This window comes from Rhododendron vialii, chromosome 7a, assembly GCF_030253575.1.
Source record: "Rhododendron vialii isolate Sample 1 chromosome 7a, ASM3025357v1".
NCBI classification, from domain to species: domain Eukaryota; kingdom Viridiplantae; phylum Streptophyta; class Magnoliopsida; order Ericales; family Ericaceae; genus Rhododendron; species Rhododendron vialii.
In genome coordinates, this window is record NC_080563.1 from 10,515,982 (window position 1) to 10,655,851 (window position 139,870).

The window sequence follows — 139,870 nt, forward strand, 5'->3', positions numbered from 1 at the left end:
GAACTGACCAATCTGGCAATCTGGACGGACAAGGGTCCACTGCTGGGGTGTTGAACACAGCACATATGGGTTAAAACCTCGTCCGCCCCTGTAACTGAACCATATCATCCCCTTCGAGAAGTACCATATAATTATGACATCACTGTTCAACCGGGATCATAATAACTAAATAGGTATATTAAGATAGCTGAAAATAAAATAAATAGAAAAAAGTTTGACATGTACTTCTCGAAGGGGACAACAATATGACGGTGAATTCCTAGGGCACTCCAAGAATAGGAAAAACTAAATTTAGAAGTAGGAGAAATAGAACATACTTCTGAATGAGAGAGATAAAGGTTGAGCTGAAAAGAAGGGTGTTGAAACAAACGAGGAAGGCCAAGCCCATCGATGGTTGCAGATAATTGCAGACATCATAGAGCATGGAGACAACATACGTGTTGCGTGGAAGTGTTATGCAAAAATATAAAACACGACTAAAATGTGTTTTCCAAAATTGGAAACTGTGCTCCAAAAGATACGTGGTTCCATATGCCAAACACGCCGGTGAAAGGGTAGGTTGGTTAATAAAGCACATAAGATCTAGACTGCTGATGGATATCGCATAAGACCCAAAATCACCCGCACATGTATGAGTCATGGATGAAAGAATTATTACCTATTGGTCCTTGATTTTTTGTCTTTGATTGTATTTCATTTTATTTTAGGAATCAGATATGTTATTTAGGAATCTTTTGTTTGTAACGCCCCGACTTTTCGGAAGCAAAATAAAATAAAATTTTAAGAAAATTTGCTAAATAAATATAATTTTTCAAAATAAAATTTAGCTATTACAGTCACAAGATAAATTTACTGATTCAAAATACATTAATTTCAGAGCTGACTTTAGCAAAATAAAATAAAATTTTAAGAAAATTTGCTAAATAAATATAATTTTTCAAAATAAAGTTTAGCTATTTCAGTCACAAGATAAATTTACTGATTCAAAATACATTAATTTCAGAGCTGACTCTAAGCTTGATACAAATCCGAAACATACTCGATCTTCGTTCCTGATATTCTTTCCGAGTTGAACTGCAACATCTTTGAATCCTCTCCATCGAATCCTGCGCCCACTGGCAAATTGATCGCCGAAGCAAACGATTTGCCAGGATACAGACGTATCCGTGAGTGATAAATCACCCAGTAGAATAATCCAACCCAACCACCCCTCTTACTTTACAATTAGCAGGTAACAAGATAATATTGAATCGAAGAAGCCAAACAAATATTCTCCACATAAGCTAGTTCATTACTATCCATAACCTCATGTGAAATCTAAGATCTCTCCGCAAGATCTTTCCTCCCCAACCGCTAGCCATGCTCGGTCCCATGAGATCACTTCCCTTTGCTGTCGCAGATGCACCTAAGTTATGTACCGAGTATGCATCCCAATAACTATAACAAGGGAAAAGCTTATCATGCCTGAATCACAACTAGAGTTCGCTTATCTTATATACCACCTCACAAATCACTTCACAATCATCACTGGACACCCGCCAGTCTATCAATTTATCACTGGACACCCGCCAGTTTTATTTTCATCACACAATTTATCACTGGTGTTTTTATCACTGGATACCCGCCAGTTTTATTTTCATCCCGCCAGTTTTATTTTCATCACATAATTTATCACTGGTGTTTTTATCACTGGACACCCGCCAGTTTTATTTTCATCACAAATCTCAGGTGTTTTATCACTGGACACCTGCTAGTTTTATTTTCATCACTGGACACACGCCAGTTTATCAACTCATCACTGGACACACGCCAGTTTCAATCTTATCACAAATCTCAACATCACGCATGCAGGCAATCTAGAAATAAAACTTTTCAATTCATCCATTATCTAGCATCGCCTAGGTGAATTCTACTCGCATACCACCCCATATCTCTAAGGTCCAATCTAACACTTAAATCAAGTATCGATGCAATATATAACAAATCAATAATAATTAAAACAATTAATAAACAATGTAATCACGCAACTTATTATGAACGGGCCGTTGCCCTTAATCTTGTATGGTCACAATGTCAATAATCAAGTAAGAGTTTTAAAAGGAATTTAAAGGAAAATTTTCTGGGTTCTTATTAATTAATTCTAAGATAATATATTAATTAAAAACTAATTAAATACATTAAATAGATAAAAATATTGAAATATTTATCATGACCTTAATAAGAGTCCTAAAGGTTCTATACAATCAGTTGAGTGCCAAAAGTTGAGTTCGGAGGGTCGCGGAATTATTTTAAATAAAGACGTTAAATAAAGTGGCTGAAAGTGAAGTAAATAAATAATAAATAATTTACTAATTAAAATATGTTGAGGTTAACAAAGTTTCATCTTCGGAATGTAGGGAGTCTAAATAAAATTACTCGGGCATTAATGATATGGTTTATAAGGTCGTAAAGAATTTTTTGATTTAAAACGCTATAGAAATAACAATAAATAGTAAATTAAATTAAAAATATATTATTTTAACAAGATATCATATTTGAGATGCAAGAAGTCTAGGAAAAATTAGTTTGGGTGTTCAAACGTCGTTTGGAAGGTCGCAAAGATTTTTCGTTTTCAAACTTTGATAGATAACGAATAAATAATTTAATAAATAGATAATTAGATAAAAAAAAATGATCTTAACAAGTTATGATCATTGAGGTATGAAAAGTTTAGGAAAAATAGTTCGGGAGTCAAAAATAAGGTTTGGAAGGTCGAAAAGTCGTTTCGAAACATTTAAAAACAACTAAATCTACCAGATAAATTAAACTGATATAATTAATACGTTTTATACTAAGTTGATATTACATTGTAAGAAAGTAATATCAGATCAGTAGTTTTTTATAATAATAATATCAAAAGGATTGTAAAATAAATATCATAAAGGTCATCTTATTCGCAAATAATTACAAATAAAATGTCGGGCTCAAAAATAATATCAATTTGGTGAATACGGCAGAAAACGCGCGGTAACTATATTTTTTTTCGTTCGGGACATAGGGTTAAGCATATAAACACTTAATATACTTGGAGAAGAGGTTGGATAGGATTATAGTACCTTTAATCGGATCGAATTGATTTAAAAACGAATCTTGAATTTTGGGGAAGAAGACTTTGGATTTTTTTGATCGGGAGACTTTGGAATCAAATTGGACGATGCTTGGTGATGCTAGAAGTAGAAGGAATAGATTGGAATGGTCGGATTGAGTTTTGGTTGGGTCTTGGTACGAAACCCACTTTTCTCTCTCTTTCTTTCTCTCTCTAAAACTCCATGGATTGAAACTTGATTTTCTCTGGTTTTTCTCTCTTTTGGACTGATGGGGCGTGGGGAATATTGTGGTGTAAATTTCGTGGGTCAATGGGGTGGGGTATTTATAGGAGAATTTTGGTGGAAGAGAATAAGAGTGAATTTAATTGGGTTGGGTTCATGGGATTTGGAATGGACGAATTTGGCTTGGTTTTAGGGTTAGGGAGGAAGTAGAGACTGAGTAGGAGACGGAGAGACGGAAAGAGTTTGAGGTGAGGGAGGAGAAGGAGTGTGCATGTACGCATGTATGTGTAGGAAAATTAAAAAAAAAATGCATGTATATATTGTATGCATAATTGTATTTAAAAAAAAAAAGAATTGCATTAAGGAAAATAATTCTAATAATATTATATTTAGAAAAAAAATTGGGTCAAAAATCCAGATCCTTACATGTTTATTATTATTTTGAAAATTTTGTGACTAGCCTATAAATACTAGGCTTGATTTCTTATAAGGACTTTTTTATATTGAGAATAAAGATTTATTGAGATTAGGGCTTTTTTCTTCTTCTTTTAGCTTCCTTTCTTTTATTTTGTGGGTTCAAGCTATGGGCTAAAAAGATTGTTCAACTGTCTCATTGTAGATAATGGATTGGTTAATTGAAAAATCTCCAGGGGAAATAGGAAAAGGCTAAACAGAAAGACCATGGTTCCAAATCCAGAAAATGTATTCACAAAATTAAAGAAAACAAGATTTAAGGGGGTTCTGAGGTGTACTTAGGCGAAGCGGTCCTTCAAACATGGATGATGTCTCTTGGATGCATGCTTAGGTTTGCTCTTTATCTTACCATGCTGCTCGTGCCGTCCAATGCTGCAAATAACAAAAATGGTATAACGACGAATGTGAGCAGAAAAACGCTGCGGACATTGAAATGCAAGTAAGAAATCTGGAAACAGAGAATCATACAAGCTCAAGCTTATGTTACAAAGTGAAAAATCAAATCCTAAGAAAGGTGAAAGGAAGTAACCATACTTGTATTACATGTAAACCACACCACTTGCTCCCGACATGGCACTCATAGATTTCATCGAGACACGTGATTTATGAAGGGTTGCGTCATCATCTTCTTTTTCCAATAGCTCTAATCCAACGACATCATCAGCTGCGCTTAATACCTGTTACAGAGAAATTTCCAGGGGTTTTGGCAACATAAAGTAGAGAAATTACTGTCTTATTTTTTGGAAAAAGAAATACCCCTAGTTAGTGTCTGGGAGAAGTAAAACCTTTGGCAGTAAATACACAAAGTGATTGTTCTCATCCTCCAATCCACAACCTAAAGGTTAGCAGGCAGAGTTTTTGATTCCTGAACCAGTGATCACCGCAGGTCACCAACATTATTGTCTTCTCACCTTAAGAAATAAAATATAATACACAGGCACACACAGACCTTCCCCAGGAGGGCCAGTTGCTCATTAAGACCATGGTAACTCAAATTGGCTCCTGAATCGAGTGGAGGCAAGCTTGTTATAACCTGTCAGTAGCATTGATTAGTTATCTACCAATGCAAGATAAAATTCAAACAAGCATTTAATACTCGTCTTTCAACTGATATGTTACAAATGCACACTCCTTTTGTTTCTATAAGAGGAAAAGAGGAACTTAGAAAAATTTGCAATCTAAACTTCACATGCCCAAAACAGACATAAATTCCACAGGGACCGCATATTCATCATCTCATAACAATCAAATAAGGTTATTTGGCGCAGAAGTCCAATCGACTTAGTGCTGCTGTGCACAACATGAGGAAAGTCCTTACCTTAAAGCTATAACATTGATCAATCAAAACTGCTGCCTTTTAGTTGAGAAGTACATCTCCTGGATCCAGCATTAGACAAATTTAGTAGACAGCACCTCGAAAGAGAAGATACAGGATGAAAAAACTAAAACACCTAAGTTTTAATGATGGTTTAAGCTGTAGCAAAAACCAAAACTAAATGAAGTAGGCATTGGAAATACCTATGTATCAGTAGACACAAGGGAGTATAAGAATGCATTGTACTCCTCTTTACCTCTCGCCATCCTATCTTGAAGATGACCCTGTCAACTTAATAAAAGCAAATAAATTAAGGTAAATAAAAGCAAATAACTAATAAATTAAGCAACAAGTAGCAACGTATAAGTCCTGCCCAATAACATGTTAGAAGCACACTATTGCCCAGCGAAAATGTTTGCTAACATGCTCGTACAGCATCAAAATACTTGATGATATAAATAATGTATGAGGATGGCCCACAAAATAGAACATCAAAGGGACGGTGGAACACCAAGGCCCCTCTAATAAAAACAAAGTGCATTGTGCAACACATGTTTAAGCATACCACTATAAATAAAAGCAAAATGCAATGTGCACCACATATTCAAGCTTATATGACAACCTCTGAACTGTTTATTGAAGCTCTAGCATAGATCTACTACTGTCTCACTAGTTGAGGAAGGAGATAAGAAAGGGTAGAAGGAAAATGGAAATAACACCTGTTACTGTGACAGTGAAACTGAGCAGGGGAGGGTAAATAGGCCGAACTAATCATCAAGAAATCCAATTAAAAATCAACTTTCAACTACCTCTGTCTCTTGTGATTGGCAACCACACGCAAAGAATGTAAAATACAGCTAAGACGCAACAAAAATGACATCACTCCGCTTGGTTCACCATTTTGAGAGTAACTTTTACTCTCGACACAGTTTTCAATAAATTTCTCTCTCTATCTCTCTCCACTCATTACCACTCAACTCTCAAAAATAACTTTCTAAAACCTCAACCAAACAAAGTGATTAACTCTTTGCCACACTAACTGATTTGATTCCCGCTATCTACAGAGGAGTCCATACATTAGGAATGAACATGTCAATTAATTGAGCATAGTTCAAGGGTTCCTAAGTCCTAACTCTTCTACCAAAAAGAATAAATGAACATTGGGCGTGATGTGGGCCCTGAAGAAATAGTGCAATGTGGACCATTTATCATCTAACATGATCAGTTTCGAAAGATTGAACTAGATTTACCTGAGCAGGGTGAATTTCAAAGGAATGAGTTTCTTTTTCTTACGCAGCTGCTACCAATTCCGCTTCAATTAGCAACTCGTTGTGCCCATTTTCAATTTCACCAATGGATTTGCCAACTGTAAATTCATCACTTCCATGCATCTCCTAAACAACCATCATGAATGTATTGAAATATTACTTACAAAGAAACTTGTTACCCAGAATGTTCAAATCACATTACCACAAAAATGCGCACATAGACACTACAATTTCCCTAAACGTAGTGGAACAGAAACATTCAACATGGGATGAGCCATGCAGCCAGAGCAGAAACATCATCAGCCAATCTTCACCATTAATTGTTCAGTAATCTTCATTAATTATCATAACAAATTGTAACGACCTTGAATTTTGGTCAGTAAAAATTTCGTTAAATATTTAAATTTTATTTAAATTACTTATTTTCTCTTGAGTGTTATATGATTTCTTGTTAATATTCGTCGTAGTTAGATTTTGGTCCTTAGTTAAACTCTTGACTAGAAAAACCTACGTGACCAATTTAGTTAGTTTCCAACCGACTACTTGGAGGAACCGAGCAACCAACTCACCTAGTTGCTAGATGAACCTTTTGGAGCTTTTGAACCTCTTGAACCTTTGTCTTTACCCATTGGTCCATAATGGTTAGGGTAATTTTTGTCCATTGGACAATAAACTTTTTTTCAAAAAGTATATGTAGTCTTTTCAAAAAAAAGGTACTTGTACTCCTTTTATCCATTGGTTATTAACTGCAAGGGGAATTATTATCCATTGGGTAATAACCGCTAGGGAAGTTAGTAACCTTTGGATAATAAAGTCTTTTGACCAAATAAAGTACCGATGTGACTAGGGAATCTTTCAATAAAGTTGATTTGACTAGTCAACCTTTTCAACCCTAGAAAATTACTTATTTATTTCCTTTTATTAATTTGGTTTTATTCTTTGTCCTTTGGACAATAAAAGTTAGGAGAACTATTATTCATTGGATAATAGAAACCCAATTCTTTATATTAAAAGGGTTTTAATGAAAGATTTAAACAAAGTACTATGATTGACATTTATAAATATTTTGAAAAGTACTTTTAATTATTTTTTCTAATAAAAGTTTCCTAGTAGCTATTGACCATTGGACAATAAATGTTAGGGGATTTATTATCCATTGGGTAATGGCCTTATTCTTTCAACCAAGTACATGAACTTAATAAACTAGTCTTTTTCAAAAATTCCATGGGATGAAGTACCAAAATTTTATTTTGAAAGTACTTAGTAGCCCTTGTAGCCTTTAAGGCCTAAGTTTTCCTAAGTACTCCTTTATTATTTTGTATTGGGGTTTTGTACCCAATTGGATTAATTTATGGGAGGTGTGATCTACCTAGACTACAAAGTACCCTAGTTTATTTATTTAAAGAGACATGTGCTTATTTATTTGGAAATCTTAGCCTTTAAGTTTCCTTGACCCTAGTACCAAAGGTACCCATTGTTTATTGTTACTTGTACTTTTATATGTGTGTGTATATATATATATATATATATATATATATATATATATGTGTGTGTGTGTGTGTGTGTGTGTGTGTGTGTGTGTGTGTGTGTGTGTGTGTACTTGAGAGAGAGAGAGAGAGAATGCCGAGAGAGAGAGAGAGAGAGACCCAAGAGAGAGAGAGAGAGGAGGAAGGAGAAAGGAAGGTTGGTTGCATAGTTATCGATACCGTTCCGTACCGGCCGGTACGTACCGTTTTGACTGAAAATCGGTACCTTAACTCCCCAATTTCGTTCCGGTCCCAATACCGGTCGGTACCGGACTTTTCGAAAAATACCGGCAGGTATCGGGATACCGGAAATTCCGGCCGAGATTTTGCAACGTTTTTTTTTTTTTCTTTCCTGGTACCAAAAAAAAACAAAAAAACGTTTCAGGGCTTTTTTTTTTTTTTTTTACTTTTTCTTGTCCCAAACAAAAAAAACATTTCAGGCCCAAAAAAACTAAAAATTTTTTTAGCAAAACATAGGCTTAACCTTAGTACGTGCGCGAGGCTTAGATCCCGGATTTGCACCCCTCCTGCGCACGAATAACCCGTGACGCGCACCCGGTTAATTGGTTTCCGAATCAGTTTTTTCAAATTGCCTTTGGCCACGGCACATTTTTCCGAGCGCGCGAGACCTCTTATTGGGTTCTCATTCACAAGTTCACTAGTGTGCAAAGTCATTTAAAGTGGATAAGAATTTTGTAACTAAGCAATGTGGGACTAGAGAATCTATACTAAAGATATTTTATGATAAATTGTATGATATGGGGAATTTTTTTGAATTATAATTATATATAATTATTATATATATTGTAGTTGCGGTAAATCCGAAACGGTACCCGGTACCTGACCAGTACCGGTACGTACCGTACCAGTAGGAAAACCGGTACCCTATCCGAAACGGTATTCAGAACTATGGTTGGTTGTACCATGCTTGATCTTTCCTTGATCTTTGTTCATCCTTGGAGAATCTTTCTCCTAACCAAACATAACTCTCCATTGTACTTATGATTTGTTTAGTACCCAAATCTTGTACCCCTTGTCTCATTTCCTTGCAACAAATCTCCCATAGTCCAATCCAAGGACTAAACCTAGCTTTGCAAGCTACCTTATTAGGCCTTAGTCTTTTATGCCTAATGACAACCTATGATGGACTATTATGACACAATCCTAGCCTTTATTAGCCTTAGACCTTGACTACAAGCTAAACCTAGATTATAATTACCTAGATTCACTTAAAAAGCCTAAGATCTTAGTTGATTACATAGCCTTACACCTAAGATTTGGATTGGACAAGCTATGACTTGGTTGAAAGGTTGATTTGATGACTTAATGGAGCAAATCCATGGAGGATTTAGAGAGAGAAAGGGCCGGCCATGAGAGGGAGGGAGAGCCCAAGAGTTTTGCCTATAAATAGCAAGCCATCCCATGCCATTGAACTCACACCTTCACCTAGCAACTTCTCTCTCTAGAAAAATTGTGTTCTTTCTTGTTCTTTCTTTTTGTTCTTCTTGTTCTTGAGTAGTTCTTGAGTTCTTCAAGAAACTCAACCTAGGCCGCCACTAAACCGCCACTCGACCACCCCCTCGATCCAAAAGTAGTAGTAGTATTAGTCAAGTAGAAGTTTCGAGAGAAACCTTTCTCTTTCGAAGCTACCGGAGACCACCGTAGGAAGTTACTCCGCTCGACCGCCGACGTACTTTTCGACCGCCGATTACTTTCCGTAGCCGACTACCACCTAGAAGAACTGTAAGGAAATCCTTACTTACTTCCTATTTACTTACTTACTCAAAGTATAACGTTGTTATTTTGAACCGCTAATTATATGTAGTTCATCCTTACGTACTTATCGTTTGATTAGAAGTATTCGTATAGTTATGAGTATGCGTATATGAGTTGCTTGTATTATTGTGGTGTGATAAAGCATAAGTGATTTCACTCCAAAGACGTCCGTGCATGTGGCGTTGTGCTTTGAATAAAGCATAAGTGATACACTCCAAAAGCGTCCGTACATGTGGCGTTATGCTATAAGTAGTAATTGAGCGTGATGAGTAATATAGAATTAGATGACCTTGTTAGGATGATTCTTGCTTACGTTTGTCCTACCGCGGAGTCTTTGCATGTAACGAGACACGAGAATCGAGAAAGTAGAAATATGACACCTAGGGTGTGAGTAATGAAAGGAAATATTTTTCGAGGAAGGAAATATTTTGAAACAACATAATGACCGATTTCGGGTGGCATTATGTGAGTTGTGTGTGTGCATGTGTAAAAGACGTGTTTTGAAAAGGTTTTGAATTTTCGAAAACCGCAATGTGGCCGGACGTGGTAGCCCATTGTGTGGTGTGTGTTGAAAAACCCAATGAGAACCCGGAGCGGCGGAATCATTGTGGGGATACTCGGGAACCCGGAGCGGCGGAACCGAGGTTTTTAGATTTCGAAAACCCCCAATTGGGAACCCGGAGCGGCGGAACCATTGTGGGAGACTCGGGAACCCGGAGCGGCAGAACCGAGGGTTTTGAATTGTGTGCGTTCCCATGGGAACCCGGAGCGGCGCAACCATGGTGAGGTATAGCTTGGTTATCTGCGTTACGGAGCCAATGCAAATATTTTTGTGTGCCAATGGGAACCCGGTACGGCGGAACCATTGTGAGGATACTCGGGAGTCCGGAACGGCGGAACCGAGATTGGGTGTGTAGATTGGTCATCCGCGGTACGGAGCCAATGCAAATGTTTTTGTGTTAAACAAATGGTTTTTGAAAGTTTGATTTGTAAATGAAATTGTTGACACAGTCTACGATGAGTCACGTAGGAGAAACCCGGAAATCTTGGACACCAACGATAGATGATTAATGAATGTGAATGTGTCATTGATTAACTGTGTATACACTTATCATGTGGAAATTGATGTTGTATTATACCTTTGTTTATAAGTTATGGGTTAGCGGGTATGGGATTACTCTGCTGAGCTTTGTAGCTCACGGTGTTACCTTTTGGTGACCCTGACATATTATATGGGTGGCGACGCCGGTATAATGTGTCAGATTTTGTAGATGATCAGGGTAAGCAGTTCACTGTGGAGGCTTTTGGAGCTGAGAAGCTGGCAAGAATGGAGGAGCTGAGGAGCTGTAGTTAGGAACCGTAGAACCCCCTTCATTTTTTGTAAATATTGAACTCTTGTAGGAATTTTGTTGTAATAAGAGCCAGACTCTAATTTGAGGTTTTCAATAAAATTGTCTTTTAACGTACCCAAAATTCGGGGCGTTACACAAATCGTATCTTTGAGTCAACAACAAATCTATGTAGTTCCATATTTGAGCCACTACCAAGTTCATGCAGAAAGAAAAGGACAATTACATAGCAATCTCAAGATTAAAATGGAGAGACAAACCCACTTAGCACCAACCTTATAAGAAATCCTTGCTCAAGCTATAACTTCATCCTTGAGAAGTTGTTTCAATACTTGCAAATATCCTTGTATCAGTATCAAGCATTAGCAATACACGTTTCCATTCAACAGAGCATAAAGAAATGGAGGAGGTTGAACCATCTTGCCTCCAGATATGGAGATTCGACAAGGTATCCGTTCTTCTTAAGTACTAGCTTCACTTTGACGTAATTGGCAGTTGAAGCATAAATGAAATCAATCATCTCTTTTGGGAGCTTGGTCTTCAACAATTTATTTAAAACAGCTACAATGGTGTCAGTTTCAAGACTGACTAATACCTCCGCGTACAATGAGTACGGGGTCAGATTGTAATCATGCATGTTCTCTAGCCTATGAACCATAGTCAGGTGTGTGAATGTTCAAAAATCTGCAAACATGTACTCAGGAAAATAGCTTATACGAATTACTTGCCTAAAACACGTAGAACATACCTGCAAACGGGCTCAGCAATGGTGATGAGAATTTCTCAGTGTTGGTTTATAGAAAGGATAAAAGGTTTCAAGGAAAATACGACAATCAACACAAGCCCACAATGGCTGATTAGCATGATCAGGTTTGGGCTCTAGCCAGCTGAAATCCCTCTTTTTCCCTTCTTTCTCACCTTTAATCAACCATAGTTCACTCACTCAGTTCATCCGGAGTAAATAGAATCACCCACAAAACCTATATAACTAACCTTTCATCTAATTTAAACATGATGAAAAAAAGGCTAATACTGAGCTCCATTTCTCACAAAAGTTATACTACAAAGAAAGGAAGAACTTAGTTTTCCGAACATCAAGGAAGAGGCAAGTTCGGTATGGAGGGACTCAATGGAGACAACGGATTCATGAAGCCAATGCCAATAGGTTGGGACTTACGGGTCAGTTTGGTTTGGTTTGGAAGGAAGTGGGAAGTTTTACACCAAACTTGGTGAACAAGCTTTCAGGGAAAAGTTTGCAATTTCTTAACAAGATCTGATCCCATGCTTAAAAAGGTAAGCATTGTATTGTGCTCGGTGTTTTTTTTCATACGCAATGTGTATTTCCGAACTATTTGACGAAGAATCATTGAAGAAGTTCTTTACTAATTATACACTCTAACGAAATTGAACGTGAGAAGAGCATAGGGATTGAGATGGCCTAATTGCATCATAGAAGAACATTATATACTAATACCACAACGATCATCATAATCATCGAATTCTTCGGCAAAACAAGCATCATCATCTCCCGCAACTGGAGCCTTGTGATTCTCCTCGTAGAAAGAAATAATCGAGCAATTCAAAAACCGTAATTTTACTCCACAAAAACAAGAAAACCAAACTGAAAACTGAAACACATATTGGGGAACTATCAGAACCTACTTCTCGCAAATTTTAATACGCTTTCACGCTTGCATGCACTACGTGAATTGCACGTATTTGTGTATGTATAGTTAACGCGTATGTATGTATAAGTCATGTACGACGGAGGAGAGGGAAGGATGTGATACCGTGCTCCATGGCCTCCGATTGAGATCTCTCTGTGTTGGCGTTTAGGAAGGCAGTTGATGGAAATGGAGTATTTCCACCGTCTCTTCAGAGCTCGTTTGGGTCGAAATCGAATTTATTCTTTTTCTATACTTGTGGGTAATTTACACTAACCCCCCCTGATATTTATGACTAATAAAATACTACAGATAGTCAGATACTACCATTTGGGTTTGAAATCTGACAAAAGATGCTACCTTGACATTTCAAAAATTCTAATTCATTGGCAAAATGGCGTGGGAAATGCAAAACTGCTTTAGATTTCCCTGCATTGTGGTACTGCCCGCTCATCTCTTAGCCAAGTAAGGATTAGCTTCTTTTGCCAGTTTTTCGGTTACGGATTGTAGATAGAATTTTGTCGTGTTGATAGTAGTTTTAGGGATGAAGGAACAGTAGATGCATGCACTGCATATTACACGAATCTTTTATCCTAGATTTTATTTTGTTATTCTATCTTTACTATCTATGTAAACTGTTTTCATTACAATCTAGGAAGTTATTTTATTCCTAATATATATATATATATATATATATATATATATATATATATATATATATATATATAAAATTCTTTAACACCTTCAAATCATTTGTTGCACTTGTCGCATTGCGTCCATCAACCATTTGCTTGCTTGCATATTTTTTCACTAACAATTACATCTCCGTTGTTTACTATACCACTACTCCATTTTCACCTCATCTTTCGTAATTTAAATGCCTATGTGGCTATCAGGCTATGAAGATTGAAAGAAACTTAACATCTTAGACAAAAATCATTTTCGTTCACCAACTGAGTTTGACCTAACTTTTCAATAAGATCATTTTTTTTAAAAAAAATTTGTCTTTTATGAATTTTTGTCAGTTTTGGTTTATAATTATATATTTGTATAGAATATTGATTTGTCACAATGAAATAAATTTAAAAAGCAAAAATTATTGATAAAAATACTTTTAAAAAGTTTACTAAAGATAAAAGTAATCGAAAACACAAATTCTTTACATTACTATTATTTTTTGTCTCGAAATGACAGGGGGCCAGGCCAAACCGAAATTTTAATCTAAATTTCAGGGTCAGGTCGCAACACAAGTGGAGCCGCAGCCCCAAGCGGGTCGTTCACCGGGTCGGTCCTAGGGTATAGTCGACTTTTCCAATTTGGATCGTCACTGCAATTGCCATTTTCAACATTTTCTCTCTCCGTTGCTCCGTCGAATCGTCCACCCACAGAGAGTCGCGAAGAGAGAGAGAGAGAGAGAGAGAGAGAGAGAGATGAGCGGGCACGACTCCAAGTACTTCTCCACCACCAAGAAGGGCGAAATCCCTGAGCTCAAAGAGGAGCTCAATTCTCAGTACAAGGTTCCTCTCTCTGTACTTGTGCTTGTATAACAGTATTCTCTTTTTATCCATCTATACGTCACAAAATTTGATTCCAGCGGCCTTGATCTGATTCAACTGCACTCTTGATTTCACTGCTGACTCGTTTCTACCACGATTGACGAGAATTGCCATCAGATCTATTGCTTTCCTGCTTTGATTTGTCGTTCGGATCGCCGTTAATAACCTTAATTGACTTGCAACTCACGTCCACACGATTTCCGTAATGATGTCGATGGAGCCTGCGATGCAATTCCCAAATTTGGACACGAAAGCAGAACACCTGTGTGGTGTTATATTGCCTACCTCACATTTATTATTTCCTCCGGGCTAATAGTACAAGATCGCCGTGATGTTTGCAAAATTTACTGAGTTGCTTTGCCGACACTACTTATGACGTAACCAATATGCTTTTTTAGAAATGGATCGATTCTCGTTTTAGAAGTTTTATTGTTTGATTCATGTTTGTTAGGGCTTGTAACAGGTTTTTACTGATTAGGTTCTTTTATGTGGCCCGGTATACTAGTTTGGCAATTTGCTCTACTTATGGGATGTATTGCTACTTGATTATACCATGTCTTAAGACAGTGTAAAGGGTGCAAGCTATGTTTCCTGCTTCTTGGTGTAGCTAGAATTTGAGCTTGTTTCACTTCGTTGATATGTGATATCTGTACAGAGTAGCTCATTTGAACACGTAACATTGCATTATTAGGATGGTTTTGCATACAAATGCCAAACTCACTGGGATTCGAGATAGTGTCATCAGGACTTATTAGCTGTAACATGGTGATTTGGGGAGGCTTTAGTTTGGTTTCATTACCCTTTCTTATTTTCTCATGCAGGACAAAAGAAAAGATGCTGTTAAAAAGGTGATTGCTGCTATGACTGTGGGCAAAGATGTTTCATCTTTGTTCACAGATGTTGTCAACTGTATGCAAACAGAGAATTTGGAGCTCAAAAAGCTTGTCTATTTGTATCTGATAAATTACGCTAAGAGCCAACCCGACCTTGCAATTCTGGCAGTTAATACGTTTGTGAAGGTAAGAACTGTGGTGAACTTTTGTCCTCCTGCATTTTATATTTTTACATCGACCAGATAGAACTCGGCATTGCCAATTTTCTTTGCTGATTTGAGATTGTGCTTCATAAGGTGACTGTTGACCTAATAAGTTCATCACTTCATCTTCTAATGGGGTAAACTTTTGGGACATTGGGGATCTAACATGATTTCGCGTTGGTACAGATACGTATAGCTATATTTGTATATAAAATAACAAATGGCACTAGCTGTCAGTTCTGTAGTTTGGGTTTCATGCCATGATTTCTCAAACAATTTTGTTTCCTTCCCTTTTATTTAGAAATTGAAAAGCATCATCTTCAATAACATCCTTCTATAGATATTTTTTTCTTCAAGTTTCTTTGTTTCCTTCCATTTCCTCGATGGTAGATCAGTGAATCGCTTGATACCTCATACCTCGCCAATATATCAAATTTACATGTTATACCTTTATGTTTTCCTTTCAATCCTTTTTAAGTGGTTTCTATGGATCTCCAACCTACTGTTATGGATGGTTTTGCAGGATTCACAGGATCCAAATCCTCTGATTCGTGCTTTGGCTGTGAGGACTATGGGATGCATCCGTGTTGATAAAATCACTGAATATCTGTGTGACCCCCTTCAGAGGTGTCTTAAGGTTGATCTTATTCTAGTTTACAGTTTACTCATGCTGGCAATTGGAACCTTTTACTTGTCATGGACCTCAGGAATTTATAATTACGTCCTTCAATTTTCTCCATTGTACCAATATTGCAAATGTCTTTAGTTCAATTGCACATGTTTGTATTGTGTTATGGTTCTCATATAGTTGTAACTGTTGAACTTCTGATTATCAGGACGATGATCCCTATGTTCGCAAGACAGCAGCTATATGTGTTGCTAAACTTTATGACATAAATGCTGAGCTAGTTGAGGATAGAGGGTTTCTGGAAGCTCTCAAGGATTTGATATCAGACAATAATCCAATGGTTGTAGCAAATGCTGTTGCAGCACTTGCGGAGATTCAAGAGAACAGTAGCAGGCCCATCTTTGAGATCACGAGCCACACACTTTCAAAGCTCCTTACTGCTCTAAATGAATGCACGGAGTAAGTTTGTGTTTCTAGACTACAAGTATGCTCCCTTTTGTGGTGACATGAAAATTATGTTTTGCAGTGCTGATGTTTGAAAAACAGAACATTTTACATGGTATCCAAGCAATGAATCTGTTCATAACAATTAGTTTTTGAAATTGGTGTAATACCGGTTCAACTATGAGCTACTATAACGTAATATATGCTGTTGTTATTTGACGTGTGAGTTTAGGTGGGGTCAAGTTTTCATATTGGATGCCCTTTCCAAATACAAGGCAGCCGACGCTCGTGAGGCTGAGAATATAGTGGAGCGTGTTACTCCAAGACTACAACATGCAAATTGTGCGGTTGTTCTTTCAGCTGTCAAGGTGACATTGCATCATGTTAACATCGATGATGACATTCCTGGTCATTTACTTATGTTTTAGTTTATCTGTTTATGAAAATCATACTTTACTGCTGCCTTTCTAAATTTATACCAACTTCCAGATGATCCTCCAGCAAATGGAACTCATCACAAGTACTGATGTCGTTCGGAATCTTTGCAAGAAAATGGCTCCTCCCCTTGTGACGTTACTATCTGCAGAACCTGAAATTCAATATGTTGCATTACGAAACATCAACCTTATTGTGCAAAGACGGCCTACTATTCTTGCCCACGAAATCAAGGTGATTTGATGTGAATAACCATGAGTTTGTTGCGCGGTTTCTTCGAAGTCACACTTTTAGTAGGAAGTCTTGCTTATGAAACACATAATGTTTGGTTGTAGGTGTTTTTCTGCAAGTACAATGATCCCATTTATGTGAAGATGGAAAAGTTGGAAATCATGATAAAGCTGGCTTCAGACAGAAATATAGACCAGGTATGCAGACTTTAGTCTTATCTTCTTTAGATATATTTTTTCTGTTGGCTGTCGTAATGCTCACTTGGTAGTCATTTTTCAGGTTCTGTTGGAGTTCAAAGAATATGCTACAGAAGTAGATGTAGACTTTGTTAGAAAGGCTGTTCGCGCTATTGGTCGATGTGCCATCAAGTTAGAGAGAGCGGCAGAGAGATGCATTAGTGTTTTGCTTGAGTTGATTAAGATCAAAGTAAACTACGTCGTTCAAGAAGCTATCATAGTCATTAAAGACATATTTAGACGATATCCGAACACGTAAGATTTTGTGGCTCAGCTTTGTGTTTTCTATGGCTTTTCCCCACAGATTCATGCTGTCAAATGTCAATACTCAATAGTGTCATAAACTGCTTCCTTTCAATCTAAGTTTGGCTATTTTATTGTCTTAGAACGATTCGTATTGTTCCAAGCTTAACTTTTATTCGTTGTTCCCCTCAGCTACGAGTCCATCATTGCTACACTTTGTGAGAGTTTAGACACTTTAGATGAGCCCGAGGCGAAGGTTGTCCTTAACAATTTCATGACTTTTTGTCTTTTTATCGTCGCTTATTCTTTTACAATGTATATCCTATGTTGCTCACTATTGATTGACTCCTTTAATTTATGTAGGCATCGATGATCTGGATAATTGGTGAGTATGCAGAGAGAATTGACAATGCTGATGAGCTCCTCGAGAGCTTTTTGGAGAGTTTCCCTGAAGAACCTGCACAAGTACAACTGCAATTGTTGACTGCGACAGTCAAACTTTTTCTTAAGAAGCCAACTGAAGGCCCACAGCAGATGATCCAGGTGTGCTGTTTTAACCTTTCCGTTGTGTTTATGACGTGCTCATTCTATGAAAATGTTGTGACTACCACTCAGAATCTATTGCCTTCTATTCTATTGCTTTATAGTGGTTCTCACTGCATGTTACCATCTTGGTAGGTTGTGTTGAACAATGCTACTGTGGAGACTGACAATCCTGATTTGCGTGATCGTGCATATATATACTGGCGTCTGCTTTCAACTGATCCTGAGGTTTGTAATGGTTGGAAATAGTTTCTCCCTTTGCGTATATTATATGCCTACAGTTCTCGGTTGTCTCTCTCTCTCTCTCTCTCTCTCTCTCTCTCTCTCTCTCTCTCTCTCCATAACATTTTACATGATGGGTATGTTGCTGCAAAAGTTGCTGTGGTGTCCATTTATAATGTCATGCTTGTCACACCTTGTAGGTTCACTTCTGTGGATACGAGTACTTCTAGATTGTAGGAAAAGTGGACAGTTGCTACATAGTTTGGAGCTTAATTCTTTAGCACGTTATAGACTTTTGGATGGCTATGTTTGTAAAAGTTGGTCTTGGAGTGAGAAGCCTTAAATATCCGTTCTAAACCTGCTTTTTCCTTTCCCCTCTTTCAGGCGGCCAAGGATGTTGTGTTAGCTGAGAAGCCAGTGATTAGTGACGATTCAAACCAACTCGAACCTTCTCTTCTTGATGAACTTCTTTCAAATATTGCTACTTTGTCTTCAGTGTACCACAAGCCACCAGAGGCATTTGTTACCCGTGTGAAGACTACCCAAAAAACTGAAGAAGATGACTACCCTGATGGGGGTGAACCAGGGTACTCCGAATCTCCTTCTCATGCCGTGGACAGTGCTGCATCACCACCAGCTACTTCAAGTAGTGCTCCACATGCTACGGCAAGGCAACCAGTCCCTGCAACTCCTGCTCCTGTGCCAGATTTACTCGGTGATTTGATAGGCCTTGATAATGATAATAATGGTAACGGGGCTATTGTACCAGTTGACATTTTACATGAAGGGTAAGTATTTTGGAAAATTAGAATGATACATTGTCCATATGCGTTAATTAGGCTTCTTAATTAATTTGCTGCTCGTAGATTTATTGTTTGATGGAAAATTTGAATGCGGTTACTTGGAAGTTGGAAGTTACCTAGATGCTAAAGATTAGTGAACTTATCCTAAAGTTGCAATTCATGGGCGTTCTGATGATGAATAAAATGTGCAAATGTAAAGATTTAGTTCGTTTGAATGCCTGATTTGGAGTTGTGACTTCAATTGCAGCTCTCCTTTGCCTGTTGTATTGCCAGCATCAACTGGTCAAGGTTTGCAGATCAGTGCACAACTGGTACGGAGAGATGGCCAAATTTTTTACAGCTTATTGTTTGAGAACAACTTGCAGATTCCCCTCGACGGTTTTATGATTCAGTTCAACAAGAACACGTTTGGTGTTGCTGCTGCTGGACCACTTCAGGTAGTTGTGACTTCCACCATCATGAATCAAATGTATTTTTTTTTAATTTGCACACTGGATTGATTTCAAGTTCTTAATGGCTATTCAGGTCCCACAGTTGCTACCTGGAACATCTGCTTCGACTCTTCTGCCTATGGTTCTGTTCCAGAACATAGCTCCTGGTCCTCCGAACACACTTCTGCAGGTTGCGGTGAAAAATAATCAACAGCCTGTGTGGTATTTCAATGATAAATTATCATTGGTGGTGTTCTTCTCTGAAGATGGGAGAATGGAGCGTTCTGCTTTCCTTGAGGTAGCAAAACAAAAATAGTTTCAATTTTTCAACTGCATATTTTGTATGCTGTACTGCTTCAGTAACCAACTAACCATTGTAATGACTAATGACAACTCCTTTGGCAATAATTGCTGGTGGAAATTTGTTTTAACTTGCGGAGACTATAGGGATTTTCAAATATTTTGTTTATTTCATCCGTCCTAACTATACTTAGTGTACTTTACGAGCAATCTAAGGAAGGTTCATTTGTGTTTGGTAGGAAAATTGAACCATTTTTCAAGTTTAAAATGTTTGGTGATGGTGACTGGAACCTGATTCTTTTGTGTATTGCAGACATGGAAGTCCTTGCCTGATTCAAACGAGGTCTCAAAGGATTTTCCAGGGATAGTTGTGAACAGCGTGGAGGCAACTCTAGACCAGCTCGCGGCATCCAACATGTTCTTCATCGCAAAACGTAAGCACGCAAACCAGGACGTGTTGTACCTCTCTGCGAAGATCCCTCGAGGAATCCCGTTCTTGATTGAACTCACAGCAGTTATTGGAATCCCCGGGCTGAAGTGTGCAATCAAATCTCCTAGCCCTGAAATGGCTCCTCTTTTCTTCGAAGCCCTGGAGAATCTTCTCAAGAGTTGATTTCTCCGTCTCTCTCCCCCTCCCACCTTTTTTGGTCTCTTTGGTTACGTTCCTTTTCCGCTTTCCCTTTAACTTATTGGGTTTTGCCCCTGCAATGTTGTATAATTCTTGGAGTGTTGAGATCATAGCTGGTTTTCTTTTATTTCAGAGTTTTGGCAGCTGTTCAGCTCTTCTGTCGTTTTCGTCATTTATATTGATTTGTTGAGATCGGTTGGACAAAGTTTCCGGGTTGTATACTTTGCTGCACACATTTGACAGCTCAAAGGTTTCTCTTATGCAATGCATGGAATGAATAGTAGATCATGGGGAGCTTTGACGAATGAGTTGGTGCAATGCCATGAAATCAGCCAAATGCTGCGACAACCTTTTAGCGCCACCATATCTAGCAATTGCCAGAATGAAGAGGCTCAATTGTCTTGATAGATATCGTGACCTGAACCAATAACATGTGTAATCCAGTCCTACCTGGCCGTTAAGCTATATGCCCAGCGCACTATGGGCCGTGCGCTCATTCTCAAATCATCCACAACCCCGTACCTGTTTGTTTGCACCGAGGTCAGGCTCTCAAGTTCTTCACCCTTGGCTGAGTAGAGCTCAATCTTTCTCGTGCAGCCAAACCCATGTCTGATTTAACCCGCGACACTCCATACACGAGTGGATCCATATTCTACACTCATTTTTCTCTCCTATGTTCTCATGTATTCTTGCCCATTTAATTGTCTCAAACTCTTGGTATTTTAAAGTTTTCACGTAATCTATCTATCGACCAAAAATATTTGGCCAAGGAGTATAGAGAAGAATCGACATATCAGATTCCATCTTTTTTATAAGGCAAGAAATATAATTTACTTTAATCTAAGGAATTAAGGATGACTTGATAAGATTGATGGAATTTGAAACTGATGCTTATTGCGTGACAGCACGTGATGTCTATAGTCCACTTCATTCGAGAGGGTTTGATAACTTTGATTCCCCGTATTTCAGTCCAATTAACTCGACCCGAACCACATTAATGGTGGATATAGTAGTAAGGTTAAGTTTAGCGTTTTTTTTTTTTTTGGCCTTTTTCTTGTTTTATCCTTATTCAATTTTTTTTTTTTTTTTGGGACTTTATCTTGGATATTTCAAAACATATTTACATAAGAGTTTTTTTTTTTATCCCCTGAACTATGTACATTTTCTCTATTTAGTCCATAAACTAGCAATTTGATGATTTCATCACTTTAACTATCATACCGTTACCTAATTAGTGCAATAGATAACGGAAATTAGAAATTTAGATGGAAAATACTCCCTCCGTCCCTTTTTTTATGTCCAGTATTCCATTTTGGGTTGTCCCTTAATAAGTGTCCATTTTGTAAAGTTAGGAGGGTAAAAGTTGGTGTATTATTTATTTTGTCCCTGAAAGTAGATTTTATTTTGAAAAGTTAGTGAGTAAAAGTGTAATGATGATAGGTAAGTAGGAAAAGTGGAGGAAAAAGTTGATGTGAAAGGTGTAATGATGATGTCTTTTTAATAAGTTGGAGTTACAAAACAGGACACTTATAAAGGGACGGAGAGAGTATCATGTAAGGCCCTGTTTGGACCCTAAAAGCAGATATTTGATTATGAGAGGCTTAGAGATAAAAATTAATTATGATCCTTTAGGATAAAATGATCAGAAAAATAAGATATTTGCACCGGTTCAAACAAATTAAAAATTGGAGAACTTAATTTTTTTACAAGGTTCATATATTAGAATCTTACGTGACATTTTATAGAGGCTAACACATACATTTTTTTTTTTTTTAAAAGACTGAATTCTTTATATAGAATCTAGACTGTTTCTATATTAAAAATGGTCTTGCTATTATCAGCCTAATGGGCTGACGATAAACACACTATAAGACAAGAAAAACACATATTTCTGTGTACTTTTTATACCCTTTAATACACATTCACACACTCACTATTGTCAGCCCATTGGGCTGATTTTAGAATTTTCCTATTAAAAATATGGTTAAAAATTAAGCGACCCAATTTTCAATCAGTTTGAACCGATGCGAAGATATTTTTTTATCATTTTATGCTAAAAGGTTATAGTTAATTTTTTTTTCTAAAGCTCTCATAATCTAGTATCTGTTCTAAAAGATCCCAAATAAAAAGCATATATTTAATTATGATAGCCTTAGAGATAAAAATTAATCATGAGTCTTTAGAATAATATGATCAGAAAAATAATATCTTTGCACCGTTTCAAACGGATTGAAAACTCGAGCACTTAATTTTTTTAGAAGGTATATATACTAAAAAATATGATTAAAAAATTAAGCACTCCAATTTTCAATCTGTTGAAACCAATGCAAATGTCTTATTTTTCTGAGATTTTATCTTAAAGTGTCATAATTAACTTTTATCTCGAACACTCTCATAATCAAGTATCTGCTCTACAGAATTCCAAACAGGTTTTACATGATATTTTCGGTCCAAATTTCCAACTTCTATTATCTATTTGACTAAATATGTAACGGTATGATAGTTGAGAGTATGATATTGTTAAATTGATAGTTTAAGGATTAAGTAGAGAAAATGTGCAAAGTTTGAGAGATAAAAAGAAAAAAAAAACTCTTTAGGTAAAAGTAATACTATTTTTTTTTTACTTTTCCGATTCGTCTTGTCATTTTGCCTTTGACAAAACGAATCAATAGTCTATAAAATTTAGGTGCTAAACAAACAAAATATGAAAAAAATTTAAATAAATACAAACAAGAAAATTTCCAAAAATCCAAAAAAAAAAAATCTCCTAGCCTGTCAGTGTCAAGTCGATAGCACCTCCTCAGTGCAAGGGTGGGGACAGGAAAATATCGTCCGTCGTTGCGGGCTTCTGATTTCTCTCTCTCTGTCTCTCTCTCTCCTAATTATCCAAGCGAACCAAAGGTGAGCTTCGATCCTCTTCCTATTCCGAAAATTTATGGGGAAAACTTGTACATATACGCTAATACATATGCATACTGTAGCTATGGCTCAATAAATTCTAGGTTTTGGTTCGAAAACATCTCGAAATTTCAGTGATCATACTTTACTACTGGCGAATCTCCTGATTCTCCTCGTGTTACATGAACATCTGGAGTAATTATTGCTTGATTTATCGTAATTCGTTCATTTATTCGTTTACGAAAACTAAACTTCTTGTAATCTATTGGAGTATTTTTGCTAAGGATGTAACTGCATATTGGGAGCAGGAAACAGAGATCTTTACTGCACCCTTTAAGAAAAGGATGCTGGGGCCGGAAATTTTTCCTACTTGTTTATTAGGCTGTGTTTGGGTTAAGAACTTTGTTGAGGAAAGGGGGAAAAAATATTATCAAAAAAGCTAAATTTTATTTCCTATCATTTTTTCTTTTCCTTCCATTAGTGCCTCCAGTAATGTGTGATTCAAATACAACTTTCAAGTTTGAGATTTCGTTTCTTTACTTTTGGAATTTTTGTTTAGGTAGATGTCATACTCAAGACAAGGAAGGTGAGTATCCTTCAAAACTCAAAAAGAGTTTTATAAGTGCAACATAATTGTCAGTTGTGAATCACTAGCTTTTTCTTATGGTTCTAGGTCTGGTTCACCACCCGACTCTAGGTCACCTACTGGGGACCGTAGATCCAGATCATTGTCAAGGTCTAGGAGGAATCGATCCAGGTAAAGTTCATAAATGTCGTAGTTTTGCATTATGGTGAGGAGAAAATAAGCACCACGTACAAATCAAAAGGTGCAGGATTGATATTGATTCTAAAAGCAAACTAAGCATTTGAAGAAGTTCCACTAAGCTAGGTTATTTCTGCATAAAGGAAAGTACTATCCTGGTTGGCGTACACATCTGGAAGGTTAAAAAAAAAAGACTTGCGCAAAAAAGGTTTGAATACCCGGTTTCGCGTCTCAAGTGCGCATGCAGATGGAGTAGTGCCCAATATGTATTCGACTAAAACATGTTTTTTGAAGTATCCATGCTTCATATATTATGACACATGCATATTTGTTACAACGGTGATTGTTTTTGTTGGACATTTGTTCCATGTGACAGTTAATTTCTAATTTCTCCAGGAGTAATGATTCTGATGCTATTGCTAATCCTGGAAATAACCTGTACGTAACTGGTTTATCTACGAGGGTTACAACCAGTGCACTTGAGAAGTATTTTAACAATGAAGGAAAGGTATCAGCCTCTTAAATATTGTTTCTAGATCTTTATAGCGTACGGATTTTTCTTTTATGAGACCTAAAAGATGTCCAGTAAACTTGTGACGAGCTAACCCTAATGCTTAAATCAGTCAGTAAAGAGCCAAACAGCCCAGACCTAAGGAAGTGGATGTCCAGTAAACTTGTGATGAGCTAACGCTATTTTGAATGCCCATGGTAATGGTTGGAAGAAATTCATGTGAAAATGAATGGACCTTCCATCCATTGACTGTCAGTTATATGAGTGTCCAAGCTTACATCCAGTATATCTCATTGGCATTTTGCTCTCATTTATAGCAGTCAATATCTAAACTATTTTGATAGCAATAGCATGAAACCTGCAGATTGTATCAATGGTCACTTGACTCACTTTAGGTCTTGCATTCTGTTTAACCATATTCAGACTAAGTGAGCATATTCAATACCATGTCAGATCACTTGCTGATACCTTTTCGTTTGCAGGTCGCTGATTGCCATCTGGTTACAGATCCTCGCACCAAAGAATCTCGTGGGTTTGCTTTCGTTACCATGGAAACAAACGAGGATGCTAACCGCTGTATCAAGTATCTAAATCGTTCTGTGCTTGAAGGTCGATTAATTACTGTGGATAAGGTATTGTTTTTCTCTTAACAAGTACAAATAAACACTATATTGGGGGCCTAAAATTTTTAAGGTTACCATTTGTATTTTTCCTCGTCTTCAGAACGTTGCCTGATAAATCTTGGCAGCAGGTCTGGTATGTGTAGCGCCACCGATTCACACTTTAAGCTCCACGGTCTAAACAGTGAATGTACACCGTTACGCTATGAGCTCTGCATCGACACCTCATCGATCCAAGTTCGACTATTTTGCTGAGGGTTGTATGGACTATGGCCTTATTACTTTCTCTGTCCTCCTCCATATTATTTTTCTTATTTTTGGTTATATTCTGGAATAACATTAGAGCCATGCAGATAAGTTTTATTTCGTCAGTCCTAGTGCTCTTTCATATTCTCTGCCTATTCCTTTAAAGGTGGGTGCCTTGGGGAAAGAAAAAGGATAATAAAATAGGAGAGATGATAAGGAAAGAGGAAGCACAGGACCACACATCAAGTAAAAAGTGGTTGGACGAAACTATTTGACTTGGATATTCTTGTTACAGTATCAACATGGTTGTTCTACTTATGGTTTGGGAATCCTCAAGAAGAACAACTCTTGTTGCAATAGTAATTTGGATGACGACTTTTGTTAGATGGAAGAGAATAATCCTTGAAGTTGTTAGACCCTAGCCATGTGGATCATCTTATTGGAACATGTTAACTTCTTAGAATTCTTAAATGTTAAAATTTTCTTTTATCAGTTGGTGCGTGGGCTTTGTCATTCTTTCTGAATAGAATTGTCTTGCAGGCCAAAAGGAAGCGTGGGAGGACACCAACTCCTGGAAGGTACCATGGTCTAAGAGAGCGAGAAAGAGGAGGTACATATACTGTTCAAGAATTTATGTGATTCATGTGAAAGCTATTTTTATTAAAACCAATTCATATCAGCTTAACTTGCCCAAAAGACTCAATGGATCTACGGCCATTATTATGTTCAAACGTACCAGCCTCAAAATGCCTGTTCATAAAGGCTGTGACTGGATCACAGAGTTGGGAAGGGATTTGCCAAGGGAAATGGGAATTAATAGGGAAACCTTTTGCTTCTTTTCATTTCCCTCAAGAAATCTCTTCACAAAACCATGATGCAAAACCCATCCTAAATGTTTGTTTGGGCCTAGACCCTGCTTCAAATCTGACTTCCATCATTTAGACCATTACTCTATCATGTCATCCCTGGGGGTTAGTCATAAACTCTGCCTAATAACCTTGGTTGGATCCATTTTAGAAGCCATCGGATTGGATCTGAAGTGAACAAAGTAAGCTATTGTTCCAATATGAGGGACAATTAGAAGGAAGTATATGCATTACTATGATTCAAGGCAACTTTCTCCTCATCCCCAAAGCGGTCATTGTTTACTTGGTGGTCTACTAAATCGCTACTTGGTTGACTTTTCCGATGGATTAGAAATCTAACTGATTACTGATTACTACTATTTAGCAAGAACCAATGATACTATATTTTTGCAGCATAAACTGATCTGCTAAGGCAATCTCTAGTTGTTTCATTCAAATTTATCAGTGATTACATTTGTGACATGAATTCACTCTTTTGTCCACTTTTATCTGTTATCTTTATGTTCTTATGCAGGACGCGACCAGAGGCAGTCACGTGGTTATTCTCCTCGCCGACGGAATGAGAGAGATCGCAGAGGAAGATCGCGCTCCCCCAATGATAGGAGGTTCGATGTTTCCTCCGACTCTTATAGGAAGCACAGGGAACGTTCCTTGTCAGCTGGTGGTAGTGGCCATAGGAGAGCATAATTACAAGTCAATCGCAAAGTCTCATCACACCAATGGAAACCGTTATTCTCGGCTCGTGATGGTGGCTGCCTGCAACCGACGTCTGTTAGGTTGCGAGTCCAGTTGCCCGTTTGTGTGTGTACTTGTTCATTAACTTGACTTTGAAATCGACTTTTTTTTTTGGGTTTAATTGTGGAATAATCGTTTCGTTGTGATATACCTTTACAAACTGATACTCTTATTCGATGCCTTTATCTTGGTTTTGAGTTTTACTGTATTTGTGTGTGGCTTGGGTTCAATACTCTTTAGTTGTAGAGTTCTCCTTTTTCTTTTTTGGGCTTGACCGTTATGTTAGGTGAGTTATTCGTGTAACTAGCGAGTACCTCTATATTCACGAAATTTAATTGCTTAATAGCATCCGCATCAGCCTCAGTAGATTTTGGACTATCTTAAAAAGTTACTTTTCTATTTTAATCAGTCACTTTTTAAAAAATACACTGAATCAGACTCTCTACTCTAACTCTTATACTTAAACTTTTCAATTTAAATGTAATATTTTCTTACCGGATCTATTTTAAGGGCCATATCTGTAGCCTTTACATTCCAATGGTCATATTTCATAATGGCTATGAGGTTGTTCCAGTTTCTCTTAAAGTTCTTTTTTTTTTTTTTTTTTTTTTTTAAAGTAGGCTTGTTCCAGATCTCGGCAGCTTTCTTTTTTTCAAAAATGTTCTAAGTGAAAAGACAATACAGAAGAGGGAGGGTGTCTGGGGAAGTTGAATTGATAAAAGGGGCATTATGGTCATTACGACAATGATCTTTTTAAAAAAGAACTTTTTAAGGGAAAAGTGGAATGTATCTTTTTTTTTGTTACCGTTCATTACTGAAAAAAAAAACTTTGGGAAACAAAAACAAATCTGGAACGGCGCCTATATTTTAATGGTCAAAATTTTGTTACGGTCATATTTGTAACGGTTATATTCCAATGGTCATATTTGTGATGGCTCATACCTGTAACGGTTATATTCCAATGGTCATATTTGCGATGGCTATATTCTCTAGTCTTACATATATAAGATCATTTATTGTTTAACTTTGATCTACCACGACCTAAACTTCCTTTCATTTTATCTTCTGTTTTCAAAATACGGAACTTGTGCATCTAGACAATGTAATGGTTCTTTACAATTCCGATTCCAATAATGGGTTTGATATTATTGCAAAAGCTGCTATGGAAGCAGGACAATTGGAAGCTGAGAGTTCATCAAGAAACAACCGAGATCTAATCAATGCCGCACTTTTATTCGATTTTGATTCCAAAGATGAGTTTGATATTTTGGCCGGCCGAGTTCATCCATCTCTGTTGTCACTTTTATTTTCCTCTGCACAAATTCTTATACAGGATTGACGTGTGAAATAAGTGGTCTGGTATGGGCAGTGGGCACACTAGAAAATCTTACCAATTGGAGGGATGTGTGTCCTTCCCTTTCAGTTATTACAGGCACAATCTACTTTTTGATCAGCTGTACCAACCAAAGAAAGCTCCCAATCCAAAACTTTGATCTGGGTCTGTGCTGTGCAGGGATTGTGGGCCCGTCCGGGGCCCGGAGATGTTATCAAGTGGTTCAATCTTTTAAGCTTGTCGAGTAGGTCATCAAGGTAAAAATTCAAATTGACGGGATACCAAATGTTATAATTCAGATCAACTGAATAACGGTAAGTACATGCTCAGAACATATTTATCTTATTACATTGTTTTCTCAAATCTCATTTTACCTGTCGAGATTTTGCAACATGTATTAATGTATGTGGTCCGATTCCAGACCTTCACGACGAGCTTAAGCAAGTGAACTTCCCGATTCCATCACCAGACCCGAGACAAACTCAAAATTGCCGCTCAACACGGGTTCTGTTCGCAAGCACACAACACATTCCCCCATATCAAAGCCCGGCAGTATCACAGTCATTTCTCTGTCATTCTTCTTGGTCAAGGATTCCATTAAGTTTAAGAAAATCCTATCCTTGGTTCATTAAGACATACCACATCAATTTAACTTCCCCTCTTTTACTAATTGAGGCTTCAAACGAGATGACCATTGTCTAGACAGTTATATACCAGCAGGATAAAAGATATGCCTACGTCGTTTCTGCAAAAACAGGTTAGCTCAATAACGATACAACCCAGATCAAAAAAAGAAAAAAAATTGATGCAACCGAAAAGCTTAACAGCCATCCATAACCAAGTGAGAAATGTGAAACCAGAAAGTATTGACTAAACTGGCATATGTAAAATGTGTCCAAAGTACTAAAACACGTGAAACAGAAGGGCATATGAACATCACCAGAATTCCCTGCATTCACAAGGATACAATGGTAGCACGAGCTTTCACCAAACTTTCAAACATTGCAAGAGATCCAGTTGTTCAGCCACGAAAAAAGAAAAGTAAAAGAAAACCTACTTCCCAGTCGAGAATACTACTATTTTACATTAAAGTGAATGAACCATGCACATTCAAGTTTTTTCATTGTTTCTCATCAACAGCTTACCTGGTCTCAATGTCCAACAGTCCATATAAAATCCCTGAATTTCTATTGACAAATCACTTTCACTTTTTATGAGTATAGACCATATTAGATTGTTAACCACCAACTCATCCTAAAGCTTAAGCTGTTAGAAAGAATGACAACTTTATTACATATACCCTCAACATGCCCCCTCACGTGTAGCCAAACTCTCCTCCATAAGCGGGCTAAATACATTTAAATATTTTAACATTAGGTAGGCAGTGAGGTTCGAACACATGATCTGGATCTATTGCCTACTCTGCTACCATATTAGATTATTAACCACCAACTCATCTAAACGCTTAAGCTGTTAAAGAGAGGGACAATTTTATTACTTATACCTTCAACAGACCTAAAGAACAAAGGCAACATTCTTAGGAAAACAACAATGAAGCACAACATCTCCCGTGTAGAATATGGAAAACATTAGAAAATGAAGCCAGTGCGATTTATCCAACATCATTCAAATAGAAGGGGAAGAGTAACTACAGCACATTAACACGGCCATGTGAAATTCAAAGCAACATACTGTCAGAGAGGGAGTGCATGAAAATAATGTGAGATCAGCTAAGTACAAAAGACAAGGCACAATGTGATTTCAGATAACTATACAGAAAGTAGAGAAAATTGAAATGGAAGAGCAACTCACTGAGATTAAAAAATGGTATGGACAAAGTTCTCTTTGAAATGCTTGAAAAGTTTTATTCTGAGCCTTAGTATAAAATCTGATGTAAACTCTGTTTACAAGAAAGAAAGATGTAGAATCTATGCTGAAGTATGCATTTGAACATTGGCAATAAGCCTTGTGAGCTTGCTCAGAGTTTCGCGAGCAGCTATCGCATCTGGATGATCCTCTCCGCAAATTGAAGTTCTAATAAAGATTGCCTTCCTTATTAAATCATCCCCTATGTCAAACTGTCCTCCTCTTAGCATTAGCTTTGCCCTAGTTTCTAGCACAGTGGCTCTTGATAGTGCCAACTCCTGCCAAAGGCAAGGATTCAACTGCGCATTTGTCCGAATAGGTTTCCAGCAGAGAGAATTATCTAGCCACTTCTCAACTGGGGTGACAAAGGCCTGATCCGCAGCTTCTAATGCATTTGTACACAGGCGAAGGAGTTCTAGAGCAGCGCTGCACCTTGAGAAGGTAATGAATGTCCGGATTGCGAGCGGTAAAATCACTTGTTTTACTAGAAATAACAATTCTGACACCTTCAGCTCAACAATTGTCTGATCCTTACCAAATCCAAAAAGCAGAAAACATGCTGCCCATATATGTTCAGAGTGTTGTGAAATAGACCCACGGCTAATGACAGCTTGTACCACAGCTTGGGCAACTCCTGTGACTCCTCTCTTCCGCCCATAAAGCTTGATGACTTCATTTAACTGGATATGGCCTTCCTTTGTACAGCTTCTCGCCATATTAAATCTTAACAACATTGAAGATGCTTCCGCTTCTGATTTCCTGAGGTAGGACGATGAAAACCCGCAAGCTAAGGATCTCAAAAACATTTTCCATACCCGGGTATGGGGGTGTTTCTCGGGTATCTTGTGAGCAGCCAGTGCTAACAAAGAAACTGGAATGGCCGCAGGTGCAAACCAACCACTTGCCAATACCATTCTAGTGGCTAAACTCCTTGGCTTATCCGCGTGGTCAAATATCGAAAAACAAACCTCAAAGAGTTGCAAGAGGAATTTATTTCTCCCCAATGAATGACTATCCCTTCCACTCCCTGCTAAGTCCCTCAAAGGCATGCGATTAATGGTATCCAAGAGTCTACTGGGGTTAATGGGAAGTTCAGATAAAATTGCTCCAATGATGGCAATGCCAAAGGTTAGTCTCCCAAGTTTCTCTTCAATAGCACGAAGAGCATCAATCTCTGCAACCGGGTAATCCTTGACTCCTCCCAGCATTAAAGACATTGCCTCAACCCCAGATAGGTAAGAAAGCTTTAAAGGCTCCAAATTCATTACACGAGGGAGACCCGTGGATATTAGAATGTGGGTTTCTCCACCAAAACGGGGAAGAAGATCCATTAATGGCTTGTGGTCCCACCAGTCCTTTTCACTATCTAAGTTATCAATTACCACTAAATAAGGAGTGTTTCGCATAAGCTCCTTTCGGACTCTGGCTATGGCTGACTCTTCCTGTTCTTCAAAGCTCTTGATCCTGTTTTTCTCCAACCCACTCTCCACCCCCACATCAACCTCTAGGAATGGCCAAAGATTCAAATAATTCTGCCAGATGTACCTGTTTTCTCCTCCTATCCATAGAACCATTTTGTACCTCTGATGGAATCTGTATGCAAACTCAAGAAGCAACTCTGTCTTTCCAATTCCAGTGTCTCCCGACACACAAGCAATCCCTTTCCCATAAACGACTTCAGTAGATCTTCTTCTCCTACCTTGCCTTCCACCATTCTTTGGCTTCGGTGATTGGTGTTGAGTTTGCGGAGATTCGGTGCTTTGCATCTCTATCTCCTTATCAGACTCTTTCCATATAAATGGTTCTTTTCCCTTCCTTCTACAACTCTCCTTTTGTCCTTCTCTCTGTCTTTCCTCTGCAGCTGAACTGCTCCTTCCCCAACCAATCTTCACATTCTTCCGTCTATGTCTGGCCTTGAGTTCAAAATATTCTCTTTCAGCATCTCCACTAACATTGCCAAAAAGCATAAACTCGAGCTCGGAGAGCTCTTTTTTCCTTCCAATGAAATTCTCATTTCGAGGGAAAGGGAACTCCTCTTTCTCCACCTTCTCCTTCCATTTAGTTAATCTATCCACAACACTTCTCCTACCCAACCTCAAAGCCAAAAGGGTAACGGCCTGCAATATGCAATCTCTCCAATTACCTTCATGACCCTCCAGTTTCCACTCATCAACACGAGATAGGGCGCTAACAGCATCTTTCCATTCCTTCTCTAGTCCTCCATATAGAAGCCAGAGTTCTCCTCCATGTTTTTCCCAAAGCTCCCCCCTTCTCTCAACTATATCTCTCACAAGGCAATCATCGGGACCCAAATCAAAGAACACTGGAACCAAATTCTTCTTGCCTGAGAAGAAGAGAAGCTCCTCTATAGTATATGGATTCCGGAAGGATTTCCGGGTTAAAATTACAACTCCAAAAGTACAAGCATCCATTGCCCGCTCAATGATTCTGTGTTTCCGAGAGTTCCTACACCTAGCTCTGTCTGTTACAAAACAGCTGACCCCTTGAACTTCCAATTCCGCACGTAGCCAGTTAGTAAATCTTAGTAATAGAGGCTTCCGGCCATGAAAGCCTAAATACACATCACAGCTCCTTAGTTTGTTCGAGGAAAATGAAGTAGATGTCGGAGAGAAAGAAGTCCCATGGTATTGCCCTAACTTTTTTTGCTGCTCTCTGCACCTGAAATAATCACTGCCACTGCCTATACCATAACAAGAAGGAGTGCTGTTATAATTTCCAGTAGGGGAAGCAGCACGGTTTAACTTCTGGAAGTCGCTCGAAATGGATGTGGCTGGGATAGGTGAAACGTCTGACGATGGAAATCTGTCATTTGTTAAAGGTTTTGAATTTGGAATTTCTAAACCAGAAACCAATGGATCGCCACCATTACTGGAAATATTGGACGGAAGGTCGGACTGTGTCGGTATCTGACAAATTGAGGTTCTTGGAGAGAAGAAGGGAGACTGATTTGCTGAAAAGAATGCTGAAGATGAAGATGACAGATTCCTTAGAATCATGCCACGTAATGATCCAAATCTGGAGCTTTCTTCCTGGAGATCCATATTTATTAAAATGTCACTGGTTTAAGGCGTGATATCTGAAGCATTAAACGCATGAATAACCGCTCTGAAACCAAAAGATTGTATTTGTAATCAGTCACTCAAGTACCAAGAATGGGACAAATAGAATTCATATCGGAAACTGACTGCGCCTCCTTCTCAATTTTCTGTTGAAGTTTAAAAAACATCAACCTTTTAGAAAGAAATTCTTTTAGGTATGGGTAATAGATTAATCTAACATTTAGAGGAAGAAGAACGAAGGAAAAGCTTTACATGCTCACTTCTAGGAAAGAAATTGAGGTCTTTAAATGCCACTGTTGTCACTTAATACAACATACAGCTTCTCCCTGAAGATAACAGATTCTCGCTGAAGATGACAGATTCCATAAAGTCGTATTCCACATGGCGATTCAAATCTGGAGTCATGCCATGGTCACTGGTATTGGATCCGGCATGATATCCCATGCATACATCATGTGAATAGCCTCACTGAAACAGGTGAAGAGTATAATCAGTCACCAAATACCCAAAATTGGACTACAAAATCTAACTATCTGAGATTGAATGCTTCAATCACAATAGTTCTGAAAGTCAAGAAACCAACATCAACTTTCTAGTTAAGACAACAATTGGAAAGCTTTACATGCTACAAGCAGTAAGAAAAAATTGTGTGTAGCGCAATTCCATTTTCTTTTGCATGTTATAGCTATCACTTAATACCACATTCAAGCTTTCTAACTTGATGAACAAGATTAATGGATTTGCTATTATTAGATGCACGTGAAATGGAATGAAAAAGAAGAATCTGACCCCGTTTCCTGAATTCCAAATGCAGAATGCTAAGCACTAACAAAAAAGACGAAGTATCCTATTTCAATGAGACCTTGATGAGTCAATTCACTGACACGTCTTGCTTTTACTGCTATATCGGGAGTTACTTATCCATTGCGTGATGTAAAACAAAAAGTGGACTTTTTTTTGTCTTTCGTTGAATGTCTTTTCGTGGTTCACTTTTGGCATGTTTCACAATATGGTTAGCCAACGCATTAACTGGTCAATTATCATAAATTGGATCAGATTTTGCAGTTTTTCCTCGGGCAGCCACCGGAGGCAACATGAGCATCAAAGTGGTTCAAGAATCATTTTTCCTCCTACAAAAATGGGCATAGAAAACTGGAGATTCATAGGACCGTGCTTCTATGATCCTTGTAAACAAATCCAAACACACCACACCAATGCATGCAAAAGCAAAAATTCAAATTCTGCAATCAAATACAAATATTATATTATCTGCAACCAGTGGAGGTTGAACTCAGGGCTGTATAGATCATGAATAAGCACTTCAGAAAAAGGAAAAAAAAAAAAAAAAAAGGAGCTAAACAAAAATCTAGAGAAAGACTTCACAAATTAATTATAACAAGCTATAAGGCTTAAATTAATTCAGATCTGAAGACTAACTTGATCCAGCATCATGAAGATATGCTTCTGCTTCTATCTTATCCTTTCAAATCAAGCAAACCCAGATTCTCAAATCGAATGACATCCAAGAATATCATTGACTGAAAGCAACCCAAATCAATTAAAAAAAACCCACAGTTCAAGATCCTGCCAATGGAGTTGAAGAGTTGAATAAAGATTCAAACTCTTTTGCTTATCAAAAAAGATACAAAATTTGTGGGTACCTACAAATTTGTAGTCTAAAAAGTGTGTGAAATGTCAATTGAGGAAGTGGTAAATTCATTTAGATATGGATTTGACAGAGACCCATTTCATGATCAAACAAAAAACGTGACAGAGACCCACTTGATGATCAAAAAGTCAGACAGAACTAGTAAGATTGAAAATGAAACGGGTAAAAGGCATGTTCAACAAAAATTTGGAAAATGGGCTTACCTTTTCTGAAAAATGTGGAAGGTTTTTACTTTTCAGACCGTCGAGGCTGTTTCTGAGATAGTCCAACGTATCTCTGACTAAAAGAAGAAGGTCTCTCTCTCTCTCTCTCTCTCTCTCTCTCTGTTTGTCTCTTTAGAACTTGGGAAAATGGACTAGGGGGGAGTGACCGGGGAAAGGAGCAACATTGTAGCCGGGATACATGGGAGCCAACACAGAGGGCGGATCTGATTTTTTCTCACATAAAAAAAACAGTAAAGCCAACTTGTTTCCCCACCCACAATCCAGAGAGTCACTTTAGGGCAACATTAAAAATGGACCGAATGAGCTGAACAGTAATTTATGTAAGTTTCATTTGAAAATTTAACAAACTTCAAAATAGGTTTTTTTTTTTAATCTGGAACTGGAAGACGGTTTTATACTTTGTATATTGCAAAAATAAGTCAATCCCAAAATGGATTAATCAGTCACTTTTGGGTATTTCGAATTCGTTATACGAAATTAGTTGAACGAGATGCGTAATAACTTGATTTGAGAATTAGTGACCGAGCTTCGGGAAATATTTGGACTGTTTATTTAGGTAAAAATCAATTTTGAAGCATGAAAATATGAGCTCAAACCGTGGATTTTGGCTGGCGTACTCTACCAAACATTAAACTACAGTACTAGTTACAATTTTACCGTGCTAGTTATGAACCAACTATAAAAGTACAACATCAAATGCACCGTTATCCGTATCATTGACTATCACATTTCATACTTGCCCACAGGGGTGTGCAAAAAACCCGAGCCCCGACCCGACCCGAAGGGCTTCGGACGGGGCCGAACATGTGGTTCGGTCGGGTACGGGTCCATTTTTTGAAAAAAAATTTAGTTTTCGGTTCGGGGCTTGGGGTGCTGTTTTTCTTACCCAACCCGACCAAACCCGACCAAAAGACGACAAATTCATATAGATTACTTTGGTTTTGGTCGGACCCAACCTGACCCGACCAAAAAAATCAGTTACGCGGACGGTTATTCCCCCTCCTTCGGTTCGGGTTCGGGGCCCAAAAATTCGATAACCGACTAGTCGGGGTCGGGGCCGAACCTGATCCGTCTGACCCGTGCACACCCCTACTTGCCCCCATCATTTTGAACTTAATAGTCGTTATACTCATAACAGTCGTCATTCCGAAGAAGAAGACGGGATGCTACCGAACATCATTTCTGCAAGGTGGTTCTAAACGGAACGATTCAGTCGTTCAATTTGGTACGGACCACTTGAAATGAATTTGAGCGTATATATACAAATTTGAGTCATTGATTGCTCGCAAAGATACGAATAGTCAATTGTCGAGATGAATGACCGGATCGACCGCTCTGAACTTGCTTTGCAGGGGTAATTGGCAGAATCCATGTTTTCTTTTGTTAGGAATGCTAACTTTTTATTCCCATTTTTGAAGAGCATTTTCATTTGATTCCTGGGAAATACTCTGTAAATTGATTTTTCTTACCAACCGGATACAAGATGTTTGCTTTTTGATAGTTCAATTTTGTATATTAACTAGTATATTTATGCAATTACTTATGATAGTGAGATTATTTAATTGGGAGCTACTAAAAAACTATCATGCAAAGAAAAGTTAATTTGGCCGAGATACCATTAATTCTAATAATAGTTTTAGGGTAAAAGTTTGGTACTCCTCCTTAAATGCCTTCTCGAATAACAAATTATCACAAAAACTCTCTCATATTAAAAAGTTATACGAGTGAAATTGCAGCTCGGTATTTCAAAATTAATTGCTCTTATGAATTGAGTCTTCTCAATGATAATTAACCAAGGTAGTGCCATTGACGATTGTTTTGCAAACATCTCAACAATAATTAACGAATGTGCATGTCAACTTCAACAACTACTTAAAAAAGGTATATAAATTACGGATATTATCAAACATCCAATCCTATTAAGGTATGAATATCCAATTAATAAAAGGCATAACATCCATAAAAAATACAAAAAAAAAAAAAACTATTTTGTAGCGGAAAAAAAAAAAAGTGCTTGAACCATATGAAGTGTAAGATTAATCATACAACGACGGTGTACACCTTTTCTTTTTTTCTTGACTTGATGGGATTATCTTCAAAATAATCATACATGATACCCTGAGTTAAAGCTTAATTATCAGTGCGACTCCAGTAGTTATATGTGCATTTTAGGAATGTAAGGTACTTTTTTTTTCCCTATGATCATCATTTGGGGTCTTATTCATAGTATAACTTTCAAATGTGAGGGGGCGACCATATGATGGTTTTCATATGTGAAGGGAGTGGATGTGACATTTCATCAAAGGGGTGTTCCTGATTTCTTAATTCCAACTATGCCCACAATTCGAGCTCAAACTCGACTCGATTACTGAATGACCCAAGCCAAACCAAGTCTCTCGAGTTGCTCGCGAGCAGCTTGGTAATTCGTTTGCTATAGAGTAAAGACCAACCAAAGAGTAAAAATGAGAAGTCTACTTACACAACCATTTATACAACATGCTTACGTGATGGTATTTCAGCGGTGAATGAGTTTAAACAAAAGAATTGCAAATCATTTACTCACCAACGATAGAATGCCACATATGCATGTTGTACTATTCATCCTGTATGTATAATTGGTCAGTGCTCAGGGGATTAAAAATTTTGGGGAACACAAGGGGCCAAGTTGTCTTGGCTGCATTACTCATCAACAAACACACAATTGTTCTGTATCTGAATTTGGAACATCTTCATTTCTCTCTCCTCCAGAAATCGATGAAAACATTCCTATCTACTAGTATCTAGCAAAGGGGTGTTCAGTTGATTATTTCAATGGGAGGGGGGTAGGGTAGCTACTGGATTTGGCTGCTCCAAACATGAGTCCAAAACTTGTGATTTCTTGAAGTTTTGACCACTCTCATTGTCATTTTTTACTATCGGAAACACCGTATAAATTGTTGATGAGTATGTGAATGAAAAAATTATTGAGAAAAAGTTATTGGTAAAAACCCACCATCCATCGAGACTTCCTCCGGTGTCGAAGCCCAACTCCGACACCACCAATGAGCTTGTCCGAGGGAGATGCACCACCCTTGTCGGTCTAATCGAGTTTCGGACGGCTTGATCTAAAAACCCAGCAGAGGCAGCATTCCTCCACGTTGTTTTCAAACGACTGGACCAGCCATATGTGGAAACTGATTGACATAAAGTTTTGAGATGTACATAAAGTTTTTACATGGTATCAAAGCGGGGTCTGTTCCACCCCACATTTTATAAAATTGACAATCCACACTCCGCGATGACAGACAAGCGAAAAGGCTAATAGGACCCAAAAAATGGTCACACGTGACAGACCTCAAATGCGACTGCACGTGAGGGGGGATGTTAAGGAAATGAATCTCACATTTCTTGGGAGTAGAATGGGTAATCACTTAATAACATCTGGGACCTCTCCACGCATTGCCAATTGATTTTGAGATGGATATAAAATTTCCACACTGTTGTGTCTCTGTCCATGGCAGCTTGTTCGCGCCGCCGTGTGTCCCGCAAAACCCAGCCCCGATCCCACCGAGAGTCCCAGAAAACTAGACAGAATATTTCCCGGCAACGGCACCAATTGTGGTGGGGTGGTTTTCGCTGGACTCCTTCGGATCCTCCTTCCGACGTCCCTCCCTACTTCCTAATGCTGAAAAAGAATGAAGTTTTTTTTTTTTTTTGATCCGCGAAAAAGAATGAAGTTGGATAACCTGAATTCATGAGTAATTGTTGATTTCTTGGAGCTCCGTGAGGAAAGAAAATGACGACAAATTTGTTACTACTACTTTTAATTGCAACACCAACGGACCCGTCATAGGCATGCTTGGGTTTATCAGAACGAATAATTAATTGAGTCAAAAGAATAAAAACTCCCCAAAATGGGTTTAACTTTTCAAATATTTTTAATTAAAACGAGTGTTTTAAGGGATATAACAAGGATTAGGGACTCGGGCAGTCGGAGCGCAGCGTAACTAAAAGAGTCGCTTCATTTAGGGCGAGACCGAATGGGAAGGCACGAGCAGTCTACAAGTCTAGTGTCCAAGTCTATTGGTGAGATGACGACTACTTTATTTATTACATTTGTATTCTCTGCCAATCCTCCTAATCAGAATGGGATGGGATGGAACCCATTATATGCACCCACGGACGCACGCATGCGAGTGGTTTGTGAGTGATTGAGTGAATTAATCTGTAATGGGTGTTTAAAAAAATTCTACAACCACACACATTCACACATACTCACATTTAGATGAGAATCCACACACACTACACCACCATACCTAGCTAGCTCACATGACTCTGAATGTGTGTAAAATATTTGTGCAAGTATGAGTGGTTGTAGAAGAATTGTTACTGTTTTAATAATGAATTTTTAAATAAAAAAATGCCACCAATTTGAAGCTAATATGGTTCAGGTGGTTGTGATTTTGCATGTGAAGGGAATATTCACCGTTTGCACATAGGCTACAAGAATAAGAGGAAGTTTTGCTTAAATTCATTATTTTTTATTTTTTATTTACAAAACAATGACTGATTTTTATATTTAGTGATTTTTTAGTTTTATTATATGAAACAAAACTTCTCATATGCAACTCGACAAGGGAAATCAGACAAGTAAAAGAGGTGTGCACTGAAATTTAAAAATAAAAAAAAAGTTTAGGAAAGATTTCACAACTCTCGTTAAATTATTCATTTTAATGATTTTTTCTTTTTAAAGTTTTCCTACATGATGTCTGATGGGCCGACATGCTAAAATTGCAATGATAAGCCTTTTAAAGACATGGAAGTGAGGTTCAATGTGAAAAAACCTTCATTAGCGTAAAAGCTAATCCTAGTGAAAGTTATCCACAAATTTGAAACTTGTCGTTGTCGCAACAAAAAGGTTTAGTTTTTCTTTTTTATTTTTAAACGTTAGAAATTCTTTTTTCTTTTTCTGAGAACTTTTTTTAAGGTTAGTCTAAAAGAACTCCTCACACACACACACGAGAGAGAGAGAGAGAGAGAGAGAGATGAATGGTAATATAGTACTCCAGTAATGTTTGTTATGACTTGGTCTTTTTCTGACTCTTTCCCTATGTGAAAAGGGAGTGATTTAATTAAGCTCCAAACGTCAATCCTGATATGCAAATCAAAAAGGGCAAGACCAACTTAGTAAACCGTTTGGGGAACGATTTCGGTGTCTCCCCTCCTCTTAAAGACATCGTAACTTTTGACATAATCAAACCATTACAAGCATAATCAAAACCAAAAGTTCGGTTATGCTTGATTATGCTTGTAATAGTTCGGTTATGCCAAAAGTTACGGTGTATCTTTTTGGAGGAGAAACACCGAAATCATTCCCAATTGTTTAAATTAAAACTGTTGGAGCTAGCCATGGAATTATACTTTTCTCTAACTATGGCCGTCCCATTTTGTCACTTGTCTAGCAATTACCGGAAGATGCTATGGTATCCCCCTCTTGTCTGGGGGATACTCGACAAAAATGACATAACACGTTAAAAATGGCATAACAACTCACACAAATGGGCATAATACTATGGTGTTCCCCTAGACAAGATTACTATTCATTTGTGACGGTGTACCCCCAAATGGCATAACAATATAAATGGACATAACCATTCTCACACAGAGACATAACGGGGGGACATTGTAAGAAGGGATGATGCTATGGTGTCCCCGGTCATTTTGGGGACACCGTAATTTTTGGCATAAATTTACCATTATGAGTATAACTAAAACCCATTACAAGCATAACAGAACCCAAATAAGACATAATCAAGAAATATCTAAAAAATCAACCAAGGCGTAACCAAACCCAACTAAAGCATAACAAATAAGTTATGCATTGCTATGGTTTTGGTTATGCTTTGCTATGGTTCTGTTATGCTTGTAATGAATTTTGGTTATGCTCATAATGATTTTGTTATGCTAAAAATTATGGTGTTCTCAAAATAACCGGGGACCGAAGTCATTCCCCGTAAGAAGAGAAAGGGGGATACAAAAGTGTACTTTATCATTGCATTACTATAACTATTGATCATATAATTCTTGGCTATTGGCCAAAGCCAGGCGGCGATGGACCCGAGCCAGAGGAGGAGCCACACCCCGTATGCACTGTGAGAGAAAGACCTGAGCTCTACTCCTTGGAGGTGGAGGAACGACTCCATTAACTTGACTTTATTTTCTTCATTAAGAGAAAGGAACTTCCATAAATCACACTCTATGTCCTAAATTACTAACAGCTTTGTAGATTTCGTACGTGGAGGAGAGCGCGTGTTATAGTTGGGGCTACTGATGACGTGAGCGCGTGTATTTAGGGATCAAAAGATTGCGACGTACGTAGCTTCTTTTTCTTCCTCATTCTTTCCTTCTGAAAAATTCTTTATTTTTCTCACTGTTAAAGATTTGACAGTCGAAACATTCTTGAAGATACAAAATAAATATGGAGTCTCTATGATGGTCGACTAAAAATTAAGATGAAGTTGGTGCTGTGGCTTCGGTATTATATCATAGATGTGTGACATTTCATTTTCTGCGTGTGATGGATGTAATGAATTGGCCCGAGTCACCCAACTAACCATGAATCTTCTTTCGGCATAAACACTTGGCTATAAAAAGATATGCCTAAGAATGTAGTAGTAGTTAGCACTATATAGTGTTTGGTGTGTGCTAATATACCAAGTGAGGATCCAAGTCCCTCCTAACTAACTTGGGACTAAGCACTCACCTCCCCCAAATCTTGGGTATTACGATAAGAGTGCGCTACTCTCGTACTGATATTTAGGGGTTTTGCAGAGCTCGCGTGATGTAATAGTAATTTCTTTTGTATTATTTTTTGTTCAATTTTATGACTAAGCATTGGCTAATATTTTTCGTCACTTTCGCATTACAATCTATAATTATTTCTAATCACATATTAACAAGGGCTGAATTAAAAGAAATTTACTGGCCGGTCACATATTTTAATTCTGATTTTGGATCGCGACAATTGTCGGATTAGATTCAGACGTCATCCAAAACTAATGACAAGGAAGAAAAAGGAATCAAGATCTCATTTCAAAAAGGAAAATTAAAAAAAAAAAGAAGGAATCATGATCTTTAATCTTTATGCATCATTTTCAAAAAGTTTACTTTTAAAATCTAAATTAGAAAGGTGAGGAGAGAGAGAGAGAGGAGCCAACCGTGCAAGTTCGTTCAAGTGCGCCGGTGAACGTGGGGAGAAGAATTTTGGGGGTGGGGCCAAACCGTTGCGCGGACTCAAGCCAATCGAGGAAAAAGTGGGTATGGCCGCACGTGCACACAACTGATAAAAACAAAAGGTTATCTCGATAGAAAAAGGAAAAAAAATACTAATATACTTAATTAAAAGCTCCCCTTCAAGTGTGATTGTTACACAAATTGTACTGTGCTTCAGTGGGGATTACATATATTAGGACGAAACTACCCTAGAAAGAAGTAATTAATTACTAAGCTCTCCTCCTTCACCATGACACCTTAATTTTATTACTAGTAGTATATACCAGAATAAGGCATCGACTGCAATTGCCTTTGGTAAAAAAAAAATAGGAATATTGCAGAATTCTCATTGCAATTTTTAAGTTGTAAAACCAACCAAGGATAACGATGTACATGATACAATAACACATGAGGAATCCCTGTGAGAAGAACTATGAGGGTGACATGTGGCATAAATGTATCAGTCCTCGATTTACATTATGCTATTAAACTCATGTCCACGAAGCTTAAATAATAAATAAAAATAAAAAATTGCAAACAGCGATGCATGCGTATACATTTTAATTTATGATCAACTATGTCATCGACTCATCAATGACTTACGTGATGACATATATGCAGTGTGTGACATTAATTGTTTAATTCTTTGATCATGTCTCTAGTCATTTAAAATACATATTCGATTATGAAAATGGTGTTAACTATTAACTATAAACCTTACGTACTCCTATTTTCTTAATACAAAAAAACAAATCATTTTATTTTGAACGATGCCGACTCACAAAATATAACATGATAAAAGATAGACCATAAGGAATTCAGCCAAATGGGTATGAGCAAAGCTAATAATTCGTGTTGTACGAGATCGCACGTTCGAAGTTCACGAACGTCAAACATTCCAAATCTTAGAAACTACCGAATGCTTTGCTCAAACAATAATTTCAGCACGCATATACACCTAGATAGGGTACATGGATTTACTTACAACACACACATCTACACCCATCCCCCACTTGCAATTAAACACAAGGCACATTTGGTGTGACCATTTACACACAGAGCAGAAGGTATATCATTCAATGTGCAAGTATTTCAGGTGAATCTATTAACTGTCCTCCCCTAAAGTGCATTCATTTTCATCCCAAGGTCATTCAGGTAATTTCACCTCAGCTCCCTCTCAATCACAGAGTTTTTTTACTTCAACAAGTTCTCGGGTGTTTTTTTTTTGGTTTTGTTTAAGTCCCTTCCCCTCGCCGTGTTTGACCTCCAAGAGTGATAGTTACAGCTTGGTTTAGAGAGAGAAAACTGGAGATTAGATTAATCGATTCGATTTCGATATCGATATATATCTTCTTCGTGTATATTTATCGTACTGTTCGCATATATGTATATATAGGCGGTATATGCATTTCGCGTATTCTTACACTTCCTCTCTTTCACGCTCAGATTCGCATGAGAAAGTTTTACAGTTTGATCGGTGAAATTAGGCTAAATAGTTGATCGTTGAAGAAGAGGGAGAGGAAAAAAAAACAGAGAGATGAGAGGCGCGAACAGCAACACGCTGGACACTATAAGCGCGGCCGCGACTGCGATCGCGTCGGCTGAGAATCGTGTGCCCCAAGCTTCAGTTCAGGTGTACTATTTGATTCGACTGATTCATTTTGGTTTTGCTAAAATTTGATTATACTAGTGATTATGTCGAATTGAATTTTGAATCTCTATTCCAAGGTTCGTAAGAAACTGATTCTGTAGGTTCTGGATCTGTTGATCGCATGTGATCGTTGTTAGTTGATTGATTTGACTTTGTTTCAGGCAGTTTTCCGAAAATATGATAGCGTTTTGATTCTTGCTAGTTGTTTTTTTTCGGTCTTCGAAAGTTGACCTTGGATTAAACCTTGGGGCACTGGAGGTTTGGCCGGTCGGTGGTTAACTTCAAGGGCCCCGGGATTAGTCGAGGTGTGCGAGAGCTGGTCCGGACACCTGGTTATTAGAAAAAGAAAAGTTGACCTTAGATTCCGAGCGAGTATAAGGTTTTGGCTTGTGTTGGGTCTGAAATTGCAGTTCTTTAGTTTTGAAGGTTGAGGTTTACGTGATTAATCTGTTTGTATATATGTGGTTGACGTTGTGTTGTTGCATGGAAGATAGAAGGTTGGGTGGTGAATTTGTAGTGACTTCCCGTTAGGATCGAGCTATTTGCTGGCTTCCAAACAATCTAATGTTGGGGTGGAATGTGTCTAGTTTCTCTTTTTGGCTTTGACTCCTCTGCTACTATGTTAGTGTTAGTTCCTTTTTACTGTTACTAAATTTCGAAATTCAGGTGCCTTTGCATCTTGAATATGGTATATAATATGACTTGACTTCGAGTGAGAAAAATGCTTTTACATATGCTTTGGCGTAGGGAAAGGCACGGTGCATTGAATGTTTGTTTCTAGAAATGGAGTTAGCACTATTAGGGGAACTGGAAATTGGCATCAGTGTTTTTGAGTTGATCTTAGCTTTCCTGAACTTAGTGTTTTCCCACTCAATGCTGTAAACTGGTAGGTTATAGCTAGTCGGTTGATTTTATTTCCTTCCTTTTTTGCTGGGTAGGTGTGGAAAATTATGGCCATTTTCTCTGATGCTCAAGCTAGGTTTATCCTACTTATATCTTACCTGGTAGAATCTTTGAATAGAGGGAAGAGTTACAATTTGGAGTTAGCAGATCATGGGTATCCTGCAGCAACAGACAGATTGTAAATAAATTGAGTGACATGGACATTTCATCTGGTAGAGAATGGCTTTTCAAAAATAAATTGAAAACTTGATGAAAACATATCCACGTTAGTAGATTTATAGGTAACCTGCAGCAACAGACATATTGTACACAGGGCTCACTGTAGACAAAAACCTATTGTGTTCTGGAATCTGGATAAGGTGCTTGCTACCATTTTTGTGGCCAGTGGGATATGCTGAACCATGATCCTTCTTTCTTTGTCACATATAACAGGCAAATTTTTTGCTCTACTTTAAAAGTGGACCAATTTCTTGTACTTTTTTGATATCTGATCTGATGGGTTGTCACATATTTGCTTCAAAAAGTGATTCTTTTCTCAATATGCTTTATGTTCCTACAGTAAAGCAACGTTTTATTCGTCCAGCACTGCATGTTATTTATGGCAATGCTATATGGTTTTCTTTCATTTTAGCCACTATATATAGCTCTTTCAATTCCAGTATCTAAATAACCAAGCAGACTATTTGTCTTAGATGGCGACATATTTTCTCTGCAGACTGACCCCGAGGGATTAGTTGAAGTCATAGAAATATGACATTTGATTTGGTTGGGTGTTCTCATGAAGTTTACTCCTGTTTGGGGATGGGTGCTTCTATCTACCAAAAAAGAACAAAAGAATGAAGCATTTTATATTTTCTGGACAAAAAAGTTGTTTTGGGCTTAATGATTTCGGGTTTACACTATTGCCCTGCCCATAACATTTGACCTGACCTGTGTTATTTGAATTTTGAGCTTAATGTTTGGGGCTTCACTAGAGTTTTGGTTTGGGCGATCATGCGAGTTTCTATTTTCACCTTTAGTTCGGTCTTTTTTGTTATATTTGTCAGAAGTCTCAAACACATTAACCATGTTGAAATTCTCACTACAGGCAAGTGATATACACGAGAAACAAAAGAAACCTAAGGGGACAAAAAACCTATCAGATGGAATTTGTGCTTGTCGATTTGTGAACCAACATGTTAACTTAACCAGTCAATTTCTTCAAGGAATTACTTTAAAACATAAGAGTGAAGAGTGTGAATTCCAAGTACCTGGTCGTAATCAACTTTTCTTATGATTTAGGTATTAACTCCATTTCAGTTGCGTGCACTCTGTACATCTGATTACGATGTAGGTAGTTATTTACATAAAGGATTCTGTCCAATGAAGGAAGATAAGATACTTGTTCGGTTTGTCCCAAAAGTGTAGGCTTGGTGCCCACCAAATTTGAGTTATGAATAGGGAAATAGATACAGCACGTCTAAATCACGGCTTTATTGCTGCATCCATGTGACTTCATCGTTATGAGGTCCTGTTTGCTTTGTGGTCTCATTCCATATGTGATGAATTTAAAAACTGATGGAGAATCTGGGGAAGCTTGCTTTACATAACCTGATGGCTAGGGTTACTTTGAATTGCAACATTTGTCTTTACCTTCTTAACATATACAAAAGAAATCTAGCATGGTTCTGATAATCAGTGGTCCATGCAGAAAAGAAGGTGGGGAAGCTGCTTGAGCATACCCTGGTGTTTTGGATCTCACAAACAAACAAAGCGAATTGGGCATGCAGTTCTTGTTCCTGAAGCAACAGCCCCAGGAACAGAGGTTTCCAGTGCTGAAAATCCATCCCGAGCACCTTCCAGGGTACTTCCCTTCATTGCCCCTCCCTCCTCGCCTGCTTCTTTCCTTCAGTCTGAACCCCCTTCTGGTTTTCATTCACCCGCTGGATCAGTTTCCTTTACCTCTATGTCTAACTGCATGTGCTCACCCGGGCCCGCCTCCATGTTCTCTATTGGACCTTATGCACATGAAACCCAGTTAGTCTCACCCCCCGTCTTCTCCACCTTCACCACTGAACCATCCACAGCTCCTTTCACTCCTCCTCCCGAGTCTGTCCAGTTTACCACACCTTCCTCACCCGACGTTCCATTTGCTAGGCTTTTTGACCCCAATCACCAAAATGGCAAAGCCGGTCAAAGATTCCCTTTTTCCCAATGCGAGTTTCAGCCTTATCACCACCATTATACTGAAAATCCTGTCAGCCACTTGACCTCACCCGGTTCAGGTATCTCAGCTTCAGGAACCTCATCTCCTTTTCGAATTGGAGATCCTCCCAAGCTCTGGAACCTTGACAAGCTGTCTGCACTTGAGTGGGGACCGCAGCAAGGATCTGGTTCACTGACCCCTGATGCTGTGGGACCCAGATCTCAGGACAGTTTTCCTCTTGGCCAACAAAGTTCTTACCTCCCACCATGCGCGAATTCATTAAATGGACGCCGAAATGGTGAAGTGACATTTGATCATAGAGTATCTTTTGAGATTACAGCTGAAGATGTTCTCAGATGCTTGGCAAAGGAGCAATCCATGGCCAGGGCTATGTCCCCACTTGTAGAGAATGCAGAAGTTGCTGCTGTAGAGGATGAAAATTCATCCGAGGTGCCTAATAGTCATGAGGTGGAGAAAGCTTCTGCCGATGGGGAGGGTGGGTGTCGACTTCAGAAACATCAGTCCATATATCTTGGTTCTGTTAACGAATTCAACTTTGAAAACCCAGATGGGGGAGGAGACTCCGATGAGCATGTTGCTATTGGTTCCGACTGGTGGTCCAATGAGAATGTACTAGTGGAGGGTGGACCTAAGAACTGGTCCTTCTTCCCTATGATTCAGCCAGGAGTCAGCTAACCAGGGAGTTTAGGTGGCTTGGTTTTTACATCTTGGTTTTTACATCTCCACCAGGCTAGCAGCATTTTTGTCGACAATTCTCAGGTCAAATTGCAGGGAATCGGGCTTTAAGCTGAAAGAGATGCCTTGCTGAACTGACTAATACTTGAAGGCTGTTTTTGAGCAATTCACCGCCAGGCCAATATTTTGTTTAGACTGGATAGTGCATTACCCTCTTTTCCCTTTAGGTAAAAAGATATAGTATATAGTATATACTAACTGAAGGCTTATACGTTCTTCTGTGTACTTTCTTTTCTCTTTCTTGGAAATATACAAGATAGTTTACACCAATGGCTATAGTGATGCTAAGGATGATGAGCTTTCAGAGGATCCTTTTGCAACTTGAATGATGATGCCAATTGTGGGAACTCACCAAGAATGTACCTTTTGGGGCCTTCCAAGTGATGTGGGTATCTTGATACTTGTTGCAGTTAAGGAAACAGAAGGGAAAAGATATCAATGTGCGTGTAATTGGAAAGGAAAAAGACAGACATGCACATGTATCCACTTACATTGGACGGTTCTGAACGCAGTTGTGTCCAGAGTTATCCGGTAGTTGTGTTCCTAGAGTTTTTCTTCTTACAAGGGGGTGTCAAACGAGGGTGAGGGTGACGCACGCATAACGGTTCTTCTGACTTCCCCCTTAATTGGTCCCCATTATGGCTGTTTGGTTAACTAATTAAGCCAAAAAGAAGAATAGTTGTGGACATTGTGAATTTATTCGCACTCTAGTTCTATCCCTGCCTGAAAACCAAACCAAAGGTTTTGTCTTTGAAAATTTGTTCCCAGTTCAATTCAATTGTGAATGATGACATTAGCAGAAGATCATGTCTTGATCCTGTCTTGTTACAAGGACTGAGGACTTTTAGGACTTTTATGTGTATGCTGTATACTTGTCTAACCTTGGTTACTCATTCAGTTGGTTTACCGGCGACCGACTGGGGAAAAAAACTGGTTAATTTGCCAAGGACGTCACGTAAAACCTAAAGAAAAAAACTGGTTAATTTGCCAAGGACGTACTAACCTAAACAAACAAGATAAAGGTCACCTTGTGTACTTGAAGGAAACAAGATTAATTGACCCGTCCAGTAGCATCACTTCAATAAACGCAGCTTCAGTATCAAAATAGTGTTAGACTGTTAGAGCATAACCAAGTCACCGGCCAGTAACATTACAATTACTGCGTACAAGAACGAGACGTCCCGGTTTGCCTTGAGAATTAACCAGAGACAGCTGTATCAATAGAGAATGCAATGCACACACAGATTCTTGAAATAAAATTTAAAAAAAATCAGCAGATTGGTGCCTTTCATTCGTTTCCTGTCTTTTTTTCTCCTTTGGAGTTGGGTGGGGGGTTTAGGGTTTAGTAGTTTACCAAACAACAACTCTTTCACTTACATAGGACTACAAACCATAGTACTATAAGTTAGGACAGCCTAAAGGGGGCAAGGTCCTATAACTTTCAACAGTCAAAGCAACCTGCCATTGTCCTTAAACGGTTAGACCCTAGGCAAAACTTCTACCCAAATCTGTCTAATGAGAAGTGGAAAACTTACATAAACCATGAGAAGTAAATACTTACCACATTGAAGCTATAAGTAGGTTTTCCCTCAATTTGACCTCTTGTCCATTGAGTCTACCCCTAACTCTTGAGGTTCTTGCCCAAATGGTTTAGGCCAAACCCACCCTAAATACAAGTTTTGGAGGTAGGTAAGTTAAAATATGAGTCAACATCCTCTCATATGATGATCCCTCACGTGACTTAAAATGGTACCTGCAGTGTTTACGTTCAATGGTTTCGAGCCATTTGTTTTGTGGCCGTTGACGTGTTAATCGCGATCATGCTAAAAATTGAATCGATGGATATCGGGATTGACTTGGTTTAACCATATTTTCAAGAAGAGAAATGAATGGCCAGAGCCCTACCATTCACATCTCTCGTGGTGACAAATATGGTTCTCTCGAACGACTATCTCAATCACCAATCAACCTAACTTTTTACAAAGAGCAAAAATACATCGAGGGCTACAAAATGAATGACTCGGATTGTTAAACAAAATCTCCATAGATCCCATTTTGTGTCGCATGAGAAACCATGTGAGGTATTGTCACATGAGAGGATCTAAAAAAAAAAAACGGGGTGAGCATTTTAGCTCAGATAGAAGGTTTATATGAGGATTTAGCGATTCACAAAACTATATATAGGCTGGACAAAGAAACAAGTCATGCGCGAGGAAACCACATACGCTCAGCCTAGCAAAAAATGTTCATATACTCTTACAGCAGAAAAAATCAGAACGCTAACAAAGGCATAGGGGAGGAGGAATGATTAAAGGAATAAAGGCATAACAAACGTAATTTGACATTAGCAACGTAGTTTTCAAGGTATTTTGATCCAAAGCTATGTCCAACCATGTACAGCAACGAATCCAAAACAAAATCAACCAGTATCCCTCAATGTGTGGGCTCGAATTAGTAATAAAGAGAAAACACACATAAGAGAGATACAAAATCTATGGCTGAGAGCCCTGATGATAGCAGACATCGCAAATCTGAACTTGCAAAAGGAAATAAAGGAATGGTGCCTTCAAAACAAGAGAGCAAATTGATATGAAATTCAAAACACAATCGCATAAATATTCTGTGACATTGTTTTGTCAGTGCTACAGTGCAAATAATTGGCAAGGATAAATGATCACAGCCAGTGTTACCAGAAGTGATATCAGAATGGAAATTGCTCGTTGAGAGCTTACAAGAATCAAATCAGAAATGAAAGCGAACGAGACAGAAACAGATTAGCAAATGCATTAAGCTGGATGGATGACAACAGCAGTTCAAGAAGGAAGAAACAAGAAATAATCTCAATGTGGTGGAGCTGAGTGTTACAAAATGCCCTTCGACAACCAAACCAAGAATTGAGAAACCGAGCTTAGTTTAGTTGGTTGTCTCATTTCTCTCCCCAGTGAAATGAGCTATGGATAGCTCATTTGTCTCAAATCAACAGGTTTGGGGTTCAGAGCTATGGATAGCCTCTGAACCCGCTGTTGACTGACATACTAACATCCGGCTGATGTCTATCGTCTGACCAACAAAAAAAGAGAGCCAAGAATTGCCTTAACTTAATTGCCAATAAACACTCAAAATATTACAACCAATTCAGGGTCCTCAGATAAACTGAATATAGAATCCATCGATGCATCCATACAATTTTTAATCTTAAATAAATACGAAGGTATACTAAAGTATCACTAATTTAGCTGTTGAAGGTAGTTTTGTTTCCAATTGCTTCGCACTTTCTCAAGCAGCTAGCACTTTTTTCTGCAAGAAAAGCATCACTGGCAAAATGCTGGGTGTGAGGATCAATAGTTATCCTTTGGAGGCGCAAAGCAGCATTCTCTAACAAGTATATGGCAAGCTGAAGCTCAGCAGGATGCCCAGGAAAGCCAACTAATTCCGCCGTCTCAAGGCACTGATATAAAAAAATTCTGGTTGTGGTGGTGTCTTGAAGGCAGTGGAAAGTTTGGGTCCATCGCCCTAAAACAGCTTATATCTGCCATCGTCGGCTTTCTTTGTGAAATCCTTTTCCACAAATCAGGCAAATCTTCAGAGCGCCCTCCATGAAAACGGGTCAGCGCATAATTAGTCACCTCTAGCCTAAATATCTGCAAGCAAGGGCACGCTTCTATCAAGACAGTGAGGAATAGAATGCTGTGCTCAACCAGCTCCTGAACTCATCCAGAGTTTGGCCCCTATGCGAGATCCCAATACACGGTTCACCCAATTCACGTAATTGGACTTTCCCCTGAAACGAGAAAGATGCGACCCAGAACCACCCCGCCGCCCATACCCATCTCTGACTGCATCTAGAGCCCCTAAAATCGAAACTTCCGGTGGAATATTTCCAGAGATGTTCCCATCTACGAGAGAGGACACTAGTTCTGGCCGCTTCATTAACTGTCAAGCGGGACACGATGAGCACAAGAATTTCGTCAGGCAATTCGCCAATTCCAGTGTACTCCTTTCGTGTTCGTGCATAAGACTGATTAACACGAGCCTTCATCTTCTTCATCTTCCTCGGCTCCGTCTTCCGTAAGTAAATAAATTACCGACTAATAACTCTACAAATGGCTGAATCCTTTGACTGCCTGCCTGCCTGCATGCGCATAGCAAGTATATATAATGGAAATACCACTAACAAAGTTCAACCAACTTTACTATGGGTATATATAATTTGTACGTATTTATTAGACCGACTTAAGAACTCCTCTATTCTGATATCAGGGATAGAACAATAATGAGTGACCACCAAGTAATCACAAAACTTTCCTTAATAAACAAAGAGTTTCCTACTCCAAGTAGAACACAACGAGGAAAGATCCAATAATATTTTGCTGGAAATCCATAACTTCGTCGAAGGACAAATGGCCGACGACGACGGAGCGTGCCATGGACAGAGTTGTGTTTCTAACTTTGAGGAAAATCGAAAGGGAAATGGAAGGAAAACGTTTTTTCCTTGACTTCCCTTTTTCACACGGAGTAATTTTCTCATGGGAAGTTCGAAACAAACCATAGTTCATGTTTGGTTCGGTGGAATAAAATTGACAATGAAATTGAATTGAGGTTGAAATTGAATTGGAAAAATTGAGATTGAAATATCCTTTCTATTTTCAAGTTTGGTTGTGCTTATAAATAGTTATTTTTATCCGCAATGGAATGGAGTGACAATAGTAATTTTTGGGGTGAAAATAAGATTTTTTTCTTCTTCCTGATTTCAGGCATATTGATAGTGACAATTAATGGGTTTTTCTTGGTGATGAAAGAAGGTGATAAAGTAGAAGGAGGAAGGAGGTGGGTGTTAATCAAGTCTTTTGCAGTAAAGGAGGACATGTCGAGTTAATTATGGTCACAGGTTCTAATTGCTGCTTGAAAGAACGATCGACAGATGAGTCCGAGAACAGGGTCTTCAGAAAGAACCTATGGGGAGTTCCAACTTACAAGGATGCAGGAGGAAGGAGGATAACACGCTTGCATTTTCGAGGGAACGCATGCAATGTTCATGGCGTGGAAGCAGTGACGGATCCAGAAATTATTTATAGTAGGGGCAATTTAAAGTCTAATCAACATAGATTTTTTAATGGGCAAATTATATGACGAGCCCTATTATATGAACGGTTTGGATTGAATATACTTGTGGACAAATTGCACTTGCAGGGAATTTAGGTCTTTTTATTAAGTTAGGAAAGAAAACAGAGTGCTTAAGATAGAACAGAACATTAAAACAAAATTTTGGAAAACCATAGTTCATGTTTGGTTCGGTAGAATAAAATTGACAATGAAATTGAATTGAGGTTGAAATTATTACACAACGGCTTTTGACAAATGTGTTCCAAATGAGTCATTCTACAAATTGGTTTTGAAAATTGGGTTGGACTGCGATTCACTAGCGACACGCTCGCGCTAACCGTTCACGCCTACGATTGTCGCTCACATCCACGCGGCTAAGGAGGGAGAATTCAAGTACATATACTTAATCATGTTTCATCATATATAAATGTGTAATTGTGGAGATTGGATTGAAGCATCACGTATATCTAATAAAATTTTATGCATTATGCGGGTATCCGCGGTCGTTTTCCAAAGATCAAAAGCTTCCTTTTTTTTTTTTTTTTTTAATTTCTTTGCTGCCAAAATGAGCTAGCTACAAAGGTTGCAATTAAATACGAACTTTAATTAAATCCACCAAACCCCTTATCTAAAATTGTGATCGTGAAGAATTTCCCTCACATCTCGGTGTCATAGACTCATAGGTAAAGTCGGCTTTTGACAAAAGACACGATCGAGCAAGCAAGCAAAGTCTTTTTAGCTGGTGATCAGTGGAGTACTATATTAGGGCCACAAGAGACCTGGTCCAACTCCTTCAACATTTACGTGGTGGGCTCGCGACATGCATCGTTACCGGCTAATTAGTTTTCCAAAAGTAGCGTTGAAGGGTAAAGAGACTTTATTTTTCTTTGTATCCATTGGCAGAGTCGGGATTTTAAGTTTGAGAGGTTGGCTTAGTAGACATATATATTTTTATTAGAACGTATACTTATTAGTACATTTTTTAACCAAAATTATTGAGATTATAAGTAGCTATACACGAATAATTATTAATAATATTCAAAATTAGATATATACAAAATAAAAATTTTAAAACTCAAACGCTTAGGGAGCCGGGGCCCTCGGACCCCACATTTCTCCGCCCTGACTTGAGCATTTTCATCTTGTATTGGAAAACAACATAACATGAACTTATCTCATTAAAACACCGAAAGTACTGTAGCCTATTTTGGGATAGTACCGAAAGTACTGTAGCCTATTTTGGGGTAGTATCTCATTTATTTATTTATTTTTATTATTATTTTTATTTTATTTTTTTTGGGTGGGGGGTATCTACAGCTATGAGCGTTTAGGCTAGCTTACGTACACATCGACTAATTTCCTCCTCGGTCTAGTCACAAGAATTTTCAAATAGTATTTTCACTATTTTTTTTTTTGCCCTTTGTTCTTTATTTTTTGTATTTCCCTCAATGTTTTTGAATTAGTCGTTCCTTTTGACATACGAAATCTAAAAAGTGGAGTTATTATCAAAAGCGGCGAAAAAAAAGTTTGAAAAAACCCGTTTTAAGTGCCTTAAAGACCATCTTATATGGATTTTTAACTTTGGTCTTTAGATTTATACTTTTTCAGTTGCTCTCATCGAGACGAACAAGTAATCTTAAAAATATAGACGTAACATTAAATAAAATCTATTGTGAGCTTCCGTTAATTCCACTGATGTATACAATATTTGGAGGGGAAAAAAAAAACTGGACTCAAACTAAACCTATGACTCACCCTTCCAAAGGCTTCTCTAGTGATTGGACCATGTATGTTGTAGGGTTTGCGGCACTATTAAACAAATGTTTAGATTATGTATGTATGAATAAATTAAGTAAATACAGTAGAAACGAGCCCGAAAATATGTGGCCGGCCTCCATTACTTAATTTGGCAAAGATTAAGAATAAAACAAGGCAAATACTACAACACACACCTCTTATTTGAATGTGTATCATATGCACCCCCAAAATGTTATGAATTGTAGAGAAAATATTACGAATCGTATTGCTAAAAAGTTACGAATCGTATAAAGGTTACGAGATACACCAAAATGTTATGAATTTTAGAATAAAAATTACGAAACACATTAAAATGTTATGAATGAACCCTAAAATAAGTGTATATGGTACACCCTTTTAAGGGGGTGTATTGTAGACTTTTCCATAAAACAATACATTCATTCAGGATAGGGACCCTAGAAACTATGGAAAGCATATTTTTTTTAAAAAAATTTTAACTGGATGTTCGAGGTAGTTTGTGAGAATCTCGACTAATTTTGACATTTTAAAGTTAACGACCATATAAACCCTCAAATAACTCCAAGATGTTCGAAATATTTGGCCTTCATAAAATTCGAACCTACAACCTCACAAGCAATTTGGTTGACAGATTTTCTCCGTATCATCCTAACTAGCTAGGGCCTAGGGGTAAAGACAAGGACAAGCAATAATATTGATGAGTCGGCCACCGAACCCCAACCGCCGGTCACATGAAAACCAAAAAAGATGAAAAATACAACCCAAAAAAAAAAACCGTCCTCCCAAAAAGCAATCCGATGACCCGTTCCCCTTCTTTTATTTTTACTCCCTCCGTCCCATATTATTTGGACTTTTTCGATATTTGTGTCAGTTTTCAATCGTTTGTATCTTCCAATATGAATCTCTAACAATATGCAATATGAATCTTGTTTAATAGTTCTCGATTAGATCTATAATACAAAGTTTTCAAAATTATAAAAAATATCATAAATTGAGAGATATAAGAGTTTAAAGAACGGCGCGAATATCGAAAAATACCAAATATTTTGGGACGGAGGGAGTAAAAAAAAAGTAAAATAGTAGTCCCACCGTCCCAAAAAGTTAAACACTTTTGGGATAATATATCATTTTCAATCGCTTATATCTTTCAAAGATTATTCTAAGGTCCGCCTCAAAAGGTGTAGGATAATAGGTAAAAGATGTATTGATATTTGTGAAAGTGTATTAATATCCGTGAAATATGCATTGATATCCGAGCTTGTTTGCAATTATGTGTATATTATCTTCTACTTAATAGGCGAAGGTTAGCAAAAACGATATTTCAATGTGAATGCTAAAAATTATACATTATAGATTTTGTTTGATGTATTTTAGTTAATTCTATTAAACAGAATTTTCAAAATCATATAAAACTTTATAAATCGAAAGATATAAGCAATCTAAAATGACACGCGGTCCCAAAAATGTCTAACTTTTTGGGATGGAGGAATCAGTAGGAGTATCGCAATCAATAAGTCTAGGTACACTACACGAAATCACTACACTATTTACTATATTTTTTGCGAGGCCCACCCCGAGTTTCAGAAATATGTCCATAAATTTCAAAATAATATTTTATGGGGCTATGTAAAAAATTAACTCCAACGGATATTGATAAGTATTATTTCTGGATTCTTAGTAGTTACTTAAAGGGGTGTTTCCCCTGATTAGATCACAATTTTTTGATTTTGTTTTTATTTAATTTTAATATTTTTGCTTTTGTTAGTTTTGTGCAAAAGTTTTATGTGTATTGGTTTGTCTCGATGAGAGAAATCGGAAAGATTAAAAATTATGAGTTCTACACAATTTTTTAAAAAAATATCCAAGAAAAAACCTAAAAACCTCATTTTTTTTTAGATTTTTTTCAAAATACTTGTGTAAAATTAAAATGTTTTACTTTTTCGATTCCTTTATTCAAGACAAATCAATAATACATAAGAGTTTAACGCAAAATTAAAAATTGCAAAAAAAGAAAAGAATAAAGACAACCAAAAAATTATTGTCTACAACTTTTTGGTGGGCGGAAACACCTCCTAAAAACTTTCTCAACCAAAACCCATTTACCGCCCCTCTACATCTCGTTCATTCAATGCCTGAATTTATAGAAGCAGCCCCCTCTTATAGCATAATTAGGTGAGCATTTGTTTAATTTAGAATTGTTCGAAGATCTAGAAGGAGTAATCTCTGTCTTGACATGCCATGCGATACTTGCACTTAAGTGTTTGCATGTGTTTATGGGCCCCGGTCGCTTTGAAACTCTCCAACGACCTACGACGGCATTTATTATAACGCCTTCCTTCATCTTTCAATTAACGGTCTTGCTATTGTCAGTCCACTAGGCTGACGATAAACACGCTAAAAGACAAAAAAAACACGTATTTCTGTGCATTTTTTACATCTTTAATACACATTCACACACCTATTATCTTCAGCCCAATGGGCTGATTTTAGAATTTTCCTTCAATCAATCTTTTCATTACTAATTACCGTACGATGTTACCTACCCATAGGTCGTAAACATAGTAAGGGCGAACCTGCGCTTGCAATATTATAGCAGGGTTCAACATAACAGGATTCGATTCCTCATGTGTTAGTCTCTCACTGAGGTTTTGATCACAGCTAGCCTGCGGACGCGGGAGCTCTGCTGCCCACCATGGGCAGCAGCCCCAACCCACACCTCACACGGCACCGTTTTGATAAGGAAAACAAAGACAAACTCTTCCGCTTGCAATCCTATGGAGCAGAAACGTGATTATGAGAGTCCTAGAGTTAAAATTTAATTATGCCTCTTTAGAATTATATGATCAGAATAATAAGATTTCCGCGTCAATTCAAACGGATTGAAAATTGGAGCACTTAATTTTTTAATCATATTTTTTTAATATAAACAGTCTAAAAAAATTAAGTGTGCCAATTTTTAATTCGTTAAAAATAAGTACAAAATTTTTATTATTCTAATTATATTATTCTAAAGAGATATAATTAATTTTTGTCTATAGGACTCTCATAATCACGTTTCTGATCTAAAGGATCCTAAATAAGGAGCAGATATTTAATTATGAGAGCCCTAGAGACAAAAATTAATTATGATACTTTAGAATAATAAGATATTCGTACTTGTTCAAACGAATTAAAAATTGGCTTACTTAATTTTTTTATAGACAGTTTATATATTAAAAAATATGATTAAAAAAATTTAAGTACTCCAATTTTCAATCCGTTTGAATTGACGCGGAGATCTTATTATTTTGATCATATTGTTCTAAAGAGACATAATTAAATTTTAACTGTAGAGCTCTCATAATCACGTTTCTGCTTCATAAAATTGCAAGCGAAAGAGTTTGTTTTTTTTTTTTTTATCAAAACGGTGCCATGTGAGGTGTGGGTCGGGGCTGCTGCCCATGGTGAAGGGCAGAACCCCCGCGTCCCTAGCCTGCAAGTACACCCGGCCTCCCATATGGTTTCAACACCTTTGTTCACAGTTGGCCTTCACCCTCGATCCCTCATTCATTGCTTCTCTCTTCCCTTAATTTCCCTCTATAAATACTTACATTTTCCCCTTTTCTTCCACTTGCACCACCACCACCTCTCTCTCTCTCTCCCTCTCTCATCACATTGTTCGTGTCAGATCTGCCACAACCCATTATCCAAACTAACATTTCCCATCTGGGTTTCCACTCTTCAATCCCTTTCATACCTTCCTCTCCACATCCGCATTCTCTGAGGCAAGGCATATCAAAACCCGGTGTCTAATCTTGGTTACTCATTCAGTTGGTTTACCGGCGATGGGCCAGGGCAAAAAAAGTGGTTCGCCGGTGACTTAACTTATTCTCGGTGGGGTTTGGTGAGTGAACAGAGTGGGGGCCCGCACACATCAAATGGATATACCAACTCTCTTGGTCGTACTGTCTGTTACCGCGGCTTACTTACTGTGGTTCAAGTCCCTCACGCGGTCCCTCAGGGGCCCACGCGTCTGGCCCCTCTTGGGCAGCCTGCCCGGCCTCGTCGAGAACGCCAACTGCATGCACGACTGGATCGCCGACAACCTCCGCGCCTGCGGCGGCACGTACCAGACCTGCACCACCGCAATTCCCTTCTTGGCCCGCAAGCAGGGCCTCGTGACCGTCACGTGCGACCCCAAGAACCTCGAGCACATACTGAAGCTGAGGTTCGATAACTACCCCAAGGGGCCAACCTGGCAGAGTGTTTTCCACGATTTGCTGGGCGAGGGAATCTTCAACTCAGACGGCGACACGTGGCTGTTCCAGCGGAAGACGGCCGCGCTGGAATTCACCACCCGGACGCTCCGCCAGGCCATGGCCCGGTGGGTGAGCCGGTCAATCAAGCTGAGGTTCTGCCCGATTCTTGAGACGGCGCAGCGTGAGGGCAGGGCGGTCGACCTGCAGGACCTCTTGCTCCGGCTCACCTTCGACAACATTTGCGGCCTGACTTTCGGGAAGGATCCGGAGACTTTGTCTCCGGGGCTTCCCGATAACAGCTTCGCCTCGGCTTTCGACCGAGCCACTGAGGCCACGCTGCAGCGCTTTATTTTGCCCGAAGCCGTTTGGAAGCTGAAGAAGTGGCTTCGGATGGGGATGGAAGTCAGCTTGAGCCAGAGCCTTGAGCACGTGGACGAATACCTGACCAATGTCATCAATACACGTAAGCTCGAGCTGGTGAGTAGGCAGGAAGGTGGGACCCCTCACGACGACTTGCTGTCTAGGTTCATGAAGAAAAAGGAGTCCTACTCTGACACATTCCTCCAACACGTGGCACTCAATTTCATCCTAGCTGGACGCGACACGTCATCGGTCGCGCTGAGCTGGTTCTTCTGGTTGGTCTCTTTAAACCCGAGGGTAGAGGAGAAAATCTTGACCGAATTGTGCACCATTCTGATAGAGACACGTGGCGGGGACGCATCCAAATGGTTAGATGAACCATTGGTGTTTGAAGAAATTGACCGGTTGATATACCTTAGGGCCGCATTGTCTGAGGCCCTCAGGCTATACCCATCAGTACCTGAAGACTCGAAACAGGCCATCGCGGACGACACATTGCCCGACGGCACATTCGTGCCGGCGGGCTCCGCCATCACCTATTCGATATACTCCGCCGGCCGTATGAAGTTCATATGGGGTGAGGATTGCTTGGAATTCAGGCCGGAGAGGTGGTTGTCGTCCAACGGCACCAGATCCGAGGTGCAAGATTCGTTCAAATTCGTGGCGTTCAACGCGGGCCCTCGCATCTGTTTGGGGAAGGATTTGGCTTACCTGCAGATGAAATCGATCGCGTCAGCGGTGTTGCTCCGCCACCGGCTCGCGGTGGCGCCGGGGCACAAGGTAGAGCAAAAGATGTCACTTACGTTGTTCATGAAGTATGGGCTTAAGGTTAACGTGCACCCCAGGGACTTAACGCCCACTGTGGCCAGGATTACCAAAGAACTGCAGGGGTGATGTTGACGAGTTATATGGTGACAGTGACTGTCATGTTGGTGTTTGAGATTGAGTGAGTTTTATCATTTATGCATGATTTGTGTATATATATATGGGATTTTCGTGCTCCACTTTGTACGTAGGCGTGCTTCACTTTACACTAGATGTTAACATCCAATATCCAGTGCAAAGTGGAGCGATGCGTACATTTTTAAAGCACCAAAATCAGTGTCTTATATATGATGCATTTATAGTAGTAATAAAGTACAATAGAGAGGGACAGATCTAAGTCTTTCACGGTTGTTCACAATTGGCATATTCTCTTCAGTGCATATGATCAAGAGAAGAAAGTACTTGTCACCGTAGATCTTTGTCTCTGTGTTCGATCTGAAATGGCATAAACGGTGTCAAACACTTTGAAAATGGATATTGTGGATGCAATAAGCAATTTATGTAGATGAATTTAGAAGCTCAATAATACTTTCCAAGGCTGAAAGCTCGATAATGTGCTTTTATTTTCTTTCTTTAAATACGGTTTAATTATCTGTATTTCTATTCTTCTTTTTCTTGTTGGTGGTGATGGTAAAAATATATGTATTCCTCTGGTTGAATAAGGAATTAATGAGAAGGACAGTGATTGACTATGAATAAGGTATTTACTATTAAATTTTTTTCCCGTATTTCTCTTAGAATAACAAGATCCGGGTTGGAGAGTGGTGCTGCGCACGGCAAATCGCCACCGTTGTAGTTCGCTCCGATAATCAGAATCGTTCACTTCGTAGAGCTCGTCGAGTAGAACAAGTGTATGAAAAATCAGCTCGATCGCTTTCATTAAGTGCCTCATCCGAACATTATTATCTTGAAATTATTAAGTGTACCAAAAAATAGTGGATTTTATGTAGTGTTTCGGATCCATTTGTTTCAAGATAACAATGTTCGGATGAGGCATTTAATGATATCCGATCGAGCTGATTTATGGTACACTTGTTGTACTCGACGAGCTCTATGAAGTAAATATTTTCGATCATCGGAACGAGACTGAAGCGGTGGTGATTTGCCGTGCTGTGTGCACGGGGCTGCGCAGCATTGCCCTCAAGTCTGACAAGATCCATATTCTGGTATGAGAAGGAAAAGAATGCATGGTGAGTACTAAGTACAATCAACATATTAAAGCCCTCTTTTTCTTTAATTTTATTTCAGTTTTAAAATTTTGCTTTACTAAGAGAGAGAAAATGCTTTATTTGAATTTTTTTTTTATTGGGAACCTATTTATACTAGCTGTTAGGATCGAAGCGCGCGCGCGCACAGGAGCGGATGCACGTGATGGCAAGGGGGGTCATGTGACCTCACTGCCTTCCAAACTACCCCGCGTTGGCTATACATATTTGGGACATTTTAGTAAATTTGCCCCAAGTACTACACCAATAATTCAATTCTTGCCCTCACCAAATCCCCACATCACCCAATCAGTCTCTCTTTCTCTGAAAAAATTTCTGAATAATTTGACTCTATTGTCCACTTTCAAGTACAAACCTATCCCACCCCCCTTGTTCCCTCTGTGTATCTTTGATTTTTTTATGAACGCAAAACAACACCTCATAACTTTAACAAAACAAAAAAAGAGAAAGCAACAAATTATTACTCCATCCGTCTCACTTTGTTGTGCATGTTCTCTTTTTTGGACATCTTAAAAAATTGTCTATATCTTTTAATGTATAATATTTTATATATTCATTATGAATCTTATTTGATAAATTTCAATTAATTCTTTTAAACAAAAATTTTTAAATCATAAAAAAATATTAATATTGTGAAATATAGACAATTTTTTGTGAGATGCCAATAATGAAACATGCACAACAAAGTGGAACGAAGAGAGTGTAAAATTTGACCCCAGTGCCATGAATTTCTGGGTCCGCCCCTGCACACACACGATTCACAAGTATCAAACAGTAAAGAAATCGACAAAGTAATATATGTGGTTTTCCAAAATCAGATACTTCCACGGAAGCGAGAGAGCAGTCTTTCTTATTGATGATCACAGTACATAGGGTTTTACAATAAAGAAATATTTATACCTCCTCTATTCCTACCCTTATAACACCATACCATATCGCTCCGTTCCATTCTATTTTGTTGCGCTTCGCTCCATTCGCTCCACTCCACTACGCTCACAACTGACCTTATTGTAGAACTTTTCAGCACCCACAAGTCCTAATACTAACAAAAAATACTTCTGAAAGCAATGACAAACATTTTCAGTTGGAAAATTTTATTTTCACTACATAATTACGAAATAAGAATTTTTTTTTTCACTACATAATTACGAATAAGATGTCTTTTGATTTTCAAATAAGACTTCTAAAAACTATTGTGAGAGGCCATGAAAAAAAGCCATTGAAAGGCCACGAAAAAGACTGCAGGTTTCGAAAGGCCACTGACTGTTTTTTGGTGTTTTTTTTAAAACCGGAGTTGTCTCAGTGGTTTGGGCGAATGCCTAGACTTTAAGTGTACTCAAGGATGGAACCAGGGGGTCTAGTAACGGCGACCGTCACGGCAAGAATTTTAGAAAATGCAATTATTATATGTAAAAAAAAAATTATGCCCAACTTATATAGTCTCGCCATCACGTGATTTTTTTAGTATACATTTCGTCACTGCTAAGGTAAAATTTCGGTTCCGTCCTTGAGTGTACTGCTCAAGATTTGGGGTTCGATTTCCCACCGGATGAGTACCCTACAATAAGTGGGGAACCTGATTGGTGTGGCCGCGCCTGAAGGTTTGGGTTGCATAGTCGGATCCATAGTAATTTAGCTGTAGGGTTGTTCCTCCGCTAAAAATAGAAAATAGAAAATTCTATTAACTTGTTACTATTTTCGTGATCATTTACCTTTTATTCTGGTTTATGATCATTTACATATTTCGTTTCTCCATTAAGTCTCCACATTCTCATTTGCGGGTCCTGTCTCCAGTCCAGAACGTTAATCCAAATTGTTCATTTTGTACTTCTCTCGAAGCGACATCGAACGTTCGGTATTCACTTGACCAAGATATACTTCGTTTAATAATAGAACGGATGAACTTTAATCACAATATAATCCGCTGTTTCATATGATTATTGATCGATATCCAATTAAGTTGATTTCTTGTACGGAATTTTTGTCTTTAGGTACCGTATCTACAAAATGAATGATTTGGATCATCATTAATTTAAGCTCGGGATCGAACCCACGAAATGGAGATGGAAGGCATGGAGAGAGGAGGATATGGAGGGGGCTGATCCCTATTTCCCGAGAATTTTTTCGGTGCCGGGTGGGTATATCCTACGTGGTACCCGCTCGGCACATTCGGGCCGTCCAATACACTTTTGGACGGCTCGGATTGAAACCCACTTTTTTCTCTCATCCCAGCACTTTCTCTCACCTTTTCCCCTCTCCAAATCCTAGCCGTCTAAAAACGTAATGGACGGCTAGTATGCACCGAGCAGACACCACATGGTACCCACCCGGTATTGAAATTTCTTCCCTATTTCCCGCCAGTTAATTACTACTGACTATGACATCTACCAAATTGCCAGCCTTGAAAGTTGAAACCTATCGCGGATGGTGGGACTCTGAAGCAATTAAGGATTCATATTACTATTACCCAAATTTCCGGCCCTTAAATTCTTGTTGAAAAAACACAACCTAAATTTTATACCATTAATTGCAAGTATATATATAGCAACGTCAAGGTATTGACCTAAGCTGAGAAAATAGTTAAATTAAATTGGTAGAAGTGTCATCAAATCTCTCGTAAATACTGATGTCGTTTGTCGGGAGCTTTTGATCTTTTTCAGTGAGAGTGTTCGGATTTGTATCCGCTCTTCTATGCGTCAGAGAGGTTTTCTTTTTCACGGTCTCATATATACGTAATTTTTTGGGGGGCATTAGACGTTGTAAACATATCAGAAGGAGTTAGAATCAATTTAAGATTGTGTTGGGAGTCTTGGGACTGACTGATTATATGTTATTTTATTATTATCGGTGCTTATTAGTATGTTATCAGAATTTTTTAGATTAATTATTTATCTAGATGAGAGTAATTGAAAATATTTAGATAAGAAATAACTAAGAGACTGTAAAATTGTCATTTTTTGAATATATGGTTTATCATAATTTCTACTTATTAAATTCTCTTGTCAAGACAAATAATTAATTCCAATAAAAATAGCGCTAATCCATAAAAATTTGAAAAGAGAAACCCAAATAAAAAGACACCATGGATAATTTACGCGAAACACGTCCTAAAACTATTAGTCCATCATTTGAGTAATTCGAAAGCATCCCTTCGGGAACATCCGATATATATTATCGAAAGCATGATTTTTTCTCAAATGGTTTCAATAATATATATCGGATGTTCCCGAAGGGACAAAGCATGACTTTTTATAATCTATATAGGTGTCATAGGCTCCGGCCATTCGGAGAAACCCAACTAGTAATTCTGATGCCTGAATTTGTATTTGTATATGATACTTGATTTCTTTCTCTACAACCAATTGTCCAAAACCAAACCATAATTCCCTTAAAATCGTTCAGAGAAAATTAAATCCATGTCTGGTCGCCTCCTCCTTCACCCTCTTCGTTAGGGGGAAAAAAGAAGAAGACTGAGATTGATCACTATTTCAAATTTTGAACTACTGTTTTGTTGAATTTTTTTAAATCCATGTGGCTAGATAGAGTGGGTTGGACCTGCTTAGAGCTTGTTCGTTTTTTAACTCAAAACTCATGTCCACAATTTTCAATTACATTTTTTCTATTTATCTTCCTTCACTCATTACTTTTAAGAACCTTTCTCAAAATCCAAAAACGAACAGAGTCTTAGGCTCTGCCACGGACTAGTACGTGGAGACAAATGCTTTAGTGATAGCGAAGGCTGAAAGCTTAATTTGGGGAAGATTAATTAATTGAGACGATTTACTCAAATCAAGTTTTGGCACAAAAAGGATTAAGATCGCATGAAAGATGGTAACCCTCCAATTAAGAAAGCATTAGTGCTTCATCTTTTGCAAATTTTTCGAGCAACTTTATGTCACACTCTGATATTTCTTGCAAGCCATGTGTGCATCTTGATATTTCTTGCAAGACTATGACAACTCAATCCCGTATCGCTCAATTAATGCACCATTTTGTCGTCATTATGATATCTTACTATCTTGTGTTTGCGATTATGTTTGGCTGTTGATTTTGTCACTTCCTTTTTTTGTTAACGTCACTCCCCTACAAGTGTATTTTTAGTGTATTTTAAAAATACACTTGCAGAGGAGTGGCGTTATTTGCCACTTCCTTTTTTGTTAACGACACTCCCCTGCAAGTGTATTTACACTTGCAAGGAAGTAACGTTAACAAAAAAAAAAGGAAAAAGAGTAACAAAATCATTTCCATTATGTTTTGTATATAGTCAGTCTTACTGTATTTAGGATTTCAATTCAATATATATATAATACTACTCCGTACTATGGTGATCAGGTTTGGTGGCCATGTTTTCGAATATGGATACAGCTCCCTTCCATACACGTACCCTCATGGCCTCATCCATCTTTTCCTCGATGCTCCTCTTTTATAGGCCCATGCGGCACCCACGTTAACCATCCAAATTAATTTCAAAACATCTCGCCGACAAGAACTTCAATAGAAGAACTCACTGGATATTGATAGATATATGTGAGTTGCTTGTAGAAAATGAACGGCAAATACAATTATAAACTCAAACTATTGTAGTTTGTACAAGTTATTCGAATAGCCTCGATATCCAATCAAAGCTAATTTTTACATAAGATGTTGTGCAGATGATGTCCAAATCGACGGTTCAGATCATTCATTCATGCAGGTCCGGTATGGACCCATAAAAAAGGAGTACGGCAGAGTATAGCGGATGGGAGATGGAGGCGAGCCGACCCCTTTAATTACAGGTCACATGACACTTTTTCCGCGCGACAATCCACATGGTATTTGTTGCATGCGTTCTTATGAATTTAACTTAAATCTGGAAATTTTGTCATTCTTTGAATTTTTTTCGCATTTGTTAGTTTTGTGCCAAACTTTTGTGGGTTATTGATTCGTCCCGACCAAAGGAATCGGAAAAATAACCACTTTTAGGCCAAAAAGTGGACTTTTTTTTGGCTAAAAATTAGTTATTTCTCAAAATACTTGGGTAAAAATAAAAATAAAAAAATTACTTTTTCGATTCCTCTTGTCGAGACGAATCAATAACCTACAAAAGTTTAGCACAAAACTAACAAATGTGAAAAAAATTCAAATAAGAACAAAATTTCTATATTTAAGTTGAGTTCATAAGAACACAGAAACGTGATTACGGAGCATATGATTGCAGCATTTATAAAGGAGGCTACAATTAATGGTCCAATTAATTAAAACTAGCCACCGACCTACATTTAGGTTTTTCCGGCTAGTTAATGAAGTTGTTGCTTGGAGAAGTTATTGAGATCAATATATTGTTTTTGTCAACCGACTTTTTCTACTTAATAATTGCAAAGGATTGAATTCGTATGTCGGGTTGCCGTTGAAATATATGCATGGAAAATTCTAAAATCAGCTAATAATAATAGGTGTGTGAATGTGTATTAAAAAATATAAAATATAAGCAGAAATACATATTTTTCTTGCTTTCTAGTGTGTTTATTATCAGCCCAGTGAATTGACAATAGCAAGACCGTATATGTATAGGCGTAAGAGTGGACACTAGTGTACATGTTACCCTCCCACGTAGGCAATTGAATAAATTAAGGCATAACTTCGTACCTGTAAGGCTAGAATTCATAGAAGAAAAAAAAAGAAGAAGAAGGAGGAGGAGGAGGAGGCCGGCAGAGTTTGAAAGGTTGCACCGAAGTGGAAAAAGTAAGATTTTTTTTTTTTTTTAACAACTCTGTATCGACCTACTCGGGGAATCAATCTCACAGTTTTTTAGAAGAACACTCAATTAAAAAGTCAGCAAATTTTCGTACAGACTAGTGTAATATATACACACACGCACATATACATGTACTAGTTATAAGAATAATATATGTGTATACGAATACACGAGAACCTACACATCCATGTAACCTAATTTTCTTAATAAATTGAAATTTTAATTTGGACCTAGTCACATACTAACATGATTTTTCTTTCAATTAGTATCAACTTCAAGACATAAACATTACACATAATTCCACCATGACTAAGTGTCCAATGTTTCTTCAAGATACCAAATTTAGGCTTCCAACCAGTTATTTTGTATAACAAGTTTTTTAATAGAATCCAAACGGATCCTTTTTAACTCAAATTACCTTAAAATGTAGGACAAAGGGATTCCAAACATCAATTCAAAAAGGCCATTTTTATCACTTGGGATCAGTCAAGCTCAAGCTAAAATCCCAAAGTTTCTTTGCCAGTTCGTTGTCTTTGGCTAGAGCGCTCGGTTCCGCTATGTTACAGTCCGAAAAATACTCTCCACTTACCCCTTTGACTTGTGGATTCAGTGCTACATAGCATGTAGTTGATGCTCCCTATAACCAAAACCAAATGAAATTAATTAGCAAATGCCTGGAACACTTTGTCACTGTGTTCATGGAAATCATCGTTTTGCGCAATCTTACATCTACGATGAGGACAAACCTGTGAAATGTTTTTCACTAGATATTTAGCAATTATAGATAAGCCTGCAACCGGATTGGAACCAAAGCGTTAGAATCAGTCCAAAAGGCTTAAAATGCAGCAAAAGCCGATTGCATTTGATCAATGCAGGACTAATTGAATTCAAGCATGTTTGTAACAACACTTCAACTTTTGCGGAAGGGAAAAAAAAACACTTCAACTTCGAGCATAGTTACTATTTATCTGTTAAATATCCGAGATAAAACCTAAAGAAAATGTTACCTACATGCTTCCAATTTTGTGAGAAACAAAGTAAACTGCATCTAATTCTAGCTATAGTCGGTCGAGTTGCATTGATGTTTGCTACATATCTCCAATATTTGTATGTGCTATCTTGTAAATGATTTTTGGTGGACTGACTAATGGAATCCTCCTCCCGCAAGTGTGACTGATACCTAATACAACTAGACATCTATGGTGCTGAATGCAAATTAAGAAGCCTGATCAAGTGATCCTAAACAAATGAACTCTGCTTTTTGTGGAACTGAACCACAAATCCAAAAACATGTGAACTTGCATAGATATGATTCAGGAACATCGCTAGCCATATAAGCATGGAGTTTCAACGGTTTACCATGACGTACAATGTTGGTGTCAACGGCTCCAGGATGAACCGAATTGGCAGTTATCTCCACCCCTTCTTCCTAGTGAGTAACATAGAGAGAGAAAAAAAATATGAATCCCGACTTTGGTTATATTCCGCTCAGTGTTTTGCCATGTAAAAAGCCAGAAGGATGAAGCAAAGTTATATGTGATTTTCTAAACCAATGACAGACATATATCAAAGATTGTGGACCTAATTACTCTCATAAGAAGCAAATTTTGCAAAATCGTCTCTAGTTCTATATGCGTAGGCAAAAATAATTTTGCACCATAACTACTGAATCTCTCCAAGTTACCATCCAATATATGGGATCAACTGATCAACATCTACCTAGCTTGAAGAAGTTTCACAGCCCAAACCCAAGGGAAACTTAAGGAACACATTGTCAACACCTAAAAGTCGGCAAACTGTGTATATAAATAACGTAAAAAGGGGTTCCTCCAAGTAAAAAGTTCACATCTTTCTTTCACTCTACAAGTTCTACAGATGCATGCATCATGGCCAAAGAAAGGTCATTTCTTCAGTTCTTGTTACATGAATGGGACAACAGATACAAAGACCAAATTATGGAAGAGCATGCTTTGAGTAAGTTATGCGCGGAAATATCCTTTTACTACGACGCTTTCTTAACAGCATGATATACATCTCTGAAAGCAAAAACAAAGAAAACCGAATTGCTGCCCCCTTAGTATTGAACAATTCCCAAACTAGTTGAAGGACATACACTTCTTTGAAAGTTCGACAACTGGGACTATATTGATTACCTTTAAGCGCTTAGCAAGCTCTTTGGCATGCAATATGTTAGCAAGCTTTGATTGTCCATAAGCATACATGCTATTGAACCTGGCAAGCACATCAGTGAAACAAAGAAACCAGCTTTTGTTGACCGGACTTTGTGAAATTTAATAAGCACCCCAATAATTGACAAACGAACGTGCTACTTCATTTTCATAAATACGAAACCCCAAAAAAACTATGAAACAGAATTAGACATCAGATGGTGAATATTGAAATGATACGGAAAAGGAAATGGGATATTGCTGATTAGTGATTACCTAGATTCATCATTGATTGTATCAAACTGAATTCCACGGAATGCAAACCAATGACCTACTGATGAGACGTTAACAATCCTTCCTTCTTTGTGGCTTTGACGTGCTGTACTTTTCATGGTCTCCAGCAAAAGATTTGTCAAAAGAAAATGACCTGTAAATGCGAAATAGAATTGCTTATATATGCAACAGTACGCTTTATGCGATTTGCTGAGAGGGTAAGGGATGTTGTGAAAGTGAAGATATATAAAGGCAAGTAGAGAACAAGGCATGCATTCCAAGGATCTCTAAGAAAATTACCCTCGAAAGCAACATCAATCGACCTTGATGACCTAGTAAAACTAAGGTTTGATCATGATTTTGCCTAATCAACAAAAACTGCTGCGATGAATATGGTTTGGAACTCCACTATTTCGAGGTATGGTAACTGAATCTTCCAGCATTCGTTGATGGTTGCCATTAAGCAACAATATGTTTATCTATCTTTTGGCACCCCAACCGGGAAAACATCAAATGATTAACGTAACTTACCCAAATGATTCGTCCCAAACTGCAATTCTATTTTGTCTTGGGAAAGCATGAAAGGATAACCGAAAATTCCTGCATTGTTACTGAAATAACAAAGAGAAAATCTCAGTCTTGGTAAGTAAGTTTCAAAGTGACCTCTGAAATGTTCACAAGAAGTTATGTACTTCATATTGCAAAAGGGAAAATTAAAAACCAACTGCAAATGAGCATCACAAAATTCAATTGCATCTTCTTCTTTTTTCTTACATGAGGAGGTTCAAGGGAAGGCCCAAGGAATTGAATTCTGAAGCGAAATTCCTTACAGATGCCATTGAACTGAGGTCTAACTCCATTACATCAATTTTAGCATTGGGGTTTTCCTCAAGTATAGCTTCTCTCACTTTTCTGCCGCTATCTGTATTTCTAACTCCCATAACTACATGTACACCACGAAAAGCAAGGACACGTGTCGTCCCTTTGCCAATACCACTTGATGCACCTGAAAATTAGACAGGAATATAACAGATGTGATAAAAAAAATGCCCAAATGCGACTAGGCTCTGAAGTGCACATCCAATGAAATGATCCTCCCAGTCATGACAACACGCGATTAGCATGATTGACAAACTATCTCAAAAATCGATTGGTTGTTTCAGTTAGTTGCAAGTCCAACACCATCGAGTAAGCCTCTGAACTTATGAATCCCTTCGAAAAGGCTGCAAAAGTACCTGCCCCAAAAGTCTCAAAATGGTTTGGCACATCCTTTGTACAATGATGACAATATTGCTTGACTCAACTAAATTACCATGCTCCAGGCAACTAGCAGTAACTAAAAATCAAAACAACATTTGTACAATTCACTGAATAAGAATTCCAAGTAGTTTTCTATGTATGTTAAGAAACACGAAATGATGTATTACAGATTGTGTGTAAAACATAGGTCTAACATGCCTAGGCTACAAGACTTGTAAACATATAAAGAAAAATTGGCATAACAAGGAAACATAGACTAACTAGGAAACATAAATAAAATCCTAAACTAAACAGGAAATACAATAATAAACCTAGAAAACTTGGTAATATTCCTAATATTATTCTAGCAGATAGGATGAATTTTTAAGTTGAAGATGATAACCGGAACTCTCTATCCTTACCCTTCGTGTAACAAATTTGTAACATCCGTGCATACATACTTATAACAATATAAACCAACAAAATTTTCATCTTTGCCGCATTCTTGAATCAGAAACACACAACATAAGGACATTGATAACCATCAAATGAAAACAACACTTCAGAGATTGTATTGGACAAGACCAATTGAAAACTCATTAAGTGATCATAAGCATTTAGCTATTGGATAAGGAGAGGGAAAAAACAGAAGAGACCCATATGAGAATAAGACCTGTAACTATGGCAGTGAGGCCAGTTCCATCAATCCCTTGGGTAACTTCCTCAGCTGTAGACCATTTTGAGAATCCAGATGACCCTTTTCTTCCAAAAAACCACATTAGCTCCAAAGGCGAAAGCCCGAACTAAGTCACACAGTGGTTGCTCTTACAAAACCAATGTAATAGTATGAGCCCCGCGAGGTACGTAGAAGATACTATATATAGGCACACGACACGGCAAGAATGTTTGTTTTGGTTCAGTTACCTTTTGTGGTTGGTATGACATTCCAGGAGGAGGTAGAATATGTAAGCAAGCTAATAGCAGTAGGGTAGTTAAGAAAATGGCAAGTCCAAGGTATTACAGTGGAGTGAGAAGCTGCTTCTAATAACTGAATTCCCAGCCAATGAGGGCAGTGGTGGGGGGCTAATCTACATCACAGCGGAGACTTTGGAAACAGATTTTTTGAAGTTGGTGATTCAAAGGTATTTTGACCTAATAATCCTGTCTTTATTCAAAAGAAAACTTTTGTTAGCTTTGCATCAAAATTTTTGTGTGAATTATCTGTTCGTCTTGACAAGAGGAATATAAAATGTTGTACAGTATGATCAAAACCTTTAAAAAGTTCAATAATTTTTGGGAATTATTTTTGTCCTTATTTACAAGATTTTGAGTTTTTTTTTTTTTTTTACTTCTCTGATTAGTTTCGTCGAGATAAACCAATAATCTCAAAAAAATTAATGCAAAATTAACAAAAAATAAAATAAAGATAGAAGACAATAAAAAGGATTATTGGGCCAAAAGACCCGAGGGAGAGGTAAAACAAAAAAGAGAAAAGATTTCCATTAAACAATTTATGCTTTATAATAGTTGGTTGTTAACACGTCAAAAGTTCTTATTAAGTGCTACAATTTGTCTGTTCAAAAAAAGTGCTATAATTTGACAATTGTACTTCAGTGGAAAAAATGAAGTCAAAAGTAGTTATAAGTGCAAAAAAGACGTCAAAAGTTCTTGAGATGGACGCGATTGATTGTTGTGCAGCTGCTTGATTTATGACTGTTGGTTGTGGTTGCTCTATTGACGGTTTACATTGGTTGCGAGTCTTCTCGTGGATGCATGTAGATTAGTTCTCATTTTTGACAAACTAGATCATCTCAAATATTATATGTAGATTAGTTCTCGTTTTATGTATATATTGTTTCAGTGTTGTGCTTTGGGGTTGGGAGTTGGGTTGGTGGAAGTTTTCATTGTAATTTTTTGCTTTTCGTAGTTTCTCTTTCAATAACTATGATTGCGATGTGGTTCTGCATTTTTATTATCGATTCTGCGCTATAGTTGGCTTCTCGGCCATCCAATTGCATGATGTTTATACCATGCACGTGGTGCTCTCTACCGGAAAGTGTAAAAAAAAAAGCCAATCTTTGATTGGCATTGGTCGGTCTCTGTGGGACGCATCATCAATTGTGGAACTATCGTGATAGCTGGAAGTCGGCAGATAGCATACGAGGCTCTGACACCTGACCATCTGATCAATTTATTGTTGGCCTCGTCTTCTTCATTTGATTTGAATGTGTTAGTCGTCTCCCTGTGTGTTAGCTTGTTAGTTTACCGGTGCTTGCAACCCGTGTGCGTCCGTGAACAGAAACACGAGCTTGACCGAGTCTTTCAAAAACATTCCAAATTATAAAAATTCGCGAGAACGCAAACATAGATTGAGAATCGAGTGCGAAGGTCCTACCGAAGGATTATTGTCATTAATAAAGCTCGTAACAGCTCGTACGGTAGTCAACAAATACTTGACAAAGCTTAATTAACTCAATTTAAACAGGCAATGGGAGCAGAATTCCATGATCCAAAGAACAACGAAAGCTATACAAAATCAACATCAGCTGAATGGTTTTGAGTTAGGGCTGAACCTGAAAGAATGGAAGATTGCTGCTTCAGCTTTCTGCAGCCAAAGTGACGGGTTTTTTCCCCCTACATTTACCACTTCTCTCTTCTCTTCAAATCGTTTTCTATCGCTTTTACGCTTTTTTTTTTCTTTCTTTCTTTATTTCTAATTTCCCTCAAATACGTACAAATCCTGTGTATGCATATGTATATTTGCGTATATGTATGGTTTTTGTGATCTCTTTCTATCACAATAGGCCCCCGCTAAGGTTATTGGAGTAATTTTTAAGTACGGAGTACTTATTTTTCGTTTTACGACAGATAGATCATTCTCTTAAGGTATTTATTTTGAATTGAGGGATGGTGTTGTGCAGTGGTGTGCGCAGCACTGTGCTGTGCACCTCCGAACCATCAAATCGTGCATCTGACTCGGATCTCATCTCGGCAATAAACGGCTCCTCGATCGTTGGTTGCCGAAATGAGATCCGACAGCTCGGAGGTGCACAGCACAGTATTGTGCACCTCATTACACAGCACCAAACGGACGGGCCTTATTATTATCATTATTCATGTACGTATTTACCTTTATCTTTTTATTATTTGAAAATAAATGAACCAATGAAATAGCATTAGTGTAAGAAGGCCAAAAAATTCCTGAACATTGTTTGAACCGGGTCTTTACAAAACACATCAGAATTGAATTTTCGAATTTCCATTTTTGTTATTGTAGTATTCGTGAATATTTTTTTTTTGGGCAGTATGCGTGGAAGCAGTTTTTGAAAAGTGTCCTGAAAACAGCAGCTTGTTTTTTTTTTTGGCTGGTAAAAAACAGCAACTTGTTGGATGAATTTTGGTTTCGAGAACTAGAACGAGAACAGTATTTTTCCCTAGTTGAATTGGCTGTATCCAACTATCCAAGTCACGTCATGCGCATGTGCATGCGGGATCGAACGTGAGTGTGAAAAGAGCATTTTGAAAGCATTCCGAATTACCAAACTGTACGGGAGCGAGAATTAACAGCACGAGCTTGACCGAAAATTAGAGCCCAAATGAAGGTCTATCCTAAGATTATGTGACTTTGCCTTTCTCCTTGCGTCGTTTAGTTTTTCACTTAACTTGGCAAATATTTTACTGAAAATACAAAATCCCCAATTTTTTTATACCCCTAATGTCGTCAAATTCAATAATGTAAAAAAAGAGAGAGACTTCAATGTAGGACTCCGTATTTTATTCGAGTTACTGATTAAACAAACAAACTCCCCAATTTTTTAATACAACTAATGTCGTCAGATCCAATAATGTAAAAAAAAAAAAAAAAAAACCATCATTGTAGTATTTTATTCGACTTACTGATTTAAAAAAAAAAATTCCCCAAAATTTCAATTTTTTATAGCCGTAAATCTCGTATTTTCTTGGTACAACATTAAAAAACTCCAATCGAAGGTTTAGGGTTCCAAATCATACATTTTTAGTCTCAAAACATATACTTTTACAACCTAAAGGTATGGATAAGAACTTACAACTTACAATTTTGAACGAGGAGATTAGGGTTTTCAAAGTTTGAAATTGTACGGTTAGGAGCGAACGTGATGGAAGAACGAGAAGTTAAGGGTAGGGTTTCGAACGTGATGAAGGAAGAACGAGGAGATTTAGGTTTTGAAAATGAGTTCGGTTGGGTTCTAGGATTTCAATTTTATGGGTTTTCATGTCGGGGAGAGAGAGAGACACTGGAGAGAGAGGGGGAAGAGGAGAGGAGGCGTGTTATGTTTTTGGAACTCCCCAAATCCTAATTTTGTCTTTTCGTGTGTTACCGTCCAAGTTTTTAACAGATATAAGGGGAGGGGGTGTAATTGATGAGTTTTGATAGTTGAGGAAGTCAGATTGATGAGTTTCAAACATAAAGGAGTCAAGTTGACAAAACGTGATAGTTAAAGAGGTGTCCTTGCAATAACCCTTATTTTTCCATAGTTGAATTGGTTGTATCTAACTATCCAAGTCACGTCATGCGCATGTGCAAGTGGGGTGTAACGCGAGCGTGCAAAGAGCATTTTGAAAACATTCCGAATCACCAAACTGTATGGGAGCGAGAATTTATAACACAAGCTTGGACCGAAAATTAGACCCCAAACGAAGGTTCTATCTCAAGATTATGTAACTTTGCCTTTCTTCATTTAAAAAAAAAAAAGATTATATGTGACTGCATTCCTGGGCACTGTTGATGTTGATGCTGGAAGGTCGATGGAACACAATAATGTTTTAGAAAAATGGTTTAGAATAGTATAGTAGAATAATTAATAGAGATTTGATTGGGGGGGCTCCTAAGACCAATTTTTTTTTATAATTTAATTTAATAAGCACCGTATTACATGAGAGACTATATATGTTTCTAGGATAAGTTCAACACTCGGATAAAGTGGGGGCAAAAAGCTGAAACAAAATTGAAACCTCTGTCAAAATGAAAAAAAAACCGTCAAGAAAAATAAAGTTAGAAAAAGAGGAGAAAAAAAGAAAAAGAGAAAAGGGTGAACAAGCATTGAAACCCTTTCAGGTTTTCAGATAACTTCTCTTAATTTTTGGACAGGATCCTTTTTTTTATCGGCTAAAAGAATGTCCGAAATTCAAAAAAGGATGTAACAAGAGGACTTTTCAGGAGGTCCCATCCGAGTACTTGGGATTCGAACAATCGGTGCATTAGTACTGGTATAATCGCACCCTTTTGGACAGGATCTTTCACTCGCCATGTATGTGTGCCATTTGGCACAACAGAACCAAAGCAAATAAACCAACAATGTCTTCTTCCATTACCAACCGCTTCTCCAAGCCAACCAAAAAAGGAAACAGTAGGGGATCACTAAAAAATGGCTAGGAAGAGAAAATCTGGTGAAGGGGCAGCTGAAGAAGGTCTTCAAAGTTTATGATAGAGAAGTTTATGAAATAAAAAACTAGGCTTCTAGGGCTTCAAGTTTCCGTATCAGTTCTTGGCAAATAGCTATATCTGTAACTCTCGCAAGTTTCCCAATTCATCTTGAATGCATATGACGAAAAACACAAAACAGAAGCAAGTGAAGGGGAAGACAAGTGTCAGGGATTCAAACCTCACTAAATATAAAATTAACAATATTGACTTTCGCCAAGCAAAAAGATAATCAGAAAACAGAAACAACGTAAAGAGGACTTCAGTTGAAGTTTCACGAGCATTTTAGAATGTCAGAAACAAGGGCTGAAACTTCAGTTAAACACTTCAGATGATAATATGTAATGCCAAAATGGTAGAGGCTCATCAGAGGATAATAGGTAATGCAAAAATGACCAAAGAGATTAGGATTCAGTCATAGATCGAGCCTGAGAATGTTGGGCAACTGGAATCAGGAACACTCACTCATGGCATAGTCAAACTGATTGTTATTCTTCTCCATCTGTCATTTTCAACATTACTGTTTAGTATCAAATGACTTATTTAGTCTATTATTTTCATCATATAGGTAAACAAATACTTGGACCGGTTACTCCCCTCCATAAGGGTTCTTTGGTATATCCATAGTGAGACGCGAGTAGATAACCACTGAAGATCAACTGCATAGTCCGAGCTATACCACAAATGAATCGATCCCAGGTTCTGGGAGGAGACATGGGCAAAACTAATAAACCTCATGGATTCAACTGTCCCTTAAACAAAAGGTAAAAGTCTACAATTGATCCCCAAAACAATATACTCTCTTATCATTTTCTTTTTTTTTTCAATAAGCAAACAATATGCTTCTATCATCAGTTGATTACCGGTAACCAGATAAGGGTATATGGACTTACCTCAAAAAAGTAGTTAGCGGGAAAGAGTTTCAGCTTTCCTAAAGGCTTGAGCCTGCAATTCTTGTATCCTCACCAAGGATCATTAGCAGATAATCATATCAAACATTCCAAATATGCAGTACAGCATCTTGATGTTAAACCATTTCCCATAACAAGCCCAAATCATCGGGGATGTGGATCAGTTTATAGCTGAATTCAGTACTTCACATTGGCATCAGAAAGACATACAAGATCAAAAAAGCTAAATACAGGTGAAATAAGCATTCCAGTATTTTCCAAATACAGAAACTTCACTAGGAACGAGTTTGAAAGTATTAAAGCAAACAGATATACACTGGCCTCCCTGATTATACAAATTCTGTCAAAAAGTGGCTGTCTCCACCGACAATATACTTCTATTAGTTCAAGTAATCAATAGTCAGGAATGGAAGCAAAGCGATACCCTGCAGCACCCCTCCATGAGTAATATGCGATTCGAGTCTCGTAAAATCCTGCATTCGAACGAATTGATGTAAATTTATGAGATTTTACTCTTTCTTTCCCTTCTAGGAAAGATAGTAAGTGTAGATAAAATGGAATTTCCACAACGACAGCAAATCCCTCGGATATCATTTGAAGGATAAAAATCTGTTTTGTACCCCAAAATTTTATTTTGGTTAGAATCACTAGCAGAAAAAAGAACATATTGAATCTGTCAATTTCGATCAATATCAGCAGGTTCTCCAGTGACTGATGGGAAACAAGAGGATACAGCGTGCACAAATACATTGAATAATTACTAAAGCTATTTCCATATCATTTCAAACAACTTTTCTGTGGGAGAGCATTCCAATAACACAGACTGTATATGATCAAATAGGTTCTGTTGCCTTAATTCGGCAATTCAGGCACAAAAAGTCCTGCAGAAACTTTCCATCTTAAATTTAGAAACAACTTGCAGTTCACCACTGGTTGGGATAGAGACTACTTTTCAGACATCATATAATCCCTTAAAGAACATAGTATAATCTATTTAACTTGAGAGGGAGGTGGCGTGGAGGCTAGGAGCATTCCAAGGGAATGTCGAGATTTGAAAAAGTTTGAAATCTAATTCCTAACACTTAGAGCAACCAGTCTTATCAGAATACCACATCAGCAACTAAGGAAATGTTTTAATGTCTTGTAATAATTGGCTCGTATATTATGTTTCTGGTATTTCCAAACTCAAAGTATGCACAACAGAAGGAGGAGGACCCAGGAAGGCAGGTTTCTTAAGGCTTCACAAGCCAATATAATTTAAGGAGAAACAAAGGCTCGATTCAATTTGTCAAGATAAATAGTTTTGAGTCAACGCATGGTTCATCAAGGAGCAAATAAAAAGTAGTCCAATTTGAGACATACGTACTATTTTAACATACCTGGGAGGAAGGTGAGAATTCCAAGTCCTAAAAGGCCATAACCTTGAGACCGATCTCCTCCCATGTGGCCTGTGAAGATGAAGTAGGAGAGAAAGAGAAGCATGCATCCAAGAGAGAGCAAGAAAAGTGCAAGGGCAATGGATTTCCAAGGTACTTTGTCAAAGGACTTCGGTGCATAGTCATATCGAGAATCGTATCCACCAACAACATAGTCATCTTCATCAGCAGCAAGACGAGTATAACGAACGTTGCGCTTAGTTGCCATACTAGTCATATTGCAACTTTTCTAGTTGTTGATAAAGATGTGCCTGTGAATACCTTGAGCTCTACAAAGCATGAACCAAGCTGCTTCAGAAACAATGGAATAAAAAGAACAGATATACAGAATGCCATGAAAGCAATAAAATGTGAGCCAAAAAGTTAGATTTTTTACCAGCCCTTGCACGGGTTAAAGAGAACCGAGGAGATAAACATAGAGACCGGACAAGTAAAATCTAAAAAAGCAGGAAGGCAAGGCAACTCAGTAGACAGAGACCACTGTGGAAATTGATTCTCTCCTTAAGAAGAAGTGCATGACTTGTTACAATGATGAATATGTAAAACACCAACTCAGCCTTCAATGTCTTCTTCCCATTTCAATAACACTGTTGGGGATTCGAGCGCGATTGTTCGGACCGGAGGGACACCACGCAAGCAAACTCATGCAGTGATTTTAGAGAAAAAACTCCCTTTGAATATAGATTTACACAATATACACAAAGATGAAAAAACTCTCCGAGAACCACACGCTGGTTCCTCTCCGGGAGGCCACAGACCGGCCCTCCCACACTCGCCTCACCCTCTCCCTCACATTATGTCACACACTAACCCTAATAGGGTTTACAACTATATATAAGAGACTCCAAGAGTAAATACGCTCAACACCCAACACTAAGGCTGTTACACAAAATAACCCAACCACTATGGATGGACCCCAACAAACACCTTAAACCTCCACAATATCCAACAAAAGTGACGACCAAAGAAAAATTGGGTAATTTTTTGGAATTCTCTAGTCCTCATAATTCATCCTATTTGTTGTTAAGTTCTCGACATAGTTGTTAACATAGTGATACAGATCACATCATACAAACATGATACAATCCAATATTGATCTAACTTACCATAAAAATCAAAGTAGAATCTAACAACTAGTAGAATCTTATTTCAACGATAAGATTGTAGGAAGCAGAACTGGAATCCTACAGTTCACACTATTATTTGTGAATTGTGATCTTGTTTCCATCTCTCCAAATTTTGTTACACACCCATTTACTGAAATGATAAATAAAACTCACAATTCAATAAACATGGCGAGTCAATCAATAATAATTTGCACATTTTGAAGCTAACTTTCACATATTCAGCTTCTTGCCTGAACCTAAATTTGGTTTAACTCGTGAAAAAAGAAGATCAGTTAGGAAAGCATGATCCACAAACTCGAGGGCTGGCCCTGGGTAGAAGCCTAGAAAGCAATTGCTTCAGACCCCCTAAAAGAATGGTACTACTTTTTTTTGGCTAAGCGAAAGGTTGGGAGGGGGAACCTAACTTTTTTTGGATAAGCAATGAGAAACCTAACTTTATTAGAGAAAACATCTCTCTCTCTCTCTCTCTATCTCTATCTCTCTCTCTCTCTCTCTCTCTCTCTCTCTCTCTCTCACACACACACACACACACACACACTAATTCATATATGCATTCGTATACAATTTTAATTGAAACCAAATTCTATACTGACATCTAATGGAAGAATTCACATATGTTCATATGGGGAGTACAAGAAAAATCATGAGATCAGTTTTCGCCTTTCTTAAATACTACTCCCTCCGTCCCAATTTATCTGTCCCCTTTTTAACTTTTTGAGAGCATTTGACCTCTAAAAAAATTGTCTATAATTTTCAATTTATAATGCTTTTAATATGCAATATGGATCTTGTTTGGTAGATCTCAATTAGTTTTATTATACAAAATCTTCAAAATCATAAAAAAAACATTATAAAATGTAAGATATAAGTATATTTTTGAAAGACACGAATTTCGACAATCGGACAAACAAATTGGGACGGAGGGAGTATGACTACTGCATCACCACTCCAGTTCTCCTTATCCTGCCCTTCTCGGCCTCAATACTCCTCTCATAATCTTTTTCTACTTCATTTTTCATACCACTTCTGAACATCCATGCTTTGCTCAAATCACTCTTCAATACCATGGGATTTTCTCCCTCGTCCCAGTTTCTCTCCCTCCTCAACATCATCAATCTTTCTCAAACCCTTTTCACCTCTGTTTTTACTCTATTTTTCACCCTCACATCCCTTCTCTTAGGAAAACTGCTCATATTTCAAGCTCTGGTTCACCATAAACCATATTTTCAAATACCCTTTTCATCATTGATATCACTTTACAAGCCCCTATTCCTAACTCAACTCTACAGTGCCTATTTTGGCCAAAGAATCCAAATGGATTTTTTTTGGTCCTTATTCAAAAAAATTTCACGTGTTAAGTTTTTCATCAATTTTTTAAGGATTATTGCTTTGTTATAACGAGAGGAATCTAAAACGTAAAAAATTACAATCGAAACCCAAATTTTTTTTAATAAAGACAAAAATAAGCCAATAAACGGCTTATTTTCATATTTATTTAGAAAACTTTTGGGTGTTTATGTTAATTTCTTTTACCTTTTGGATTCCTCTCGTCATGACGAAGCAATAATCTCCCAAAAATTGGATTATTTGGCCAAAATAGGGTCCTAGTCAGTTTTATCAATGTAACCGCCTTTTCTCTCCACTTCGCGGCCTTCAATACCCTCGATTCATTCAGTTACACAACAAACAACCCTTTTCCCCTTCTCGTTTCCAAAGCAATTTTGTACACAATTCTTGTCAATGTGAGTGTTATATGTAACCTTGCTTTGGTGGTGGCAGGGTTGAGAAATTGTACCGGTTTTGCAGCTGTAGACAAGGCTTGTTGTTTGTTGAGTTGGAAAAGGGGCTTTATAATATTTTCTATGATTCTTCCTATCAATCTGGGTATGCTTGCTGTGGAGGAATTATTTTGGTACCGGATCGTAAGAGCTGATCGAACGGTCTGGCTTTTCTCTGGCTATGGAAGGGGTATTTATCGCTTGCTTGTATTCCCTCCTAATTGTTCTTGACACAATTGCAAGCTGCCTTTTTTCAAAAGCACCAAAGAAGATACACAGAAGATTATGCTTAAGGGAGGTATTATTTCCAGTTCCAGATTGTCAAGAAAGAAGACCAAGCAGATAATGTTCAAAGTTGATGAAGGTTTTGTACATCATTCCATTTAGGCATTATAATCAAACAGAAGTTGTGCAAATGGTAAACCTAAAGAAAATTCATAATTTGACTCACCAATCATTTCTGTTCAAAATTAGTCCCAAATGGGAGACCTCTGACTTGTTCTGCTGCTCATGTCAGTAATGAAAACTATTACTCCTCCCGTTGCGACTTGCGAGGAATGTGTAAATAGAGAATAGGCCATGTTTTGTTCATTTGTGCCTTTGGCGACATATCAATTTTGCTTCGATATATCGTCGGTCAATTGAATTTCGCTTTGATATCAACTGAATTCAAGCAATTAATTGCACAATAGTACACTTTAAGAAGCTAAAGCGAATCAAGTTAACAACTGTAGAATGAACAGCGAGATCGAAGAAAGTAAACCTTACAGAGTTACTTGCTCTGCACTCCGAGAGAGAGAGAGAGAGAGAGAGAGACATACCAGTTTATAGTCGAGGACTCGAGAATCAATTCGAGATCAGGCCAAGCGTCTAATGATGGAGAGAGAGAGGTGGAGGTGCGTGGGTCATCGCCGGAGAAGGAGGAGATGGTCGGAGAGAGGAGAGGAGGGAGACTGGAGAGAAGGCTAGGGCATTGGTCTTTCGGAATGAGAGGAGCCGTGTGAGGTGGGAGTGGCGGACGGTTTCGTTTGAACCGGGCCCGAACCGGATCCGCAAGAATTAATTACAAGGTCAATCCACAGTAGTATAATCAAAAGTCAATTGTTTTTAAAGTTAATAATATTGATGCAAAAAATAGCTCATAATGGTATAATCAAACTTAATAACATTCTTAGAAATAATCAAATTTTGGACTTTGGATAACCAAAATTAGCAACTTTTTTTCAATAATCAAAATTTGTGGACCCTACACCATATAAGTTAACTAGTTTCAAAATTTGTATATACGCGTGTTTCAACCAGTATTTTCTTCTTCTCTTCTTCGCCCACTCTATATCTTTTTCACTACACTCACAAACTATTTCTCTTTTTTTCCCTCTAAAAGTGAAGCTCATATATCCCGATCATCTACAATTCAACCCATTATCTCTGGATTAAAGTATTTCACTCTTCTTTTTCGTGTCTAGTCCTTCCCAAAATAAAAAAAAATAAAACAAAAATTCATAGTAAGAGAGAAGAAAGTCATCGATTTTTTCACAAAATTAAAACGTAAATGGAGGGAAGTGAATGACGGGAAGCAAAGGGGGAGAGAGAGTGTGTGTGAAATTGTAGTGGACCCCTTATTTTGGTTATGGACTAGAAGTGACCATTATGAAGCTCAATATTGTTAAGCTTAACAACCTCTTAAGTGAATAATCAAAAGCTGATGTGTCAAACTTTTGATTATCCTTTTTTTATTATACCACTGTGGATGGCCTTAGTGGAGTACTTATTTTCAGAACCACATATGCAATATAGATCTTGTTTGTTTGAAAGATATCAATGAGAATTTTAAATGATAAAAATAAAATTTAAAAATTATTTTCGTAAGCTCATTATTTTTAAGTTTGAAAATTACAAATAAGTACTTATTTTTTAAGAAGATTTCTGGAACGAGCCGATGCCTCGGTTTGGTTCGCAAGCGGTTCGATTTGAACGGTTTGGTTCATTTGCCGGACAGCCCAAATAGATACTAATATTAAGGAGTTGGCTTCTTCTTGTAATTTTTCCTTTGATTGGGTTCCTAAAAGAGAGATACTTATTCACAGCTCCTTCGTGAATAAGTTATTCACGGAGGCGGAAGATTTCAATTGTCCGTCTCGTTAATCAACGGTTTAAATTTTAAAAAAAATGTTGAAAAAGCGATCCGACAAGTGGTATTAGAGCCAGAAAGTCATGAGAGCGTCATCATGAGGGAGATATTATTGGATCCGGAGTGCCTCATAGATTTGGTTACACAATGTCACCCCCTTCGACTGTTCTATAAATATACTTGTGAGTGCGATGTCGAATGTCATAAAAGATTCAATTGAAGCCCTCTCTAACACCAATTGGTTTTAGGAGAGATTGTGAAAAAACGGTCCGATAAACTCTTACCTAGAAGAGTGTTTTTAAGATCCGGATCGTTTTGAACATGCGAAATTCAACGCTATAAACTTAGTTTTAAGAAAACCTCCGTAAAAAAGTTTTTCGCTTCCAAGAATATGAATGTAACAGAGCACCCCATTGGGTGGCTACCTCAGTTACGAGAGTTGCCATCCCTCTTGACTGGGCTTCTCTAATCCTCCTGCCCTCCCCATTTAGCTTTGATCCGTAACGTTTTGGTTTTTCTTTTTTTTGATGTCTCTTTGGGGGCTTGTTAGCCTTTAATGAATGTTTTGCAGTTAAAAAAAGGAAAGAAATTTCACTAGTATTAAAAAAATAACTGGCTTGGAATTGGCGGTAAGGTGGCACCTACCCCACCCTCACCACATAGCTCTAAGCCTCTAACCCTGCTTCCAAGCGATGCTGTTCGTTTTGGGATTTTGGACTTTGAATTTTCTCTCTGCGCATGGTTTCTAATAAAAAAAAATTTCAGTTATTACTCTCATTTCTCTCTCCACTCATTACCCAACATCCAAATCCTAAAACAAACATGGCCACTTGGAAACACAGAAGATATATGATTCAAGTGAGTGAGTTGGAGAGCCACCACCAAGACAATGAACCAAAATAGTCCAATATACATATGCAAATAAATATAGCAGAATTGAATGTTTAATTTTGGGCTGATTGGGGTTTGGACGGTTGGTAATTTTTTGGGCTACTTGGATCACTAGGGCTAGGAGCATATAATTTGGGCTAACAATTTATTCAAGAATGTGGAGGCGCCCCTTCCTTCAGCCGATCACTAGTGGTGAATTGAACCTATTTATTTGAACGGATATGAGCATCAAATTGAATTGAACTACACATTCAAGTAAATTTTTACTGGACCGGATATATTGTTTTACATATACAGACTTGAGTAAATGAACATCGAATCTATAAATCCACCAAGTGTGGTGTGTACTATTATTCTCACCACCATTAGTTTACAATCCTTCTAGTAATGGTCCCGTCGAATAAACAAGTAAGTTAAAATGGGCTACGCACACTTGTAGATGTAAAAACACTTGTATCCTATTTTTGGTATGCAATTATCGAGAAAAAGACTTCTAGTGTTTTAGACGTTTCAAGACATTATCAACAGATGATATATCCTTAAATACATATCAAATGTTTCTTCAGGAGGCCAAATTTATCCTTCTTGCCAGTTATTTCCTGTAGCAAGTTTTAACATCCCTTGCCCTCATATAACCTTAAGATGCAGGACATCACTTGGCATCAGTCAAACTCATGCTGAAATCCCACATTTTCTTTGCCAGTTCTACATCTTTAGCTAGAGAGCTCGAGTTTGCTATGTTGCAGTCTGCGAAATACTCTCCACTTATTCCCTTAACTTGTGGATGCATTGCTACATAGCATGTCGTTGCTGCTCCCTATAACCAAAACCCAACGAAATTACTTACCAAATATCTAGAACACTTGTTATTTTGTTCATAGAAATCATCCTTTTGTGCAACTTACATCTAAGACAAGAGGACAAACCTGAGAAGCGTTTTTCACTAAACATGATGAAATTGTAGAGGAGCCTGCAACCGAATCAGAATCGAAGGTATCAGTCCAAAAGGCTTAAAAAACCATTTATTTTTTTGCTTTGAAAAATACAGTATAAGCTATCCATGGCTTGTTTGGACAATGACCTACTAAATTCAAGCATGTTTGTAACAACACTTCAAGGACACACCTCTTCCAGGCTTCCAACACAATTTTTATTTGTCCATAAAATATCCTAGATAAAACCTAAAGAAAAGGTTGCTTACCTGCTTCTATTACCAAATTACCTTATTTGAGAAACAAAATAAACTGCATCTGTTTATAGTTGTAATCGGTCGCGTTGCATTGATGTTTACTATGTATCATCTCTCCAATATCTAGTAAATCCATTTCAGGCGGCATGAATAAAGGAGTCATCCTTTAGTCAATGTTATATGCTTTTTTCTTGTAGTTGCAATAGTTGTGTTTGTCTAAAATGCGACTAGTACGTAATAAAACTAGACGCGGATGGTACTGATGCAAAAAAAGAAGCACACATGATCCTAAACAAATGAAAGTTCGCATTTTATTTAGTTGAACTACAAGCAAGACAAAAACAACATGTGAATTTTCATAGATATGATCTAAGAATATAGCTAGTTACATAAGCATGCAGTTTCACCGATTTACCATCAAGAAAGCTGATATAACGCATAATGTTGGTGTTAACGCATCCAGGATGAACTGAATTCGCAGTTATCTCCACCCCTTCTTCCTAGTTCATAGCATAGAGAGGAGGAAAAAAAAAACTAACTTTCATTATATTCCGCCCAGTATATTCTCATGTAAATAAACCACAAGGACGAAGCAAATATATGGGCGACTTTTGTCAACCAACTGATTTTACCTTTTTCATGAAAACAATTTTTTTTCTTGGCGAAAGTCAATATTATTAATCGTAGTTAGTGAGGTTTGAACCCCACTCATGGCTGGTGCCAACCATTTTCATGAAAATGTTGCAGCATTTCACGAACTCTGTATTCAATTGGAGGCATTTCATCATCAAAGATTATGCAACTAATTACTCTCATAAGTCGTAAGAAGCAATGTTGTTGCTAAATCATCTCTATTCTATGTTTGCTAACCATATCTAATTTTGCTAGGGAGGTTGTTAATGCCACGGGAACATTTGTTCCTGCCACGCTCATTGATGACCCAGGGTGCTTGAATGACACAATTGCCCTCTTAAGCAATCAAATCTTTTTTTACTTTTCATTGATTAACTTTTCTAAACTATCCCTTCTAGGACAGAAACATTTCTTCACAGCTTTGTCATTGATAATCTTGTTTTTTGTGAACAACACAATGATAATCTAATTTGATACTATTTTCTTCATTTTTTTGACCTTCTATAGCCATTCTTGTTCAATTTGATTACTTGAAATTCCATTGATACTTTTGAATTAATTGTTCAATATCCATAGGTTCTGTAAACTATCAAATCAACATGAGAAAATGAGAAAAAGTTTGAATGAGATAATCACATTAACTTGAAAATGAAGTCGCGAAAACTAAAATAGATTTCTAAAACTACATAGCGCCATAGCGGTGAAAAAAATTACAAAATCCTAACTCTAAATCTTAGAACCCACACAAAAAGTAAAACAATAAAATGTACCCTAGGCAGTGGCGGAGCCGTGTGATGCCACCCTCACTCCCAATCTCAAACTCTTTCTTATAGTACATGCATGTAATATGATTAGGCATTTACGTATAGATATCCAAATAACTTTATTTCTGTACGCAAGTGATGTAGAAGTTGCAGTTTGTAAATTGAATGGTTCGGATCATGAAAATATTAACTCGATGGTTTTATTTAAAGAACGCAAGAGAGTTGGACGAAACCTTTATCCTTCTCTATCAAAAAACAAAGATCAGGACGAAGGCCATGCAATTATGACTTTTCATTGTCTTAGTACTTTTACTGGCAACAACACAATCTCACTTCCATCGAAGAGTGCCACATGTCGATTCAAATCCTAGCTTGCTGAATCTAGGTATGTAAGACAACCACGAGAACTACCTTAATATCCTAAAAAAGTGGACCTTGAAAGTTTTTTTCTCAAGTTGGAAGGCAGAGTAGCTATTCTTCGTTGGCTGCTAGGATAGTATCAAATTACATTTGGAAATGGAAATAAAATAGGTATACAGTGCACGGAAAGTCCGGTAAGGGGTATCGAAAATCTACGGAGTGAATGATAAAGGAAGTCAAAAGAATTTTGATTGCATAAGAGGGCAATTGGGTCATTCTAGCACATTACGTAACCAATGAGTGTGGCAGGAAGAAATGTTCCTATGGCATTAATAGCCTCCTTTTGCTAGAGGTGACTTCACAAAATCTAAATGGTACCATCCTATGTATGGAGGAGTAACAATGACCCAGCTTCAAAGAATGTCAAAGTACAGACCCAAGGGACAACTTTAGGAACGTATTCTGATCCAAAATAACCAAAATATCTCATACACTAATATTTCAAGTATGCTTTGAATAAGTTATGCAAACAAATTTCCTCTCAGTATTACATTTTCTTTACAACATGATATATCTCTTAAAATGAAAATTATACCAAGACCCAACTACATTGAAAGTTCAACTGCAAATAATATATATTGATTACCTTTAAGCACTTTGCAAGCTCTTTAGCATGTAATATGTTAGCAAGCTTTGATTGTACATAACCATAGATTCTATTGTACCTGGAAAGCACATAAGTAAAACAAAGCAATCATCTTTTGTTGACTGGACTCCATGAAATCTAGTATATATGCTCGGTATGCAAAAACAAAAGTGCTACTTCACTTTGATAACAGCAAAAGTCAAAACAACTACGAAACACAAAGTAGCACCGATCTGTGAATATTGAGATAATAAAATAAAATGAAGATATATTGTTGATTAGTGGTTACCTAGATTCATCATTGATTCTATCATTGATTCTGTCAAACTGAATTCCACGGAATGCAAACCAATGACTTCCTGATGAGACAGTAAGAATCCTTCCTTCTTTGTGGCTTTGATGTGTTGTACTTTTCATGGTCTCCAACAAAAGATTTGTCAAAAGAAAATGACCTGTAAAAGCATAACAGAAACACTTACATACATACATATGCAACAATATGCTTTACACAAATTGATAGAGTAAGGTTCCTAGGGGATGTGAAAGAGAAGACACATCAAGAGAACAAAGAATGCATCACAAGGAGCTCTAAGAAAACTGCCGTAAAAATTAACATCAATCAACCTTGGTGACCTAGCAAAACTAATTTTTGGTCAAAATTGAGGTATGGTAACTGAATCTTCCAGTGTTTGTTGATGGCTACCATTAAGCACAATCTGTTAATCCATCTTTGAGCGCCCAACCAGAAAACATCAAATAATTACCTAAATGATTAGTTTGAAACTGAAGATCAATATTGTCTGGGGAAAGCATGAAAGGAGGAGCAAAAACTCCTGCATTGTTACTGTCAACAACAAAGAGAAAAACTCAATCCCTTTAAGTTTCAAAGTGAATTTCTGAAGTGTTCATGCGGCAAAAGGAAAAATTAAAAACCAACTGTAAAGACAACAGCAAATTCTTTTTTTTTTTGAAAGGCAAGAGAACAGCAAATTCAATAGCATCCTAATTAATATCTTACATGAGGAGGTTCAAGGGAAAGCCCAAGGACTTGAATTCCGAAGCAAAATTCCTTACGGATGCAAGTGAACCGAGATCTAACTCCTTTACGTCAATTTTTGCATTCGGATTTTGCTCAAGTATAGCTTCTTTCACTTTTCTGCCGCTATCAGTATTTCTAACTGCCATAACTACATGTACACCACGCAAAGCGAGGACACGTGTAGTCTCTCTGCCAATACCACTTGATGCACCTGAAAATTAACAACAATATATCAGATGAGCTAAAAAAATGCCCAAATTTGACTAGGCTCTGAAGTCCACCCCTGTGAAATGTCATTCAGGTCATGCCAACAGGTGATTAGCATGATTAACAACCTAACTCATTAATGGTTTGGTTGTATCAGTTAGATGCAAGTTCAATACCATCAAGTGAGCCTCTCTTTTCAACTGATAAATCCCATCGAAAAGGCTGTGAAAATACCCTCCAGTGCCCCAAAAGTCCCAATACGGTTTGGAAGTTATAACCTCAAAATAATGTCTGTACAATCTACCAAATTCTAGTGGAAGTCACTCCACAAAGAAATTTTACGGATTTACAATTCCAAGCAGCTTTCCAAAACCTATAATCGGATTAATTTTTTAAGTAGAATATAATAAACCGGAACCTATCATTACCAAAGAGTTAAGGAAAAAAAAAGAAAGAAGAACTCTATCATCAGTTAAGGACGCAGGATTCTTCATGTGGGGGACCGAATCACATGTATTTGTAAATTAACAACAAAATATCATTCTCATATAGCAATGACACAATTCTGAGGGGACCTTTCTTCATATTTTTTAAATACAAAACCTAAAATATAGTAGAAATATCATTACCCTTCGTGTAACAAGTTTGTAACATGCATCCATACTGAATTTTTTTGATCGGCGTCGGTCAGTATTGTTAGAAGAGTTGGATTAACACATTGGAGGAGGACTTGAACTCGTGACCTCCTTTCTCCCAGAACTGAAGTGCACCCCATGATGCCGTTCGGCCAAAGGCCTCTTGGCATGCATGCATACCAGATACTGATCTGCACCTACCAATTTTTCATCCTTTTCGCGTTCTTGAATCAGAAACACGTAATATAAGAACATTAATAACCATCAAATGCATACAGCGTGCACTTCCGAGATTGCATTAGACAAGACCAATTGAAAACAGATTAAGTGATCATAAGCATTTAGCTATTCAATAGGGGAAGGGAAAACGTAGAAGAATGAGAATAAAACCTGTAACTATGGCAGTGAGGCCAGTTCCATCAATTCCTTGGGTAACTTCCTCGGCTGTAGACGATTTTGAGAACCCAGATGGCCCTTTTCTTTCGAAAAAACACATTAGCTCCCGGATTGATCTCCGAAAAGGCAAAAACTGAAACAAAGCTAAAGAAATTGTGATTTCTCTGTAATTTGATCTACAAATCAGAAGAAACAATAACAAGAACGAGAGAGAGAGAGAGAGAGAGAGAGAGAGAGAGAGAGAGAACTTTACCAAAAAAAAAAGAACGAGAGAGAGAAAAGGAAAATCATCTCTGCTGTGTTATTCTTCTACTATTTTTTTCGATGATTACAAAGTGATCCCAGTTTGGGCTTTCAAGATCCACTAACTGAATCCCACTTCCAGTAACTGCCAACTCTCAAACAACTGTCAACAGGCCAACAAACTACTCCCTGTTTCCCAATTTAAATATTCCCTACTGGGACCACATAATTTTGACCTGAAAAATAAAATATTTTCGAAATTAGTTTTTAATTTTTTTTGCACTCTTCAAAGGATCTCAGTGAGTATTTTTCAACGGTGCAAAAAAGTTTGGAAAATATTACGAAAAAATGTAATTTTTTTAGGTCAAAGTTACACGATTTTTAATAAGGAGCATTTAAATTAGGACGGATGGAATAATATTAAGTCTTTCTAACTAGCTGACGTGGCAGCTGAAAACCGAGCTGAGATCAGGTGTGGAAAGACCAGCTGAAACCTGTGCAATTGCATCCTTAGCATGAGTTTGCATTTGAGCTGGGTTTTTTTTTATCGGCAAAAGTAACATTTTATTAAGGGAAAAGAGGGAGAGCGATTTCCAACCAAGGGTTGAAAAATACACCAAAATGAAATCTAGAAACGGACAAAGCTTTAGTGAAGATATCAGCCATTTGAGTATCAGAACTGATATGATACAGAACAACTTGATTATGTAACACTTGTTCTCGAATAAAATAATAGTCTACCTCAAGGTGTTTGGTTCATGCATGACACACAGGGTTAGATGTAAGAGCAATGGCAGATTTATTGTCACACCAAAGTGTTAGGAAAGATGGAAGATTTGTTCTAACATTTTGGTGTACTACCTAAATATAAACAAAATCTATTTTCAATGTGAATGAGAATTATCTCATTATGGGAATTGAAAAAGTCAAGGATGTGCGCGCGCTTGCTGTCACTGAACAGCTAGATGAGACAGGAGCCAGGACTCAGGATTCTTGGGCCCGCGACCTGTGATTCGAGGTTTGTGGTCTATAGTCTAGTCTAGTCTAGGTTGGTTTGAAATTAATTGTGCTTTATTTGGGTCTAAAACGTTCACGTTTGGATGGTCCTTCATAGAATCAGTTGTGTGCGACCGACTAACACCGGATAGAATGGCCAAATTAAAACCCACAATTTGATTATGGAATCAATAGCCGGATTAATAACTGCAATTGTTTTTTTCCAAAAATTGAATTCTTCAAATTCAATTCCCTACATACAATATGAAATATTGAATTGGCCCTATTAAATGGGTAGGCTCCCCCTATTGAATTCTCGTATTTCTGCAATATTGTTCTTTTTCGAGAGAGAGTACATGCGACGGGCAGTCTACGGCGGTGCTCCGGCGGCGAGTGGAAATCGAGTCAACCCTAAAAGACGAACACCGACACAACCTCCAGCACCGGTGAGGCGGCGAATTTGTCTTAAGGACACCGTGGTATAACACGGGTCTCGGTTTGCAATTCTATTTCTCTGTTACAGTTTTTGTTAAAGTTCAATTCTGTTTTTGTAATTTCTGTTCAAGTTATAATTTCTAGAAATTAGTAAAATTGTGATTTTTGTTTTTCCGCACTGTTTTTCATACACAAAAGAACTTATAGTATAATATACACTATCAAAAAGAGAAATAGAAAATAGTCTCGTATTTGTTCGGTAACGTTCGGTATTTGTCTGGTATCGCCTGGTATCGATCGGTATTGTCCAATACTTGAAAGAAAAAAAATATATTTAAAAGTAGTCCGGTATCAGCCGGTACTGACGGTATCTCCAGTACCGCCCAATATTGGCCGGTACTGACAAGTATTTGAACCAACAAAATTAGAAGTGTAGGGTACTGAATCTGGACAATACCGGTACGTACTGGCTGGTACCATACGGGATTCATAACCTTGCCTAGTAGTTCATATAATTTCGGCTGACAATTTATTGAGGAAGGAAATCACTTTTTTTTTTTTTGACTAAATTTTTTGGAGGTCATTGTGTTCACTTTAACCCTCAAGCATGTGGAGGCGCCCCTCCTGCAGCCTATCATTAGAGGTGAATTGAACCTATTTATTTGAATGGATATTTATATCAAATTGAACTATAGATTCAGGTAAATTTTTACTGGACCGAATTTATTGTTTTACATATACGGACGTGAGTAAATGAACATCGGATCTATAAATCTACAAAGCGTGACGTATACTATTATTCTCATCACTAGTAGCTTACAATCCGTCCGGTAATGATCCCGTCGAATGAACAAGTAAATTAAAAACGGGCTACGCACACTTGTAGATATAAGAACACTTGTATCCTATTTTTGGTATGCAGTTATCTAGAAAAATGATTTATAGTGTTTTTAGACGTTTCAAGGCATTACCAACAGATGATATATCCTTAAATACGTACATATCAAATGTTTCTTCAGGAGGCCAAATTTATCCTTCCAGCCAGTTATTTCCTATAGCAAGTTTTAACATCCCCTGCCCTCATATAACCTTAAGATGTAGGACATCACTTTGCATCAGTCAAACTCAAGCTGAAATCCCACATTTTCTTTGCCAGTTCTGCATCTTTAGCTAGAGAGCTCGAGTTTGCTATGTTGCAGTCCACGAAATACTCTCCACTTATTCCCTTAACTTGTGGATGCATTGCTACATAGCATGTCGTTGCTGCTCCCTATAACCAAAACCAAACGAAATTACTAACCAAATATCTAGAACACTTGTTTCTTTGTTCGTAGAAATCATCCTTTTGTGCAATCTTACATCTAAGACAAGAGGACAAACCTGAGAAGCATTTTTCACGAAATATGCTGCAATTATAGAGGAGCCTGCAACCGGAACAGAATCGAAGGTATCAGTCCAAAAGGCTTAAAACACCGTTCATTTTTTTACTTTGAAAATACAGTATAACTATATGTCCATGGCTTGTCTGGACAATGACCTAAATTCAAGCATGTTTGTAACAACACTTCAAGGACACGCCTCTTCCAAACTTCCAGCATACAATTTCTAAAGAAAAGGTTGCTTTTCCTTCTATTACCAAATTAGGAGTACCTTTTTTGAGAAACAAAAAAAAAACTGCATCCATTCATAGTTGTAACTGGTTGCGTTTCATTGATGTTTACTTATCATCTCTCCAATATCTAGCAAATCCAATTCAGGTGGCATGAATAAAGGAATCCTCCTTTTGTGAGTGTTATAGGCTTTTTCTTGCCGTTGCGATAGTTGTGTTTGTATACAATGCAAAATAGGAAGCATCACATGATCCTAAACAAATGAAATTGCATTTTACGAAATTGAACCACAACCAAGACAAAAACAACATGTGAATTTTCATAGATAATATCTAAGAATATCGCTAGTTACATAAGCATGAAGTTTCACCAGTTTACCATTAAGAAAGCCGAGGTAACGCATAATCTTGGTGTTAACGCATCCAGGATGAACTGAATTTGCAGTTATCTCCACCCCTTCTTCCTAGTTCATAGCATAGAGGGGAGAGGGGAAAAAACCAACTTTCATTATATTCCACCCAGTATATTCTCATGTAAATAAACCACAAGGATGACGCAAATATACATGCGACTTTTGTCAATCAACTGATTGTACCTGTTTCATGAAAATTCTTCTTCTTTTTTCTCGGCGAAAGTCAATATTGTTAATTGTAGTTAGTGAGACTTGAATCCCACTCATGGATGGAAGTACATGGTACATGGTGCCAACCTCTTTCATGAAAATGTTGCAGCATTACGTGAACTCCGTATTCAATTAGAAAAGCTACGGAGTAAATGATAAAGGAAGTCAAAAGAATTTTGATTGCATACAAGGGCAATTGGGTCATTCAAGCACATTTGGTAATCAATGAGCGTGGCAGGAACAAATGTTCCCGTGGCATTAACAGCCTCCTTTTGCTTGGGGCAACTTCACCATATACTGAGAGGGTTCAAGCGAACCCCCTGTATCCAAAAGATGCATTAAAATTTTGTATTTTTCTACATATGATTTAATTTTCCAAGACCCAAACTAGTTGAGGGATAAATAACTATGATAGTTTGACTGCCAATAATATATTGATTACCTTTAAGTGCTTTGTAAGCTCTTTGGCATGCAATACGTTAGCAAGCTTTGATTGTAAATAACCATAGACTCTATTGTACCTGGAAAGCACATCAGTGAATCTTTTAAGCACCGCAGTATGTACAAAAACAAAAGTGCTACTTCATTTGATAAATACAAAACCCCGGAACAACTACGAATCAGAAACTAGCATATGTTCGAGAATACTGAGATAACAAAACAAAATGAAGTTATTGCTGCTTATTACCAAGATTCATCATTGATACTAGGAGCCATGATCCTATCAAATTGAATTCCACAGTATGCAAACCTATGAGCAATTGACGAGACGTTAACAATCCTTCCTTCTTTGTGGCTTTGACGTGCTGTACTTTTCATGGTCTCCAACAAAAGATTCGTCAAAAGAAAATGACCTGTAAAAGCATATAGCAAAAACGCTTACATACATCCATACGCAACAATATGCTTAATTTACGCAAATTGACAAGAAAGTATGAGGTTCCTAAGGGATGTGAAAGTGAAGATACATCAAGAGAACAAAGCATGCTTCACAAGGAGCTCTAAGAAAAATACCGTAAAAATTAGCATCAATCAACCTTGGTGACCAAGCAAAACTAATTTTTGGTCATAATTTTGAGGTATATGGTAACTGAATCTTCCAGTGTTGGTTGATGGCTGCCATTAAGCACAAGCTGTTAATGATCTATATATTTTTGAGAACCCAACCAGAAAACTTACCTAAATGATTAGTTTGAAACTGAAGATCGATTTTGTCTGGAGAGAGCATGAAAGGAGGAGCAAAAACTCCTGCATTGTTACTGTCAACAACAAAGAGAAAATCTCACTCCCTGTAAGTTTCAAAGTGAACTTCTGAAGTGTTCACGCGGCAAAAGGAAAAATTAAAAACCAACTGTAATGACAACAGCAAATTCAATAGCATCCAAATTAATATCTTACATGAGGAGGTTCAAGGGAAAGCCCAAGGACTTGAATTCCGAAGCAAAATTCCTTACGGATGCAAGTGAACCGAGATCTAACTCCTTTACGTCAATTTTTGCATTCGGATTTTCCTCAAGTATAGCTTCTTTCACTTTTCTGCCGCTATCTGTATTTCTAACTGCCATAACTACATGTACACCACGCAAAGTGAGGACACGTGTAGTCTCTCTGCCAATACCACTTGATGCACCTGAAAATTAACAACAAATATGTCAGATGAGCAAAAAAAAAATGCCCAAATTTGACTTGGCTCTGAAGTCCACCCCTAGTGAAATTTCATTCTGGCCATGCCAACAGGTGATTAGCAGGATTAACAACCTAACTCAAGAAAGGTTTGGTTGTATCAGTTAGATGCATGCAAGTTCAATACCATCATGTGAGCCTCTCTTTTCAACTGATAAATCCCATCAAAAAGGCTGTGAAAATACCCTCCAGTGCCCCAAAAGTCCCAAATATAAGCACAAGAGAGGGAAGAACTTTGTATACCGAAGACGGCATTGCTTGATTCAGCTAAATTACCATGCACCAGGCAAGTAGCAGTAATTAAACCTCAAAACAACGTCTGTACAATTTAGCAAATTCTAGTGGAAGTCACTCAACAAAGAAATTTTACAGATTTACGATTCCAAACAGCTTTCCAAAACCTATAATCAGATGAATTTTTTAAGTAGAACATAATAAACGGAGTCTATCATTACCAATGAGTTCAGAAAGAAAAGAAAAGAAAAAAAGAACCCTATCATTACCCTTTGCGTAACAAGTTTGTAACATGCATGCATGCATACTGATTTTTTTGATCGGCGTCAGTCAGTATTGTTAGAATAGTTAGATTAATGTCTTCATCCTTTCCGCGTTCTTGAATCAGAAACACACAATATAAAATATATAAGAACATTAATAACCATCAAATGCACACAGCACTTTCGAGATTGCATTAGACAAGACCAATTGAAAACAGATTAAGTGATCGTAAGCATTTAGTTATTCAATAGGGGAAGTGAAAATACAGAAGGGACCCATATGAGAGTAAGACCTGTAACTATGGCAGTGAGCCCAGTTCCATCAATTCCTTGGGTAACTTCCTCAGCTGTAGACCATTGTGAGAACCCAGATGGTCCTTTGCCTTCAAAAAACCGCATTAGCTCCGGGATTGATCGCCGAAAAGGCAAAAACCCAAACAAAGCCACTGTGGTTGCACTTACACAACCAATGTAATGGTACGATAGCCCCATGAGATTCATAGGAAAAGCCATATATAGCCGCAAGGCAAGGTGGTTTGGTTTAGTTGGAGAAATTTTTCAGTGCCGAGCGGATACCACGTGGTGCCCGCTCAGTGCATCGGAGCCGACCATTTCGGTTTTGGACAGCTCGGATTTGGAGAGAGAAATAGGAGAGAGAGTGTTCAATCTGGACCATCTAATACACTTTTGGATGGCTTGGATGTGCCGCTCAGGCACCACGTCAGCCGGGTGACATGGTATCCACCCGGCACTGAAAAATTTCTCCTGGTTAGGACAATCAATGATGGTTTGGCAGCTATTAATTAACAGACTGCAATTTCTCTCTTTAATAAGCAACAAGGTCAGCCCGATTTGCCGTTGTATGACATTCCAGGAGAGGGGTTTATAAACCAAGCTAATAGCAGTAGGGTAGTTGACAAAATGGAATGGCCAAGGTATTACAGTGGAGTGAATAGCAGCTGCTCATAAGTGAATTACCAGCTGATGAGGGCAGTGGCCCCCCTAACCTATGTCACAGCCTAAAAGAGACCAACAAATTTTTTCAAGCCGGTGATTGAAAGTTGTTTTGGCCTAATCTTTATTCTAAAATTTTCCGCCTTTGTTAATTTTGCATCAATTTCTGTGGGTCGTCTCGACGAGAGGATCTACAACAATATACTTGGCAGAAAAGGCAGTGCAGCACGAAATAGCAAGGCAAAAGTAAAATCTCACAGTAGTATCAGTCACATATGAACCAAAATAGCATAATCCAGACATGAGAAGGTTGGGGATTATTGAGAGGCTAAGATTTGCAAAGTGAACAGAGTTTAATCCGAATATCCAAACTTCACTCGGGTTCCAAGGTGTGATTCGCCACCTAGAAAGGAGGTCACTGCAACTAAGGTTTAGTTCTTGGCAACCTGATATGAAATCTCCCAGAACATGCCGACCAAAAACAAAAGCTACCAGAACACGAGTACTTATGACCTATTTGACAACAATTTTTGTTCTTAAAACCAATCATAACAATCTTATACCACAGCATATAGGGTTGAAGGCAACAAGCTCCATTCAAAGAAATAACCCACTCTCCTGATACAGAATTATGCTAAGACAAAACAATTCAAGAATTCCTCATTCATAAACTGTCACAAGCTTAATACAAATAATTTACACACAATTAAGACCTCAACGCCAAATCCACATGAAGAGGAAAAGAAAATACACAGAAAAGTGAGTAAAACGGCACAACGATGAGACATGGTGAGATTCATATAGGCGTGAACTCAGGCCCTGGACTTGAAAGGAATGGCTCTGATGACAATCTGGTGGTACAATGCTGCAAGAGCTGCTCCAATGAAGGGTCCAACCCAGAAGACCCACTGAAAGCAGAAAGATACAACATTAGTAGCTCTTCTGACTTACAATAAACTTTGAAAAATCCCAAAGCGATTTTAATCAATGACTTACTTGGTCATCCCATGCATGGTCCCTGTTGTAGATGATGGCAGCTCCAAGACTCCTAGCTGGGTTGATGCCAGTTCCTGTGATGGGGATGGTTGCCAAATGGACCAAGAACACGGCAAACCCAATGGGAAGAGGAGCCAAAATCTGCATTGAATTGTGAGAAAAGAATATCAAAACCATAGATAAGGGAGGTGCTGCCCAATTACGCTTTCTGCTAAGTTACGAGAATGAGTAGAAGTTAACGATAGAAAGTTCTACACACTGCTATACGAAGTGTTAAGGTCGAATGGCCAACCATTTCGATGTTTCCCAACATGACATTCCAGTTTAGGAAACTTGAAAAGAACAGCCCACTATAAATCATAAAATGGTGGGGCGGATTCGATGTCGACTTCAAATTACTGCTCATAATATCCAAGGCGAAGATAATACTCATTGCAAATTGAAACATGTCTATAAGTCGTGCAGCTTATTTTTCATTATACATTGACATGATTGACCCACAAATTACCAAGTATTCCAAGTACATGTTTGAGGGTAGAGAGTAGAGACAAACTCACATTCCTGTCAAACAACCATTTCAACCCATGGACCGAGAGAAAGAGAGGAAACAAGTGGGAAAACATCTCATAGGTCTAACCTTTATGCACACAATGATTAATCATCTCATTCTAAGTATAGCTTTGGAGAGAGCATAATCCACTCAACTTGAATACAAGAACTAATCGCCAGGGCGACATGCAAAATCCTAACTTCTACTAACCGATGGGAAATGTATACACGAATATAGATCATCAACGTATAGCAAATTGACCAGCTTGTTTACTATTTCCATTTCTCATACTTAAAACAAATTAACCCTTTTACCAAGTGCCCTTGCCTTTCAATAGGAGCTCAACAAGTTGATGATTCATACATTCAATCTCCAATAAAATTACACAGAATAACTTTTATCATAAAATATGCACAAAAAGCCAAGTGCATGACCCACATTTACCCACATTTACCTTGAGGTTGATGTGGACCACCCACTTTACTTTAGTTACTAAAACTTACGTGTCGAATAATGTTCAGAGTTCCCTGAGAATTCCCATGTATTATTCATGCAAACTTATGTTATGTGTGTTAGTGAAGTACATATGAATATTTGAGGTGTAATTGAATTCCGATTGACCTAGATGCAAGCAGGAGCGAACCACTAGTAATAAGGAGTGATATCACCCAAAGCCACAAGCAATAAGGAGTTTGCCCTACATAATCCCAATTCAAATAGAAGATTTCAATCACTAATGATACCAATCAAAAAAATGAAGAAAAAAAAAACACACACACACACACACACTAAAGATTCCCGAAAAGGGGTCTGCAATTAGGAATATTATACTGATAGAATACTTGATACAGTATCTATTTTGGAAGGAAATAGTGGACTAATAGTCCAATGGAATGACTAACAATCCCCATATAGGAGGGATTATCAATACCTCGAGCTGGTACTTCTAAACCAAAATTCCAAATTCCAATCCCCTTGTTTTCACCCTGCATAGCCAGTCTCATCTCATCCAAAGATCATGTTACAACTTATACACCTTTCCAAACCCATGCTATATACCCTACCCCAACAAAAACTTACTACCGTATAAACTACCCCAAGCATTACTAATGCCATCCAATACTCCTTCCCATAATCTCATGGTATTTTGAATCCGGTCGAACCCCCAAATATTCTATGCCATTATCAAACTTTACCACAGCATGGCAGAAACACCAATTAACACGATAAGCGCATAACGCACACGTACCGACCACAATCTCATGGTATTTTGAATCCGATCTAACCCCCAAATATCCTATGCCAGTTATCAAACTTGACCACAGCACGGCAGAAACACCAATTAACACGATAAGCGCATAACGCACACGTACCGACCTCAAATCCAAATAATAACGAAATAAGGACCAGATATAATCAAATCAAATAACTTCAACTATACACAGGACCCCAAAAAATACAGCATGAACACAAGAGAAACCAGATCAAGCAAATTTGACATAACAAATTACTAAATCAAAGCAATAGAGAAGTAGAAAGAACACATACAGGGACATGCGAATCACGGGCACTTCTCTTAGCATCAGTGGCAGAGAAGACAGTGTAAACAAGGACAAAGGTGCCAACAATCTCAGCACCAAGGCCATCACCCTTGGTATATCCAGGAGCCACAAAGTTGGCCCCACCATTCAACATCTGGTACTGAGAAGGCTGGAAGCCCTTGACAACACCAGCACCACATATGGCACCAAGGCACTGCATCACTATGTAGAAAACAGCCCTGGTTAGGGAGAGCTTCCTTGCCAGAAACAAGCCAAAGGTCACAGCTGGGTTGATATGTCCTCCTGTTACAACAAGCCTTGATCAGCTATGTTTGGACCAAGATGAACAAGAGGACATAGACAATAAAAGAGAAATCGAAACTCCAGAGCACAGATATCCAATTTACACAAACTTGAACAAGTACCCACAAAAAAATTCCACCCAAAATAGGGATCCAACTTCTAGAGCGAACAAAAGAACAAACTAAGAAAACCCAGGAAAATAGGACTACCAATTAGTGATCCAGCTTCAAGTGACTAGCAAAAGGGAGAAAATCTAAAAGATTTAATTTTTAAGATTGTAGAAAGAAAAAAAAAACCTAAACAAGAAAGCTAAAAAGGCAAAGGGGGAGGAGACTTTCTAACCTGAGATACCAGCAGTGCAGTAGACAAGGGCAAAGATCATACCACCAAAGGCCCAAGCAATTCCTTGGATACCCACAGAAGCACACTTAGTAGGTGCCCTATTCACACCCATGACAGTCAAAATGGTGATGTACAAGAACAAGAAAGTGGCTATGAACTCAGCAATCCCAGCCCGGTAAAAAGACCATGAGGTTAGCTCCCCAGGCTCAAACAAGGGAGCTGGTGGTGGCTCCTTGTAGTCTTTGTCTGATTGAGCAGATGTGCCTATAGGCTGCCTCTCTGGGAACTTGTTAGCTCCAAGCTTAACATCCTCTTCCTTACCCTCCATTTGCACTCACCAAAGCTTTCTCTCTCTAGATCTTTCTCTATTTCTCAGACTGAACTTAGAAGCAAGCCAGTGAGAGTTGTGAGAGAAGGGAGGATAGGGTTTGGGGTTTTTTTTATAGGTGAGAAGTCATCATTTTGACTGAAAAGGAAAATGGGTTTACTTTAACCCCTCTTTTAATTTTGCTAGTAATTGCTTTGTTTATGAGACTTATGGGTTTCCGCAAAATTAAATAAATTTTAAAGTTCATATTTTTACATATTTCTAAACACGTCATTCTTTTCATTCATATATCAAATAAAATACTATTTTACAAAAATAACTTGATTATTGTCACTAGTATGTAGTGTATTCAATTTAGTAGAAATGCACCCTTAAAATCAACTTAATTAATTATTTGTTAACCACCTGAAGGAGAGGATTAGGGACAGCGAATGTTCTGGAAAGAGCAAGGGGTGTCTGTCACTTGACGGGCACAAATGAATAGTTTATTTCTTGTTCTTATCTCCTACAGAGTGTCGCCATAAATAATTCCTAACCAAGACGAGTGTGATTAGCTGTTATGGGCCATTTTCAGGGAGAAAAATATTTTGTTCTGGCCAACCAAGGGTAAGAAAAAGGATCATAGTCATCGTGAGTGTATTTTTTTGTTTTTTTTAAATTCTCAAACCAAAAAAAAAAAATCATGGGTGGTCTTTCTTTTCTCAAAAACTCTAAAATCACACCTTTTTCATTACATGTACTTTGTAACGCGATCATTTGAAAATAGCAATGAAGTATTGAGTATTTATTTTGGTACATAAAACCAATCTGTAATTCCCATCCACACAAACAAAATAAAACAACAAAAAATGCAGTAAAGATATTGGTACGAATAAAAACTACCGAAATCGTACCGAAGGTCTTGGCGGGCCCACTCCTGTCACCGGACGGTCGATCCGAGCCGTTTAAAAATTCTAAAAAAAAAACGAGGGGGCTCACGCCAAAATAAAAAACATCCAATCCGTATAAGGTGCTTGAGTGGGCCCGCCGAGACTTTCGGAACGATTTCGATCCGTTGCTGTCGGTACGTATAGCAGCACTCAAAACAACGTGCCAAAACGAAACGAAAAACCAGAAAATCTGCCAAACAAATCCAAAAGCCGAGAGAGAAAAAGTGCCCGTTTTGTGACCGTTCGAAAGGCGACAGACAGGCTTGACGGACCACATGTGGGGCCGGGCCAACAACGGCTACAAGAAGCTGAAATTTACTGTAACGTGCCACGTTTTTACTACTGACATGATGATAACAGCGGTCCACTTGTTCCAAAAACAAGAAAAGGCCGCAGGCTCCTTTCTTCTAAAAAAAATAAGTATATATTCTTTTTTGTTTTGTGTGTATTCTGTTAATTTTTATTGGATTCATGTTATATATTTTTTAATTAATTATTCATGTCGATGAGAGAAATTTAAAAAATAAAAAAAATTAATTAAAAGTAAGAATAAGCTAACTGAAGACGAAAAATATATCAGATGTCTTTTTTTTATCTTCTAAAGTGTCGTCTTATATGAATTTTTTTAACATCGATTTACATTTCTATACTTTTATGATTCCTCTCGTCGAGATGAATGATTAATTCTAAAAGAAATTGTGAAAAGTAAAAATTACCGTTTTTTTTTTTTTTTTACCAAGAATGGAGCCTAAAGTCCCACTTCCAGTGAGTCGTCAGCTTTATGATTCGAGCAAGAGAAAATAAAACCCCATGCGTAGGTGTTGAATTAGGAACCAGGGAATCCTAAACATGCACAAAATAGGATGTGCCTTCTGCATTGATAATCTTATCCTTTCATATTTGTGCGGCTCATCGGTGATGTGGTGTTCATATAAAAAAATGAAATTGATCGGTTATCGAAGCTCAAAAGAGTCAAACAAATCTTTACCTGTAAAAATATTGATGTTTATTATGACTTTTGAGTATAAATTTCAAACTAAATATATGTTCATTTGCGGTTCAAAAAAAAAAAAAATATATATATATATATATATATATATATATGTTCATTTATGTTGTGTCGTTTACATTATCATTTGTACTTTGACATGAATAACAAACTCGACGAGCTAAGTAAAGTAAATGGTCCCGATTACACTTATAGGCTCCGAAATGGAATTCATCTAAAAGACAAAGCAGTCTAAAATGTAGTAATGTGCCCTTTGTTCTTTCTATTTGTAATCGAAGGAAAATAGAGTAAAAATACACCGAAATATCAACTGATGATCTATATATGACGCTAAAATGATTAAATTCGAATATAACATGTGGACATAACACGACACATGATGTAATATTTTCCAACCGACATAGGTACGAAGTACCCATCTTTTTTTCCTCTCCATCTCTTCTTAGGACTATATCTTAAATCTCCCTTTTATTTCTTCACCTATATGAGTCCAACTCTAAATCTAATCATCCCTTGCCCTTGAAACATCATTTCCATTACCTATTATTTTCAAGATATATAGATGAGAGGTGGGACCATCATCACATGCCCAGTCCTTTTCTTTCTTTCTAAGAGTCGTATTTGTTTGGAATTTGTTTTGGGCCTAATTATCCTGATCTTGATTCCTTGTTCTTTACTACATGATGGAAATGAGGTGGCCTGGCCAATCAAGCTAAGACATCAGAATCAAATGGGACACCCCATTAGGTAGTGCCTGCCTCTTTCACAATCACCTTTTTGACCCACCTGCCACCCACTGTGACCTGTGCAAGAGCCAGGACCTCAAACAACAAGAAAAAAAGAAAAGTAGGAGTAAAACTGTAAAAGAAATGAATTCCATAGAGGAATTGATAATGGCACCTTCAAATTGATAATTGCTCTCTTCTTTAAAAGTGATCTTATAAATTTGAAGAGTGACATTAGAAATTTTCAAAAAGAAAAGTAGGAGTAAAAAAAAACCCAAAAACATTAAGGAAATGACATGAGGAAATGGGTTTATGGAATTTTCCATGTTTAGTTATTGAGATATGTGATAACAATACAATCGGTTCACAAAAAGATGACGTTAGATCACATGTAATCGAGTTTTGATTTGGTTTGAAGGCAAAAGTGTGGGAAGGGAAATTTTGTTTGGTTAACACACTGTGTGGCCTGATCCTTGTATCGACTTGATTACGATTTCTGCAATATTATATCATACCTAATCCATAATAAGCAAACATTGCATACATAAAAGGTGCCCGGCTCGGAAATTCTTCTTTTCCAGCCAATCATACCTGCAACTGCAATTGATTAAAGAGTAAAAGACTCGGACTAACTGGAAAAAAAGAGAGCACTTTTTAATGTTAACGGGTTAAGCTCCGCTCCATACCTTTATCCTCCATACCACACCAAACTCAATTATTTTGGCTTCACTCCAAACCCACGAATTAAAATGATTCAAACCAGTCATCTCGTAGCTCTCGCATTCATGAATGTGTGTATGGAAATTATCAGCTTGATCGGAAATCCGTATTATTGAATGAAAACATGGTTTTACAGTGGATAGTGAATATAGTTTTGAGCTTTAAGTCGTCAACTCTAAACGATTCGTTCATATTCGTTCATATTGATTGGGTTGGATCAATTTTCTATGAACCAAGGCCCATATCCACTGGATGTTTGGGCTCCAATATCTCGTAAAGCCCCAGAGGCCTGAAGTTCGTTAATATCATCCAAATCAACCCACTTCTTTCACAATATTTCCTGGGCAAAAAAGACACAATTTCCTCCTGAATATCTTTCCTCAATCGGGTTCGGATTCGAAAGACCCAAGCTCACAAAAATTCCTTCCTCTTCATGGCAATGGCCTCATAATTTTTGCCCCGAAGTCCAGTACTGCATATATGAAAAATGGACTGAAGTGGGTCTATTGATTTGGGCCTGAAGAGCGTGTGGGGGGGACGGATATTCATGCGGGGAGAGCGAGTGCATGCCATTGGGCCTGATAAACACATTTGCATTTGAGACGGTTTCCACACTCAGAAAGGATTCAATGCCTTGATGAGGGGGACGTATTTCACGTAACCGGTATACATAAGGGACTGTCACCTAGGGGTGGCAAATAGACCGGTACGTACTGTACCGGTGCTTAAACGGAACACAAAGACTCAAGATCAATTCCGGTTGAAATGACAGTCTGTTTCGGCCAATACCGGATGTACCGGATAATACCGGTCTGTTTCGGACATATTCCGGTGTTCCGGACGGTACAAAATTACAATGGCGGCTTCAAAAATTTGTAATAGGATGTTCAGAAATTACCTTTAACTCTACTAGCTAATCCCTTAACCAATAATATAAGTACAAAATGTCATATACTAGTATAAATAGTGCGGTAAAAAAATAACCTTTATTCTAAAAAAAATTAACTACGAGGCAAAATGATAACTTAAAAATATACTTGTTTTTTTAAAAAATAATAATTTTTTTTGAAAGTTGCATAGTAGATATTGTTTTGAGAATGGAGGAGGATTTTTTTTTACAGTTACCCTAGATGAGATCTCATATTTTATGCCAACGTTTAATCAACGTATTAATCTACTGAAACACTTTTGAAAGAAACTGTAGCGAGTATATTGAGACTGACCTTCTCGAAAATATGGTGTTCTTTCGGATAACATGATGAGATTTAATTTTCTATCGTAGTCTGAAATTTGAAGGAATATTATTCAAGTTAACGGGATTTGCAATGGAGTTGAATTTTTTTAAAGCTTTGTCCGTAAATTCTATTAGCTAATAAGACAAAAACAAATAAAGTAGTTATAATTGTCATGAATGCGGAATTAACACATTTAGACCATCGACAATAAAGGTGGAGAGGTAAAGCAGAGCATAATACTTACACCAATAGATTCTTCTTTTTTCTCTTTCTTTTTCAATTTCTTTATTATGATTATGAGTATTTTATTTGAAGTAATTAATGTGTTTAATGTTCAAATATGAATTATGTGGATTGATGGGCCGTAATTGGGTTATGATTGTTCAACTGGTTTTGGGTTGAGTGTTCAATTCTTTTTGAGTCAAGTGTTCAAAACTAAGTGTTCATTGATATTTAAATTGGGTGTTCAAAAAAAGGCTAGCTCATAAATTTTACATATATTCTAAAAAAAAAAAATTTGTTTGGGTGTTCAATTGACCATGGAAGGCTCTATGTAGAGCCGCCTCTGAATACGAACTCCCCGCCCAGAGGCCCCAGACCTTCAAACTCCGTGGACAAGGTGGTATCAATTGTGTATTTTGCGTTGAGTTTGCCATCATCGTGTTTGGCTTTCACACTACATGTGTTCCATGGACTACAAATGGCTTAACCAAATTAACCAAGCTCAAGAGGCACCTTCAACATTATTGTATCGTTCCATTTATAACCATTGCTATCTGCCACTGTCCTGATGCATCCAGTACTGTCGTAGATAGATTCTTACGTAGGGCACTTCAACTTCCTGATTACTTTAAGATTTAATATAATAATTAGCCTTTCATGCATTTCTCAAAAGGGGAAAAAAAAAAAACAAATTAGATCATTAAGCCTGCCGACAATGATCTTACATACATCCTCTTTATATGTATGGCCAAAATAAATCTGAAAAATGAATCATGAACTTAGAAAATGAGGTGGGTGTCTAGCTATGGCCTACTAGCTAGGGATGGTAGATTGATATTGAAGGTCGAGCCCAACTACTGATATAAAATGGCAACGATATACAAACAAATTTCTCAGCATCTTTGTCACTGATCATGAATGATTGTCATCAGATCAGTACTTTTGGTCCCATGAGTTAAAGTTTGTCGTGTTGAATCACCAACGGTTAATTCTCATGGATTGATCGAGTTAGAGTATGACAGTAAGTAAGAACATTATTTTTCGGAGTTGGTAGATTCAACTCTTACAGTAAGAAGAAAACTCTAGAGCTAGTAAATGTTTGTCCGGTCTTTAAATTTAGGACTTCAGAATTACTGAGGTGCAAGTAAATTGGCCAGAGTGATAAGGCTTGAATGACGCAGTAAACAACTAGAATTTTAATGCACATTTTTATATGTTCTCATCCATTCAATGTATTGCCCTATTCTTTTGCAGTTTTTTAGCACATGCACTTTTTAAACATAATTCATCGGACATTGAGCGGTGGTTAGTGTTGTGCCCCAACAATCAATTAAAAGATTCAAAAACCAAACAAAAAAACACACCGAACACACAAACATAGATTTCTACGTGGTTCTCTAAAAACAGATACATCCAGAAAGAAATTAGAGTGATGTCACTATCAACAGGGACAAGGTTTACAAGGAGTTCTCTTTGTTAGCCCAAAAGGTTTCTATGAATACCTTAATTTTGATGATAACAAAGCATAAATTATTGAAAGAGAAATACAATAATTGTTTTCCGTGATATTTGATATTGATTTGTTTAAATGCTTTACTTGTTTTCCGTGATATTTGATATTGATTTGTTTAAATGCTTTACTTGTAGGATTTGATTGATGTACACAAGGACGTACTTTACACAAATCACTGTCTCAAATGTTTAATATTTAAATTGAAAGGAGGAAGATTAAAGACAAATATTTTCCTAACAAAAGTTATCAATCCCACGCTGGCAAGGGTTCCTTTTTTTTATTGAAATAGTATGTACTAATACCGGTGTGTACTATGTACCGTTTCAAATTAACCGCACCATATATTGTATATATTTTTAATATATTTACAAAGAACCAAAAAAACTCAAAGTATAGAAATAAACTAAATTCTAACACTATCTTATTATAGACTCCAAATTTTGTTGAATTATCTTAAAATTCAAATAGTTTTTAAGCCAAAAAAAAATACACAATTTTTTTTGTACCACCCGAGATTTTAGTATAAGCCCGGTGTCAACCAATACACCCGAGTATCGACTTGGATTTATTTCAAATCAAGGCCATAATGTATTGGCACTTGATAGCTATACACTCGTGTGAGAGTCCTTATTTTGATCTTCATTGGAAAAAGAGATTGTACATCCTTGTTCATCCTCCTGTGAGAGATTATCTTTTTGTGAGTGTTTTGGAGTGAAAATCACTTGAAATTAGGTATTACTAGCACCAGAGCCAAAACTAGTAGGGTTAAGTGTGATTAGCACCGGAGTCAAAATTAGTTAGAACCCGGGGCTACATTGCTCTTTGTAAAGGTTAATTTAGCACCCACGAAGACCTAAGCTGTAAAGTTGCGGATCGAACTACGATAAATCTTTGCGTTTGATTTTTCTCTCCCCTTTACTCTTTATTTTCTGCCATATATTACTGCATGTGAGCTTGAATCGACTTAATTCCATCGCTTCGTTTTCAATTGCAATTACCTGGCTTGACTGCAATCTCCAACAGTTAGCAATTTCCTATATATTCACAGTCGTGCTTTCAAGTTTTTTATGTGGATTTTTCCCTTCCTAGATACCAAATGATGCCGTCGTCCTAACAAGACCTGCCTGTGCATTGTGTTTCACCTTACACATTGCATTCAGGGTGGTTCTGTTACTTCCTGTAAAAGTACCGTCTCAGTTCTCATCTCACACATAGAAGAGTCACAATTGGTATTGTTAGGACTGTGGACCCAATTCCTCAGGCTCCGCTGCTCCCCACTTTAAAGTTTAATGGGCAACAGAAAAGGAGGTACTCTCTCTCTCTCTCTCTCTCTCTCTCTCTCTCTGACTCTGATCAGGACAACCATAAATGGTATCTGACTATGTGTAGAAGCTGCAAGTTTTGCAATGAAAGCTGGACATATCATGGTCTTAGTACATGGTTAATTCCATAGATACATAGTTTTTCACTAGAGGTTAAAAAAAACCCTACCAATTTCCTAGAGTAAATACATGTGGTTTTTCTTACTTATAATTTCCATGCTCACTGCATCCCTTAAGTCTGTTTATAAACCTATCTCGGAGCCAGGACTAGGTGAAACAACCCGGACATGCACACACCACACTGGCCAATCCATACACCACTGATGTGCGACTTGAGGGATCGATGTCACACTGGGCCTCTGTAAAGTTTGATATTTTGAACTTTCCTGCAAAGTTTCAACCGTTGAACTTGCAGAGCCCCGTTAGTTAAAATAAACATGTAAAAGGTATGGGTGATTTCGATCGGGTATTCTGGCAATATGGTCAAATGACCATCGCCGGAACAAAAATAAATAAAATATCAATGCTAATTCTTGTCTATTTTCCACAATAAATGACCTGATCGCATAATTACCGTATCCAATTGACCTCGTATTTTTCGTGGAATAACCTACACGTACCAAAGGAAATTTACGGAATTCAGGGGTAGTTAATCAGGAGATTCAGGACCTTGTACTACTGTAGGAAAATGGTTTTTGGGACCAACCAGACATATTCATTCACACACGAAATTGATCAATATAAGTATTTATGGAGTTAGGTGATGAGCAACTCTTTAATAATATTTGATGATAGAGGGTTGGGATTGGGGACATATATTTTAGTATTCTCAAAGTTTAATATCCCTATCAAGTATAAGATCTGAACACTGTTTTTTAGTGCGCAAAATGTGCAGTCCATAAGGACCTTTGTCTTCTACGTGAACATATCTATGTCGCTGGATTAATGCTGCATGTGTTTCTATCGGTATCATGGAACTTTATTTTATGGAGAGAGAGAGAGAGAGAGAGAGAGATGATTGGGTGATGAAGGCTAAACGTGGAATTTCGTGCTAACACACGAATTTGCTTAGGGTGAAAGCTTTATCTCTCTCTTTTTTTGACGGTTAGGGGTGTCAAGTCAGTTTATGCGCGTTTCGACTAAACTTCTCTGGTCTGATCAAAGACAAGTCTTTCATACCGGGACTTCTTGCGACCTGACTCCAAAACTCGCACCATAATTAATTGTGTGGGAGCAAATCCACCGATTAATTGGACTAACAACTGGGGATTTAGGTGAAAGCTTGAGGCGGTAGTGGATGCAAAAAATCATGTCTTGTCGTTTAGGTAACCAGATTGTCAAACTGTCAGAGTCTTACTTTAAGTCATCACAGGAATGCCACAAACGGCCCTTTCTTCTTCATCTTTTGAATCCAATCTCTCAGATTGTCTTAAGTCTTACTTTAATTCATCACAGGACTGCCACAAACTGCCCTTTCTCTCTCTTCCTCTTCCTCTTCCTCTTCCTCTTCTTCTTCTTCTCTTCTCTCTCTCTCTCTCTCTCTCTGAGTTCATGAAGTGATTTTCTTGTAAAATTTTCCGGGTAATTTCTGTTCCAGTTCAATAGATAAACACCTCACATAATCCAGAAGTAGAAAAAGAGCAGAGCTAAGAACAGAACTGAGACAGCCCGATGTTGAGGTTCTCTCTGCCTCCTACTTACCTTCAACCCTGAGAAACTACTCCCAGTTTTCAGTAAAGTTTGGTTATTAGTTTTATTTTTTCCCAGATTTCGTCTGATTTTCAGGGTTGATGATGATGTATTGATTAGAGTGCTGTTGTTTTGACAGATCCAAATTTCGGGTACAACTACAATGCTCAAGGGAATTGGGAGGCATGTGACTAAACATGTTCCTGGTAAGAACTTTTAATTTTTGGATATCCAAGTATCTGGACCAGTTTTTTGCGCACCTCGACTGATCCTGGAGAACCAATCCCACCGAACTTCCGAACTTACGGATTGATCAAATCTAATTTCGTCAACCTTTGTATAGCTCACATCTAGCCTTTTGAAGTTAAGGACTTTGAGCAAGATTTTTCTTCTGCAGGCAAAGGGTATCCAAAGTGTACACTCAGAGTGCTAAGCAACTTTAAATGGTAGAAGATGCCAAGGCATAAAGTGTATGAACTAGCAACCAGATTTTTGTGATCGAATTTAATGGTATATCTAGAGAGTCATGAAATTCTGGGCAGAAAAAAAATGAAATCCCATGATTCAAGTTCCTTTGGAGCTTTTTTGTGTTCCTTTAATTTCGCAATCCGGTTATATACAATTCATCTTGTATTTGATCGAAAACTAGAATCAAGATAACCTTTTTCCCTCCCCGGGTTTGGCTTGCTCGAAAATCGAAATGTTTTCCACACTTGAGCTGTGTTTGGATCAACGATTCACGGTGACAAGGAAAAGATGGGCGAAAGCTCCAAATACGTTCTTAGAAATCCCTTGTCATTTTTCCTTTCCCTTGATAACTTCCTCAAGAAATCGATGATCCAAATGCAGCCTTAAAAATTTAGTCTCTTTTGCAAATGAGGGATCTTTCAGCTGGCGGTATTACTGAAATGGATATTCAGAATCACCAGTTCGAAACAAACATGAAAAATTACTAAAAGATGTATAGTAGGGGCTAATTGGTTACGTTGAATGATCGCAGGATGGAGCAGCCACAAAATCCCTTGAGAACTAATGGTGGTAAAAGAATTGTAAAGAAACTCATGGAAGAAGAGGTCTCCGGTCTAGAGCTAGTTCAGATGAATGAAGAAACCGAAACAACTGTAGATCAGATACTCAGACAGTACCGTAGCAAAGAGGGGCAAAGCGACCGGTCTCATCAATTCTGGGACACCTTAAAGATTCTGAATTCGAACAGGGAATTAAATCTGATACTCCTACAAGATCCGAACCCCCTTTTGGCGGATTGCCTCCAGAAACTACCGAAGTTACAGGCAGAGAAAGAAAAATGTAAATCTGTCCGAGAGACCAAATGCAGAGAAAGGGGGGTTATAAATGGAAGGAAATCTGTTGAGGTTGTATGTACCAAGAAGTTTCAGAAGGAAAATATTTACCATTCTCTCTGGAATAAGATCAGGAGCTTGAATGGAGAACAATCAACTGGAAGAGAAAATCCTCGAACCCCAAGTAGAATAGTAGATTTAAAGCTGCGTAAGGGGAGAACGGAAATTTCTGAAATTGTAAACTGTCACTGCTCCTTTGTGCACTCGCCCCATCGCTTGAAAAATCAAGGGAAGAGTGTCAAGACATCGTATTTTTCCTTCAAGGGTATAAAAAGGAAGATGAGGCATGCAGGAGCAGATGATCGAAAAGAGCAGCATTGGATTTCGAAAGATGGCAGTAAAGGGATTGGTAGGAAGATTGCTAGTAGAAATGACAAACCTTCCACTGATGTCAAAATGAAGGACACGCAATCGAAGATTAGACTTGAAATTGCTTCCCCCAAGGAAAGTTCCCATAAAAAGTTGAGTTCCTCAAGTGTCCATTTTCCTAAAAGAAGAGATTTCGACATATATTTGGAGGCTAGAAGACATCTCTCGGAGAGGCTCAGCCATGTTGAGAAGGATGAGACCTTCTCTGCCAAAAAATCCCCAAAAACATTAGATAGGATCCTCTCTTCTCACCAGCATGACTTCTTGCCCATTCATAGTCCCGACTGGGTCATTCAATCCAGTTTCGTTACCTCACAAATGAGATTTTTCCCCTACAGTAATTTTTGTGGGCTTCAAAAGGAAGATAAAACAAGCTGCCTAAGTTCATCAACGCAGGATAAAGGACCTTCATCCTTTGCTGATAATGGGAAGTTCGATGATCAGCTGCATATCTTCGGCTCAAAGCCAGGCAATTCAGAGAACCACTCACCTGATACTGAAGGACACAAGAGCATCAGTTCCGTTACCAATGATTTTAGTTCTAACTGTAATTTCTTTTCCCCAGACTTGCTGTTATTTCTTATGCTTATCTGTTATACATTTCTTTAGCAGTGTAATGCATTTTTAGGTTACGTGAAGAAAGCAGAAACAAACGATGATTTCAAAACTATGGAAGATCCAACCACTGCATCAAGTCGCACGTGCATTACAAGTCCTAGACAAAGCACTGATACAGCCAATATGAGTGAGGAATTTGGATATTTGGAGTGTTCAAGACCAGTAAGTTTCTGAAACCATAAAGATATTTTTTTTCCCTTTGATCTAGAGATAATTTCATTATCAAAAAGCCCGAAGGCAATACAAGATTTCATCACAAGAAATAGGAATAAAGATAAATTTGATGCTTAGCACTTTTTGCACAAAGCATAATTTATCAGACAATTACCTGCTACTGTTTTTGGCCTGCTTCAGGGGTCGCCTTCAGAGAGTCAGCAGCTAATATCTTCACTTGATGTTTCTTCACCAAGCCCTTCAAGCATTCAGAAACTGGGATTTGGCGATAGCATTTATGATAGAATAGAGAATCCGAGCCCAGTTTCGGTTCTTGATCCAGTTTTCTTAAAGGATATCACCAGCCCTCCAAGTACCACAACCAAACCTGGTAAGTCTAATTGCATCACTGAGAATATCAGTGTTTAAGATATTCAATACTTCTCATTTCTTTTTACCTTCCATATCTACTATTGAAAACAATCACAATAGTGAATGCTGCAGCCAACTCAACAATGCAACCACTTCATGTTGATTTTGAAGAACAATATGGGTACCCGAATTGGGATAAGCTCTTCTTGAAGTGGTATTCGCCGGACCAACTTCTTAGCCCATCCTTTTTTGATGAATTAGAATTACCTTCTCTCGACTCTTCGTGTGATCAGAAACTCCTCTTCGATTACGTCAATGAAGTCATATCAGAGGCATATCAATGTTATTTCAGCTGCTCTCCCGTTCCTTCATTTCTCAAACCCAAACTCCAGCCAATTCCAGTGGACAAAGTAGTGGGTCATGAGATCAAGAAAAGAGTTAATCTGTACCTTCTTCTATCCCCAATGGCGCCACGGAGACTAGACGAGATTGTGGGAGAAGATTTGGCAAGCTCTTCAACATGGATGGATATTCGGCGTGACATTGAAGTTATTGCAGTTCATATGGTGGAGTCCATTCTCGACGAACTGATACCAGAAGCATTACATGAGTTCCATATCTGAAAGCATTTGATTTTGTTCTCCTTTTTGTGATTTTCCAATGACAATTTTAGGTTGAGTGGATCTGATTGGAAGGGAGGCTTGAAATTTAGCCGTACACGCGCATCACGGGCTTTGATGTGCGGTTGGGCTGTCCACTCAGCCCTTGTGTATTCGGCCCAAGCAAGCCCCATTGAAGGGGACTACCCGTATTGACAGGCCCATGTGTATTCGGCTCGGCTCGGCCCACAATTGGCATATTATTTCTACATTCGTTAATAAAACAAATCCCATAAAGACATAAAAAGTATTCAATTGAAGTTGATTCTTGATTTCTGAGATTATGCGTAAGCTGTGGTTTTTTCATGCAATTCGGCAGCCAATCTGATATTGATCTAAAGTTTCATACGCCTGATAGTGAAACAATTTTCGAAGTTGATCACCATCTCAGACTAGGAAGGAAATTATTACTAACGGAATGTAAAAAATGAACGGTTCTAAAGCCATAATTAGATTTTTCAATCAAGTGCGATCTCCGAATGAACTAAATTTTTCCCAGAACAATTCTTACGAAATGAACAGCTTCTATCATCACCAAGAGTTGTTGAAATTATCTCTTCAAGGTGAGGGTGAACAAAGTTAAACATCTCAGCGTCTTATAAAACAACTGCATTACGCACCATGTCATTTTTAAAAGACTACAAAAGTAAAACTAGGACATGCTGATACGCAAATGAAACATAATGGAACGGAATTTCCATTCGACAGGACAGATGCCGAGCAGAATACAATCATGGGAGATAGAGTTGCCGATTTACAGCCGAGTCCAAAGCATCTACATTCCTCCTCAGGATTTTTCTTCAAAAAGCATTTAAGGAAGCAAACCAGTGTAACTGCCGAAAGGAAACATCAAGTACAAAGGAAAGATTTGCATAAATGCTACAAAGTTTAAAATTTTGATCATTTTAAAAACTTGTCCATGTCAATGTAAATACTCTAAAAGTTTGGGAAAAATTCAAAATACCTCCCAAACTTTTGAAAAAAATAATTTTACTCTCAATGTTATCTTCCGTTATTCAAATAGATCTTTTCCGTCAAGTTCCGTTAAACTGATAACGGAAATTGTTAACAAGGTTATTTTTCTGTTAAATCATCCATTCCCCACAAGCCCGCCGGCCCACAGCTCCCCCCGCTCCCCCCCCAAACACACACACACACACACGCAGAGTCACACAGACACACACCCACACCCCAACACCACAATCCTCCACCCCACCCACCCGCCCCCTCCTCTCCTCTCTCTCTCTCTCTCTCTCTCTCTCTCTCTCTCTCTCTCTCTCTCTCTCTCTCTCTCTCTCTCAATTCTATTGCAGTTGGATTTTCTAAGAATTTGTTGAAGGAGATCTCAGATTTGCAACGGAGCTTTTCGATTCCTCTTGAGAAAGGAATGTTGATATCAGCCTTACCTTTAGTGACATTAGGTTGTTGATTTTATATTGATATGCAGTAAAAAATGAAATTAGCTAGTGGCATTGGAATAGCAGATTCTGCTTTTCCTACACTTCTGAAGAAATTCGCCTACGGAGGGACCTTACAAAGCTTTTGTAGTCCTATCGATTCAGGAAAAATTGAGATCAGCTCTGCCTTCTGTTACGACTGCCTTCGAACTTTTAATTGCAAGGTGGGAAAAGGTGCAATTTGAATGCAGTGTTGGTACTGAAGATCTAATTTTCCTGCATTTGTTGAAAAATCTGTGTATTGGTGGGGAGGATTGTGGTGGTGGTGCGGCGATGGGGGTGCTGATGGTGGGGTGTGTGGGTGTGGGGGAGAGAGAGGGAGGGAGAAGGAAAAATGAATGATTTAACAGAAAAATAATCCAGTTAGCAATTTTCGTTATCAATTTAATGGAACTTCCCGGAGAGGGTCGATTTGAATAACGGAAGATAACGTTAGGAGTAAAATTGATTTTTTTGAAAGTTGGGAGTCTAATAGACATTGAGTGTAAATTTTGGGAAGTATTTTGAATTTTTCCCTAAAAGTTTTGCCTAAGATTTTGTGCTCAATGTTGGATGCTTTTACAAAAGTATGCATTATAAACTTCTGTAGTTAGTAATGCATGTCTTAATGTAGTAGAATCTTATTATCGTTTGCTAGGAAAACAAGTTTTTACAAATATGATTAATGAAGTGCCCCCACTAGGCTAGATTTGTGGATCCTTCAATGTAGCGAGTTGCTTAAAAGAAAGGCGGAATTACTAATGGTTACTCTACCTAAGAGCAAATAAGTGTGTATGCAATGAAAACACCAAAAGAAACCAAGGATACAGTTGCTTGGCGAGCCCATCAACATGCTTCATTTCTTTGTTTAATCTGCAGCAATAACTTCGAAATAAGAGAAAAACAGTATGAAGGAAGAAAGCTATAAATGATTAGATGTACGGAATACCATAAACCTAGGAGTTCATCAAGCAGAAGTAATAAAAGCTTGTGTAACGAAGTACACAGAAGTTTCTATGAAAAACATGCATCTACATGTATAGGCTGATCAACAACACATCGCAGATCCAGCTCAAGTTCAAAATCAGAACAAAGCAAAAGATCCTTTTTGGAATATCCTAGGAAAATTGACTGCAACAATATAAAATTAAAATGTTCGGGCATCAAGCATTTATCCTAATGGCAAGGTACGAATAAATTTACATACCTGAGACAGGAATTTATATATCGATTCCCTTTTGAGGCTGCATCAAGTGCTGCAAGGTAAGACAAGCAGAAGAAGGATACAATTCAAAACAGAGTTACTTGTTACATAGCTCAGCAACTATGGAGTTGTCAAGCACAAGTTGCAAGGAAAATGAGTCTCCCTCACATAACAAAAAAGGAAGAGGGAATATAAAAAGAGTTATCATCTTGCTCCTCTATACGAACAAGCAGAAACCCTTGAATGATTGAGGTAAGAATAAATATAGGCAGCAGGATCTTTGCATTCATGAAGTGAGGACCAGAGGGGGATATTCTATCGTCTGACACTAACTCATAGGAAAATCACAACGTAAACGCAATACCAACAAAAATTTGGATTTCAAAAGAACATGCTACAAATGATTCTGCGGATTCACTTGTAGCAAGATCAATAAAGTTGTATTATGCTCCATTACAACCTACTGCACCAATTCCTGCCAACAATCTAGGGTTAAGCAACCGCAAATGTAGCAATTCTGGAAAAAGTATTGGTAATTGACATGTGTCAGACACCAACACAATCATAAAGTGTTTGTACTTCTTAAAAACTGACCAACTGAAGCCAAGGGAAAGATTGTGATTGTGTGGTTTTGTTAGGCCAAAAAGTTACATTCCCTTCTCTTGTGCCCTAACAAACACTATATCACACATCATCTGGGCACCCTAGAAGCCATAATCACAAAGGATTGCTGACCAATCACATGGATGGAAATTACAAAAGACGCAGAGATGACGATCCTTCATGCTACTCAATTCTACCAGAAGAAATTGATGTAATCAAAGAAGTAAACAAAATTAACCACCATAACATCCACATCCACGCTTTACATACCACGTTCTTGAATTTGGCCTGCAGCATCACTAAAGCACTGCATGTGGTCAACCGAACTACTTGTTGCCTGCCAAATTACAATGTCTTGTTAGCTGGGGACCCATTTCAATCAAAACACTCAGCTATCTTTCCTTTACTTTTCTTTAAGACAAAAAACCGAAATTGAGTAATCATACTTCCTACAGGCTATGTATTTTAACCGTGCTCATAGTTCTTTAGGTTGAGGATATGATTTCTGAACTGGAGCAACCTTATACTCCTGCAGAGGTTTGACAAAATATGCAAACTTCAAGGTAATACAAGAACTTATTGAGGATACACACTATTACGTACCCAAAAATGTATGTGTTTCTCCACTCTAATACTGATTCATAAGGGTGTGCAAAAAATCCGCCAAGCCGCAAAACCAACCTTACCCAAACAGACCCATGCCGAAAATCAACCATATGGTCTTGTTTGATTGTTCGAACTATTAATGCTGAATCGATAATCTCGTAGCATGAGTAAAATCCCATCGGCATTATACTAATGGCGATACTAACACTTGCCTAGTTATCATTAGTACCAATGGATGCATTCAAACACATATAAAAAAAAACTCAATGGGCACTGCCCAAGCCAATTGACTAATCAAGAGGCAAAGAGGGGCAAAACGGTCATAAAGGGCAGACCTCGGAGAGAGCCAAGCGGAGGGAATCGAAGAGAGAGGTGAAACTCTCGGCGATGGCCACGGAGTCCCTCTCCACCACCTCGATGGCTCTGAAGATGTCCTTGTGATCGAGCGACGTCGGTTTCGATCCTGCGAGTGGGTTCTCTCCTCCGTCATCCGCAGCTTCTACGGAATTGAGGCCTGGTTCTGAAACTAGGGTTTCGGATTTTGTGGTGGTTGTTGATGACACTGAGGAAACTGCTGCGGTGGTCGACTCCTCGCCTTCCATTTTTTTCCCGCTGTTTTGCAGTCGCAATTGCGAACCGACTGGTAAATCAGAACATTTTGGTAAATCAGAATTGGGTTGCATTCATTTTCGGAGTATGGTGGGTGCTTTTGCAGGAGTGCACAAACACCGTGTTGTGCACCATTTAAGCTGTCCGTTTAATAATTTAGGCTTTGTTTGGTTAACCGTTTAGTTTTAGTTTTTGTTTTGTTTTCAATCATTACTATATTTTTTTCTCCAATCATTACTTTATTTTTCCAACTAACGTTTAACCCGTTCTATACACGGGTAAAACTAACACGTTATACTCCCTCCGTTCCATAATATTTGTCCAGTCCGCAAAACGGAGACTATAAAATAATATATTTCTTTCAAGAAAAAATTCAAATTTTTTTTCATAAGTTAAAAGAACTCGTCAAGATCTAGTAAATTGTTGAATTTTTTTTCAACTTTTCTTACAAAAATTGTATTATTTTTACGTCTCCGTTTTGCGGACCGGACAAATATTATGGGACGGAGGGAGTAGCATTGTACCCGTTCAAACCTACTTTTATTAATTGTCCCGTGTATCGAACGGCCACAACGCTAGAACGGGTTAGTTTTGCCAGTGCATAGAACGGGTTAAACGCTAGTTTTTACTATTTGGAAGATGAAGAAATATTTAAGACCGATGGAGGGAGGGGTACTTTTGTTGTGTTGGAAGAAGAGGAGGTTTTTAGTATTTGGAAGATGAAGAAATGTTTAAGACAATGATGGAGGGAGGGGTACTTGTATTACAATAGAATTCAAATGTTTTTGACTTTGTACAAAAAAGACTAAACTCACCTCTATTTAATATTTATACTACTATATGGATGATTCTAATCTGAAGATATTTTTTACAAAATATTTCTACACAGAAAATTCTAGATTTATACATGTGGTCTAACAAATTTAGATATTTTGACAAAGAACTTATAGCATCTAGAAGCTCGATATTAAGACTCCTCCAAAAATATCATTTATATTTGAGCTTATTTCTTAGGCTCGACTTGGGCTTCGAGAATATTTCAAAAAAATATCAATGTGAATTTTTTTGTGTTGCTAAGTTTCAGTTCACATGACACAATCTTAGATTGTTCTCACTTTATCTTCTTACCCAAGATTGTTCTCACTTTCTGCTCCTTGATGGCTGATGCTTTATTTTTATGGTACTTTTTGCTATTGTATGAAGATAAATAAATAAATAAATAAAAAGAAAGAAAAGGAAATGTGTTGCTATGGAATATGCTAGAGAGATTCTCAAAGCTTCTTCTCATGCTTTGTTATTGTTTTCTAAGGGAACATGTTAGCTCATGCAAAATAGCCGGAACAGCCACAACATTGATAAAAGGCATCCAGATAACATTGCGATATTATTGCAACATTTATTGACGGATGATGCTATGGTGTCCCCGGTCATTTTGGGGACACCGTAATTTTTAGCATAATTTAACCATTATGAGCATAACTAAAACCTATTATAAACATAACAAAATCCAAACAAGGTATAACCAAGGAATATCCAAAAAACCAACCAAGGCATAACCAAACCCAATCAAGGCATAACTAACAAGTTATGCCTTGCTATGGTTCTGTTATGCTCATAATGGTTTTGGTTATGTTCATAATGGATTTTGGTTATACTCATAATGGTTTTGTTATGCCAAAAGTTACGGTATCCCCAAAATGACCGGGGACACCAAAGTCATTCCCTTGACGGACTTGATTGTCCAATCATTCACTAACAGTTCATACGGATTCGGGCCCTGCCCAAGGCACTCACAAGCAAATTCAAACCCAACATCAGCTCATTAGCCAGGAAGACATGCTGATTTTTCAAAATAGTTTATGTAACTTCAAAAACTAAAATGTTACAAGTAGCAAGTTTTCCTGAAGCATTTTTACTATCTGCATGCCTAAATTGAAAATGACACATCACCATGACAAATAGTTCAGGTTGAATTTGCAAAAATTAATTCACTGAACTTGTTTGGGCAACCAACATTTCACTGACATCAACTAACCGAGCTATATATGAAAAAGGGTTTCACCAACTAATATTCCCCCACAACTCGGATAATTTTCAGTCAAAGTTATCCTGTTTCTAACCCCTAGGTGCACTCAAGCCTGTCATTAAGTTTTGAACGCAGAATAAGGAATAGAGGAGAGGGAAAAAACTATTCTGCATGTACTTGACTATTCTGTTTCTCATCTATTCTCTTTATGCACACGAATAAGCACCAATGGGCCCACAAAGACATGAAGTCAACTCAGGTTTGCAGTACCAATGCTAATACCAGTGCTAATGGGCAGATAAACACTTCAGAGCACATATGTAGGACTTTTGCATAACTTCGTTGCATATGCACGAAGACAGAATCACAAAGGGAATGGCATTATGGCATAACGATGCATATACAGAAACAAAACTTCATCAAGACACTGCATTATCCACAGCAATTATCAAACAAATTCCATCAGAATGTAGTTTGGCACAGTTACAGCCACATGTTCCTAAGAAAAGATGCACCTCGTATCAAAACAATTTTCAGAATGGGAATCATTTATTGTGTTTCTTCTTCGAGGATTCTGCCAGTCTCTTGACGTCTTTTGCACTAGAGTAGAACTCCATCAATTCATCAGCAACTTCCTTTGGGTGACAAGTTACATATAGCTTCAAAACAAGTTACATATAGCTTCAAAAACCGCTTCTCTTTCATCCTAAATGCCGTCAGCATTGAAGGTCCTTTAATTTGTGGAAGAAGACCCATATCCTGAATCTTTCCTGCCAGAAGCATCCGTGGCTTCAACACAGCCTCCAAATTGAAGAACAGCAAAAACGGGTAACCAAGGACCGCATTGGCTGGAAGTTTCATCATGCTCAATATGAAAGTCATGTTCCGTTGAACCTTGTCAATGGATAGTGTCAACATAAGAGGAGAGCGTCCAACAAGACCCAAAACTTCATCCTCTGAAAATCCAAACTTCTCAAAGTTTGCCAGCTTTGCACGGATTGTTTCGGTGCGTGAGATGGCAAACAGGGTGACCACATATTTGTACATTTTTTAATCCCTGGAGATCCCAGTCTTGCGAATGTACTCCAACTTCTCATCATTGATAGAGGTTCTGGGAATTAAAGTGGGGCGAGAAAGAAGCATAGCAATCAAATCCTTTCTACTAACACCCATGTCTTCGTATGTGGCAACGACAGGTTTGATTTTGGTATAAAAGTCATAGGTGAGGAGGGAAGGATTCCGTATAATGGCTTTTAGAAGTACTTCCCTTGACCCAAACAATTCTTGGAGATAATCTAGGCGCCCGTCAAAGAACTTATTAATGCGACTACCAAGGAAGCGGGGGCGACAGTTAATGATCTTTACAAGGTCAGTAGATGAGAGGCCCAACCCAGAAAGCAAGTTGAGTTTGGACTGAAGGTTGGCAAGATCAACATTCCGCAAAGAAGGTCGCCGTTGAAATATCTTTGCTATATCACTATCACTGCAACCCCAACTCCAAAAAACATCTTTTGAGTCCTTTGGACGGGCTCCAACCCTTTCTACTGATACCTTTTCTTCTAGTGTTTCACTTGATGGAAACAAGGCAGTAGCAGCAGCAGAGGCAAAGGTGCTCCAATGCCAGGAAAGCTCCAAAGTTGGGGCTTTTGGAATCCGATATCCCAAAGCTAAGGGGAATAAGTTAACAGGGTTTCGTAACACAGAGATGGAATGCAGAAGAAAGAATGGTCATCGATTCATATGTACTTGAGATCAAGGCCTCACAAATTTAACAATCTCAAAACATCCAAACCTATGAACCAATATAAAAAAACATGTTAACATGATGTAAAACCGCTAAAATTCCTTCTTCAAATGTGCACATTAAAAAAAGAGAACAGAAAAGCAAAAGGGAAACTATGAATCCTTTTTAAACATCGCTAACGACTTCAACATATTAAAACAGCGAAATGAGAGTATAAAAATGACAATTTCGGAGGACAACACAGTAACCAACTACTTGTTTCCCCCCAAATTTGAAGCCCAAAATGCCATCCTGCACCGCAAGCGGTAAGCTTAATAGATGAAGACCCTAATTTTTTATCCTCTTCCCTCATCGTCCCGACTCCCTATCAATTCTACCACAAACTTTTGAAATTACTTACAAAGGAAAAATTTATTACAGAATAAGCTATACTTGTCCAAAAGATGCCATCATTAATAGCAAAAGTCATGCTAACGTCTATAAAGACTTAGATAAAACATTTTGCATCCAAGAAAAGTACCATTCATTGGCAACAAAGAAGCAAGCATCCACGTATCATACATACCAATGAAATCTCTCTCAGGTCAACAAACAAGAAATACTAGAAATCCACGGCTTCAAGCTCCCAAACAAAGGCTATTAAACGGTGTCGAATAATTTTGTTTAAGGTCCTCACTATTTTAATACAAGTACATTTTCTACATTACCCATGAAAAGCAACAAAGAGAACGCGCCATAGATGCCAGAGAGAAGAGAGAGAGAGAGAGGTACGCGTTCTTATCGTTGCCGGAGCTGCTGAAGTTCTATTTTCGGGTGGTTCTAATTCGGATCCTCCAGTAATTTTAGGGCTGACATGTAGATACAAAGGAGTACTTATAGAGGTACATCCTTAGTTTCTCTAATATTACACACTAGGGGTAAGAAGTGTTGTTGGGTTGAACTGCTGTTTAGAATGGTTCTATTTTCTCTAGGGCTGTCCAAGAAAAATCGAGAACCGTGAAATCGATCCGGACCGAACCGATCCGTGCTTTTTGGATTTTATCCGTGGATTAATGGTCCGGATACGGATTCGAAAATTAAGATACGGATTATGATTGGATTTTCATTTCAAAAACCATGAATTAACCGAACCGAACCATAAGATATTTAAAAAAATAAAAAATGTGTGTGTGTGTACTGAAGATCAACCTCTCACTCTATAGTTCCTGAAGCAACTATCTTTTTTCATATAATAGCGTTTAACCCGTTCTATACACGGGTAAAACTAACATGTTATAGCATTGTGCCCGTTCAAACCTACTTTTATTAATTGTCCCGTGTATCGAACGGGCACAACGCTAGAACCGGTTAGTTTTGCCAGTGCATAGAACGGGTTAAACACTAGTTTTTACTATTTGGAAGATGAAGAAATGTTTAAGACCGATGGAGGGAGGGGTACTTTTGTTTTGTTGGAAGAAGAGGAGGTTTTTAGTATTTGGAAGATGAAGAAATGTTTAAGACAATGATGGAGGGAGGGGTACATGTATTACAATAGAATTCAAATGTTTTTGACTTGGTACAAAAATGACTAAACTCACCTCTATTTAATATTTATACTACTATATGGATGATTCTAATCTGAAGATATTTCTTACAAAATATTTCTACACAGAAAATTCTAGATTTATACATGTGCTCTAACAAATTTAGATATTTTGACAAAGAACTTCTAGTATCTAGAAGCTCGATATTAAGACTCCTCCAAAAATATCATTTATATTTGAGCTTATTTCTTGGGCTCGACTTGGGCTTCCAGAATATTTTAAAAAAATATCAATGTGAATTTTTTTGTGTTGCTAAGTTTCAGTTCACATGACACAATCTTAGATTGTTCTCACTTTATCTTCTTACCCAAGATTGTTCTCACTTTCTGCTCCTTGATGGCTGGTGCTTTATTTTTATGGTACTTTCTGCTATTGTATGAAGATAAAAAAAAAAAAAAAAAGGGAGGTCAGAATTAAGTTTCATCATTTGTGGTTTCTTCATTTCTCTCTCTCAAGCTAGAACCAAAATTAACAAAGGGATTTTACACTTTTCCCATCTGCCAGGGGCAGTTGAGTGTCTCTCACAATCTAATGGTCAGTTTTGTAAAAAAGTAATGACAACATCTTATCTAGTGAGGAAAATCGTTAACTATATTTATCTTCGTGGCATTCCAGACAATTACAGTCTTATAAAGGTACGGCCAGTTATGTTAAACTCAATCCCTTCTGTTAAACTATACTGGGATCCTAATTGAAGCATTCCATCGAACACGTGGAAGCCACTGAAGCATTATGTTTTTTAAGCCAAATTTTCCAATTACAGTTGGAGATTTTATCAAATACTTGGAAAGCAATTGAGGGAAGAATAAGAACCTAATTGAAGCATTCCATCGAACACGTGGAAGCCACTGAAGCATTATGTTTTTTAAGCCAAATTTTTCAATTACAGTTGGAAAGCAAAGAGGGTAAACATATTTTTATTAAATGCAGTAAAGAGGGTAAACAGATTTTTGTTAGGATCAAAGTAACGTCAAAAAATAAGGAAGATTATTAGGGCGAGAATGAATGGTTTACCTGTTTCAATCGTGGGCAGCGTCCTTGTGGTCGCTGGGGTTTTCGGAAATGGCGTTGACAACGGCTGGAGGGTGGTCGCTGGGTTGGGTGGTGGTGTGGCAACAGGAGCGAACAGGAGAGAGGAGTGGGAGAGAGAGAGAGAGGAAGGGGAGAGGGAGGGAGGGAGAGAGCGGGAGAGTAACTTTGGAGGAAGACAGGAAACACGGTGGAGAGAGGAAGCGCGATGGAGAAAAATACAATGACCGTAATCGGTTTTTCAATCCAACGATAGTAACCTATTGAATTTGCGATCCAACGGTTGGAGGGGTGCTTATGTTTGTATGAATAGACAAAAGTCTGCTCTGTTTTATAATATAGAATTATTATTTTCTCATCTCTCTCCAATCATTACTTATATCTTCAATCATTACTCTATTTCTCTCTCCACACACTATCAAAACTAAATTAAACTAAACTTTCAACCAAACACAACCTTTAATAGTTCAAATTTTATTTTAACAATGAATGACTCGGATGCTATATAATAAAGATGAGATCTAGATCGTTAGATTGTCGAACGAATGGAATGCATTGCACGATACTGTACAACCATCCTCGCTTATTTAACCTTAACTAGTAAAACATGCGCGAGCAAGAACGGGGACGGGTAAAATAGGACATGAAAAGTTACGTCCCTTGGGTTGGGGATTCTTCTACTTGGGCTCAGTTGGAGAGACTTCATCGGACTTGTCTTTTTATTCGTAATAATTAATAAAGTGTACCGATTGACATCAAGCCAAGTACGGAAAGAGATGCCTCATCCACCAAACAATCCATTAGTCTTCAACATCGTGTAATATAGTACACTAACGAGAGAAAATTTATTTCACGGAGCTTTCTGTTAATAGTAGTTTTACGGAGATGAATCGCGTCCATTTAAAGTATATTAGATGGTCTGAATTTTAATGAAACTTTTGTTGGAAAAATTCGACTAAAGGCAAAAATCCAGAGAACAATTTCATTGATAACAATCACATGATCGAAACAAATTACAAATACCAAGCAAATTTAACTAAACGAGATACAAACTGAATTTTTCAGAAAATCAAATCGAGTCCTGTGTGATACCACAGTCTCCTTAAGAAAGATTCGCCGCCTACTGTCGGTGTTGTAGGATCTTGTTCGGAGTCTGCCTTCCAGGGTTGGCTCGGCTAAACCGCAAGCCGTCGGAACACCACCGTCGACCGCCTTGGCAAACTGACTACCGTCTGTCTCTCTCTCAAGAACGTATATCAGAATATGTGAGGAATGTTGTGAAATTTCTAGTGCTTGAACAAAACGGGATGCACCGATATATATAGCAAAAGACCCTTGGTAATAACTCTCACAATGAATTCTGCACATTGAATTCTGGAATTGATTTCTGCCATCAAGGAGGGAGGTTATGGGAGTGAATACACCATCAAGGCCATCATGGGGAGGGGTTACGGGAGTTACAAAATCCACACATCAATACGTCTATTCATTTTGGTGCGTCCAGATACAACGAACCCGGGACATGCACGGTTGCCTCGGGAGACCCTCCAGTAGCCCCGATTTCATTCATCCGAAATTCCGTAAATTTTCAACAACTTTTTTCGAGGAAGAGTTTCAAGATTCGAAAAAATTTCATTAAGATCCAAACTATCTAATATCGAAATAGACGGCTAAGATTAAACGGTTGCGTAAATAAGCCATACTAAGCTAATTAACATAGATAAAAAGTTCACAAAGGCTTTTAAATATGAGCACTTTTTCCTCTTTACACTCAGTCTCTCACAAGGATCAAAAATTTTACTTGGGCCAAACTTCCCCAAAGTTAATTATTAAAGGGTAGTGATTTTACCACACCCTTTTTTGATAATGTCACACCCTGCAAGTGTATTTTTTGGTGCAAAAATACACTTGCAGAGTGTGACATTATCAAAAAAAGATATGGCAAAATCATTTCCCTTATTAAATTAAAATTTAAGTAAATAGAACTTCTCTCCCAGCGTCAAGGCCAAGGGCAACTTTTCTCTCCTTTCGTGCCACCATAACCTTTCCTTTATCCTTCCACGTGCTACGTATGCCGACAACTTATTCCGAAAATAAAAATTAATTATTCTAATCTTTGTTGCAGGAAACGCCATGGAGGCGTTCCTGCACGAGAAACGCGAATCCCTATTTCTCAGTAAAAACGCGATGGGAGCGCTATTATTGCAGTCTTTTACACTTTTTTTTTTTTATAAGCCACACTATCCTCTTTTTTTTAATTTCCATAGATTTAATGCACTGAAACTCTTACGTTTGATGCTATCATACTGCGTCAATGGTGTATCCTAGCTACCACCTTCATGTCATTGTTGCATATGGAGATTCTATATAGCCATATAGGTATGCTATTTATTTGTGCCCATGCTAGCAACATCACAACTAATGGTTATATCATCTATTTTCTCACTCCTTGCCTCAATTTCAGATATTCTATCGAATTCAGACCAGTACTAGCATCTAAAATCCTCATATATGTGTTAAACAAAGACCTTAGCTAGTGGAAGGGAGGGGTGGCGGCAAAAAAGTCGACCGCGGTTGGTGGTATGTTGGACTGTTCGACTCGTTTATCAAACCTAGCAGTTTGCGAGCTTTGCTCGGTTCTGTTCGACTTGTTTAGTAAACGTGTTGAGCTCAAGTTTTCGGCTCGTTTAGTAAATGAACGAGCCGAGTGGAGCTCGATTCGTTAAAGAAGACTCGACTCGATTAAAGAGACTCGTTTAGTAAATAACTAAACTCGGCTCGTTAAGGCTCGACTTGTTTACAGCCCTAGGGTACCACTGAGATAAAATGACATGTTTGTACATAAATTTTAATAGATTAAAGAGAGTACTGGAAATTTTGTGAGAAAAACAAAATAAGATCGTGAATTTTAAGTTCAGGTAATGAGATTCCAAAAGGGTTAAAACATGTGCCCCAATACCCCTTGTAAAAGCTCCCCTAGTATACACCAGGAGTTGCCCCAGTGGTTTAGACGGAAATTCAGGCTTTGAAAGTACTCCTCAAGGTCTAAATTTTGATTCTCCACCAGGTGAGTATCCAGAAGTAAATGGGAGGCCATGACTAGTGTGGCTACGCTAGCTCCTTTGGAGGTTTGGCTTGCACAGTCAGGTTCATATAGTGGCCTGGCTGTAGGGTTGTTCCTCCATTTAAAAAAGAAGAAGAAGAAGAAGCTCCTCCCCTATTGTTGCCTACGAAACCACACCTAAAAAATGTCATTTTCGTCATAACGGGGAAACATTTTATATAACGGTGATCCCACTTTATTGCTAATAATAACACATACTGGATCGAGTAGCATCTAATAGTAAACCTTCAACTCATTTTATTAAATCCACGTCAAGCCACATCTACATATATATATTGAACTTTTTTGCGTTTGGGTGATTTTATCCGTGAGTATAAGCAAGAACAACATAAATGCGTTATAAAATTTAGTTGGAATAAAAGGGTAAGAATTGAACTAGCGGACTTTGTTTTTTTTGTGGTGATTTGTCTCAAGGCCTCGTTTGATGCCAGTGATAATTCCTAGTGAAGTGGTAATTAATTATAACAGGGATTTGTGATTGAAATTGGTAAAAAGAAGAGGGATTAGTAGTGACGGGAGTAGTACTCCCACCTCTTGTTTAATTTGCAACGGATTAAGGCATTGGATCACTAGATCATTTTGATTTCAAGTTGTTGCGATGACCAAACATTATCAATACTTTTCAGCTTCGCCTTAAAAATGCAATCAATATTTAAGAGTGCCATCAATATTGAATTGTTTCAAGATCACATTGTCGAGACTCTATTGGGCTTTTAATTAACCTTATATTAAGATAGATAGACAGAGAAAGAAGTACATCTATGATCTATTTAAATAAGTGTGACGATCATTTTAAGGATCTTTTTCCCTCCGGGAAGGTATATTGTTTACAAACCTATACAATCAATGACAACAGCGTATCAGCAAACACCACAACTAATAAGGAAAACCTATCCTTTTTTTTTTTCTTTTTTTTTTTTTACAATTACTGCCGGTAACAATGGGTTGTAGTTAAACCTCTCTATTATTCAACTCTACAAGCAGAATATTTCTCCAATTCGAAAGTTCAAAGAATTGCAACAATAAGTTGAAAACTATCGATAGCAAAAGTCTTCCTCAATAAACAGAGCTCGATGGCAGGAGAGATACAAAGGCAGGGAAAATGAAGGCGTTATCGCAAAATATGATCCTAGTAAACCCCAAGTGGTCTTGATATGAGACTTAGGTGTTTGATTCATTTTAGGATCTCAAGTTCGATTTTTCTTGCCAATAATTCTTGGGACACTTCACCCCACACTTTAGCGTGTGATTCGTGTGAAACGGCTGTGGGACTGTGGGAGGGGCGGTAGAGATTGGTCTGAGGTACGCGCAAGCTGACCCAAAAAATCCGACATTACCAAAAAAATATGTATTGATACTAGTTACCAAGATTGTTGTTGTACTATGTCTTCTTCGTTTGTCCAACGTAACCTTTCCAACTGTAGTGCGCGCTAACAACACCTCCACACGTTCAGAACTCAGAAGGACCCGTGGAGCACCTCCACTTAATGGAGTACTTATTATTCAGTGATTTGGGCACCCATACACTTAATGACGAATCTCACACAAATATGTGATATTAATGGGGTATTAGGGCATTAAGCTGCGACGCTATCAACTCCATTAGGGTCCGTTCAAATTGAGCTTTGCTCTGATTCTAATTAGAGCCATCGCAAGAGAAATGGTGGGTTTAATCTCTCAAGATTGCACATAAAGTCTAGGGCTACACATACATTGGGCCTGGCCGGGTCAAACTTATACTAGATAATAACGAGACTTGTGCATACCCAAAGCCTAACTAATTAATAGTAATTGGGCTTCATTTACTATTCACAAGCTTAGCCCCTCTCTTTTTTCTTTTTTATATTTTTTGATAGTATAACTATTCAATGCACATCATTGTCATTATTTTACCGGGATGGACCGGGCTTGATTTTAAGAAATATTTTCAAGTTCATTTTATTAAATAAACAGGTTTAAAAAAACCCAACCCAATTCGATGGGTCCAAATACATACCCCAAACCTTTTTAAACAAAAGAGCTAGATTGGACAGTCTAACGGGCCGGTATGCACTCATATAGTAAGCGCGATCGGTGTGCACCCATAGCGTAAGCTAATCTGAATAGCTTAAATTATCTTTAAACATACTCCATCTTTTCTCATTTTTTAATGGGAACATCCCTATATCTCTCGCAACCAGACAAAGCGACGCGAGGCGGGAATGAAATTCCAAATATATTCCAATTGTGTCGGTGAGGCCCACGTCTAATTCCCTTCCCCCCAAGAAAACAATTCAGCTAGAAAAAACCCAAACAAAAAAGAGAAAGAAAAAAGGTTCACAGACCCAAGTACAACCCAACAACACCCCCCTCGAACGTCCGTAATCCCACTACCACCCCCACGTCCATTTCATCGATTTTTCTCCTGAAGGATGATGGCTTTGCGTCATCCCTTCCCAATCTAAAAAATCTCGGACGCCGACCCTTCTCCTTCCCCTGCAGAACCATTTCTTGGTGGATCGGCCGGCAGCTCCAAAAAAAACAAAAAACAAAAAACCCCACGTAGTCTCTCGATCTAAAAGCGCCAATAGTCTTGGCGGATCTCAGCTTTGGAGTCTCCGCCACCTCGGGTTCGTCTTTCAATCGTTTGTTTGAAAATCTGTCTACAAAACCTAGGGTTTTTCGTGGATCTATTTTGGTTTCTGCAAGCGTTAGTTGAAATTGGGAATGTGCCATGTATGGTGGGTTTGTTTTTTGGCTGCCGTTTTGCGGTGTTGTATTAGCAATTTGCTTGAATTTTTTTTTGGACTGAATTGCATGTTGTGCTGGGTAGGGTCAGGGGTGCTGGGGTTTGTATTTGTGCTCATGGGTTTTAGCATTTTGATTCGGCTCACTTTAATTTCAAAATAATATAAATAGCAGTAAATTGGGGTCATGTTGTAGAGTTTGTTGGTGTATCTTTGCTGGCTAGGTATTTTCAGGTGGTTCAAATGATTTGCCTGAATGCATGAATTTTTTTTTCCTGAATGGATGAGTGTGAGCTGGATTCTACTTAGCTTTAGAAATTCTGCCAATCTCTATATGGAAATCTCAATGGACTTGTCTTGTTCCATGAGGTCATCGAGAAAGTAAACACACGGAAAACTGGAAAAGCTAGGTTCCAGCGTCGAAAGGGTAAAATAGTGAAAAAGCTAAAGAACTATGCTTGGAATCGCAGGATTCTGAGGGAAATTAAAGGAGTGTTCAGTTGTGTTTACTTGAAATCCCAAGAAATATGATGAGCTTGTATGCGGTTTACTGGACCACAAAATTTTGTTAACAGCAACTAGTTGTGGTTGACCATTCATTCTTCTTGGCCCATCATCTGTGAAAAAGCCTTCTTGCGGGTTCTTTTTTCTGTCATGAAGTAAGATTACACTTTGGTATAACTGTTTATTCTTAATTAAGGATTATGGTTTGCAAGGAAGTGTAATCTTTCATCAGAAGCTTATTTAGGCCATAAGTTGATTGTTACTTGAGGAGTTTGCTTTGTTATGACATGTGATTTATGTTGTTAGGATTAATCATGCAAATGCACTGAGTCATATCCACTCTGAAAAATGCAACGAATAGTAACTTAAAGATGTTCGAGCCGGTATGATGACTACAAATTAATGATAGGTATCCATATTTGTTCGGTTAAGGGTATGTCAATGCTCATTCCACAGTAAAGATTGGCGATGGTAATACAATGATGTAGGCATATGATAATGCTTTCCCTAGCCATCCTGATTTCTGATATGAGTGATGTAACTGTTGATACGGGGATTGTAAACCCTTGGGGCTTTCATAGATGGTGCATGGATTACTCATTGGTGTCATTTTGTGATGCAATTTAAGACAATCAAATCTTTGTCTCACTTCCGAAATTTGGTATTGAAATTGAAATTCTTAATTTGGAATTTGCTGCATTATTAGTGAAGCATGTGTTGTTTTCAAGATCAGCTTTGGCAACCAACATTTCTTCTAGTGCATCAGAGTCTACTTTTCTGTGAGGAGTCCATTTATCTGATTGGTGATGTTAGTGGAATTGCCTTTGTAGGACCGTGTTCCGCGATTGACTTGTGAAACCAAGTATCTCCCAACTTCTTGTCATGAATCAACATCTTGAAGTTCGTGGAAGTGAAAATGGGGAAACCAACAGTCTACGTGAAGCTTGCAATGGGGGCTTTGCTGAAGAAACTGAAAATAAATTGGATGAAGTGTCCCTATTAAAGAATGGATCTTATGCTGACCTTCCTACCGCTAAGATTTCTGAATTGATGAAACTGAAGAGTTTAGAGGTAACTTCTTGCAATTTGCCTTAGTAAAAGATATGTATCTAATACATGGATCTGATGCATATAGCCTCCACCATTTAGTATGATGCTGCTCAGAAACCTTTTTTTATTTTTTTTCCTTCAAATGTTGCTCTGACATTTGTTCAGCAATGTCTACATGCAGAATTCTTCAACTCAGTCACTTTTCACTGTTGTGAATAAGGTCTTGGATGGCAGCATTGAAAGAAAGAATGGTGATATACCTCAGGTATCTTGATTATCTGGTCCATAGATGCTATATCTCTAAAGCATATATATTCTTTGTTAATGAGTAGTGCACACATACATTCATAAAGTATCGAACTTTTCTTTCTTCAGGGAGGTAAGTGTCACCTATCGAATTTTTGACCAGTGGTTTGTTTTACTGTTTTCCCAGTGCACGGCATTTCTGTTAAAAAGAGTCATGCAAGAGATTGAGCAGCGGGTTTCAACTCAAGCAGAAAATTTCAAAACGGTAAGAGGAACTAGGAAAGTAATTCAGGATTATTGTTTTGTTTACTGCTTCTGAATTCACTTCTAAGTGCCCGCAGCAAAACAATCTTTTCAAGATTCACGAAGAGATGTGCAAACCAAGAACAAGAGTTCTTGAAACCCTCACATCTGGAATCTCTGAAGAAAATGAGGTATTCTAATGAAAACTTGCGAAATCTGCCCAAGCTTCTACTGGTTTCACAAATCTGCAAATTTTTTGTTAATGTAATTTCAAGTCTTTGGCTCTTTATGCAGGTTGTTATGAATCAGCTTCAGCGAATAAAGGTGCAATTCTTATCTTTGAGCTGAATACTTTATGGGTGAATATTGATGCATGTGTCTTACCAATTCTTGATTTCGGATTGGTGCTCCTTAGTCCATATTCTAAAATTGCGAAGTGCATGGCTCAGTCGTTCTTTTGTAGTATTTTAAATTAGTCCATTACTCTTGTCCCTCATTGTTCAGCCGTAGTTATCCAAGCATCGTGGACTTCAAAAGGTTTTTGCTGGCCTATTGCATTGACAGTAATCCCCACTTAAATGGGCTTTTTAAGTGCCTGGATTTCTCAATCATTGCATATACCATGGAGCTTTTTGATGGGATAAAAGTGGAATTCTATTTTTGACTGTGATTATCGGATTGAGTAACGTGGCTAATCCCATTGAGTAGGATTACCAATCCCACAGGGGATTGCTATTGCTAATCCCACTTCGTTGGGTGATAGATAATCCAGTCAAGCACTTAACCTGAGCTCAACGTCCCAGCCAGATTTGGATCAATTACTCATTTGGTGGGAGACAACAAATGACAATGGCTCCCTTGTGTTGGCTAATCCTGATCCTATTATACACCCCCAAGCACTATATCAAGCGGGACCTGAATACGTATGCATTAAAGCACTTAATAGCATTAATCCTTGGGCAACAAGTTATGTTAAGCTGATGAGCTATTGATTTTTATTCTGTTTCTTATTGTTTTCAGGCAAGCAATTCTAGTAGTTTTTGCCACAAAATATCATTTCTTGATTAGTAGAATGTTCCTATTTGTTGCTTGTGAGATCTTCCTTGCATTGCAGCTATCAAATTTTTAGTTAATTGTTGCAGATTGAGAAGATTGAAATCGAGGATAAGAAACAAGTGGAAGAGCAAGACATTATTAGACTAATAAAAGAGAGAGAATACAGTGATATCCAGATTTCAGTACTCAACCAAGAACTAGAACTGGCCAGAAATACATATGATAGGCAGTGCTTGCAACTTGAAACACAAGCTAAAGAAATGAAAGTTGAGTTAGAGAAGAAGTTAACGGATCTTGAGGGCCTTCTAACCGATTCAAGGAATAAAGTTAAAGAACTTGAGGTGTTTTCAAAATCTAAAACACAAAGATGGAGAAAGAAAGAACTCAGCTACAAGAGCTTTTTAGATTCTCAGTCTGGAGTTCTTCAGGTTTGCATCAGCTGTCACTTTTGTTGCTTAATACTGCCTCTTTGCTTAGTTTGTGACTAGAAGTCATTATATTGAACTGCCTAGGATCTAAGGGTGGCTTCTGAATCCATAAAGCGAAAAGTTTTGAAGACACAAAAGGTCTACTCTGAAGAGTTTAATCACTTGGGTAGGAGTGCTTAACTAATAGTTTAAAATTGGATTTCCCTGCTACTTAAGCTTGTGGATTTGTTATGGGCATGACATTCCTCATGTTGTAATCCTTTAACATGGCCAGGGGTGAAGCTAAAAGGACTAATTGATGCTGCCGAGAATTACCATAACGTCCTGGCTGAAAATAGGAAGCTGTACAATGAGGTGCAGGATTTGAAAGGTACAAAGTTCCGCGTGTGACCGCTTGTTTGTTTGTTTAACATCTTCAACGTAGCTAACTCTGGGTCTCTCTTTGGTAGGCAATATTAGAGTGTATTGTCGAATAAGGCCATTCCTTCCTGGACAAAGTCAGAAACAGACTACGATTGAATATGTAGGTGAGAATGGGGAATTAGTTGTCGCGAATCCATTAAAACAGGGGAAAGATAGCCATCGACTGTTCAAATTTAACAAGGTCTTTGGTCCTACCGCTACTCAAGGTACCGTTTTTTTTTTTCTCTTAATATGTGTTTGTTTTTTAATCTTTATTTGCAACTTGATGAAGTTGCTCAATTTGATATACAACCTTAAGTCATCTCTCATATTATAATTATCAATGTATTGGCAGAGGAAGTGTTTGTAGACACACAACCATTAATTCGATCTGTCCTTGATGGCTATAGTGTATGTATATTTGCCTACGGTCAGACTGGTTCAGGGAAAACTTACACAATGGTATGTGGCATTTTTATGATTTATGGTGGCTATCATTTGCATTGTTGTAATATATCTTATACTTGCTTTTGTTCTTGTAGACTGGCCCAAATATACAATCTATGGAGCATTGGGGGGTTAACTATCGAGCTCTGAATGATCTTTTCCTTATCTCTCAAAGTAGGAAAAGCTTCATTGCATATGAAGTTAGTGTTCAGATGATTGAAATATATAATGAACAAGTGCGCGATCTACTCTCCGTTGGCACTTCTCAAAAAAGATATCCTTTTTATCGATTCTTCTACCCATGAGATTCATTGAATGTCACTTTTGTATCTGTGTTCCTTGTTCCTTTTAGACTTTGTAATGCTATTTCAAAGATTAACAAAATTTTCTTTGTCCTTCAAAAAAAAAAAAACTTTTGTATTTGGTATGTTTCCTTCAATATTTTTTTTCTTTTGTTTCTTTGCATCTAAAATTGCATGTTTTGCCCTTAAACCTTATTTACAATGTTGTTCGTAGCTTTTTGTTGTTGCCGTCCATGCAGACGGTTAACTTGAATGTTTCTTTGGTTTTGGCCTTCGAAATTATTGTGTTTCCTTTGACTTTCACACACTTGGGATTTGGAATACTGCTCAACCAAATGGGTTGGCTGTTCCTGATGCTAGCATCCATCCTGTTACATCAACTGCGGATGTCTTGGAATTGATGAGCATTGGACTAATGAATAGGGCTGTAGGTGCAACTGCCCTAAACGAAAGAAGCAGCCGATCCCACAGGTTTTGTCTTGTACATTTTTTTTTTCTTTATCTCCAACTTTGTAGACATTTTTAGGGTTGTTTCTTGCTATGTTTACAACTTTGTTTGTGGGCACTACTTTTATCAAATTCTTATGTTTCAGTGTCCTTACTGTTCACGTTCGTGGCGTGGATTTGGAGACTGATGCTGTTTTGCGCGGTAGTCTACATTTGGTAGATCTTGCTGGCAGCGAAAGAGTAGATCGCTCGGAAGCAACGGGAGACAGGCTACGAGAAGCTCAACATATAAACAAATCTTTATCAGCACTAGGAGATGTGATATATGCTCTAGCACAAAAGAGCCCACATATCCCATACAGAAATAGCAAATTAACTCAAGTTCTCCAAAGCTCTTTGGGTACTTTACATCTGTTATATTTCCCATTCGGTCATATAAGTATATGAGATAGCTTATAGGCTTATTACTTTGTAGGACATCTCATATTTTTGCTTAATCCTTCTTTGTCTTCTTTTTAAAATGGTGGGTGTACATTATAGGTGGTCAAGCAAAGACTCTCATGTTTGTACAGCTTAATCCTGATGTTGAGTCCTATTCCGAAACTATAAGCACATTGAAGTTTGCTGAGAGGGTCTCCGGTGTTGAGTTAGGTGCTGCACGGAGCAACAAAGAGGGAAGAGGTGTGAGAGATCTCATGGAACAGGTTCATATTGTGCTTTTTCATGACTTTATTCTACCCAGAGAACATATACTAAAGTTATTCATGCGGATTTCTTTTATTCTTTTCAACCCAATTGCAATTTACTCTGATTCTATGTTGATATCGCAGGTGGCTTTACTGAAGGACTCAATAACACAAAAAGATGAAGAGATTGGAAGGTTGCAGCTGTTGAAAACTAGTGTAAATGGTGAGAGACGTGATATGAGCTCACCAAGGTATGGGTCTTCCTCTCCCAGAAGGCATTCAGTAGGCGTCCCACAGCCACGCCGTTCACTATCAGGGGGGAAAATCTCTGGGCTCATTGAGAAATCAGTTTCTGACAAGGACAATAGCTCAGAATACAGTGACAAACATTCTGAAGCTGGTTCTCAGCAATCAATGGATGACTTTAGACACCATAAGGATTTCTTTGCACAGTCAAGGCTTGCGGTGACAGATGGAGGTCAAAGTATCTCCGAAGATATTGAATCAAGGCTTGGTTCAGTGGAGGGATGTCAAAATACTACAGAGGATGTCGAGCTTTTGGGCTTCGGGGATGCAGATCTGGAGGAGAGATTAAGTGACATATCGGATGGTGAACTTTCAATGGGTACAGAAACTGATGGTTCGATAAATAGTATTGTGGAGTTAACTCTTTTCCCGGAAACGTTAAAAGCACCAGCAGATAGCAAAGAAAAGTGAGTATTTTCTTCCCCTTTTCAACAAGTGCTAGACATAATGATCAAGAAAAAAAAAAACAAGTGCTGGACATTTTTTGTTTGTTTGCATAGAGAAAGCATGAATACTTCGATATTTTCAATTCTAATTTCTAACATGCTTTCCTTCTCATTTTTTCCCTTGAAAAAAAAATAAAAATCTGGAATAATGGGTTTTGCATACACAGTAGACATCTCTCCCTTCTCCAAATTCCGTACAATGAAAATGATGTCCGAATTCCCATTGAGATTAATAAAACTGAATTCTTTCCCATTAAGATGACATCTCAAATTATTGTAGCTGTAGGACAACTTATGCTTTGGGGAAGTTTTGGGGGGACAGGGTATCATCTTTACTCTGTAGTTTTGTCGCCCTTAACAGCCTCACTTTCTGAAACAGGATGTATGGCAGAATTTTTCCCTGGTGCTGTATATATTAGACTTGGAGAAATGGACAAGGAAAGTGGTTTTATTGTGAAATACCTCCGCTATTTGCCGAGATAACCATGGTCATTTGCTCAGGCCTTTCTCTTAGTTGGGATGGAGTAGCCACCAATTACAAAACACCTGACATTCCTATGGATAACAGATGACCCACTGGTATCTGATAGCTGAGAACCCAGGAAATAGTGTTCCTTGTTCTTTCTTTCAAGTTTCTGCTCTCTCTATCTCTGACTCCACAACGGATTCTGTAAATCTGAAGTTTTTGCTTTCCTTCCCTTCCAATATGGGGTATTTACTTATTTGTGAATGCAAACCGTCACTAATACCAGATCAGGTTTCCTCATCAACCGTCACAATTGCTTTTGTCGTATTTTTTGGATTTTGGGAGATCTTCTGGAGATCACTGTACTTTATGCACTTCACTGGACTTATCCTTCCGAGAATGATTGCAGTTTGACAATTGCTTGGTCTTTGTTCGTGGTTTCATTAGACTAATTTGTAATGGACAAAAAATTTCCTCATCTCCACTATGGAATAAACTGCATAATCCTTATCTTCTGTAATGTTCCTTACGGTTGCTTCTCTGTAGTGTTTGTTGTCATGACCAAAGCTTCGCAAAATGGATGTTTTTGACACTGATTGCACAATCACAGTTTTACTTCTCCGCATGCTTTTGTTTGTTCATTACATCCTTAATTTGGCTTTCCAACATATTGAACTGCCATGGTTTTACAAGTCTAATTCAATTTCTATCGTTGGTTCATTGCAGGCGCAGCTTGCCATCTAAACTTCCCAGACCTCCACAAAAGCCAGGGCTAAAAGGATCTTCTCGCTTGTCATTGCCCAGGGCCTCCACGAAAGTTTCATCAAGTATGTAATAGTCTATTGCCAGTAATGCAAAACTCTTTTCTTTTTTTGGGTCCATAATGCATAACTCTTTTTAGTTCCTGGAAAAATGCTTTCTGTCTTTTCCCCATCTTGCAATGTGTTTACATTTGTGTTTTTCCTTTTCATTCTACTTTTCTAGTTAATAAAAGAGTTACGGTCTCGACAAGTCATCTTTTGCGTCTGGAGTGCTTAAAAAACCAGTGTTAGTTGCTGGATCTCGTAACTCACTTTTACAGAATAATGTAAATCTCAACTCTTTTGTGGGGCCTATTGGCTAAACTATGAACCAGACAGCCAGTAGCTCTATAATACTGTAATTAGTTCGAAGCTCTTGATACATGCTAAATGCTAGTAATGTTTTTTTTACCTCAGGTTCTAAGAAACCAAGTGCTAGCGGCTCCTCTTCGACCAAGTCCGCTAAACAACGGCAGTAAATTAGGTGGCGAATTCGGCAGCAAAAGACTACTTGCAAGCCTTCCCGGTCTTTAACATTTAGCAGTCGTTTGGGCTAATGTATTTGGAAAACGAAACTTGCTTATTCTTGTCTTCCATTAAACTTAAGCGTAGCCCGTTCGCATGATTCTCCAGTATTGTAGGGGTTAACTACAGTTTAGCATGTAACTATGTATAGGGTGTCGATCTTGATGTAACTTCCACATGAGGAGATCTATTATTATGCCCCTCTTCGTGTATGAAAAGGGTGTTCGGAACCTTGAAGGAACGACCATTTTCGTCCCGGTAGAAAGATCTTAAAACACTTCTTTCACTGATTGGTTTAATCGTTGCGATGG

General features: G+C 37.9%; 13 protein-coding genes, 3 long non-coding RNA genes and 1 pseudogene across 56 annotated transcripts; 9 read left to right on the forward strand and 8 right to left on the reverse strand.

Annotated features, from left to right (window-relative positions):
• Positions 1 to 3,864: 3,864 nt before the first annotated feature.
• LOC131332635 (general transcription and DNA repair factor IIH helicase subunit XPB1-like) lies at positions 3,865 to 13,467 on the reverse strand (annotated as a pseudogene).
• Positions 13,468 to 13,904: 437 nt separating this feature from the next.
• Positions 13,905 to 20,676, forward strand: LOC131334118 (beta-adaptin-like protein B). Its single transcript, XM_058368997.1, has 15 exons — positions 13,905 to 14,197; positions 15,058 to 15,255; positions 15,796 to 15,909; positions 16,109 to 16,359; positions 16,577 to 16,712; positions 16,834 to 17,013; positions 17,115 to 17,207; positions 17,290 to 17,501; positions 17,682 to 17,745; positions 17,853 to 18,032; positions 18,168 to 18,260; positions 18,639 to 19,042; positions 19,305 to 19,494; positions 19,583 to 19,786; positions 20,102 to 20,676. Exons 1-15 carry the CDS (start codon positions 14,111 to 14,113, stop codon positions 20,399 to 20,401), a joined length of 2,706 nt encoding a protein of 901 aa, XP_058224980.1. The 5' UTR covers positions 13,905 to 14,110; the 3' UTR covers positions 20,402 to 20,676.
• Positions 20,677 to 23,220: 2,544 nt separating this feature from the next.
• On the forward strand, positions 23,221 to 27,263 carry LOC131334121 (serine/arginine-rich splicing factor SR45a-like). Of its 2 annotated transcripts, none has more exons than XM_058369001.1 (7): positions 23,221 to 23,317; positions 23,874 to 23,900; positions 23,988 to 24,071; positions 24,474 to 24,585; positions 25,071 to 25,220; positions 25,995 to 26,064; positions 26,835 to 27,263. In XM_058369001.1, the coding sequence occupies exons 2-7, from the start codon at positions 23,878 to 23,880 to the stop codon at positions 27,005 to 27,007; spliced, it is 612 nt and encodes a 203-aa protein (XP_058224984.1). In that variant the 5' UTR covers positions 23,221 to 23,317; positions 23,874 to 23,877; the 3' UTR covers positions 27,008 to 27,263. The 2 variants fall into 2 exon arrangements, with proteins under 2 accessions (XP_058224984.1, XP_058224983.1); XM_058369000.1 differs by having other exon boundaries at positions 23,235 to 23,317; positions 23,878 to 23,900.
• An 809-nt stretch (positions 27,264 to 28,072) lies between these two features.
• Positions 28,073 to 29,076, forward strand: LOC131333363 (uncharacterized). The gene is made up of 2 exons (XR_009201781.1): positions 28,073 to 28,645; positions 28,810 to 29,076. It is a non-coding gene; the product is annotated as an uncharacterized LOC131333363 (long non-coding RNA).
• A 1,102-nt stretch (positions 29,077 to 30,178) lies between these two features.
• Positions 30,179 to 35,479, reverse strand: LOC131333361 (uncharacterized). Of its 11 annotated transcripts, none has more exons than XM_058367843.1 (4): positions 35,207 to 35,458; positions 34,772 to 34,872; positions 33,587 to 33,802; positions 30,179 to 33,480 (listed from the first exon to the last, which is right to left on the reverse strand). In XM_058367843.1, exon 4 carries the CDS (start codon positions 33,314 to 33,316, stop codon positions 30,317 to 30,319), a length of 3,000 nt encoding a protein of 999 aa, XP_058223826.1. In that variant the 5' UTR covers positions 33,317 to 33,480; positions 33,587 to 33,802; positions 34,772 to 34,872; positions 35,207 to 35,458; the 3' UTR covers positions 30,179 to 30,316. The 11 variants fall into 11 exon arrangements, with proteins under 11 accessions (XP_058223826.1, XP_058223821.1, XP_058223820.1 ...); XM_058367838.1 differs by having other exon boundaries at positions 30,179 to 33,380; positions 35,207 to 35,455; XM_058367847.1 differs by lacking the exon at positions 34,772 to 34,872 and having other exon boundaries at positions 30,233 to 33,304; positions 33,423 to 33,480; positions 33,595 to 33,802; positions 35,207 to 35,462.
• Positions 35,480 to 43,708: 8,229 nt separating this feature from the next.
• On the forward strand, positions 43,709 to 48,243 carry LOC131333513 (uncharacterized). Its single transcript, XM_058368076.1, has 2 exons — positions 43,709 to 44,111; positions 46,723 to 48,243. The coding sequence occupies exons 1-2, from the start codon at positions 44,016 to 44,018 to the stop codon at positions 47,911 to 47,913; spliced, it is 1,287 nt and encodes a 428-aa protein (XP_058224059.1). The 5' UTR covers positions 43,709 to 44,015; the 3' UTR covers positions 47,914 to 48,243.
• Positions 48,244 to 58,285: 10,042 nt separating this feature from the next.
• On the forward strand, positions 58,286 to 60,971 carry LOC131333385 (cytochrome P450 86A22-like). The gene has a single exon (XM_058367871.1). The coding sequence runs from the start codon at positions 58,770 to 58,772 to the stop codon at positions 60,342 to 60,344; it is 1,575 nt and encodes a 524-aa protein (XP_058223854.1). The 5' UTR covers positions 58,286 to 58,769; the 3' UTR covers positions 60,345 to 60,971.
• A 6,503-nt stretch (positions 60,972 to 67,474) lies between these two features.
• LOC131333386 (short-chain dehydrogenase TIC 32, chloroplastic-like) lies at positions 67,475 to 97,175 on the reverse strand. 4 transcript variants are annotated; one of them, XM_058367873.1, is made up of 8 exons: positions 71,589 to 72,053; positions 70,451 to 70,682; positions 70,208 to 70,287; positions 69,680 to 69,830; positions 69,389 to 69,467; positions 68,595 to 68,664; positions 67,982 to 68,025; positions 67,475 to 67,872 (listed from the first exon to the last, which is right to left on the reverse strand). In XM_058367873.1, exons 1-8 carry the CDS (start codon positions 71,692 to 71,694, stop codon positions 67,708 to 67,710), a joined length of 927 nt encoding a protein of 308 aa, XP_058223856.1. In that variant the 5' UTR covers positions 71,695 to 72,053; the 3' UTR covers positions 67,475 to 67,707. The 4 variants fall into 4 exon arrangements, with proteins under 4 accessions (XP_058223856.1, XP_058223857.1, XP_058223855.1 ...); XM_058367874.1 differs by having other exon boundaries at positions 67,963 to 68,025; positions 71,589 to 72,038; XM_058367872.1 differs by lacking the exons at positions 67,475 to 67,872; positions 67,982 to 68,025; positions 68,595 to 68,664; ... (3 more) ...; positions 70,451 to 70,682; positions 71,589 to 72,053 and adding exons at positions 93,087 to 93,463; positions 93,574 to 93,617; positions 94,182 to 94,266; ... (3 more) ...; positions 95,824 to 96,055; positions 96,899 to 97,175.
• LOC131333391 (uncharacterized) lies at positions 77,398 to 82,662 on the reverse strand. Of its 4 annotated transcripts, XM_058367888.1 has the most exons (4): positions 82,450 to 82,662; positions 82,080 to 82,132; positions 78,667 to 78,992; positions 77,398 to 77,760 (listed from the first exon to the last, which is right to left on the reverse strand). In XM_058367888.1, the coding sequence occupies exons 3-4, from the start codon at positions 78,938 to 78,940 to the stop codon at positions 77,681 to 77,683; spliced, it is 354 nt and encodes a 117-aa protein (XP_058223871.1). In that variant the 5' UTR covers positions 78,941 to 78,992; positions 82,080 to 82,132; positions 82,450 to 82,662; the 3' UTR covers positions 77,398 to 77,680. The 4 variants fall into 4 exon arrangements, with proteins under 4 accessions (XP_058223871.1, XP_058223870.1, XP_058223868.1 ...); XM_058367887.1 differs by lacking the exon at positions 82,080 to 82,132; XM_058367885.1 differs by lacking the exon at positions 82,080 to 82,132 and having other exon boundaries at positions 78,667 to 79,011; positions 82,450 to 82,657.
• On the reverse strand, positions 84,876 to 90,882 carry LOC131333387 (short-chain dehydrogenase TIC 32, chloroplastic-like). Of its 7 annotated transcripts, none has more exons than XM_058367877.1 (9): positions 90,514 to 90,882; positions 89,261 to 89,492; positions 89,007 to 89,086; positions 88,532 to 88,694; positions 88,243 to 88,321; positions 86,255 to 86,339; positions 85,577 to 85,620; positions 85,273 to 85,467; positions 84,876 to 85,198 (listed from the first exon to the last, which is right to left on the reverse strand). In XM_058367877.1, the coding sequence occupies exons 1-8, from the start codon at positions 90,617 to 90,619 to the stop codon at positions 85,303 to 85,305; spliced, it is 954 nt and encodes a 317-aa protein (XP_058223860.1). In that variant the 5' UTR covers positions 90,620 to 90,882; the 3' UTR covers positions 84,876 to 85,198; positions 85,273 to 85,302. The 7 variants fall into 7 exon arrangements, with proteins under 7 accessions (XP_058223860.1, XP_058223862.1, XP_058223863.1 ...); XM_058367879.1 differs by adding an exon at positions 90,232 to 90,347 and having other exon boundaries at positions 84,876 to 85,467; positions 90,514 to 90,659; XM_058367880.1 differs by adding an exon at positions 90,232 to 90,314 and having other exon boundaries at positions 84,876 to 85,467; positions 90,514 to 90,633.
• A 1,019-nt stretch (positions 97,176 to 98,194) lies between the features above and the next one.
• On the reverse strand, positions 98,195 to 102,123 carry LOC131333390 (aquaporin PIP1-3). Of its 2 annotated transcripts, XM_058367884.1 has the most exons (4): positions 101,292 to 102,123; positions 100,654 to 100,949; positions 98,556 to 98,696; positions 98,195 to 98,467 (listed from the first exon to the last, which is right to left on the reverse strand). In XM_058367884.1, the coding sequence occupies exons 1-4, from the start codon at positions 101,617 to 101,619 to the stop codon at positions 98,372 to 98,374; spliced, it is 861 nt and encodes a 286-aa protein (XP_058223867.1). In that variant the 5' UTR covers positions 101,620 to 102,123; the 3' UTR covers positions 98,195 to 98,371. The 2 variants fall into 2 exon arrangements, 1 of the variants encoding a protein (XP_058223867.1); XR_009201792.1 differs by lacking the exon at positions 98,195 to 98,467 and having other exon boundaries at positions 98,624 to 100,230; positions 100,355 to 100,949; positions 101,292 to 101,745.
• Positions 102,124 to 106,068: 3,945 nt separating this feature from the next.
• On the forward strand, positions 106,069 to 106,416 carry LOC131333879 (uncharacterized). The gene is made up of 2 exons (XR_009201954.1): positions 106,069 to 106,202; positions 106,380 to 106,416. It is a non-coding gene; the product is annotated as an uncharacterized LOC131333879 (long non-coding RNA).
• A 4,212-nt stretch (positions 106,417 to 110,628) lies between these two features.
• LOC131332061 (uncharacterized) lies at positions 110,629 to 114,794 on the forward strand. Of its 13 annotated transcripts, none has more exons than XM_058366104.1 (7): positions 110,629 to 111,027; positions 111,123 to 111,189; positions 111,381 to 111,453; positions 111,984 to 113,260; positions 113,342 to 113,493; positions 113,686 to 113,875; positions 113,977 to 114,794. In XM_058366104.1, exons 3-7 carry the CDS (start codon positions 111,437 to 111,439, stop codon positions 114,477 to 114,479), a joined length of 2,139 nt encoding a protein of 712 aa, XP_058222087.1. In that variant the 5' UTR covers positions 110,629 to 111,027; positions 111,123 to 111,189; positions 111,381 to 111,436; the 3' UTR covers positions 114,480 to 114,794. The 13 variants fall into 13 exon arrangements, with proteins under 13 accessions (XP_058222087.1, XP_058222091.1, XP_058222086.1 ...); XM_058366108.1 differs by having other exon boundaries at positions 113,989 to 114,794; XM_058366103.1 differs by having other exon boundaries at positions 110,629 to 110,973.
• Positions 114,795 to 115,056: 262 nt separating this feature from the next.
• On the reverse strand, positions 115,057 to 119,099 carry LOC131332064 (uncharacterized). 4 transcript variants are annotated; one of them, XM_058366120.1, is made up of 5 exons: positions 118,700 to 119,099; positions 118,029 to 118,095; positions 117,159 to 117,207; positions 116,780 to 116,824; positions 115,057 to 115,313 (listed from the first exon to the last, which is right to left on the reverse strand). In XM_058366120.1, exons 1-5 carry the CDS (start codon positions 119,045 to 119,047, stop codon positions 115,247 to 115,249), a joined length of 576 nt encoding a protein of 191 aa, XP_058222103.1. In that variant the 5' UTR covers positions 119,048 to 119,099; the 3' UTR covers positions 115,057 to 115,246. The 4 variants fall into 4 exon arrangements, with proteins under 4 accessions (XP_058222103.1, XP_058222100.1, XP_058222102.1 ...); XM_058366117.1 differs by having other exon boundaries at positions 115,057 to 115,348; positions 116,726 to 116,836; XM_058366119.1 differs by having other exon boundaries at positions 115,057 to 115,348; positions 116,726 to 116,824; positions 118,700 to 119,068.
• Positions 119,100 to 122,049: 2,950 nt separating this feature from the next.
• Positions 122,050 to 123,306, reverse strand: LOC131332636 (uncharacterized). Its single transcript, XM_058366932.1, has 2 exons — positions 123,264 to 123,306; positions 122,050 to 122,666 (listed from the first exon to the last, which is right to left on the reverse strand). The coding sequence occupies exons 1-2, from the start codon at positions 123,304 to 123,306 to the stop codon at positions 122,050 to 122,052; spliced, it is 660 nt and encodes a 219-aa protein (XP_058222915.1).
• Positions 123,307 to 123,668: 362 nt separating this feature from the next.
• On the forward strand, positions 123,669 to 125,139 carry LOC131333621 (uncharacterized). The gene is made up of 2 exons (XR_009201846.1): positions 123,669 to 124,089; positions 124,831 to 125,139. It is a non-coding gene; the product is annotated as an uncharacterized LOC131333621 (long non-coding RNA).
• Positions 125,140 to 130,760: 5,621 nt separating this feature from the next.
• LOC131333321 (kinesin-like protein KIN-14J) lies at positions 130,761 to 139,858 on the forward strand. 2 transcript variants are annotated; one of them, XM_058367781.1, is made up of 18 exons: positions 130,761 to 131,088; positions 132,540 to 132,780; positions 132,941 to 133,024; positions 133,193 to 133,270; positions 133,347 to 133,439; positions 133,543 to 133,572; positions 134,391 to 134,732; positions 134,817 to 134,898; positions 135,007 to 135,102; positions 135,182 to 135,361; positions 135,490 to 135,596; positions 135,677 to 135,855; positions 136,190 to 136,354; positions 136,477 to 136,730; positions 136,871 to 137,034; positions 137,161 to 137,729; positions 138,961 to 139,061; positions 139,452 to 139,858. In XM_058367781.1, exons 2-18 carry the CDS (start codon positions 132,592 to 132,594, stop codon positions 139,511 to 139,513), a joined length of 2,775 nt encoding a protein of 924 aa, XP_058223764.1. In that variant the 5' UTR covers positions 130,761 to 131,088; positions 132,540 to 132,591; the 3' UTR covers positions 139,514 to 139,858. The 2 variants fall into 2 exon arrangements, with proteins under 2 accessions (XP_058223764.1, XP_058223765.1); XM_058367782.1 differs by lacking the exon at positions 130,761 to 131,088 and having other exon boundaries at positions 132,749 to 132,780; positions 132,925 to 133,024.
• The last annotated feature ends 12 nt before the right edge of the window (positions 139,859 to 139,870 follow it).

Coding starts and splice junctions, on each gene's coding strand:
- LOC131334118 (XM_058368997.1), top strand. CDS start 14,111: ATGAGCGGGCACGACTCCAAGTACTTCTCCACCACCAAGAAGGGCGAA. Junction 16,713..16,833: donor TTGTTCTTTCAGCTGTCAAG/GTGACATTGCAT, acceptor ACCAACTTCCAG/ATGATCCTCCAGCAAATGGA. Junction 17,746..17,852: donor TAGATGAGCCCGAGGCGAAG/GTTGTCCTTAAC, acceptor TAATTTATGTAG/GCATCGATGATCTGGATAAT.
- LOC131334121 (XM_058369001.1), top strand. CDS start 23,878: ATGTCATACTCAAGACAAGGAAG. Junction 23,901..23,987: donor TCATACTCAAGACAAGGAAG/GTGAGTATCCTT, acceptor TTATGGTTCTAG/GTCTGGTTCACCACCCGACT. Junction 24,586..25,070: donor ATTTTAACAATGAAGGAAAG/GTATCAGCCTCT, acceptor TTTCGTTTGCAG/GTCGCTGATTGCCATCTGGT.
- LOC131333361 (XM_058367837.1), bottom strand. CDS start 33,316: ATGGATCTCCAGGAAGAAAGCTCCAGATTTGGATCATTACGTGGCATG.
- LOC131333513 (XM_058368076.1), top strand. CDS start 44,016: ATGAGAGGCGCGAACAGCAACACGCTGGACACTATAAGCGCGGCCGCG. Junction 44,112..46,722: donor TGCCCCAAGCTTCAGTTCAG/GTGTACTATTTG, acceptor TGGTCCATGCAG/AAAAGAAGGTGGGGAAGCTG.
- LOC131333385 (XM_058367871.1), top strand. CDS start 58,770: ATGGATATACCAACTCTCTTGGTCGTACTGTCTGTTACCGCGGCTTAC.
- LOC131333391 (XM_058367887.1), bottom strand. CDS start 78,940: ATGACTAGTATGGCAACTAAGCGCAACGTTCGTTATACTCGTCTTGCT. Junction 77,761..78,666: donor AATTCTCACCTTCCTCCCAG/GTATGTTAAAAT, acceptor GTTCGAATGCAG/GATTTTACGAGACTCGAATC.
- LOC131333387 (XM_058367877.1), bottom strand. CDS start 90,619: ATGTGTTTTTTCGAAAGAAAAGGGCCATCTGGGTTCTCAAAATCGTCT. Junction 88,695..89,006: donor GTTTCAAACTAATCATTTAG/GTAATTATTTGA, acceptor ATGCTTTTACAG/GTCATTTTCTTTTGACAAAT. Junction 85,468..85,576: donor TAGTGAAAAACGCTTCTCAG/GTTTGTCCTCTT, acceptor TTTTGGTTATAG/GGAGCAGCAACGACATGCTA.
- LOC131333386 (XM_058367872.1), bottom strand. CDS start 97,118: ATGGCTTTTCCTATGAATCTCATGGGGCTATCGTACCATTACATTGGT. Junction 96,056..96,898: donor GCTCACTGCCATAGTTACAG/GTCTTACTCTCA, acceptor GTTAATTTTCAG/GTGCATCAAGTGGTATTGGC. Junction 95,280..95,604: donor GTTTCAAACTAATCATTTAG/GTAAGTTTTCTG, acceptor ATGCTTTTACAG/GTCATTTTCTTTTGACGAAT.
- LOC131333390 (XM_058367884.1), bottom strand. CDS start 101,619: ATGGAGGGTAAGGAAGAGGATGTTAAGCTTGGAGCTAACAAGTTCCCA. Junction 98,697..100,653: donor CCCGTGATTCGCATGTCCCT/GTATGTGTTCTT, acceptor AATTCAATGCAG/ATTTTGGCTCCTCTTCCCAT. Junction 98,468..98,555: donor ACCATGCATGGGATGACCAA/GTAAGTCATTGA, acceptor TTCTGCTTTCAG/TGGGTCTTCTGGGTTGGACC.
- LOC131332061 (XM_058366104.1), top strand. Junction 113,494..113,685: donor ATTTGGAGTGTTCAAGACCA/GTAAGTTTCTGA, acceptor GGCCTGCTTCAG/GGGTCGCCTTCAGAGAGTCA. Junction 113,876..113,976: donor AAGTACCACAACCAAACCTG/GTAAGTCTAATT, acceptor CAATCACAATAG/TGAATGCTGCAGCCAACTCA.
- LOC131332064 (XM_058366117.1), bottom strand. CDS start 119,047: ATGCAACCCAATTCTGATTTACCAAAATGTTCTGATTTACCAGTCGGT. Junction 118,096..118,699: donor TCCGCTTGGCTCTCTCCGAG/GTCTGCCCTTTA, acceptor GTAATTTGGCAG/GCAACAAGTAGTTCGGTTGA. Junction 115,349..116,725: donor ACACACTTATTTGCTCTTAG/GTAGAGTAACCA, acceptor TCCTTTCGGCAG/TTACACTGGTTTGCTTCCTT.
- LOC131332636 (XM_058366932.1), bottom strand. CDS start 123,306: ATGTATGATACGTGGATGCTTGCTTCTTTGTTGCCAATGAATG. Junction 122,667..123,263: donor TTCTTTGTTGCCAATGAATG/GTACTTTTCTTG, acceptor TATTCCCCTTAG/CTTTGGGATATCGGATTCCA.
- LOC131333321 (XM_058367781.1), top strand. CDS start 132,592: ATGAATCAACATCTTGAAGTTCGTGGAAGTGAAAATGGGGAAACCAAC. Junction 132,781..132,940: donor TGAAACTGAAGAGTTTAGAG/GTAACTTCTTGC, acceptor GTCTACATGCAG/AATTCTTCAACTCAGTCACT. Junction 135,597..135,676: donor CAGGGAAAACTTACACAATG/GTATGTGGCATT, acceptor TTGTTCTTGTAG/ACTGGCCCAAATATACAATC.